The sequence below is a fragment of the Argentina anserina genome, chromosome 5 (genome assembly GCF_933775445.1).
Source record: "Argentina anserina chromosome 5, drPotAnse1.1, whole genome shotgun sequence".
Taxonomy (NCBI): domain Eukaryota; kingdom Viridiplantae; phylum Streptophyta; class Magnoliopsida; order Rosales; family Rosaceae; genus Argentina; species Argentina anserina.
The window spans coordinates 10,902,546-11,046,724 of NC_065876.1; the positions used below are offsets into that span (position 1 = coordinate 10,902,546).

At 36.1% G+C, this 144,179-nt stretch overlaps 11 protein-coding genes and 2 pseudogenes across 15 annotated transcripts; 5 read left to right on the top strand and 8 right to left on the bottom strand.

Annotated features, from left to right (window-relative positions):
• Positions 1–7,001: 7,001 nt before the first annotated feature.
• LOC126793680 (uncharacterized) lies at positions 7,002–8,557 on the bottom strand. The gene is made up of 2 exons (XM_050520276.1): positions 8,347–8,557; positions 7,002–8,062 (listed from the first exon to the last, which is right to left on the bottom strand). The coding sequence occupies exons 1-2, from the start codon at positions 8,512–8,514 to the stop codon at positions 7,415–7,417; spliced, it is 816 nt and encodes a 271-aa protein (XP_050376233.1). The 5' UTR covers positions 8,515–8,557; the 3' UTR covers positions 7,002–7,414.
• A 9,104-nt stretch (positions 8,558–17,661) lies between these two features.
• LOC126793668 (ethylene-responsive transcription factor 5-like) lies at positions 17,662–18,927 on the bottom strand. The gene has a single exon (XM_050520263.1). It carries the CDS (start codon positions 18,778–18,780, stop codon positions 17,758–17,760), a length of 1,023 nt encoding a protein of 340 aa, XP_050376220.1. The 5' UTR covers positions 18,781–18,927; the 3' UTR covers positions 17,662–17,757.
• A 19,802-nt stretch (positions 18,928–38,729) lies between these two features.
• Positions 38,730–39,992, top strand: LOC126793678 (ethylene-responsive transcription factor 2). The gene has a single exon (XM_050520274.1). It carries the CDS (start codon positions 38,851–38,853, stop codon positions 39,727–39,729), a length of 879 nt encoding a protein of 292 aa, XP_050376231.1. The 5' UTR covers positions 38,730–38,850; the 3' UTR covers positions 39,730–39,992.
• Positions 39,993–44,026: 4,034 nt separating this feature from the next.
• On the bottom strand, positions 44,027–49,229 carry LOC126793681 (COP9 signalosome complex subunit 7-like). 2 transcript variants are annotated; one of them, XM_050520277.1, is made up of 9 exons: positions 48,938–49,229; positions 48,034–48,109; positions 47,442–47,530; positions 46,139–46,228; positions 45,929–45,973; positions 45,764–45,834; positions 45,505–45,646; positions 44,790–44,878; positions 44,027–44,294 (listed from the first exon to the last, which is right to left on the bottom strand). In XM_050520277.1, exons 1-9 carry the CDS (start codon positions 49,094–49,096, stop codon positions 44,261–44,263), a joined length of 795 nt encoding a protein of 264 aa, XP_050376234.1. In that variant the 5' UTR covers positions 49,097–49,229; the 3' UTR covers positions 44,027–44,260. The 2 variants fall into 2 exon arrangements, with proteins under 2 accessions (XP_050376234.1, XP_050376235.1); XM_050520278.1 differs by having other exon boundaries at positions 44,029–44,282.
• Positions 49,230–57,954: 8,725 nt separating this feature from the next.
• On the top strand, positions 57,955–58,375 carry LOC126793692 (oleosin L-like). The gene has a single exon (XM_050520289.1). The coding sequence runs from the start codon at positions 57,965–57,967 to the stop codon at positions 58,373–58,375; it is 411 nt and encodes a 136-aa protein (XP_050376246.1). The 5' UTR covers positions 57,955–57,964.
• A 703-nt stretch (positions 58,376–59,078) lies between these two features.
• On the bottom strand, positions 59,079–63,038 carry LOC126793686 (ubiquitin carboxyl-terminal hydrolase 3). Its single transcript, XM_050520281.1, has 9 exons — positions 62,924–63,038; positions 62,174–62,305; positions 61,977–62,015; positions 61,650–61,755; positions 60,435–60,493; positions 60,222–60,296; positions 60,059–60,107; positions 59,898–59,974; positions 59,079–59,423 (listed from the first exon to the last, which is right to left on the bottom strand). The coding sequence occupies exons 1-9, from the start codon at positions 62,996–62,998 to the stop codon at positions 59,325–59,327; spliced, it is 711 nt and encodes a 236-aa protein (XP_050376238.1). The 5' UTR covers positions 62,999–63,038; the 3' UTR covers positions 59,079–59,324.
• A 6,904-nt stretch (positions 63,039–69,942) lies between these two features.
• LOC126795494 (E3 ubiquitin-protein ligase RSL1-like) lies at positions 69,943–71,332 on the bottom strand (annotated as a pseudogene).
• Positions 71,333–72,603: 1,271 nt separating this feature from the next.
• LOC126795495 (mavicyanin-like) lies at positions 72,604–72,978 on the top strand. Its single transcript, XM_050522325.1, has one exon. The coding sequence runs from the start codon at positions 72,604–72,606 to the stop codon at positions 72,976–72,978; it is 375 nt and encodes a 124-aa protein (XP_050378282.1).
• An 8,295-nt stretch (positions 72,979–81,273) lies between these two features.
• On the bottom strand, positions 81,274–84,566 carry LOC126793674 (probable enoyl-CoA hydratase 2, mitochondrial). The gene is given in 10 exon segments (XM_050520269.1): positions 81,274–81,931; positions 82,428–82,504; positions 82,591–82,694; positions 83,002–83,053; positions 83,151–83,241; positions 83,832–83,854; positions 83,857–83,905; positions 84,110–84,279; positions 84,372–84,395; positions 84,398–84,566. Coding segments are annotated over 10 exon segments (936 nt in total). The 3' UTR covers positions 81,274–81,754.
• A 7,171-nt stretch (positions 84,567–91,737) lies between these two features.
• On the bottom strand, positions 91,738–94,338 carry LOC126795496 (uncharacterized). The gene is made up of 4 exons (XM_050522326.1): positions 94,195–94,338; positions 94,052–94,088; positions 93,598–93,881; positions 91,738–93,043 (listed from the first exon to the last, which is right to left on the bottom strand). Exons 1-4 carry the CDS (start codon positions 94,336–94,338, stop codon positions 92,987–92,989), a joined length of 522 nt encoding a protein of 173 aa, XP_050378283.1. The 3' UTR covers positions 91,738–92,986.
• A 2,657-nt stretch (positions 94,339–96,995) lies between these two features.
• On the top strand, positions 96,996–97,448 carry LOC126795497 (mavicyanin-like). Its single transcript, XM_050522328.1, has 2 exons — positions 96,996–97,095; positions 97,189–97,448. The coding sequence occupies exons 1-2, from the start codon at positions 96,996–96,998 to the stop codon at positions 97,446–97,448; spliced, it is 360 nt and encodes a 119-aa protein (XP_050378285.1).
• Positions 97,449–97,767: 319 nt separating this feature from the next.
• Positions 97,768–103,803, bottom strand: LOC126793643 (polycomb group protein EMBRYONIC FLOWER 2-like). 4 transcript variants are annotated; one of them, XM_050520231.1, is made up of 15 exons: positions 103,682–103,803; positions 103,408–103,532; positions 102,989–103,044; positions 102,657–102,721; positions 102,041–102,093; positions 101,838–101,891; positions 101,705–101,764; positions 101,536–101,582; positions 101,284–101,417; positions 100,141–100,411; positions 99,900–99,951; positions 99,444–99,527; positions 98,605–98,684; positions 98,358–98,447; positions 97,768–98,165 (listed from the first exon to the last, which is right to left on the bottom strand). In XM_050520231.1, the coding sequence occupies exons 2-15, from the start codon at positions 103,519–103,521 to the stop codon at positions 98,066–98,068; spliced, it is 1,260 nt and encodes a 419-aa protein (XP_050376188.1). In that variant the 5' UTR covers positions 103,522–103,532; positions 103,682–103,803; the 3' UTR covers positions 97,768–98,065. The 4 variants fall into 4 exon arrangements, with proteins under 4 accessions (XP_050376188.1, XP_050376189.1, XP_050376187.1 ...); XM_050520232.1 differs by lacking the exon at positions 103,682–103,803 and having other exon boundaries at positions 99,900–99,948; positions 103,408–103,675; XM_050520230.1 differs by lacking the exon at positions 103,682–103,803 and having other exon boundaries at positions 103,408–103,675.
• A 3,996-nt stretch (positions 103,804–107,799) lies between these two features.
• Positions 107,800–109,076, top strand: LOC126795498 (gibberellin 20 oxidase 3-like; annotated as a pseudogene).
• The last annotated feature ends 35,103 nt before the right edge of the window (positions 109,077–144,179 follow it).

Genomic DNA, 144,179 nt, shown 5'->3' on the forward strand with positions numbered 1-144,179 from the left:
GCGGAGGGTGGTGTGGTGCCTCCTAGGCCGGCGGTGAGGACCACGTCTCCCTAAGATGGGAGATCGGTGGTGAAGCCGAGAGGGGAGAGGGAGAATCGGGTGAGAGGGAGAGAAAGGAGGCGCGGGGTGGATGAAGGAAGTGGGTTTCTGAAAATGGAAACTCTATTTCACAAAGTTTCCTTTTATACCCCCCTCTAAAATCGGAAACTAACTTCTGTCGTTAATAACTTTTACGTACGACGTCCGATTCGAACGCGTCACATACTCACGAACTCGTATCGACGAGCTCTACAACTTTCGTGAAGAAAGTTTTCGCAACCGAGCAACGGAATAAAAGTCGATATACTAATTAAACGTTCCGAAAACATTTCCGTTTTCGTTTCGTAAAGTCGCAACCAATTCAATTCATTGTAATTAAATTTCACAACTTTATAAAATTTAATCAAACCAAATATCGTTTTGAAAAAATAGGGTTATTACAACTAATAATTGCTCATCCTTGAGTTGGGTTGTTCCCATCGTTTTCGTTGGAAGTTTCTTTTATAAAAGTTGAGAAAAAGATATACAATGTGCTCCAGAAGCCTAATATATTACCCTTCTGAAGTCAGATTGTTAGAACTTAGAACGTCTTCTTGTATGGGGAGGTAATCTACATGGCCCGTTCTTATGGTGTTCCCGTATTGTACACTTCCTCCGAGAGGCCCAATAGGATACTCGCGGCCTGAAAACATTAACGTAATTACCAAAATTATATGATAATGAGGTCTAGAACCACCTTCTAGTATTGATTATATATTTTAGTTCCTTTCATATTTAAATCGTTTTACTTCCCCGCATTTTCAATAATTGGATTAGCTTAGGCAAACTACCGTAATGATTTCCAAGTAATTTGCCTCAAAATTTTATTCACCAAACCATAAAAAAATCTTCCCTACAAATCTGATAGTAGCAGCTCATCGATCCTATTGTATGCTTAATTAGCAACAAAAGGCCAAAGCTAGCTTAGTCTCAATAAGAATGAATCGGCATATTATTTGGACATATTGTATCACTATCTACATTCTTGAATGTTGTAATAACAACAAAAGAGGTAAAAACAAAAATCGAGAACCAATCTATTGAGGGCAAGACGTACTATAGCTCGATCAAGCTTGTTCGGTAGTTCTGTCTTGTTTATATATTTACGAAGTATAGTCCGATTAGTCCCCTGGTGATAGGAGTGGAGTGGCTTTGCAAATTGTACATGGTAATGACAGCTCTAGGTATTGACCTACATTTGCACGCCTCCAATCAAGCAATAATTAAGTCATTTAGGTAAGGCATGCAATGAGGTCACTCGCATAACAGTCAAATTCAAAAGGTTCACTTGACTTCATATTGAAACTCTAGAATTGATATTCTGATCCATGCCACTAAATAAGTAAACAGTCAAATGTATATCGATCTACAAGGTTAATTTACGTGCGCATGCCTATTTGTTGAACTTCTTTGGCACTTATCAATCACAATCGATTATTACTGTAATCATAGTCATAATATAGCTCTCTTTAATTACAAGGGAGCTTAGTATATATATGTCATGCATGGTGGGGAGATGTAGTTTTTAATTATCTATATTTATCTATATACCAGAACATGCTTTGTCAACTAAAAAGTACTATGAAAAATCAAAAAATTCTTTTATACCATATATATGTTAAAATAAATTTTAATATTATAAGGATACCATGGTAAATAAATAAATACTGATAAATTAAAAGAAAAGAAGAGAAATTTCTCCACCACCTCAACTATCCCATCAGATAACTTCTCATCTTCTCACTTTGATAATCATCTCTAAAAAAACTATAAAATTATTTTACATATGCGATGGGTAAGGCTAGTATTATTATAACTAGAACATGATTTATCAACTAAAACAAGTTTGAAAATACGTATAGGTCTCTACATCATATATTAATTTAAAATTATGTTGAATATTTAAGGCATCAAAAGGTAAAAATAAAAATGAAAACAGAGAAAACAATTTTTCTTTTTACAAATAAATTCCATGTGATGTAAGTTCTGTAACTACCCCCGCTATCACTACCACTACTTTGTAGTAAATCTCTAATTATTCTGAAAAAAAAAATATACTCATCGGGTGTGTATTGATTATCTCTCAAAAGAAGAAGACCAAAAGAAAAAATGTTAAACATCTGAATTACCAAAGTGGACTAGACAGCTCGCTTGTAAAGCCTTGGTCTCTTTTTTATTGTTGTAGGCAGCACTAGTATTCTTTTTTTATATTTTTTGTAGTTTTTATATGAAACTTATTCTTCATGTAATTTTTATACTTATAACTATTTGTTTTTTATTTAAAAAAATCAAAATAAACGACATGTATTTTTACTAATAATATTTATAGTTGGAATTTGCTCAAATAATTTTTGGTTAAAGCATTTTTTAAATAACGCTATAAAATATTAATTCTATAGAACCACGATTTTTTTATGCACGAGTACACTTAAATTCTTGGCTCGCCACTGGTCATCATTTACTTATCAATCAATCTTTCTAACTTCTTCTGTAGAAACACATGTTCGACGTCCTGTGAGTAGTCTGAATCTTAATTACTTAAAAAATAAAATCGATATCTCAGTCTAGCAATATCGATCACAACCTTGTATCTTTAGGGAAATCCGATTCTTTTCTTGTAGCATATAATAATGCTGCGGCTGGTAGGTTCCTGATCAACATCAAGGCGCACGACCCAAGCTGAATAATAAATATAGTCAGCAAACAATTAAAATTAGTGAATATACCACAATGAATAGTTAATTAAGTATTCTTATTGCATTATTTGCATGTACATGAGTAGATTAACTCGATCAATTAGTTCCTTCCTTCTTGGTAGAAAATGACCGGTACTCTTTCCAATAAACAAGAGTGCTTGATGAAACGATATCCTCTTTTACGGTTCTCTTCGGTCTTCATTTTGTACGAGTCTTAATTCTCGTGGTCTGTGACAGTTCTCTCACTCTCAATAGATGATCTGATAGGGGCGGATCCAGAATTCAAAAGCCGTCTAGGCTAATTTATATACCACACTAAATTTTTTTTTTTTAGGTTTAGAACTCAATGGATGAATGATTCTCACTTATGTAACTTTCAATCAAAATATACACCGAAAAGATGTAAAACGAAACTTTGTGAATTGAAAACTACAAACATCACAACATTGCAAGTATGCAATAACAAGCTAACTAAACGTACCCTACGAGGCTCCCTCAATTTTCAAACTCTTCAATTATGGAATCATTATCAATGATATCGGCAAGTTTGTTCAATATAGAGAATCATTAAATTATCAAGAAAAGAAATCCATTCAGTTGGCAACTATAGAACCAGGTAATTGTATTGAATCATCGCAAAACACTCACATAAAAGAAAGCATCAAGCAATTCATATCTTCTTATTATCTTAAACTATTGAGACCTATGACACATTTATTAATTTGATCATAACATACAAGGAAGATGAAAAAAAATATCTATTAAAACCATATACAACAAACACAATCTTGACGACAAGAAAGAAGACCAGACAACAAAACTGACAAAAATTCCAAAAATCTTTGAAACAAAGCATTAAAACCTCAAATAAGCGTCACCAAAACAAGCAAGTGAAGCCACACGTACTAAACTAATCATGTAGCCTTAAATCAGGCAACACTTTGACATATTTTTAACAATAAACTGTATGGAACACTCAAAAATTTAATTAAAGAATTGGGAATAGTGGAATTGAGGCATAGAGGGTTATGAAGCAATTGCTGTGTGCGAGGTGCGGTAGAGAGTTGGTATCTTGTGGCTTCAAACGATACTCATAGATTTTTTTAGTGGACACCATATAATCATATATATATCTGATGGTTTTGTACCTAAAATCTCGTACGGGCTCAAGCCCATATAGTCTTCCACTTCTCTCTGCCCCTGCTGATAGGCTTTGTAAGGTTGCACTAACATAATCAAATGCGAAGAATAAATTTTAAGAACAATACACGAACTTTTGTCCACTGATAATTGTAGTTACTAGCATGCCATTATTAAATTTATGAAGGGTACAAATGTATATTTCATCCCCACCTCTTTCTTTTTTCACCTTCTCCCTCTCCATCACTTTCCCTCTATATTTGCCATGCCTGAGAAGATGAGAAGAAAAGAAAAATAAGCCAACATCTCAATCGAAACCAAGTCAGTGGCAACAACGATACCAATTCCAACCAGATATGGGTTCGACTCAATGAAGGATATGACAAGATCGAGCTACGATTCACAGCGGCTTTCTCACGTCAATGGTCCAGATCCTTCTCGCCCTCGTTGGAAATTCACAGTATTTCCGTGAGAGAGAGAGAGAGAGAGAGAGAGAGAGAGAGAGAGTCGGCAACGACTTCTAGCGTGTGGAGTTAGATGAGAGCTTCAGCCTGAGGCTACTTCTTGCGTTTGTGTCTAGGTATCTCCACCAACCATCACTTTTGTGGGTGGTGTTGACGATCTGCACTTCAAAATTAAAATGGACCTTAATTAACATTTTGTTTTGGGATGATGATTAATGGTCACAAAACTTTCTTTTGTGTGGATTCATTTGAACTTAGCTTCATAACCTTCCTTACAGAGAGAGACAAAATGAGAAGAAAAAGAACGGATTGAGAGATCGAATAGGACCGCTGAAAATGTCATCACTGAAGAGACAATATTAACCCTGAAAATATGACGGAAATTATACAAACTAACGGATGTATCTAAAATGTATCGAGTTATATAATGCATGTACTAATGTGATAGTTTCGAGAGTTAAGTTACTACACTTAGTAGTGACAAAAGTCAATATACTATTTTTAAAATTTTCTCAAATGGAAATGTTGGACTAATTAACCGGAAAACAAAAACTAGGTAAGCTTTGTCAACTCATCCATAAAACAGACACTAAAAGGGAGTAAAAGATCATTACCCAGCATGTCATAGTATCCGTCCAATTTCAATAACCTTCAAATAAACAGAACTCATGCGGTGACCTTTATTGGCCGGTAAGTTGTAAATCTAACATTATAAAAATCATGCATTCGAATCTCGTATATATAAGCGCGGTGTGGGCTCTGTGGGAAGAAAACCAAAACATGCAATAATAGAACTCAAGGCATACACATAGCGAGTTTGGTTTTGATTGATGATTAATAATTACATCATATCTTTTTGTCTGTGGACTCTGATCATATAAGCTGGCTAAATTGTTTCAAAAAGTAGTACAACTTTCATTGCAAATATATAGTTGAAAACCAGCACGCGATCGTTGTTGAAGGAAATGAAAAGAGAGGTTAGAGCATCCGCACCCATAAATTGCATTTGCTCAAGCAAATGGTAGGGCCAGAAGCAAATTTTGCTTCAAGCAAATCGATTTCATATTTTGATCAAGCAAATCGATTTTTTCACACACCCATTTACAATTTGCTTGAGCAATTCAATTTTGTCTTGTTGTGAAATAATTAAATTTTTTTATCAGATATATTTACAACCAATAATAATGTGCCACGTGTCATTATCGACTCGATATTATTCAAAATTTCCGATAAGATTTTCGACTAATAGATAATTGACACGTGTCACTACCACGTGTCATTGTCGCTAAAATAATTGGAGCAGATTTCCGATAAGATTTTCGACTAGTAGAGAATTGACACGTGTCACTGTCAGCAAAATAATTGGACCAAATTTCTGATAAGATTTTCGACCAATTTGCTATAAAAACGTCTAATATCACTCATTATAACTCATCCTTCAATCTAAACACTTAGCAACATTTCCTTGTTCATCACTCTGATGAATCCTTTCAGCTTTCACAATTTTTTCAGGCGGAGACAACGTCAACAAGAAGAGGATGACGATATGGAGCAATCATTCGTGAATCAGGTGGTCATGCGGAAGCACAACACGATGATGAATCAACACGATCAAGCGGTTCACGTCGCGGTAAAAAACCGAATAAGCCACGTCAAAGGCTATCTAGGGGACACAATCTCATGGAAGATTACTTCATCGAACGTCCAATTTTCGACGCTCAAGACTTTCGTCGGAGGTACAGGATGAGCAGAGACCGATTCAACATTATCATGACGGACCTCTGCAACCACGACATGTCTTGGCATCAAAGAGAAGACGCCACTGGTTTGCTAGGGCTACTTCCCCAACAAAAGATGACCGGGGCTCTACGAATGCTAGCGTACGGGTCAGCCGCAGATCAGTGTACTGAAATTACAAGGATGGGGGAATCGACTACCCTGAAATGTATGAAGGAGTTTTGCAGCCAAGTTGTTCATCTCTATGGTCCAAGATACCTCCGCAGTCCAACACCGGCAGACCTCACGCGACTATTAGCTAAAGCAGAACGCCGAGGTTTTCCAGGTATGATTGGAAGCATCGACTGCATGCATTGGGAGTGGAAGAACTGCCCAACCGCCTATCAAGGGGCATACTCGGGCCGAAAGGGTCGCCCAACGGTTATCCTAGAGGCAGTGGCCTCGTATGATACGTGGATATGGCACAGTTTTTTTGGCTGTCCTGGAGCTAAAAATGACATTAATGTGCTCCACCTATCGAATGTGTTCTCAGAGATCCTTGCCGGAAGAGGCCCAACTGTCGTCTACGAAGTCCACGGACAGAGGTACACCACAGCTTATTATCTGGCTGACGGAATATATCCAAGGTACTCTACATTTGTCAAAACAATTTCCAATCCCCAGACGCCGCAAGATAAGCTCTTCGCAAAGAAACAAGAGGCATACCGGAAAGATGTGGAGAGGGCATTTGGCATCTTGCAATCTCGATGGGCAATTATACGTCATAGTTGTACATTGCACCACAAATCGGTAATGACTACCATCATGTTAGCTTGCATTATATTGTATAACATGATTGTTGAGGAAGAGTATGTGGATGATGAGGATGATGATGAGGAATAAGAAGAAGACTTGCAAAACCCATCGAGGGCTTTCCGGGTTTATGATGGGCCGGTGAATGCACAAGGGAATCGAGTTCTTTTTGAGCCAATCAGTAGAGATGGAGCTAATATACAACGGTTTCACGACCGTGTTGCCGATCTCGAATCCGCTTACATCCATCGAGAGCTCCAGAAAGACTTGGTGAAACACATTTGGAGAGTGGAAACCGGTGAAATACTTTAAATATGTTTTATTGTGTGTTTTCATGATGTTTGTGTTTAATTATTAAGCTTGTGTTTAATTTCAGTATGTGTTTTAATTTAATGTGTATTTCAATTTCAACTTAATAAATAAATTGCATTTTATTTCTCGAAAAATTTAAATTACATAAAATGACGAGCCAAGCCCAGATTTATTCTTAGTACAATACTATAACTACTATGGAAAAAGCACGCGATTTGGGTGATAACAATCCGAATATGTTTCATCGGTAGGTTGATCTTGACTAGCTTCTCCTTCATTAAGGATTGCTAGTTTCCTCTTGGTAAAATACCTTTTCGAGATTGGGGTCATAGCCTCCAAATCCATTGTCATGATCCTTGTGTCATTCTCTTGTTTCTTCAATCGTAACTCTTCTTCCGCCCTTGCTTCTTTTCGCTTTTGAATGTCTATGTACTCCGCATAATAATTAAGCTCACTTTCATTATGGGCTAGCCTCTTGGTATGCCATGATGCTTGGTCACTTGCAATGGTATGCAAAACCTCCACCCGTTGCTCAATAGGAGTCTTACCATGTTTCTTTTGGCGCCTAACTTCCTTTGCCGCCTTGGTTCCCATTGGTCTAGGTGGACTCGATGGAGTTGCCGTGTTGCTTTGAGGTGTCTCATTCAATTGGTCGTCATCCAAATTGATGGTTGGAGATGATTCAGTTGCGGAAGGAGTACCGTGGTAACTACTTGCATATGGAGATGGAGTAGTAGGTAGCACCGCAACGAAAGATGGATGATCTTTAACCACTTCCCAACATTCAAAGTGTGTAAACTTTTTCTTCTTGGCATTATAGTAACATGATTGAGCTTGTCGTTCCTGATGTAAAAAACTTATATTAGGTATTTATTTAATTACATAATTTAAATAAATTAGATAAAACAAATAATGTAACCAATTAGATATATTAAAACAAATAATGTAAACAATGCTACATATTTAAACAAATAAAATAAAATAAATAATGTAAATAAAATTAGATATATTCAAATAATTAAATATGTAAACAATGTTATATATTTAAACAAATTAGATATAAATTACATAATTTAATTCATATAATCAAATAAAAATTATAATATATGATAACACAATGTACTTACTTCGTCCATTAGCGAAGTGCCGCTAGCTATACGTTGTCGTGATGCCGCCAAACATTCGCCCCATTTTTGCAAGAGTAGCTTGAACTTGTTGTAGTGAGAAGCGAGCGCGATTCGGGTCCTTGGCTCCTTCGGAGGTTTCTCACCCGGTGCTAGCACCCAATTTTGCATATAATCGCCATGAATTGTCTCCCACAATTTGTCCCTCTTTTGTTTGTTACCATCATATTCATCAATGCTATGACGGACAAAAGAAATGCACATTTGTAAATCTTCGGAAGGAAGCCAATGGGTGCCCATTGTTTTAGAAAAAAATGCTAAACGAAAAGAGAGAGGAGATACGAAAAGAGAGAGGAGATGGAGGAAGATGTGAAATTTGTTGTGCACAAATTGGTGTGAGTTCATAACAAATTGAAGTAGTATTTATAGGCAATTTTTTGGGAGAATTTTGAAATTTTGGGGATTTTTTTACAATTTTTTGGGTTTATTTCCGTTATGATCAAATAGTAGCCGTTGCCAATTAATTCTGACCGTTTGATCGAAATTTCTGATTCAAAATGGAAGGCCCAGATCAATTGGACCGTTGGCCAATCTTCTTGACACGTGGCAGCCATTCATTGGCTCGCTTTTTTTTTTTGGCGCGTGCGTTGCACGCGCCTAACATAAAAAAAATTCGCCCGTGCCTGACGTCACCCACGGGCGGTGGGCTCCGCCAGGCGATCGAGCAAACGCCGGAGCAAAATTTGCTCGAGCGATCGGACGAGCACCGCGGCTGGGTTGACTGGGCGAGCAGCTCGCCTCCTTCTGCTCGCCGGTGCGAGCCTCCCCTTCTCCTGCTCGAGCTCCTCCGGCTGGTCCCTCCTCCTGCTCGAGCACGCCGGCAAAATTGCTCGCCGCTGCGGATGCTCTTAAGGAGATAACGAGAGTGTGAGCGAGAATTGTTTTTTTTCTTTTGCTTATATAAGAGTTTGAGAAATTTTATATACACTCCACTAACCTCTTAACACACACCCCCTAAAATTTTCTTTTACAAATAGATTTTATAAATAGGTTAAATGACTAAATTAGACATATATTATTATAACGAAATGTAATAATTCTAAATGGCGTAATACAACTATAAACCTAGACGTGTTTTTTCTTCGTCTTCTTGAAGATCTCTTCATCACCTAACCAGTACTCACATCTCCATACCTATTTGAAAAAATTTCAAGTGAGGTATGTGTTCTTTGTCATTTTAACATTATTATGTTGCTTAATTATTTTTTATTTAATTATTAATTGGCCAATGATCTTTTGAAAATAGAATGATGTTTATACCCAAAATTTATTCTTATTATTATTTTTTGAGAATACTATACCCGAAACTAGTAAAGAGTATGCTCTAAAAATTATTTTTCATAAATATAAATATTGAATATAGTCATATTAAATAATATGATATTTAATAAATTTTTAGCATAAGGGTATTTTGGGTACTTTGGGGGTGTTTATTGAGTAATATATTGAAACAAAAAATTTAGTTGTTGGTATATTAAGTAAGGAGTGTGTATTAAGAGTTTAATGGAGTTTATACAAAATTTCTCTAGCTAGAAGTCGATATGGATAACATTAATATATGAAAATTCATCCTTAAGTTTTTTTTTAAACTATTACGCGAAGTCTTATATTAATCAGTCTCGTACGAAACAACATGAACACGTTCCCGCCTTTTTTTAGGGCAACATCAATTGAAACGTGCGAAATAACCAAGAACTTGACTACAGTTCTAATTATAAAAAAAAGAACTATGTAAAACTAGGCCTTAGCCATTTATATGTTGAGACTCTGCAGTCGACTCATAAATCATCACCAAGGAACCAAATGAGCCGGTTACTAAGGAGAGTGTAATATGTAGGAATACACCATAAACATGGAACACTCATGTGCACCACCGAGAGACCATGCGAAAAAACTGAGAAAATTCCAAACAATCTCAAAGATGCAAACCCTAAAATGTAACCCTTGAGGAACCAAAAAAAAAAACACGGAGTGATAACCCATCTTTAAGTTAGTTTTGATCAATTTCAAGTTATAGGCGTGCTAATTTATTTCCGTGTAACTGTTTAGGTTTCCAAAAGTAAGAAACTTCTATACTAATTTACTTGTCTAATTTTCAATCAACAATGGATAGAAGACAGAAGGTATACTCATATATCTTTCTCAAAAACAAAAACAAAACAAAATAGACAGAAGTTATATATCATACTATGTATATTTCAACTCTATCAGCTTTTTTTTATTTCGTCAGACGTACAACTCTATCAGCTCAGTTTTGTTAATTCAAAGGTGCTAGCTTAATCATATTATCGTATTGGTTGACTGTGAGAGATTTATATGCATGCATTGAAAATTTTATATTAATAAGTTAATTTTAAACACAAGTCAATTTGCCAAATGATGAGTGAAGCTTGTAACAAATTGATCCCTAACCACACGACAGCACTATTATATCAATGCATGTTCAACATATTGCTTTCCTTAACTCATCATGTTAAGTTATTAAGTCCTCATTAATTGAGTCATATACAAATCAACACAAAGGACATATAGGTCATCGAGGATGAGATTAACAGGAACTTAGGAATTCAAAGTCTTTGACTCATTAATTAATTTAGTAAACTTGAAATAACGTATAAGCATTGTTAAGCATGTACAGTCAATAATGATATAATCAAGTCGACCAAGAATCAAGCCTTGATATCTTCATGTATAACTTCAGTCGTATCCAGGAGAAGATACTGTCCTTGACTCCTTGATATATAATTTTAGGCTTTCAGCAATTCATCGATCTATGATTGATTGCGAGTCCGGTAATTGATCTATACATAGTAACTTCTGATCGAAGTCAGTAGGACACGTACAGTAGAATATGATATTCGGTGGCTTCGTATCACTGGCTAAAGCACCGGTAATGTTGCTAGCTCTAAGAGTATCCCAAACAGTTTTTACATAAATTCTCTATCATAAATAAAGTAGGAAATCACAAAATCTCTATAAAAAAATCACAACTCCAACAGCTCTTTTATAATATTTGTCAAAATTAAATGCATTAATGCATAATTAAATGAATTTATAAAATTATTGTATATTTGTTCATAATAGAGAAATGATTTTATTAGTTTAGAGAGTGAATTCTATGGGCAAGTATTAAAATTTAGAGATTTTTTAATAAATTATATAAATTTTGAAAATTCTATAAATCTAAAGATTTTCATATTCTCTATTTCCACTTTTTTTATAATAGAGAACGTTTTACATAAGTTGTTGGGGGTAAAAATTGTTAGAATTGATTGGCTTAGATTTGAGCCATTTGGAATCCCACATTGGAAAAAATGAAGAGTCATCATTGGGTTATAAGGATTGATACCACGCACACTAATGTCGAGGCCTTTTGTGGAAAACCCCATACCCGAACTCCACCAGTGGGGGGAGTATCGACATTATTGGACCCGTGTGTGTGAGATTGTTGGCCGCTTCCGCACAACAATTGGTATCAGAGCCCAAGTTACGTTTGAGACTTTGTGTCTCATACGATCGAATTTGGTGAAGCTCTCATTTGAATTGGGGTCACAAGATTTGAACTTAGATTGATGCTTGTGGTCGAGGTAGAACTATTTAGATCGTGAGACAATTAGTGATGACTCGAATCACGCCAAGGTGGAGACTGTTAGAATTGATTGGCTTAGATTTGAGCCATTTGGAATCTCACATTGGAAAAGATGAAGAGTCATCATTGGGTTATAAGGATTGATACCACGCATACTAATATGGACATACCCGAACTCCACCGGGTGGCTAAAGTGGGGGGAGTATCGACATTATTGGACCCGTGTGTGTGGGCCGTGTGTGTGGGATTGTTGGCCGCTTCCGTACAACAAAAATAAGGTGTTTATCTTTTAAAATATAAATTGTTATAATTTTATAAGAGTTATTAGAGATGCTCATGACCTTGCCAATAATTCCAACATTAATTGATCGGGGCAGTCCAATAAGGAGCTGGCTTCTCATGTGTTTAAGCTATGTGATTCCCAGATTATAGAGACCTGAATATGATATGTGACTCGCAAGAAAATGAGATCGAACTGATCGAGAGTGTTCACAACATACGATTCGATCGTTGAAATTAATCCGTCTATATCTTTTTATCCAACGTTAAGCTCGATCGCCTGGAGGCAACTATATAACTCTACCTGGCCTGCATCTATCTTGATCTTTTCAAAAATGAGGGAGTTGTATCAGAAAAGCATATATAAGAGAAACACACGTATCTTTACAGTAACCAATAGATTCACCATTATGAAGTAGACTTTAATTAGGAGTTGTGCAGGGCCCTGGAAGCCAAGTGGCTACGAGGTTTTGAAGTTAAATGGTGTTGATCGATTACACTGCTGCAAAAGAAGGGTTGTATCGTAGTACTGTAACTAAGGGCCCTTAGTCCTTTACAAAGGTGAAGATATATGCATGAAAAGTTGAAAACATCGTGAACCCTAAACCCTAAAGCCCTTAGTTCTAACTTAACTAGGGTATAACGCCAGACAAAGAAGTTAATTGGAGTTGATTATACTGATACATATATGCAGTAGTAGGATTATAGCTAGCTATCTAATATTTTAACTTTAAGTCTCAAAATCTCGTTTCATAAATAAGCGAGTGTTATTATAACTTTTTTGTGGTTGATGATTTTGCATTTCACATTAATAATTGTGTTATTGTGGGCGATGAAAACAACATCCACTGTTAATTATGTCAAAAAAAACATTCACTGTTGAAAAGAAATGATACAGAATGAGATAAGTGTGAATTTTTCAAAATTAATTCTCAAGGTAGAGGGGGGAAAATATGGAGAGACATATATAAATTGATGCAAGCCATACGACGCAGTGACGTCCCAATGGGAAGTTATAATATGTTTGAAGCCAGCAAAACAAAACGAAAACGAATGAATTAGTCATAGGTTTATTGACCCATTAATTAATTTATTATGATCGATCACGGGGATGTATATCGATCACGGGGATGTATATCAACGATCACACTTAATTAGTTTCTCAAAAGTTGAGGATTTACCAATCTTATCTATACTCTAATAACCAAAAGTGGTTTTGTCAACCAATTTGGCTGTGAAAATACAACAACACCCCTAGATCTTATATTAATTTTGAATAATAAATAGACAATCAGGTAAATAAAAAATTAAGCAGTAAAATAAAATAAAAATTTATTTTTCAAATCGGTAACTATTTTATAATCAGAACCACCCATGATCCAGATAACCTCTCACTTCTTTTTCTTTAATAATCCCTTATGTTTTTATTCTCATAATTCAAAATATAATTATAAAAAATAATACACATGCAGAGCATGTAAGTAGGGATAGTGACTATAATTAATTTTGAATAATAACAACGTCAGAAGAATGTATGTGGAGATTACATTTCACCTGATTTTCTACCGTTTGTTGTTAATTTTCTACTATATTATGGCATTAAAATATTTTCCTATACATATATATTCATTTCTTCAACCTCATAATATGACTCCAATTTTCAGAATCGTTCCATTTAATAATGTTTCTAACTTTATACATTTTGAGTATTTACTAGGTATGCTCAACGTAGAGATTTTAGTTTTCACGTCTAAATGTCACTCGTAACATAAAGAAACAGTGGTTCAATTGCCAGCTTAAAATATACAGTAAACTTGAAGCATACAACAAAACAAGGGATTAACGATTTGGAAAAGCGTATATGACGGCGGATAAATCTCTAGCTACGACGACAAAGCAATGGTCTGGTCTGCCTGACGGTGACGACGGCGGTGCTGTCAGAACATAAGTAAAAGTAACCGCGCGCCGTGGTCGGATCGCTGTTAGTTGGAACTTGGAACCCGGAGCTTCCTCCACGTACGAGCCATGCCGTGCATGCAGCAAGCTAGGTAGGTCAAAATAGATGCATGCTGGCACTATCATGAACGTGTTTCTCATCAGTGTCTCTGGAACTGGTGTTTCAAGCACACGCAGTTTATACATCTTTTTTTTTTAGATAATTTTGGCAAATTATCGAAGGTGTTACGATTTCAAAGTGCAGCAATAAACCGACAGTAGAATGGTTCTCTAACATGGTGACAACACTATATTCAAAAATCAAAGGGGTTTAGTCAACCTGAAGCCACGAGAATTTGTTTGTTTGAAACTTTGAACAGTCAGATAAAAGAGAAGTCAAAGCTCTGATAAATAATCAAACAAAAAAATAAAAAAATAAAATTGAGTTTGAACAATAATCGAAAGACGATTGTTCTTGCACAACTTGCATCCTCGAAAACAATATATATCTTTTTTTATTTATGTCGAATATAGCAAGGTCGAATTAACCTTTATTTCATTCGTTTAGAAATATTTATACATACAATTCTGAGAATAGATCCCTAGACTACAGAGCTCCAACAGATACGCTCAAGGGTGACCAGTAAATTCTGTTTTTGAGGATATACTAGGGTTCTACACACCTTTTATCTTAATAATATTTGAAACAGTTGACTTCACCGCCGGCCAGTTTCTATTTTCCGTGAGCGTCTGGCATGGAGTTTTCTCCTTCACTTTCACTAGCAACTTCAGTCTTCATACGTCTTCGTGTCATTTAAAAGAAAAACTTCATGCGTATGTGGGAATCTGCAACCCATGAACAACCTCGATCACCTCTTACCGTTAAATATTTCATATGAAGAGATGATTTGATACACCACATTACCCACAACAAAATATTAATTAAGTATCGACAGTTTTGGCAAAGAAGATGCGTCCCCGGCCCTACTATATGGCCACGTTACATTAATATCACGTATATCACAATCTTGTTCATACGATTAGTAGTTAATTATGGAATTCATATTCAACTATCATTTGATGTAAATCCAAGAGTTGAAAATAAAATAACTTAATTTTAAAAAGATTTTCTTTATATTTGAATTTACATCTAATAGTAATTAAGCATGAATTTCATAGTCAGCTACTGACCATATGAACGAGACTGATATCTTATATATTTGTTCATGACAACTGGTATAATCTATTAGATTCTTCCGATCCTGTTTCAATTCCATGCCATTTCAGTTCAAGCAATTTATAGGTGGGAAATGGTACTCAGTGGCTCAGTATATGTACTGATGTAATTAAGCACTCGATCGTCAGAATATGTGGTACATGAGACAGTGAACACTTATATATGGTGCGATCTATAATGATATCTTTGTATTTAATTTTACAGAATAGTTGCCCATGACTGTCTCTTTCAACAAAAGGTCTTTGATTGTTAGTTCATTTTTAGAAAGTGCTTTCAGAAATCAGTACCTACGCCGAATACCATTTGATCTAGTGTGGTATAACCTCCCATTTGAAAGAGGGAAGTCGTAAAATTAGTTTTTATCTTCTTTTTAAGTAAAGGAAATTCGATCTACAACTTATAACCTGCACCCTTAAAGCGGCAACTTCCTACGTACACCACGTACGTAGTAGGATTTGCAGCTTAACGACCCAAATTAGTGATCGAATCAGCAATGAAATTGCCTTCACAGGGAAACTAACAAATGGAAGCTGATTTTCTCAAACTAAGACGCCAAATAGATCGAAGATGTCTTTGAAGTTTGAATTAAGGCTGTGTTTGGCCTCGAGTTTAGCCCAGATTATGAGCTTAAATTCTCAAATAATCTGATTAAGGTGTTTGGTAAATCAGCTTATTTCCGAAGTTCACGAACTCTGATGCAACTTTTAGGCAAATTATGAAAACTGCAAAATGGATATTTTAGGAACTACTGCTGATTAAATCTGCAAACACATATTTTTTTCAATCTCACCTCGAGGCCAAACTGGGTGTAAGTCTTCATGGACGTGAAAAATTCTTGATATATAATAACATCAATTGAAATCTTGAAATTCTTCTCAACGAGTAATTATTCTGTGTACCCGGAACACCATGTAGTATTGTCATTTGGTGTACTCATGTTACTCCATGGTGTGATAAAAATGCACGCATGAAAAAGAAAAATATTATTTAAATATAAATAACTAATAAAAATAAGAGAAATTTTATATACACTCCACTAACCTTAATTTTATATAAGGAAATTCAAATATAGGGTGTGTATTAAAAGGATAGTGGAGTGTATAAAATTTCTCTAAAAACAAACACAATAAAAATAAACCAACAATATTAAAATGGTACGCCACATATTACTAGTTACATATAATAATTTTTCCCTCCTCAACATAGATTATTTTGCAATTATAAAGCAGAGGATGATACTATTGTCACGACCAATAATATTAATGCATTCGGGCACATGAATTAATTGAAGCTGAACCCATTTTTTCGGAACCAGCAAATTAAAACAAGCTAACACTCCACTGCGATTTATGATGACAATTCCATACAACAACATTTTCTGATGAATTCCCAAAATAATTGTAGCATTTGAATAGAAATCTGGCACATGGATCGGCACACATTAGGTTTTGATAATATTGTGGAGCTAAGAAGTTGCTAATTTCATATAGCATGTCCTTATCAAGTATGTTTGTAGTATTATTTCTGTATCTCTAAATTTTTGCGTTATGATCCTCCGGATTCGCTAATTTCTAGTCATATGAATAATGGAAGTAGGGTTGAGCCTAATATCAGCTAGTTATCACTGATTCCTTTTTTTTTTTTAAATACGATATGATGATATGGTACAAAGTTCTGTTTTCTATTTCCCTTTTTATTTTCGTTTCTCTTTACTTTTAGGTATAAGATCCTTCATTCATTTCTTCATAATTGAACTAATGATAATGGGACTCTGGAGAATACAAATTAAAGTTTATCAACACAAAGCTCTTCATTATCGAAAGTTCCCACGTATATATATCAGTCCATAGTCAGAGTGAAGCTTCACTCTGAAATTTCATAATGAAGTTTCAATTTTGGCACACTTTTCGGTCAAATTTTTTCAGCATAAGCGATTCAATATTTAGGTATGCTATTCAAGATCATCTCTACAAAATTTCATCCAATTTGACAATGATTTGAGCTTTCAAAATTGAAATTTACACGAACGGTTCACGTTGAACAGTTTTAATTCATTTATTGATTTAATCTAATTTCAATACCTTAACGATGTCTGAATTAGATGAAATTTTATATAGATGATCTTGAATAGCATACCTAAATATTGAATCGCTTATGTTGAAAAAAATTGACCGAAAAGTGTGCCAAAATTAAAACTTCACTCTATCAATCACATATATATCAGAACAATAAATACTTTCTTCCTTTTAAAAGAATTTAAAAGTCTATGACAACTCGGGCGATGAATATGAGATTAGTTTTTTTTTTTAATCTTTCATACGACCATAAGCTGTGAAAAACCCATCGGCGGATGGGGAGATAACGGCGACAACGGCGGAACATTGAAAATCCCTTTCACATCCTCATCGGAGTCAAAAAACGCTGCCGTCCAATTGGACGGTGTCAACGGAATATCCTTTATGTAACTCACGGCCTGCTGATCCGACACCGTTACTTTCTCCTTCTTCACCACCACGGATTCCGATTTCACTTCCTCCTCACGACGTCGTTTTCTCTCAACCACGGCCCCTGTCTCACTCCGTTGCGGGTCATGTTTCCCGGCTTCAAGAGGAAAGTTAAGGATTGCTTTGGAGCCTCGGAGTTTAAACGCCGACCGGTCGTAAGCCTTGGCGGCCTCGATGGCTGTGTCAAAGGTTCCAAGCCAGACCCGGGAGCCTCTCCGGTTAGGGTCTCTGATCTCCGCTGCGTACTTACCCCACGGTCGTTGTCGGACCCCCCGGTAGTGTTTCTTCTTCTGCTCACTCTGAACCGTCTTCTGGACCACCTGAGGCTTCTCGGAATTCGAGAACTGGATCCACTCGGTCTTATTCGGCAGAGAGATAGTGAGAGCCGGTTTCCGGGTAGAAGCGATTTGTCTGGGAGCTGTTTGGTTTAAGATCTGAACCTCCGGTTGGAGATCAAAGAAACTAAAGTTGTTAACTTGAGGCTTGGAGTCAAACTCAAAGGACGTTTGGGAGGTCAAATCAGCTGGCTTGGGGTTTGTGAGGTTAATCTCTTGAGGCTTGGTTTCGAACTCGAAGAAGTCATTAGGGATTAAATTGTTGGAGGTGAAGTCGAGGAGTTCATTGTCAAAGTAATCAGAGACTTCGATGGAAGATTGAGAAGTGGACAAGGAACTGGACTGGGATCTGGATAGATCGGAGGATGTGGAGGATGAGGAGGAGCTTAGCTCATCAGTAGAAGCAAAGCTTCTGCTCATGGGGGAGAACTCGCCGAGAAGATGGTTCTTGATGAAATCCAGGGCAGCCATGTCTGAGCTGATGAGAGCAGCTTCCATTGATGAAGCTAGAGAATAATTTCAAATTTGTTTAAGAGGGAGATTATATTAGAGATGTTGAGACTAAAGAAAGAGTGGAAAGTTGAGAGTGGAATGGGAATGGAGAAGCGAGAGGCTTCTATATATACAATCGGTTTTGCAAGGGTTGAGCTTTGACCCAGAAAACAAATTGGAAATGAAGACTTTAGTGCCCGGAGTGAGAGAGACGAAGCATCCTATCTTAATTACCTTTCCAATATGGCCCGATCCGGTTCATGCTTCTACGTAAATCAATGCCAGAGGCTCTTTTACAATATTTGGATGGTGGGGTCCACTAGCAAGTTGTCAGGTATTACATCGACTTTTTGACCCTTTTTTATATGTCGTGTCGTTTTTATGGAGGGGAGTGGTGTACTTCCTTCCTGGACGCTTCTATTAAAGCGAAGCTGCTGGTTACAATATTATTTAGGGTTCGTCATGGGAGGATTGGCTCATAGATTGCACATTTTACTGTTGGCATTTAGTTTATACTGTAATTTTCTGATTCTATGGGTATTAGGCGATTTAGGCCAGTAATTTTGTACGTTAAACTAAGTAATTAATATGGGTGAAAGAAAATATAAAGTAATAATTAAGATTGTTCTTTTTGCGGTACAAAATAATTAAGTTGATATTAATTAATGACTTCCATTCACACACGTATTTTCTTTTTGAAGTTAAAGTAAGAGATTATGCGATATAAGTTAATTGGAAGTACCTTAGCTAGTCCTCAAAGTGACAAATCTACCCAGATTTCGAATTAGTGAGTGATCATATGATCCTTCATTTTGTTTCTGTTCAAGTTTCGCTCCATTGTTAATCCTCATCTTCTTCTTTATTAACTTGGCGGGAGGATATCACTACAAAAAGTCAAAACACACATTTTATGTGACATTTGATCATGTGGGCATTGTAAAAAATATATCACATATCTGGTTTTCATTATTATATCATAATACAAAAAGCACATTTGTTGTGATATGTGAGATCTTTTTTTTTACAATGCCCACATATTAAAAGACCACATAAAAATGTGTCTTTTGCCATATTTTTTCGTAGTGTATGTATATGTTGCAATGTGGACAAAAGTATCAAGATTAAATCAAATCTCTAGTCCACTTAACTCCTAAACATGTTCCGTCTCTATGCTAACACACCGCTTATCAGGCATATCTCGAGCTAAGCAAAAACAATTTGGATATTCGAATGGTATCTAATTAAGTTAATTAGAGAAGAAAATTAGTGTATGTTTCGATACTTTTGGATATATGCTTTGTTAATTGTATTGTAGAGATAATGCCTTTCTCATATCAAACCTAGGTTGCTCGATTCTCACTTTGGATTTGGTCATGTTCATTATTGATTTCATGCTTGAGTTTGCAAGCTTCCAGGTTTCGATAGCTTGAGATTCTAGACAAAGCACAAAATACGTGCAAGCAAGCAACGAACTTATTGGTTCTCTCTTGTCTTTTTTGTTCCAGAAACATTATAGATTTCAACCCCCAAGATTCTTTATTTCAGTTATTTTACTCGTGACTTGAATTCTAGTTTATCGCGTATTAAATCTTTGTGAACTTCCTACAAACTTTATTTTCATCGCGTGATGTGTGAACAGGATGACCTTCTCATTCTGCTCCTTAATTTTACATTAGCGTTTCGACACGGTAATCGGATTTTATATTCATCTTACCTCCTTTTGAACATGCATGCTGACTTAACCTGAGTAGTGAAAACTCTCTTACGTAGCTAGTACTCATATATTTTTAATACAAATTAAACGTATGTATTTGTCAAAATGCATAAGAGTAGACAAAGAATACTCTGTACGTTTCTGGGGCGAAGAATTTGATTTCTGGAGTTGAGTAACTTGTAAGAGTGCTGACTAGTTTAGTTGATAAAGTCTATAATATTGGTACGTTGTTACACTACAGGTACCGAGGTGCGTATGTGGTTGAAATATGTCTTTCACATTAATGACGATCAGAAGGTTCTTGCATCAAGTTGTGTTGTGCTTCCTTTTCAAAGCAATCTATTTTTTCAGGATAGAATCATGACATTTTCTTCATATGGAGGAAATGAAATTAGGATCAAAAACAACATATATAGCTGTACATGGAGAAAGAAATTGGCTGCTTCAAGAAAAACTGGATAGTGAAATACAATTACACAAACGCTCCTACAACTTGCATTCGGATCAACCACCCTTCGAAGTTCGAACACGAACTTGAACAGAGAACCTCTACAACTGATGATGTTGAGGGTTGCAGGGAGAGAATAGAATTTCATTACTAGAGCTATGAGCCTCTAGAACTACTGATGAAGTAATGATAATTCTTTAGTTTAGTTAGTAATGGACAACCGTTTTGCTCATGGAAATGACTGTATTCAATTATTAAACATTTAAGAGATTTTAGTATTACTGAGATAGGGAGGTAGACCAACTTCAATGTATGATAGCCATTAGACAAATTAAGCAGGAAGAGTTAGTTATACGTACCCTAGCTAGAATTGATCTACATTTAGTCATTTATATGAGCGAAAGATTAATCACCGTTGAAATCAAGGTGTATCATAACGAGTTTGTCTACATTTACTATACTATTTTCTTTATGATTACTTGGTGTTTGATACAGCTTCATGAAATTGAAGTTATGGATCCACATATATCCGCCTGACCGATTTTGTGTCATTATATCGACAAAATCTCCATATATAAACTTAAACTAGGGTACGTAAGGGTGGTAAAAGTCCAAATCATTTAGCCCACAGATCTGAAAAGCCCGCAGAGCCTCGTAAGTTTGATGGGCTTCTACCCGGCCCGGCCCACGAGAAAACCAGCCAAACCCCGCTTCCATGGGTAGAGGGCCGGGTTTAGTTTAGAGGTGTGAAACCCGTCCCGGCCCGTAAAACCCCGCAAAAAAATAAAATATTATACATGCATATAATATATTATACAAATATCAATTATATGTCTTTTGTTGTAATAATTATACATAAAATATTATATATATTAATAATATTAGATTTAAAATTTTATTTTCTTTATATTATAACTTTATACTAGATTTAAAATAAAATTATACCATTATGAAACAACTATATGAAGTAAACTTCTCGGGAATAATCGACACCAGCCGATGTTATCGGTACTAATATTTAGGGACCATGTTAAAACTTCATATAATTTGGACCTCGTCTGACCGTCAGAATATTCGGTAAACCGAAAACACCACTAATATGCCCTAAGGGAGGACCTATAACCAGGATGCGAACATCAAAAGCCGTTTGCATATATGAAATCATCTAACTTTTGTCACCGATCGTGCGCAGTCGCACCAAGGAAACTCATTTGGCAAAGCCCCGGTCAATGAGGTTTTAATATGTCAAAATGCCTCTTTTTTTGTTAACCGTAGGTACGGACGGTCAAACTATGTCCAAAACGGACACAATTTTTATGGGGTCCCTAAATATATATAGCGAACACATCAGTTGTGTCGATCGACCGTATTTAGAACCTGAGTTGTCGATCGCCGAAGTGTCCCTAATGTATCATAACTTTTATACTAAGTTTAAACTAAAACTATTGCATTATGAAGTGATTATATGAAGGACCTTCTCGGGAATAATCAACACCAACTGGTGATATCGGTAGTAATATCTAGGGAGCCTGGTAAAACTTCATATAATTTGGACCTCGTCTGATCGTCAGAATTTCCGGTAAACCGAAAACACCACTAATATGCTCTAAGGAGGACCTATAACCAGGATGCGAACGTCGAGACCGTTTGCATCTATGAAATCATCTAATTTTTGTCACCGATCGTGCGCGATCGCACTGAGGAAACTCATTTGGCAAACCCCCGGTCAATGGGGTTTTAATATGTCGAAATGCCTTTTTTTTGTTGACCGTAGGTATGGACGTTCAAACTATGTCTAAAACGGACAAAATTTTTATGGGTCCCTAAATATATATACAGATCACATGTGTTGGTGTCGATCGATCGTATTTAGAACCGAAGTTGTCGATCGCCGAAGTGTCCACTAATGTATCATAACTGTTATACTAGGTTTAAACTAAAACTATTGCATTATGAAGTGACTATATAAAGGAACTTCTCTAGAATAATCGACACTAGCTGATGTTATCGGTACTAATATTTAGGGACCTTGTTAAAACTTCATATAATTTGGTCCTCATCTAACCGTCAAAATTTCCGGTAAACCGAAAACACCACTAATATGCCATAAAGGAGAATATATAACCAGAATGTCGAAAGCCATTTGCATATATGAAATCATCTAATTTCTGTTACCGATCGTGCACGGTCGCACCGAAGAAATTCATTTGGCAAAACCCCGGTCAATGGGGTTAATATGTCAAAATGCCTCTTTTCTTGTTAACCGTAGGTCCGGACGGTCAAACTATTTCCAAAACGGAAAAAACATTTATGGGGTCCCTAAATATATATACCGATCACATCAGTTGGTGTAGATCGACCGTATTTAGAACCGGAGTTGTCGATCGCCGAAGTGTCTACTAATGTATCATAACTTTTATACTAGCTTTAAACTAAAACTATTGCATTATGAGGTAATTATATGAAGGAACTTCTCGGGAATAATCGACACCAGCTGATGTTATCAGTACTAATATTTAGTGACCCTCTTAAAACTTCATATAATTCGGACATCGTCTGACCGTCAGAATTTCCGGTAAACCGAAAACACCACTACTATGTCCTAAGGGAGGACCCATTACAAAGATGCGAACGCCGAAAACCGTTTACATATCTGAAATCATCTAAATTTTATTACCTATCGTGCGCGGTCGTACTGAGGAAACTCATTTGGCAAAGCCCCGGTCAATGGGGTTTCAATAGTCAAAACGCCTATTTTTTTGTTGACCGTAGGTATGAACGGTCAAATCATTCCAAAACTGACACAATTTTTACGGGGTCCCTAAATAAATATACTAATCACATCTGTTTTTGTCGATCGACTATATGTCGAAATGGAGTTGTTGATCGCCTAAGTGTCCACTAATGTATCATAACTTTTACATTAGGTTTATAATAAAACTATCGCATTATGAAGCGACTACATGAAAGAAACTTCTTGGAATCAATCAACACCAGCCGATGTGATCGGTATATATATTTAGTGAACCTATAAAAATTTAATGCAATTCAGAACTCGTTTGATCGTTGGAATTTTCGATAAAGCAAAAACATCATTAATATGCCCTAAGGGATGACCTATTACCAAGATGCGAACATCGAAAGCCATTTGCATATTTGAAATTACCTATTTTTTGTCACTGATCGTGCGCAGTCAAAATGAGGATATTCATTTGGCAAAGCCCCGATCAATGGGGGTTTTAATATGTCAAAATGCTTCTTTTTTTGTTGGCTGTAGGTACGGATGGTCAAACCATGTCCAAAACTGATGAAATTTTTACAGGTTCTCTAAATATATATACCGATCACATATGCTGGTGTCGATCGACCATATTTCGAACTAAAGTTGTCGATCACTGAAGTGTCCACTAATGCATCATAACCTTTATATTAGGTTTATAATAAAAAAATCGCATTATGAAGCGACTATATGAAGGAAACTTCTTGGAATCGATCGACACCATCTGATGTGATCGGTATACATATTTAGTGACCATTTTAAAATTTCATCCAATTCAAACATCGTTTGACCATCGGAATTTCCGGTAAACCAAAAACACCAATAATATGCCCTATGGGATGACCTATTACCAAGATGCGAATGCCGAAAGCTGTTTACATATTCGAAATCATTTAGTTTTTGTCACCAATCACGCATGGTCATAACAAGGAAATCCATTTGGCAAATCCCCGGTCACTAGAGTTTTATTATGTCAAAACACATCTTTTTTTGTTAACCGTAGGTACGAACGGTCAAACCATGTTCAAAACGGGCGAAATTTTTACAGGGTCCCTAAATATATATATCGATCACTTCTATCGGTGTCGATCGACAATATTTAGAAACTAGAATTTATTTGTGATTTTTTTAGAATGTTTTGTAATAATTATTTTATTGTTCCAAATCCTTAAATAAGAGTATTATGTTTTTTTTTCTAATATAAGTCCGCAAGGCCCGCTTTAGGTGAGACTGTGAGAGGGCTTGGATCTTCATATTTGTGAAAATAGTTGGTCCGGCCCAGCCTGTTACTTATTTAAACTTACTTAGGCCCGATCATTTGACGAGCCTTGGGTTGTATGACATCTCTTACGCCTTACTTGTCACAATCCCGAAATTTCGAATGATAAAAATTCGAATTTGAAGCCATGAAAACGCTAAAACAATCTTAAATATATTGAAATCATCTTATAATAACAGTGTATCGAAACTGAGTCCACAGCACGACTCAGTCGACTTGAATAATACATAATCAGTTTATACCTTAGTATTATAACCAATGAAAATGTAAAATTTACTCAATCCTCACCACAAACAGAAGAAAAAAAATCTTCAGAGTAAGCCCTTCGAATCTGCTAATCCCCACCTGCAAAACTATCTCCTACACCATCGAATTGGTGCACCGAAATTGTAAACACATACCCGGTAAGCTTTTCAGCCCGTATGAGTAAACCAACAGTAAACATACATAACATACAAAGAAAATATGTCAAATAACATTTAAAGATAAACGTACTCATGTGACACTGGGTAACACATCTGTTACCCAATATCATTTAAAAATATGTGTAATCATGAGACATTGAGCAACCCATCTATTATCCAGAATCATTTAAAAACATGGGTAGTCATGAGACCTAGGTACCTATCTGTTACCCCTCATGCAGTACACTGACAGACACTGGGCAACCCATCTGTTACCCCTCATGCATTACACCAACAGGCACTGAGAAACCCATATGGTTACCTAAAATCATGTAAAACATGGGTACTCATGAGACACAGGTACCTATCTGTTACCCTTCATGCAGTACACCGACAGACACTGGGCAGCGCATCTGTTACCCAATATCACTCAAAAATATGTGTACTCATGAGAGACAGGCAACGCATCATGTTACCCCTCATGCAGTACACCGGCAGACAGACTAGAGCTCTAACTGATCCTAACTGACACCCGGCCAAGGTTTGGTTCCGATTACTACCAACAACGTCCGAAGACCATAAAATATTTTAACAAGACTCAATGTTAAAACCACGTACAGTATAACAATCAACACATGTTTATTGTACTACAACCAAACGACTCTTACACAACAATATAAATATAGTCACAACATTATAATCTCACATTTCAAATAAAACCGAAACATTATATAATATAGGAACCCACATATATATATCGTATTTACCATTTTTGTACACATACATAACCCACTATATTATATAAATATCACAGTTCAAATTTTTTTTAATAATTCAAACATATAAGTCACCGCCAATGCTAGACTTGTCATAGTGAGATTTACTCACATTCACCATAGTCCATAATCACTAAAACCTTTTTTAAATCACTTACCCATGAACCGTAGACGATTAAGTTCATGTAATTTAAACCAAAACATATTTTTAGAATAATTTTTATAACCTAGTGATGCAACAACTATACTAACAACTCAAACTAAATTCAATAATTATGACACTACTTCGATCGTGGTGATCATTGTGAGGTTTACTCACTTTATTTCTTACGTGCAACTTCCATGACACCAAAAGCAATTCATTCACTTGTTTCGTCGGTCACCTAATAGCATGATAAAATGCTTAGAAAATGATACGTAAAATATCAGGTGACGATTTCATTACAGCTAAACAATGTTCACAGAACACTGTTCACAATTATTGTTCATGCATCGCCACCGTTTTCCGACCACCACCAATGACCACCAAATTCCACTACCACAATCTAAATGACATTCCTAACAACTTTCTAGTTCTCCACAAAATCCAATTCGGAGCCTAAACACTTTAATTTAGCAAAAACCGAAAAGTCCCAATTTAAAACCTATAATTTCTTTTCTTCAATTCTCCTAGCACAAAACGATTTGGGTTAAATCTTTTGGAGGGTTTGTAGTATGGAATGAGACCTTCAAAATGGGACAAGAATCTCACCGATTGGTGGACGGAGGAGGGAGATCCGGCGAGGTGAAGTTTGGTAAAATGTGCACTTTCGGGTGAACTTCTGGGTTTCACCGCTCCCAAACCGCGGTGAAATAGCGGGTGGCGCTGCCACCAATCAACAGGGGACGCAACAACCTTTCAAACGGGACCGATGCGCCGTTTTATGGTGACCGCACAATGGAGATCCGGGGCCCAAAGTCTGCCGCTCGGGAGGGAAAAATCTAGGTTTTTTTTGGGTGAACAGTACTTAATTCGAATTTCTAATTTTTCTCCCATTTTTTCTCTTTAATTCCCCTATTTATATTATTTTCCAAAAATGTCCAAATACCTTTTGATTCGTAACTTCTTCATACGAATTCCGATTTAGGCTTGTCGCCTGTCCACAAATTCATATTGACGAACTCTACAACTTTCATGAATGAAGTTTTCTGAGATTCCTAACGGATAAAAAAGTCAACTCTTGACCCGTCACGGTAACGTTTATGTGTATAATCGATCGAATACTTTCGTTGTCTCTCTCATACTATATAATCAGATCACCACCAATTTAAATATCTCCGAACAATAATTAGAAAATAATTATAAATTTCCGGGATATTACATTACCCATTCTCAAAAGAACATAAACCAATGGAGAAAATTAAGCAACAAGATTGTAGAAGATAGTGTCTTCAGGAATTTGTCTATGGTGAAGTGCTCCATACTATGGAGATTAAAATCCTCACCATTTAAATCCAAATTTCCAAAATCTAGTGGTCTTCATTACTTCATTACATTTTATGGTTAATTTTTTGATTGACTTCTTTTTATACAAACACACTAAATAATCTCCATATATTGGAGTGCTTCATAGTAGAATTTTCCGTGTCTCCAGGTGATATAAGACAAAGAATAATTCATAAACTTCGGATTTAGTTTGAACTGACCCAATCCCATTTTTCTTAAAGGGTCTATCAACAAGTTTAATGATGTAGGGTCATCGGGGTCAGTGCTGAAACCGAAAGAAAGAAAGATAGATATATTGGAAGAAGTCAATCACTGCAATTTGGTGCTAATAATCCAAAGACCCCAACAAGCTCAACCACTTCAATATAAAATACAACGATGAAGAAGCAGCTAATCATAGCAATCAATCCAATTATTATAGTCATAATGCTCCCAAATCAGCACTTAGGAAGTGAAGTAGTAGAGGGGAGGATTTTACCAAGTCCAAGGAGTTTGCCAAGTCCTTATTCCCTTTTAGTTTATATAAATCATAGATAGGAACAAGAACAACACAATTCATGGCTTCATGCTAATCCAAGATCACCAGTTTGCTAAAACATATAGCCGGCCGGGCTTGGTCATAATGGGGCCAACAAAAATATTTATACCTAGATTCGAGCTACGCTTTTTATCAATTACTGGTCATTTTGTATGTTGGCTAAACATCTTGTTTGATACTGTTAGTCTGTGATCACCAACCTGGCCCTTAAAAATTCCATGGAAGTGTATATATATTGCATGCTTTTGTTTTCCAGTACGTTATATAGTAGTAGCTGTAATAAGATTCTGAGATGACCGAGTTTTAAGGGGTATTTCGATCTCAAAGAAGGGAATCAAGCGAAACATTGAATGATTCATAGTGATTGAATCAGTCACACACTGTTTGTATTTTAGCTGTGCTGATGAAGAAGATACTCTTAATCTTCTCCAAATCTCCGTACTGATCTTCCCCTCCAGAATTAACTTGATTAGCATATATCCATACAAATATACACGTCCATATAATAGAGGACAAAATTGTACATCTTGTCGTAACTCAAGAATTTCTTCAGAACTGGCTGTCTTGATACACTTCAATACTAAATTCTGGACTGCAGGATTTTTGTGCATGTACTGTTAGAATCAGACAGTACTACAGTATCTCATGTGGATTGAGATACAAAGCCTTGCTTAACAAACACGGAACAATGAACAGGTCCGTACGCGGCTACTAGCGAGGCTTTAGTTGTTGAAGTGTATATAGACTCTGCTTCATTCGCCGGTAGCGTCCCTAACAATGTAAATGATACTTTGCCTCTCTAGTCTGAGTGTCTGACCAATTAATTAGTCGTTTTTGTGTACGCGGTTACTAATTGATCATATGAGATTCTTTATAGAGATTATTATGGTTATATGACTTATATCCTCCAAAAATTTTAAAGGAACGAAAGCAAGTCAGTGATCCCGGCCCTTTACTGATTGGAGTGACCCTAGCCAGCTGGTTTGAGTGATTGGTGGCATAAATCGTGTTAGTTATTAGCATTATGGCTTTCCCAGGATAGAGCTCGGTACAGTGCTATTAGCATTATATCTGTGTATAACCAGAGCTGCTGTACTCAATTCGATTTGTGTCAAACAATAATTCGATACACAATATTCAAACTAAGATTTTGTTAGAAATAGTGGGTGTCACAACCATGGAAATAAAAGTTATCAAAGTCAGAAATGATCGATCTTGCCTTGTAAACTTCTATATCTGTAATTTAACTGAAAAATAACAGAATTGTGTTTAAGATTTCTCAATAATAGTCACACCCTTTTTCCACATCTAAACATATGCAAGGTTGATGACATCGTTTGGAATCTTTCAATGGTGAAGCTCGATCTTCGTTTGTTGATCTTGGAATTTTGTTTGGACTTTGGAATTCCAAAAGAAAATCAACAGAACATTCAAACGTCAAGGTCTGATTACGGACCTTTCCTAAGATCTGTTCCAGGACTCGAGAGTAAATTGTTTTGCTCAATATTGAACTAGCACAGGGTTTGCCACTTTTGAAACCATACAGTTTGTAATTAATTTCATGTTTGAACTAATGGATGAATACTTATTCTTATTGTATAGTGTTTCTTGAATTGTATGGTATGGACTATGGAGATGTGCAAAATTAAAAGCTTAGGTGCTGTTCAAAATTTGGAGTACACGAATGAAGGATCGATAAGGATTAAATGCAGACATGAGTATAATTTCTACAACATTTTTTTTACGACGATTCTACAAAAAGTTGAGTTTGAAAAGTTAGGAATTCATGAATTTATATCAGCCTCTATGTGATTACACGCAGCAAACGCAGTTGGTTAGGAAGAACAATTTGGTACGTACCAGACAGTTTTATGAAAGAATGCATGAGTGTTCCTGTTTGAAAATGTTCGATTTGATTTCTGTTTAGTGTGCTTAAAGCTACTGGTCCTGTTTCAGCAGCATCAACGGCCAAGTTTTCTTTAAGGGAATGCGCAGCAACCGATGCATGGGAATAGCTTGATATGATTAGTAGCCTTCTAAATATTTGAGGAAAATTACAGCATAATTCAGAGAGTTCTCTAAGATGGACAAAGATGTAGAGTACCCAATGAACTAATTAGGTAAGGTACCGGTACCGGTTACAAGTATAACTTAAGTAAACAATAGACAGCCTTTAGTCTCAAGCTTCCTGTTTCAGCAGCATCAACGGCCAAATTGAATTCAAACGTTTGAATTGGATATGACTCTTGTTTATGTGATTAACGGTGAATTTATATAACTATTTGATTTACTCATACGGGCTGTAAAGCTTACCGGGTTTGTGTTTAAAATCCCGGTGCACCAACCAATAGTGTATGGGATAGACTTGTAGGTGGGAGTTAGCGGGCTACAGGACCACATATGACATCCGATTTGAGTGTACCGCATGTCTACAAACTCGTATCGACAAGCTCTATAATTTTCATGAATGAAGTTTTCAGAGATGAATGATGAATTAAAAGTCAACTCTTGAGTAAAAAAGAACTTAATATTTTTCGACTTTGAAATTCCGAAAACACTTCTGTTTCGTAATGTCAACTATCGAGAAGACGTAGAATGTGAATTTACTCAAGAATCCATTTTAATAAATTACAATAATTTACAAAAATGGATATCGAAAATTTGAGTTATTACAAAGATACCGGTACCGGTTACTTGATACTGCAGGCTCACTCTCTTGAGCTTTTGATGAAGATTGTCGACAACATAAAATAAACTTCAATCAGAATGCTCGTTTATAGCTAAGACATACAGGTTGATTTGACTAATTGTGCACCTGTGAACTTTCTTTTACAGTGTGCTTTCTGCTAAATTTAGCTAGTGTAGCAGCTTTCACTTCATCAGATGTGGCAGTTTGGATTAGTGCTTCATCTAACTAATTCTGCATGAACTGGTCAATCATCGTTGCATAATGAATAGCTAGCTCATAGAACTTGCAAAGCATGTCATCCCATAAATATAGGTTTCAGCGCCAAAGGAGTCACATGAATACTTCCTGATTTTTAATCATAAGACCTCCTCATCCCTTCTACATGCACCTGTTCCATGCTAGCTGCGCCCAAGTATATCACTATTACTATTACTCTTCACGCAGTTCTACGAAATCTATGTCACTACCAGATGTTCTTTACTTCATTTCTTTGTGATTTCACAGGTTTCATTTCTGTTTTCCTATCATCCACGGGCAACATGAAATTGGGTCTTGGCCTGGGATCAATTTGGTGAAGCGTTGAAAAACAGTACAATTTGGAAGATATTGTTCAAGATTTCCCGTACTTTGATATCGATATGATCCCTCAGTTTGTATAGTCCCCATATACACGAAGTAGGCTAGATCAATTTCCACACTACTAGATATTTACAATGAACAAGAAAAAATATATTAGATATATAAGGCCATCCAGAAGATTTATTTGAGTCCTTAGACTGGAGAGAAAATGTACCCTTGTCAATTGTCATCAATTTCTACTCAGCAACCTCAAACATGCAGGGGTACTATACATTATGTAGTACTACAGAAACTATTTTTAACACATGCTTTTCACAACACTAATTACGTATTGTATGGAGCCTAGTCCGGCCAAGTGAGAAGTAGAGACTGATCGATCATCGATCTGTACATAATGCTCCTAAACGTACATTATGACTGTAGAAATTCTGAAATTGACTGTCATGGCATTTCTCTGAACATGTATACAGCAACTTATATAGCAATTGATGTATATGCTGCTGTTAGATATCAGCAGTTTCTAAACTGATGCTACTGTTACATATCAGTATAGACAACATTTACACAGAAAATCCTCAATTAGTTGTTGCTACAACAGCAATTACACAGCAAACAGATTCCTGTTCTAAATTATTTCTTGATTGTAGCCAATGATTTATTGTCTGTAATAATAATGTATGCTGTAACTTAATGGTAAGCCATGGCATCTCATTAGCTTGCATGTGACTATAAGATGGTTATTCAGCTGTTCTTACACCGGTGATGATCGATTAAAACTCAGATCTTCTGCACCTGGAATCCTGGATGCTGTATGCTTGTAGCTGACAAGGCCCATATGCCGCCCATATGTACTACTTTAAGCTGCAGCGTCTTCTTCTGAGATGTACGTCTGTTTCACTTTGATGGACTAAATTTTGTAAGCAACGCTAGAGACACCTCTGAATGATTTGTCATCACAAATTCTTTGTCAGGCTCGATCAGCATTCTCCTTTCTGCTCTTAATTTCATACTTGCTGCAGAAGGCCGGCCATAGGACGGCATATATGAACACAATCCTACAAACATCAGGATCTACACAAAGTCCTAAATAGCGTACATTTTCAGCCTGCAATAGTTACTTACAGAAGCTGGGTTTCATTCATGTAAAATACCAAGGTACATTACTTCTGGATGTCGTGGCCTAATTTCATTCAAATTACTTAGAACCATTTTAGTCTCCATCACTGAGATCCTCTAACCCAATATATTTTAGGGTCGTGGCTTTAATATGCAAACCATTAGCCTGTCCTAAAGAACTATTTCATTTGAGCTAAAAGGGTGGGTCGGGCAGCCCTCCAATAGGGCTAAATAGGATCAAAAAATATCAAATATGACCTTTTTTAATTAAAATAATAATAATAATATGTCTATTGAAGTTCTTTCATCAAAATGTTGTTAATTAGTGCATACAAGATCTCTTTTTTAATTATATAATTATATTTTACATATATATACATTAATTTCAACTTTGTACATTTATAAATATAAATTTAAGTGATTATATCACTTATATGTATATATTATCTATTTAAATCACCTAAAATCAATTATTATTTCTCACAACAAATAGATAAAAGAAATAAAACTTACAAAAGATGGTAATTATATTGTATATAAAATATGAAAAACTATTAAAATAAATTAATTAAAAAGACCTAGACGGGCAGTATAGAGCGGGCGGGTCGGAGAGTAAGACGGGATTTCATCTTCTAAATCCTAATCCTATCTTATTTGAAAAATGATCGAACTAACCCGCCCTTAAAAATAGCCGGATTTCGGTCTTATCTTATCGGGTAGGGCGGGGTAGGGCTTGTGGCCAAATGATGACCCCAGTTGAAACCAAAATAATAGCCAGCTGCAGGCTGCCGCATAACCACAATTATTATGTCCAAGCCAAAACGTGCTTCTTTTCCAATATTCAAGTCCAAGATAAATATTACCCGTCACACAATGCCATGAAATTATATGAATCTGATCTGTATGATGTATCTGAAACCAATATATTGTTGCGTGCATGATGATAATGTTTTCTTATATACATCGATCTCTATCTTGTGCCTTTGAGCCTTTCTTTAATAATTTGATTTAACATTTTATTTTCTGATGCTGATGGATTGATTAACTTTGAAACTCTGACTCTCTCATAAACTGTATTAAAATACAAGATTCTAACCCAATCTTTTCGATATTTGTTGGGGTTTCTTATTTTATGCCGTGAATGCTGACAATATTAATTGGTTTTGAAGAAAACCCCAAAACCCTTTTTTTCCCTTCACAAATGCTGATTCTTCACGACTCGATTGCTAGCTCATTAGGGACCGGTGTCTGTCATTCATGGTGTTTTTTTTTAAATTAGTGTAGAGAATCGGAATAGCTTAATTTCTAAACTGGGAAAGTCGTCGATGACGATCATGTGGTAGTGGTATGAAGGAAGAACTTGGAACTTGGCCTCTTAGGAGTTGAATACGTATAATTTATCAATCATACATGATTAGATAAAAGCGTATAATAATAGGTTGTAATTTTGTATACATGAAGGAAGAACTTGCATGGTCTTATAGGAGTTCTAATTTGTATAATTTAATTCCCGGCATACATGATTAGACAAAAGCGTATAATTAAGGTTGAAGCACATTGATCGAGTCTATTATATTTGCACATTGCACACCATCAAATCATCAAATTCAAACTCAGAATGTGGAAATTAAATTATTAAATGTATAAAATCCACCAAATTATGTAGAAATTAGCGGCTTATGGTCATATATTTCATTGAATTCAATTCCACAGATATACTATTACTTTTTAGTTGTTATCACCCAAAATAATAATATAAAATCCACTGTTAATCTATGGGTATTCACACATACAGTATACTTAAAGAATAAGGTTAATTATGAGTATTCAATTTGTGCATATATGGGTATCCACTTTGTTCTCCAGTATATCTTTCGCTTCACGGATGCCACTCTTTACAAAGCTTAATAAGTTCGTAAAAGCTTTTGACAAGAAGTTTGTACCCTCCTCGGACGAATATGTATGTGGATTTTAGGTGCAAATTGTGATTGAATGTGGCAATCAATACTTCCTCCCCTAAACACTTGAAAACACATGAATTGTTTAGTTACGTGTAGACAAATGGATAATTTAGGACTAGATTAGTCTTGAAGTTGTATAAAATTTTGTATTTATGTTGTTATTTAGATTGACGTTTAAATTTTTGGGTCATAAACATATTGGTAGAAACTTATTACCAACCGTATCAACCGAATATCAACTGTGTCAATTAGTTGATATACCAACGTTATTAGTTAGTTTAAATAGTAAATTTTTTATACTGATTATATGTTGATTGGTACGTGATATTGAAAAAATAAAATTTGTATACTTACCAATTCACCCTAATTAATAGGTATAAAGGGACCGAAATGACCAAGTCGTCGTTAGCTCTAACGTAATCAACTAATTAATTTTATAAATCTATGATGCCCCATCAATAAGAAACAGCCATGCAATATCCTAATTCCATCACGTGTTTGAAATCAATATTATTATTCTGATTTTTTATTTAATATTTCTCCCTTGTCGCGTTTGTCATCTTGTTGGATTCATGCATCCGCGATCAACCCATATTATTGGGTTTTGTCGTTTTACATCAAGTTGCAGTTGGCACGTGCGGGTGGCTTGCTATTTTTGGAAACCCGGGAAAGAATTGTTCTTCTAGGTCAGAGTCTCTCCTGCGACCGTAACGGTCTATGGTCAACGATTCAACGTCAATTGTTGATGTTTCGCCCTGAAATGGTGCCTATTTTTTTGTTCTCCCTCACCTATGAGCGCTTATTATCATCTAACCAGGAAAAGTACGACATTCTTTTTTGTTAAAGTAGTTCTATACATATCGCTAAAAATGATATTTATACTTTTTAACTTATTAAATGTCTATTTTTCTTTGATAAATACTTAAAAGGCTATTTAAATCTCATAATTTTTTTTAAAATGTCTATTATCTAATTTGATATATCAAATCAGACTACTATTTATTAATTTATTTCATACTCTATTTTAAATCCATTTATTATCTACAACTCGAAAAAAAACATAATAATTACACAAACTATTTTGTCAAATTAATTCACTCTTTCACTTGTTTTTAAAAATTCACAAAAAAATTGGTAAACTATTTTCTAAAATCATTATATATATATATATATGCAACTCACCAAGAAATAACATTAACTAACGTATATGAAATATTCTAACCTCTAATGAACGAGTTTTGTTATTTGGCTTTAACCGAAGTTTATGAGAAATTCTAGATAGTTATATAGTTTATACATTAAATCGTCTACATTCAATTTGTTGTGAATCATTTACTTTAAATTTTTGACTAACAATGTTTGTTAAAAAAAAAGTAATCAACTAAACCATTTAATGAAATTTGATATCCCATTTTGGGATTTTCTAGCAATAATATAAAAGATAATTATCTACATTTGTATTTTAGAATAGATGAGTTCAAAATTATTTCCTGTATTTTTATTGTTATATGTTTTTGTGTTGTAATTTCATATGTATTGATTAAGTCAAAACTATCTATGAAAAAGATGGAGGTTTAAGTGTCATTCTAGGAGGTATAAATAGAACCTCCATTTGGTTAAACCGTTAACTTTTTTTTTTACCTAAAGATAAGGCTTCGAATTCTCACTTCTTCTCTACTTCCCTTTGCTTCTTTCTAAAAATAAAATAGACATTCGTTTTAATCATCTGGTGAAAAGTTACACAACTCAGAACAACTCTAGCGGCTCTGTCTTTTAGCTTGTCGCAATTTCAATTTTGACAGTCTTGTCAGCAATGTCAAATTTACAAGGTTTATCCTCCAATGTTTAAATCTTTTGGCAAATTTCAAATATTAGAATGAATTGTATTAAAAAAAACCCAATATTTGAAAATTAAGCTCCATAAAACTCTGCTTGACGTCTTCTCTGACCGGGCAAATTGACCGAAAGTCCGGAACTTCATCTAGCGACAACAATACAGAGCGCATAGGCTGGGTTTGGTGCATCTCTTTGTCTAAGTACCTTTTGTGGTGGTGGATCATTTATATGGCGAATGAAGAGCGAGAAGATCCATACCGATCCTTCACTGCCTTCTAACAAATCCGGCCACTCCATCCTTCACGGCCCAAACCCGATCCGTCACTACATGCCCCGCCCAGGCAGCAGATCTCTGCGCGCCGTAACCCTAATCCTTGGTGACGGAATCAGATCGCTCGTGACCAACACCGTCAAGCAGGTGATGGACACGATGCAAGTGCCACTCTGCTTCAAGAAGTACGAGGTCAACGACGACATGCTACGGGTGCTAGAGGAGGTGATCGAGTCAATCAGGAGGAACAAGATGTGCTTGAAAGGTATGGCAGATGGTGGTGGATTGGTATGGCAGGTGGTGGTGGATCGCATTCCTCTCATCGGGCTCTACATGACTATATCAGGGTATTACTTGGTTCTTTGATCTATGATTTTGGATCTGGGTAAGAAGAAAAATATCACAGAAAGAGTATGAAATTGAGAGAAGAATAAGAGGAATAAATTGACAGCTTCGGAGAGAACTGTCGAATTTGACAGTCAAAAGACAGAGCCGCTAGAGTTGCTCTCACCTTACCTCAATACAGATTTGTGAGTAGAAATGTAGAATAGAAGCTCCAAGTTTCCAAAGTGTACATGTAGAAAAATTAATTCCCTCAACATGTATATAATGTAATTAAATTACGAAATTTCATCACCAAAATATGACGTGGTAGTGATAATGCTCATGAGTCAGGAAAAGCTTATCCCAACGTACGTACACTACAAATGAGAAATCGAGTAAGTGCAAGTGCAAACCTACTGGCTACCGCCCACAAGAAGAAAACTACCCACCTACTAGCAAGTAGCTACTACACACACAAGTTGCAATATTGCAACACCACACAAAATACGTACCTTGTTTAGCTGTATTCATTTGACCTCACCATCTTATCCATTTCCAAAACAATAAGCCCCAAATTGGGCACTCAAATTGATTCAGAAAAGGATGTGCACAAGGCACATCAATATAATGAGCTAGTGGCTCGATCCCGCGCGCTCGATCACCGTGAGTTTTGTACAACTTGATCCAATAAGAATTTTTTTAAAGAATGATACCAACTAACAACATGAAAGCTACACTAGTGCACTTTGGGAGCCTATTTAACAAAAGAACTTTGATTAACATTAAAGAGTGACTCACTTTCCTTGAAGGGATGTTAAAAAGACAAAAGAGCCCCCCCCATTTGATTTGTTGGAGTTGAACGACTTTCTAGAGCCTGCCTTATCCATGTAGGAAAATAGATATACATTCATGACATTGTGTCCAGGAGGAATGTATCCCTGTATATTCCAAAACGTATGTCCTTTTCGGTTCGGTTTGTTCCCTTTGTTTCTTGCAAGTTACTCACCAGATAGACTTGGCTTGTGTCCTTCCCGTTTTATTTTCTCAACCATTGACTCACTGACAATAACTTGGTTGGCACTTGGCACCAAGTTTCTGTACTCACTTTATCGAGCAATCGAGTCTTGCGGCCGTTGGTTTACAAAGTTATATTTCTTTGTTTAATTTGTCTATAAAAGGCTCTAAGTTAAAATTTAGATGCGATAAAATAATTGTACAGTATCATTTGGTTCAGCAGATAAATATATTTGTTACGATACTATTATTAGGGCCTTAACATAATGCAAAATAGAATCAGGAAATGATATATATCTAAATTTGGTTACAAAATAAGAACTATGATACTTATTCTTTTTGGTCTATAAATAAGTATAGATGATACTAATTTAATTAGTAGTTAGTAGTTAGTACAACATTTAACTTTGGACGTGAACCGCAACATTTGCTGACAGAACAATGTCCAGTTGGAAAAACCGGAACAAAAACAACAAGTTTGCATCGGTTAAGAAGCTGACGTCGGGCCTCCCTCGCAGGTTAATTCCTCACGTGTTAATACAAAAATCATGATACCCCACCACACACACCCCATTTGCACACTCGCTCGAACTTTCACCGAAGCTCCAGCCCAGAAAAAGAAGAAATAAAAATATCGTCCACATTAAAACATTAAAATATGTTCCCATTTTTCTTTCAAGTGCATGAACCTTCTCACCTATATAAGCCTTTCCTACTCTTCTTCCACAAAGGAAATCCAAAACCAACTCTTCTTCTTCTTCTTCTTCTCTTCTTCTTTCTCAGCTTCAACACACAGTCTTCTGACTCTTCTCTACTCTAAAGCTTCAATTTGTGATACACTAAGAGTTTAAGAGCTACCAGAATGTACGGACAGAGCGCTACTGACGCGGACTTCACACTCCTCGACTCGATTCGGCGACACTTGCTCGGCGAGAGTAGTCATAATCCTGTGAGGAACTCCGGTGCCGGTCCGATTTTCTTGCGGAGCTCCAGCTTCAGCAGCTTGTACCCTTGCTTGACGGAGAATTGGGGCGAGCTGCCGTTAAAGGAGGACGACTCGGAAGATATGGTGCTCTACGGAGTTCTAAGAGACGCCGTCAGCGTCGGGTGGGTCCCCTCTCTCGGGTCTGGTGCTGCTGACGGTTGTGGATATGAGTTTCCTGTGAAATCGGAGCCGTGGTCGTTTGACTTCGAGGTGAAGTCGGAGCCGCAGGAGGCGGAGGTGAGTAGAGCGCCGGAGATGAATTCGGCGGTTGTGGCGTGTCAGCAGTCTACGGCGGTTCAGGCGAAGCCGGCGGTGGTGGTGGCGTCGAAGGGGAAGCATTACAGGGGAGTGAGACAACGGCCGTGGGGGAAGTTCGCGGCGGAAATCCGTGATCCGGCGAAGAACGGCGCCAGAGTTTGGCTCGGGACTTTCGAGACGGCGGAGGACGCGGCGTTGGCTTATGATAGAGCCGCTTACAGAATGCGCGGCTCTAGAGCGCTATTGAATTTCCCGCTCCGGGTTAATTCGGGCGAGCCCGACCCTGTTCGGGTGACGTCGAAGCGGTCGTCACCCGAACCGACCTCGTCTTCAGAGAGCGGTTCTCCGAAGAGGAGGAAGAAGGCTGCGGCTGCGGTAGCGGCGGTGGTGGCTCAAGCCGGAATGGAAATGGGGAGTGGGATTGGGATTGGGCAGCAACAAGTGGGAGGGCAAGTGGGGATGTCGTGTACGCGTGGAGAGCAGTTATTGGCGGTTTGATGGTGAGGAGTGTGAGCTGGGAAGCAGTACACTTGCACATTTGTAAATTACCTGAGAAATGTAAAATGTAGGATTTCAGCTTTTTCACTTTTGGGTTTCCATGATTTTATGGTTTTGTTTCTCAAAAATGAGAAAAGAAAATGAAGAACAATAAGAGGGATATTGGTTGGGTTTTATCACTTTAATTATGAGTAAGGTTTTTGGGTACTGAAATATGTGTTGCTGAAGTATTAAAATTCGAAACTGAAAAATTACAGTGAGCAGTCTGAGTGTCTGACCTTGAAGTCATAAAATTTCTACGGTAGTATTCTTTGAACTGTAACTTGAAGGAGTTAAAGCTAAACTCTAGAAAATTTAATTGAGATAAGAAAGAAATTAAGGACGTCAAACTTTAATATGACATCGTACATTTAAATCGAGTCTCACTAATACTCAGAATTAGCCCGTACTCTTCTGCAACTTCCTTCTAAATAATCAGAATTAGCTTTCCATAGAAATGGATTAAGTAGTATATATTACTTGCTGGAAAAGAGATGGATGCCAATCTAATGGTGGCCTGCAGGTCGTGTCTTTAGGTGCTCATTAGCCAATTGAAACCGATCCCTTCTTAATCAAGTCAAGAAGCTTCTTGAATTGAAGCCTAATTGTTAAATCGTATACACAAATTAATCTATATGTAAACTATTAAACTTGGTTAAGCATGTGAAATCATGGTTCAGATAACAACAAATCGAGTCTCACTAATACTCGTGGTAAATCACACAATTTTTTTTACCATAGAAACCTGCATTTGTTCTTATCAACAAGGCAAGAAGCCAAGAACAATCAACAAAACATCGAAGTTTTTTTTTTTTCATTTATGTCATTTCTCGTTTTAAACAAAAATAGGCATGGAAGGGGTGTGCTAATTTTCACCACCTCACTATAAACTAGATAAACGTGAACGGCATATGGCTTACAGTGACTTTCACCATTTGATGATTTCAACTGTTAATGTACACTTTAGGTCCAATTAATTAACCGTAATATAACAACAAATCAAATCAATTAGCAACTAATTAACCAAATCAAATCAATTAGCAACTAATTAACCCACACTGGGGTGGTAGTCAGGAACTCGATTATGACGTGGTGCGGTCCACGGAGTTTGTTGCAAGGTTAGCCATGTCACCTCTCCTATTAAGATTGAAGCTTCATCTCCGTGTGCCTTTGCTACTGATTTTGGATTTGCTCCTATTTTTTTTTTCGAATCTGATTGTCAATTTTTATTAAATCTATTAGTGCATGCTTACAGAGATTCTAACGTAGTTGCCCATAGGATAGCTAAGTTAGCTTTACAGGATGATGTTTCTGCTATGTGGTATGGACCTCCTCCTTCTGCCTTAGCTAGTTTCTTGACCTCTTCCTTGTAATCCTTTGTTCTTGCAATATATATCGTCCATTTCTCACTTGAACCTAACAATATCTCAATTAGACAATTCACTTGTGATGAACTGTTTTATTGAAAACTTAGAATTTGTGATGTGATGTTATAATGATGAAAGACACTGTAACACTTTGGTTAATTTTACGGTTTATACCTATGTGAACTTGCACCTTGATTCCTTGAACACTTTGGTTATTATATACTTCTTCGGGAACTTTGACACCCCAATGTAATGTAAAGTAAAGTAATAAACTATGCTTGAGAAGTTGAGAATGTCGTAACACGATCCGGTGAATAAATGAGCTAATCAACTAGCTAGTTAGTCATATTCACACACAAATTCAATTCATGGATTCCATTCATTCGTGCCCTTACATTAAAAAAATGATATATTCAACCGATCCTGGTCTGATTAGCCTCCTCAGTCAATTTCCACATGTTATTTGACATTAGGCATATGCACTGAACTAAGCACTAGACATTAAGCATATGAACATACCTTTCTCACATGGCTACTGTGGTATGTATTTCTCTATCGCAAGTTCGCAACAAGCTAGCTATGAACAGCAAAGAAGAAAGAAACAGAGAAAGAATCCAACTCGAAAAGACGAAACACTAACTGCGATATTTTCTGGTGGTATACTTCAAATTTCTACTAGCTGAGGAAGAAAATACTCTATATAGACATCCTAAGATAAATCTATGTAAAATTCATGTTTATCAGGAAACATGATCGTTGTTTGCGCATGCATGATTGTATTCTTATAGTTTTGAGGGTTCTAAGCTTTTAATCTCTACACATGAGGTCAAGAATTCATGTATGGGACGAGATATAAACGATTCGACGTTTATATAATCAAGTAATTTTTTCAAGTACGGATGATAATGAGTGATACAGTAGAACCTCTATAAATTAATAGGCTCGGGATTGATAAAATTAATTATTTTAACAAGATATTAATATATTAATAAATTAATAATTTATTAATTTATCGATTAATTAATAACTTATTAATTTATGAAAGTATAATAAATATTTTTTTTTACTTTTTCAAAGAAAAAAAGTTTTATTTCGTTCATGCACCACATTGCTTGATTTATCACGCATACTGTTATTCAAACTATTATGTTTTATATTATTTTTATTTGATAATAATTAAATCAACAAAATTCTTCAATGAAATTATTGAAAATGTAAAATTTATTGTACAAATTTTGTCATTATTGATTTATATATTCAATGAGGTCTATATGAATTCTCAAAATTTTTATTATCTTACAAATTTAACGAATTATTAATTTAGAACGTTAACCCGGAGTCGAAACCGACAAAAAGTATTATTTTAGCAAAATTATTAATCAGTTAGATATTAATTTAACGAAGTTCTACTATAGTTTGTTGATCGGACTTTTTAAACTTGGAGTTCTTGATTACCCAATTTCAACAAATATGAATGGAAAGTGGTCAAACAATAAATACAAAACCACGTAGGAGGAGAATGATCCATGTTCAAACTTCAAAGATGCTTAGCAAGTAGCAGCTAGAGGGAGCTAAGCAGAGACAAAGCAGCAGACAACAACAAGAAGTGGCATGACATTCAATCTCATACAACTCTTCACAGCTCAAATTAGCACGTTGGGGAGATCGAGCAAAGTACGGTCATGCAAAACACAAAAAAGCTTATTTCATTCCTTGACTTTCAAATTTTGGACCTTGACTGAGATCCAGTTTTGACGTTTTCTTCGATTTTCAAACTTCTTGGAGACAAAACAGGTTGATAGGAACAGCAGTGGATCTGTCGAGGACTCTTCTAGACTTGCAATCAGTGCTTATTCTTCTTCGGTATCCTGTTCTTCCAGTCCTATTCAAGCCTCCAAAATCTACTCGCATGGTTTTGAAATCAGACACTAGAAAGTAGAAATAGCTCCTATTGCTCCAAGAGCGGTTTACAAACTTTACAAGTGTTTCTCAAAACCATCTTTTAAGTGCTAGTGTGCTACTAAAACCCCAAGAATTTCATTGCGGTTCTTTTGCAATTTTTGTTGATTCAAGCTTTTGAACTTGTCACAAGACAATCAAGGGGGTCTTGTTTGCTCAAAAAAGCTTATTTCATTCCTTGACTTTCAAATTTTGGACCTTGACTGAGATCCAGTTTTGACGTTTTCTTCGATTTTCAAACTTCTTGGAGACAAAACAGGTTGATAGGAACAGCAGTGGATCTGTCGAGGACTCTTCTAGACTTGCAATCAGTGCTTATTCTTCTTCGGTATCCTGTTCTTCCAGTCCTATTCAAGCCTCCAAAATCTACTCGCATGGTTTTGAAATCAGACACTAGAAAGTAGAAATAGCTCCTATTGCTCCAAGAGCGGTTTACAAACTTTACAAGTGTTTCTCAAAACCATCTTTTAAGTGCTAGTGTGCTACTAAAACCCCAAGAATTTCATTGCGGTTCTTTTGCAATTTTTGTTGATTCAAGCTTTTGAACTTGTCACAAGACAATCAAGGGGGTCTTGTTTGCTCATTTACAAAGTTCAAGTTCCCCAGGCATTCTGTGTTGGAAACTACACCATGACAATTATGAAGTATTGGCATGATATATATGGACTAGACTAGTAGGGCAAACTAATTTCCTAATGTGAAATACAGTCGAGCACAGCACTGAGCAGTGCACTTTTTGAAAAGTGATTAATTTTGGAACCTTAAACAAACCCCCCCCCCCCCTCCCCCCCCCCCCAACAAACACACACACACAAACCCCAATGAGTAATTTTCCAATAGACATGCACAGAGGACACATGCAAGAAGGAGGGGTGCCAAATTCACTCTTCATTTAGAAAAATACAGAACTCAACAAAGCTACCAAGTGAAGATGCATTAGTTATAATTCTCCAAAAAAAAAAGGATTAGTTACAGGATATAAAATTTATCAATACATGGGATGCTGTGCAATCCTATACCATCACCCTACCATGAACAATGCATTGTGCTAAGCAAAATCCTCACCTCGCCTTCTCCATGGTTCTATTGAAACATAAAAGATCATACCCGACAGTTTTAGCATATGAATGCCATGAAAATGAAAATCTGATCGGCAACTTTCACTTTCAATACCTTGGCGACCTTCTCCTGCAAAACAATCTTAATGAGACAGTGGGAATAATGAGCTAAGATACATGAATTATACTCGACCATAAACAAAAAATGAGCTAAGATGCATGAATTAAAAACTCAAACAAATACGGGAACTGATATTGTCAATGTGCAAGCAACACAGGATCCTTCAATTACAGGGAATCACCAGTTGAATAATCCACTATTTGGCTCTTCAATATGGTGAGGACAAATTTCAAAAATATTGCCACAAATAATACACAATATTGCGACACAGTTATTCTGATCACAGAGCAATATGGGCTCTTGCCTAGTGGGTCACTAATTGAAAACAATTTGCCTTAATTACTGGATGAATTGCCATTAATTGCTTCAGGCCAATAGTCCATGTTTCAGAGGTTCAGGGACAAAAAGTTTTAGAGGTACAATTAAGCATATAGATTGTCTCGGAAGTAAATTGGCCACCAACATAGAGAAAAATAAGAGTGAAGATTTGATTAAATGCCAGGAATCGAATTATACCTCTTCATCCTGGTTCGATCTTCTTCATAGTCCATTAACCCACCTTGTTCACCAAGCATAAAATCTTCAACACGGTATTCACGGGGCAACTGTTGACATGTCAGTATAACAACTTAACATTATCAGTATCACAAGAGAGAAAATTATTCCCACATCTCTCTCCGGATCAGTTTTCCAGGTGAAATTACTATAGCTTTTCAGCTTTATTTAAAACGAGAAGTGAATGAGCGAAACACTAACCTAGAGGTTTTTTTAATGTGATGTAAACATTAAATTCTTTTCTTCTATAGTTTCAATTTTTACAAGAAGCGTAAGTTTAACTACATGGAAGTACAGCACAAAAGTAGACAAAGTATCCAACAACAGAAATACTAGAAATTAAATATAAAGAAATTGCAAAACAATCAAGAACATTAAGCAAACCAATACAAGAACAACATTTCATTTGTTGGAGGATACAAGAACAAGTCAGAAGGAACAATCCCTACGCTCTGAATATAAAGATGATACATGTGCAGGAACTCCCTAAGCGTTTGAAATAAATCAATTATATCTAGTTAACAGATCCTTTGAAACAAATGTAAACAGTATAACTTATAAAAAATACAATCTGCAGATGTATGATAAAATTCAATTGCTTCCCTCTTTATCTTGTATAAGTGTGAAGTTTGGCATGTTCAAGCTGTTTGATTTTGGTCAACTAGATTCAACTTACCCTGTTGTGACTAATAGACTTCTTCATTTCTTCCACTCTGTCCTTGACTTCCTTTTGGTGTGTTGTATTCAACTCACACTTCTTATCAGCCCATTTGATCTTCTCCTCAATTGTGACAAGTACATCGTCGGTAGTGGCTAACCTGATTATTGCAAATCAATATTGTAATAAATTTTTTACCGTCCGGAATTTCTTACCAAAAGGAACACATAAAGTATAAAAATTAAAGGGATGCTGCAGCTAAAGTCAGAATACAAACCAATCCGTTAAGGTCTCTATTATATTCCCAAGCTGGCCAGGTTTAAGATCCCTCCCAGCTGCAAACTGAACCTGCAAATAAAATGATTGTCAAGATTATGGATGTGGGTTAAAATCATGTGACCAAGAAATTATAACAGAAACATAATTAAGCGAGATATCAAACCTCAACAGATCTTTTCAAATGATCTAACTTCCCCTTGATTATGCCCTATAAAACAAAAATATCAGGATTATCAGTCCAGGATCATCTTAAATTTAGAAAATACATGCACTACCATGTATCAACTCTTTTTACTCTTTTATTTACTGGTCCTAAGACAATCACGTGATGGAAACAAAATATTATATAAGAGATGAATAAGGAGCACCCTACCATATACATGCATTCATTGATAAGAAAGTCTTCAAGTTCGCGTACATTTGAAAGATCAAGTTGCTCAAGGAGTTGATCATAGGATAAAACCTGGAAGAAAAAGAGAAATTAAAAACTAGTAAAAAAGTACAGGTCCTCGTATCCAATTTACTCCATGAAAAATCAATTAGGGGTAAGGAAAACTAGCTACAAGCATGATTGACAAGATCTTCATCACCATAAGTCTATAATTGAAAAGGGAACCATTTCATTGAACTACAATACTACAAATATAAGATTTGATCCTTTTAATAGCTTCAACAAAGAGTTTTCTTCAGAAGCTAAAACCATCTTAAAATGAATGTACATTCTTTGCCATCATGAATAAAAAACTGAGGTAATCGTCGACCAGAGTAGCAATTCAGATTCCTTAGGTCACACACTATAAACAAATGCCTGGAGTTTTGAAGAAAAATTGAAAATCAAGATCTCAATTTCAAAAGTTATCAGAAGCACTGGCAACAATTTATTTTTGCCATTTTTTTAATTACTTCTTTACCCAAAAAACAAATGGGGAGATATGACTCACATTATAAATGATTTACCCTCTCTTCATTAAGAAAACCCTTGGTAATTGGTTACCAACTTACCATACTTCCCGCAGTTTCCTTCCATCCTCCTTGCATATAAGTAGAACTCCCAGAAAACCCTGAGGAGTTTTTATTTCCAAAGAAGGCCCTTGTACAAGGGACATGATTACCTATAGCTTCTCCTTTGGAAGCCACAGTTGTTCCTTTCTATTTGTCTCTATTAGTATTTCATACTACAAAGGGGTACACATTGCCTTGGGGAGCCAAAATTTCCACTCTATAGTGTGACACAAAAAAACCAAACTTGGGAGGAGGCAGTAACTCCGATATTAGCTACCCTTATCCTTTTCGCTTTTTTTGTATACTCTTTTTCCAAAACTCAATCTTTTACTTATATTTATTAACTGAAGAATTTAAGAGCTCAAGGAGAATGAAATTTGCAGCACAGACTTTTGGCTTTTGCAACAAGACACTGTAAATTCTCTAAAGCAAAATGATTCAAGAAATACGAAACTGAAGTAAACAGTCTAAACAACTCAATACAGGGTAGCACTATAAATTTTGCAAACAGAAAAATCATATGGCCTTTTTGGCTGCTTTATGTGTCGAATAATTTGAATCATGAAAAACCACATACTGACTTGTAATTCAGATTGCAACTATGAAAAGGGATGTTCAGCGATATCAGGTATGATAAATTAGTACTTGTTCTTAAGAAAAAAAAATTGGTATACCTTATTTGTCTCAGCTAGAGACAGCACAGTAAGTTGCTTCAGCTTGATAATTTGATCTGGGACTAGTGGTGGAAGAAGGCTAGCATTACCTGCCATTCACTATTTTAGTAATATTCAAATGTATGCAGAACAAGGAAGTGAAATTGCAAAGTGACACAGACAACACCATTATCAACAAACGTTAAGAAATGGTGGTATCAAGAGAAGTAGACCTGACAGTGACACACTTATAGATTTGGAACAGTCCACTTAATTGGAAATTTAAGCTGCCTTACAGAAAAAGGGTATACAAGTGAAAGTTGACTGTTCAATTTCGTTATTATGCTGTTTCGAAGCAAGTGTTATAAAAGAAAAGGAATATCATATGTTGCTAATGTTTGCACATATAGGTATAACAAGTGGGCTTCCAGCAGTAAAGGATGACAATTATAACAACCTAGAAAACAATATGAAGTAGTCTAACTCATGAAATTTTCTTCATATGATAGTACCCTAAAGATGCAATTGACGGATGAAAAAAGAATAGTGAACATAACAGAATTAATTTTCTAGTCCAGATGGTGGAGGGGAGCTTTGAAGAATAGTTGCTTACTTTTATAATCGCTCCATGTACCATGAGCAAAGAGGCGAAGCACATCAATGTATACAGCGTATTCAGTTCCTTGAAGCTGCATTCACATTAATTTGTTAGGACAGTAGCCCATTATGGTCAAAAATATGATATTGGTGTAAGCACAAAATTGAAAAAAGATAAGGAAAAAGTGGTTTATTAGTAAAATCAAGAATCATCTACCGGAATTTAATTGAGTTAACTAAGACATAAAATGAAATGGCGCACCCCTTTGCCCCTTCTTTCCCCTTTTGCATTTCATGATTTCATGCGAATAAACTTTAAAAACTAGCCCAAAAAAGAAAAAAATTTAAGTTCAACTTCACACGTAGCACTCTATATAATTGATTACCTAATATCGAACAAAGTCTGTGCAGACAAACTCAGTTTATCAAAGTCAGTTCTACAAAATTCCAGTTGCGACTAGGGATTTATTAGCTGAAAAGTTATCTCCTTTGTGGGTGACCCTATTTCATCAAACTCACATCCTACAAACCTCATCAATAATAACCACTATCACTCAGTACACAAAACAAATGAATGGATATAATGAAACTCATCACAATTTCAGTATTCAAAACCACATTTGAATCACACACTAGCCAACCAAACCCAAATTGACAATATACCCACCAAGTACATTAACAAAAAAAAAACAATCTTGACATGAACCTAGCAAAATTCCAAAGCTTCTAAATTGCAATCATAAGCTAATCAGGAACCCACAAACATCGTATACCAGAGAGCACAGAATCCACAGCAATTAAGCAAAAAGCACAAAACTTTCACAGACCCAAAGCTGTACCAGGCAAAAGCAACAGTAGCATAATCAAAACCCACCAAGGAAATTCAACCATGAAATAGAGGAATGCGGGTAAAGACTGACCTGGAGGACATTGGGGACAGCAAGAATCTCAGAGAAAGCGAAGAGGGAATTGTGGGAGGTGACTTGGACGATGAGGGTGACGAGAGAAGAGCCTTGGAGAGTAGAGGCTTGCTTCACAAAGTGATCGATCAGCTGGGCTTGTTTCTGCTCTATCTCCATCTGAGACGACGACAAGAACAAAAAACAACCAAAGGGTTTTTGGTTTTGGAACCAAGAGTGAAAGAGGTTGTTTTTTCTGATACCAAACTTGAAGGGTTTTAGGCGGAGAAAATTTTGTGTAACACACTGCGAATTTTGGGTTATATATATGTTTGTAACTTTGTATTTTCCAATTTTAGCTTGTGTAGGGTTCATGTTTTCTTTGTCCCTTGACATCGTCCAGGTCCGGGTCCGGGTATCAGATTTCGGGCGGGGGTCCTTCTCCTCTTCGGGTTATGATTTTTGATGAGAGATTTAACTAAATAACCCTCTAATTATTATCCATTCTAAAATCCATACCTCACTTTTGGATAATTATCACATTAATATCTCAATTTTTTTTATCTCAACCCAGTTTTGGTTCATTTTGGCCTGAATTTTCCGACACGAACTCATCAATGAAAACTTGCGCGGTTTGTGCCCAAGCAAAGACGAGTATCAATGCAAAAGTACAAAAAATATATATTTCATGTTAGAATCCAATTGAATTTTAACTTAAGCATGGGAATTAAGATTAAACAAGTTTGAGAAAAGCTAAATGACATTGAAGTTGAGAAGTGTCGACAGTTCAGTATGATAAAGTTGTGGAATTAGCTGATAATTATACTGATCCGAAAAGAGTCATTTATAAGGAAAGGGAGATATATACCATAATGACCATATTAGAGATGAATGTTATTAATAGAAAAAGTGATGAGTTCTCTTTAATAAATTCATCATCTAATTTTTTTGTAATCTTGAATCATAATAATTATTTTAATACAAGCGGTAAACATATATTGATAGCGCTTATATGTGGTTTGTTGTATGCAATGGCGAATCCTAGATACTTGCTTAGGGGATGTTTGAAGTTTTAAAATGAAGAAGAAGAAGAAAATATTGATAATCTCAACAGTGTGAGAACATTTTATTAATCGAAGCCAAAATGGATACACCTAGTCAAAGGGAACGTAATGAGTCTAACTCCTCAAATGCATACAATAGAAAAAGTTTAAACTAACTAAATTTAACTCTACGAGTCGATAGTTTTTCAAACTCTTTTATGACATCTTCATTCCCTATAGATTCAACATACTCTTTCTCAATATGAAGAACCATACAATTGCCAAGAAACTCATCTTCCATTTTATTTATAACCTTCAAACTCAGTCCAGATTCGAACCTCCAGACTTAGTCCTTGAAAACCATTAAGTAATTTTTCCAACCTCATCATTGGCCTTATTTTGACGCTTCCGTTTTGGTTATGAGCTTTCTAACATTATATTTACTTAATCTAATAACCAATAATCAGTGAACACAAACCTAAATTAAACAACTACCAAATACTGACATACATAACCAAACAATTCGGTTCAACACAAGTCACATAACAATTCAAAAATCTAAAATTCTATTTAACACAATTCATATATCAAGTTCATTGGATGAAGAAAACATAATGAATTCAGAACTACTTACAATCATATGTAATCGAGGATAGATGGAAAGCAAACGCAGAAACCCCAAATGACAAAATCCTCAATTTGATCATGACATCCAGTACTCGCTGGAGGAGTGGAGGCCGCACATAACTCGTTGGTGGAGTGAGCTCAATCCTAAGGTCCTAACTCCCAAGTGCGATCAATTACTCTAATTTAGGAATTAGAGATTTTTAGGTTTAGGAATTTAATTTTGGGGAAAAAAAAGAAGGGGAAGAAGACACATAGAGAAGAAGAATACAAAGAAAAGAAAAAAATTTGTCGTCCGTGTGAGATTGGAGAGGTTGGTGTGGGAGGGGATTGAGTGTGTGTGGGTGTAGATGTAAGTGTGGGTAATGGGATTAAGTGTGGAAGAGAGATAGGAGATGCTCCAGTTAAAAGAAATTAATACTAGTATCTTTTTTATATTGGCTTGGGGATGCTTGAGCATCCCCTCCTTACATAGAGGATCCGCCCTTGACTTTATGTGTAGTTTTTTCAATCTTAATGTCACAAGGTCATATACATATATATAATCTCATTTAAGAGAGGACATCCTCACTTACCCTCGAGGATTTTAACCATTCTACACAAATATATGACTTAATTTAATGATTTTAATCATTCATCAATCTAAATTCTCATGCAAGAAGATAATTTAGTCATTCAAATTTATACAAACAACTGTAGACTGTTCGACAAAATAGGTACAATTTTTTTGCTAATCAAATAGTTAAACGTCATCTGTAAATTATAGAATTAATAAGATCAAATAAGTCCTAATGAATTTTATAATTAGTAGAGTTATACCAATGAACATAAACAGAAAAATCATCGTTTGAAAAAAAAAATAGGGGAAGAATAAGAAATATTTTTTTTGCGTGGTTGATATTTATAAAGATACCTAATTAGTGAATGATTGATTTACATTGTTGAAATGCATGCTAAAATGAAAACATCCTCACTTTTGGAATTTAATGACATCATCTTTTATATTGGACTATATATATTGTTCCTATCAATAACAAACCCTCATTTTAAAACTACATAGTGAAGTTCTTCATATAGCTCACTTTTTAGTAAAAACATTCCATCATAAGCCACTAATTATGTTGATATATATATATATATATATATATATATATATAACACGATCATTTACCAACTTTTAGCTAATTTGAAGATTAAATCAATAAAACAACATAAATTGTTCGATCCGGATCGTTCGTATAAATCACGATTTTGAAAGCCCATCTTATCGTTAAATTGGATGAACATGTAATTGAATGTCTTATGATCATGTCATATATACCTAAGTACATAATGACTTATGATAGAAAAATTTGATCAAAAAGTGAGTCAAATAAGAACATCGCTATAAATATATAGGAACTGTCATCGTTGATGTAAATCACGGTTTTGAAGGCTTAAACGATCGTTAAATTGGATGAAAAGTTTGTAAATATAATCATTCATGTATATTTTAATATTGCATAGTTTAGGATAGTTAAATTTGACTAGACAGTGAGACAAATAAGAACTTTCCTTCTGTAATTTTAATACTAAAGTTCGTTTTGCATAGGATAGTATATATGTAATTGTATATACTAATAAACACATAACAAAATTACTAAAAAAATTAAAAATCCAGGAGTTGGGTTTTCCGTCCTAGTGATGGTGCTTTGTAGCTCATCTTCTAGTCAACTACTTTTATGTTTTTTTATGTGTCTATACATCTTCAAATTCATTTGGTGTGTGAATTTGTGTACTTCCTCCATGATAACTCCTCATACTACCATGCTAGTGTTTATGATTCTTAATTGGTGATTTAATTGTTGTCTTTGAAAATCTGTGTTTTGTGTCCCAATAGTTGCCCATCATTGGCTAATTGGTTATATACTCCCCTCTCACAAACTAACTGTTAAAGTGACAATATGCACTATTCGATAAACTTTCTCATACCATATCATCTATATTCTTCAATATAGCCATATATGATAATAGAGTAAAAGGTCATAAAACATGTTGCATTACTTATGTTGCTCGTAATGATGGTTTGATCCATTCCTTTCTCCAGTGATTGTCAAGTTGGTATTCTTTGCTCCGATAGTAATATATTCATTATATATTTTCATGATCTTGATGTGGATTTGCTTGACACTATAGTTTGGTGCAGCCTTAATGGTATCATCAATTGTCGTAAAGTTTGCCGAACCATCTTGTGTTACCCCAATGTCAAAATCATATTCTCCTTGTTACGCCTCCCACATTATTGGGAACATTATCATCATCATGATGATCCAATGTTGTTTTTTCATTGACATTTTTGTGTTGTTTGAGCGATCGCATCAAGTTCACATTTTATGGATATTAGCTTTATGTACTTGCCTTTCATCATAGATACATTAGTACCATCAATTTTGTTGAAACACAAATAAAATGCAATGAAATATATCATCTTAGATTCAATGTTCTTAGCTCAGTTAGCAATTAAAAATGATGCTTAATTACCTCCTTTACTCTGAAATATTTCTTGTTTGAGCCAATAACAACTTATCTTACAAATTGTTGAATGCTAGCTAATAGTTCTATTGCAATTTCAGTGGAAGCTATATAGTTATCCTCTTACAAACTCATTTGTTTGAATCGTTTCTAGCATTGATACTTTTGACATAAATGGTATCTCAATATGTTTTTGTTTTTTTAAATAATTCTGCATACAACATATATGGAAGTCTTCAAAAGAAACCATGAACAAATGAACTCTTAGTGAGATTCAACACATGATAGAATATAATATCTGGTTCTATTCACCATAAAGTTTATAGTAAAACTATTTCCTGTATAAATTTTAATTAATATATAGTCTAGAACAAAACAATATATAGTATATATAGTCATAACTCATAAGTAGATTTAGGTTCGCTGGTTACACTTTACTTATTTTCTTCCATTTATATCTAAAATATGCATGTGCTTCCACTTTTCTTGTTTAAATTTTGAATATTTTTTATTACTTAAAGTATCCTTCTTTGAAGCATAGATGTAAAAGACATGGAGAACGATTTTATGTTGGAGAATCGTTTATAGCATTGATACTCATGACATAGATGGTCTCTCTATATGTTTTTTTTAAAATAATTATGCATACGACATATATGTAAATATTCAAAAGAAATCATGAACAAATAAACTCTTAGTAAGATTCAACACATGATAGAATGTTATATATGGTTATAGTCACCATAAAGTTTGGTACTACATTCCCGTGTGAAGTTCAATTAATAGTCTAGAACAAAACAATATATAGTATATGTAGTCATAACTTATTAGTAGATTTAGATCCGCTAGTTATACTGTAGTTCTTTTCTTCCATTTGGATCTAAAATCTGCATGTGCTTCCACTTTTCTTGCTTTAAATTTTGAATATTTATTTTTTTATTACTTGTATCCCGTTTGAAACATATATGTAAAATCTTGGAGAAAGATTTTTATGTTGGAGAAATTAGAGAAATCAAACAAACTATAACCAAATTAGTATTATTCTCATGATCAACTATATAATATATATAGTTGACTTGACCATTAAAGTCAATATATATATATATATATATCATTTGTCTTTTCTTTGTCAGTGAATTGCCGTCGTCTTTGCACTTTTTATTGACCATGAAAAATTAGGGTTGAATATTTTTGAGGGAAAAACTGTATTTGACGCCGAAGAGATTTGCAGCTTAGTTAACTTGTATTTCATTCATAAATAAAAAGTTTAAGTAAATTACTTATAATACTTTAAAAGTTGTACCCGAGAGTTTGACTTCGGAGTGGTAGCGGCGGGCCTTATGCTTTTCCAAAATCAGGCAAGATCGGAGTTTTCATGGTTTGTTGGTAGGGAGGCAAGGCTCTCTTTGTTGCCGGCATCAAATTTTTAGTAACAGAGACTCAAAGATTGGGAGTAAGCGTTTGTGCATCTAGTTACGAGTTATTGCTCTTGCAGTTATCTAAGATGCGTTTGTACATCTCGCTACGTTTTATTTTTTTATTAATGCTTTTGCATCAATGTACTTTTTAATTAATTAATATAATTTTTATCTTTGTAAAAAAACTATTATTTTTCAAGTAAACAAATGAATCAAGAAAGGTCAAACTTCACTTTTATTATTGAATTTTGAAACAATACATGATAAGAAAACATTATACCAGAACAAAAAAAACACTCTTAAGAAAAGTTTTTAGTAGATGATGATATGCATCAGGGGAAATCCGAGAAATATAAATCACACAAAAATGTCATGTGAAATATGAGGTATGTAACTTGTATGAAGTATTGTTCAAGATAAGGCAACGTCTGTTAAAGGCCCACTCTCCGAGCGCCTCGCCGTTATTTCGCAGACGTCGTTATAAGGCTAAGCAGGTCAATTCTCTCTTCTTCGAGAGCAAGACCGATTCGCACAAGTCTCTCTGCTCCGTCTTCTCCCCGGCACAGCTCCGCGTCCAGTCACCAATCTTTCGAGTTTCCTCCTCAGCTTCTCATTCTCCCCGCCGCTATTTCGTTCCGACAAAACCGACCCGATCACTTTGCTGCTTCTTCAGCCTGGAGTTCATTGGACCACAATTCGACGGTGCCGCTGAAGATGTAGTAGGAGATGAGAAGTAGACAGACCTATAACTAATTGACACGTTGGGAATTTAAATTTGGGCTCTCGGAGAGTGGGTTGCTTCCAGAACTTGCCTCAAGATAATAAGTATGTCTCTTATACTTGTTAACATAAGTCCATAATTCTGATCAAGGTTTCCATGATATTATCTTTAGCAGTACATGCCATCATTACTAATTTCTTAGTTGACGATCAACAACAAATGATAAGCAAGTGCTAACTCGGATGTAGTATGCGAGGATTTTGTAACTTTATTTCTTCGTTGACTATTTATTATTTGTCTGACTTTCTATGGAAATAATCAATCAAATAAGTGTTTGTTAGGAACATAAACTCATGAATGTGATTGATGGGTGGAACAGAAAAGAGAAAAAAAAAAGTAAAATATTTTATAAAATAAAAGAATCCTAAAAGTACTAAAAAAAACTCTTCCCAACGACCCCGGGTATTCATCTTGATTCATGGTATTAATATATTCATAAGACAAATCTCAAAACAACAGACTCTTTGTTGCTAATTTAACATAGAGAATTTCAAAGAGAGAGAAGACAATAATTTTTATTACTTCGAGTATAAAGCAAGATTCCCTTTTAAGCGAATGATTTGATTTTGGATTATACAAAATTATAAATTTTTTATTTTCATATATCATATATTTTGAAACTTTTATCACTAACATTTTTGCCTATGCTGTTTTGAATTCATGGCTCCTTTCCTATTGGCGATATATAACCAAATAGCTGGTAATCTAGCTAGTAAATCTGAGACTCTTTAGATGCAATGACGAGCTAATATCTAATATTTCAAACTATATTATGGGAGTTTGTATGTATGCCATTGTAACTTCAAAATATACATAATTGAACAAGATCTTATGCCTAATAAAAGTTAAGTGTAAAACAACCAGGATCCTTGGGGCCCTACAACTGACGTGTGCCTTAGCATGGACACGTCTCTCAGCTCACGTATCGCGTGTTTGACATGAACACGATATGTCCCAATACTGTCTAAATACACGCGGACATGCGTATTACATTTAAGACATGGTTTGGACACGCTTTGCCCATCTGGGACACAATTAAATAAGAGACATGAGGTTATTTTTGTCATTTGTATTTTAAACAGAAAAACAAAACATTAAATCAATCTCATTCACACCTATTAGCTATTTTTATTTGTGTTTAAATTTGGTTATGTATTTTATTCAAACTTTGTTGGATTTGTATTTGGAATTTTGGGTGGATTATGTTTTAATCTAAAAACCCATATTGCTTATGTTTCAATTTTTTTTCTTAATTTGGTATATACATTTAAAATAATGTTTAATTAACGTGTTCATTATGTGTTTGTATCCAACAAAAGTTTTTTTGGTCGTGTCCATGAATCGTACGGTGCTAAAATGGAAATTCGTGTCCGTGCTTTTTAGGCTTTCTATAACCTACTTTTAGCAATTATATTACTCTTGATTCTGCAAAATCAACTTCCTCATTTCCCAGCGTGGCTTGATACAAATTCTTATGAATTTCCAAGGCGAGGTGAGAATCTTAAAACTATGCATGTTTCTTAGGCTGCACGAAATCGGGTACGGGTACGTGGAAGCGAAACGTTTGGAAACGAGGAAACGTGTTTTTCAAAATTTTTAGGAAGCGGGTACGTTTTGGAAACGTCGAAAATATATATATATATAAATTATACAAAAAATAAATATAATAACAAATTTTTGGTTTAAGTAACTCAAAATCTTAAATAACTTAAATAACTTGGTGTTCAATATTCGAAATAATACAAATATAATGAGAGATTTAAGAATCAACAAGAGAGAAGGAGGGTCGGCGACTCGGCGGGAGGTCAAAAATATGTCGAAATAAGTCATTTGACTCGACGAAGGTAGGTCTAGCCCTTCATTTAAAAAATAATAAAAAACATAAAAAAAACCTTTATTTTTTGGAAACTCGCGTTTTTACCGCATTTTCAATTCGGAAACTCGCGTTTCCAAAACACATTTTTCTGGAAACACGTTTCCGGGCGTTTCCGAGCATTTCCGGGCGTTTCCGAGCGTTTCCGGACGTTTCCGTCGTGTTTCTGAAGTGATTCCACTTCGGAAGCGGGAAACGTGGGTGTAGGTACGTTTTCGTGCTTGCTAACATGTTTCCAATTATCGGAAGGTCTAGAAGACTAGAACCACACAAAAATCGAGTATACCACAGTTTAGAGCCATTTTACTATCAAAATGGAAAATGTAGACCATAAAAGTGGGGGACAGATAAAGGAGGATTTCATTTAATATTACACCGAGGACGGCGATGAGGACCTGTAAGAGCTGAAGTAATCCTTTCAAAGCATATAGCATGCACCACAGGTCCACAATTGAGAGCATAAAGATTTAAAGACTTTCAAAACCTGTTTTAATCTATAATTAGCAGAAGTGGGTGCCCGTGTCATCAAGTGCTGCTATTGATAATGCAGCAGTTGTTGTCAGCTTTTAGATTTCAGAATTTCAGGCAGAGAGAACGAAATAGAAGAGTGGCATACACAGGTGTCAGCCAAAAACGCTTCCCATGCAGTTGCACGCTTTCGCGCTAACATGCACCTTGCTGAAGATAACCATGCCCTCTATCTTCACGTGTGCCTCACCACCCTTTGCCATATTAGATATGCTTGCCCCGACACCCTACACCCACCAAGCTCATCGAACCAGAAAACTTTCTCTGATAATGGCTGAAATCCATAAAACCCAACACAACCTTCCTCACCAAGTGGCTAAGGCTTCCACTGCGTTAGCCCTAGGTGGGTCTCTCTCAGTCCTCTCGGGGCTAACTCTCACTGCAGTCATCATTGGTTTGACAGCAGTGACACCACTGCTGGTGATCTTCAGCCCAGTTTTGGTCGCAGCTACTATTGGGATCCTTCTGCTGGCTGCCAGCCTTTTGTCGTCAGGCGGGCTTGGGGTGATGGCAGCGTTTGTGTTTTACTGGCTGCACAGTTACTTGGCCGGAAAGCACCCAGTTGGTGCTGATATGCTTGATCAGGTGGTTGCAAAGTTGGCGAGCGGGGCTAGGGGCATCAAGGACCGAGCAAGCCAAACTGGTCAGCACCTCATAAAGAGTTCAGAGCATGACGGTTAAGGACTCTTAAGGTCCTCCACTAATGACCTCGGTATCACTCTGGAGATGACAATAGTAGTCTGATGTACTATGTACCAGCACAATCATGTAATAGACTAGTAGTAAACTAATTTCCAATCTATGTACGCTGTTTATCATTGCACAATACACACGTACTACAGTACCCTAGTATAAAACCAATTCATTTCACACTAACACCTAGTCGGGGAGTTGATCTGGAATGACGTGCTAGAGGCTTGAAAACTTGCGACTGTCATATAGGGACTTGTATCAACATCCTTTTAGATTGTGACGCTCTAGGCTTGAAATTTGAAAACCATAAGAGCTAGGGGCTTGAAAATAAAGTTGCTTGAAAACCAATTTTTTAAAAACGAAGATGATTGTTCTTTCAGACAAAAAAAAAAGAAAAAAGATGATTGTTCTTGTTTGCAATAGAAATAGAAAATCTTCAAGTAATGAATATTAGGACTTGTTGCCACTAACAGTACTGAATACGAGGACTTGTATCAACATCCTTTTAGATTGTGGTGAATTAAAGCAGAAATTTATCAAAATAATTGTTTGGGTTGTCAGGTCTAACTTCTGGTTTGGTGATAGTGAACATGTAGCTGATAAACAGCATAAGCAGGTGATTGAGAATCTTGCGATAACACTTCATGCTATATATCCGCCAAAACACTATTGCTTGTGCATTGGTTTCAACATTCCTATCCCTCCATCAAACACACATTGCTTTCGACCAGGAAAAATTTAACTTAACATTCAGCTTAGCAAAACAAGGTTACTCACTGATCAATGCCATATGGTTACAGTGATTCAGGATTGTTTACCATGGACTAAATCCAGGCAGCTTATGATAAAAGATGAAGCTAGCAAACATTAACTAGGATAAGATATTGCTCAGTTTGAAATACCTACATCGAACCTTCGACCATTTTGAGCCTCCAACTTAAGAAAATCCACCTGATTTCTTCGAAATGGCAATGACGTTGAAGTTGAGGGACTCGGGATTTTTCTGGATCACGCCCTGTATGACTTTAGCTGCATCCTGTTGATCATGAAATGGATATTACATATTCAGACGGGTCAATCACAAAGTATACCAACGAAAATATACTATAATGAAGAGCTGAGACTGAGCATAAAGACTTCTCATGAAACTATAAATTTAGGTTATACAATTTCAAGAAATGGGTATGTCTAAGAGAAATCCACAAGAAATCCAGAAAAATTTATTCTCTCTAAACTTTAGCATGATAACAAATCAGTTCTCAAACTAAGTAGATATTAGGTACAATAAGTTTGAGAAGGATAAAACAGAAAGAAAATTCATTAGACTTGAAGTTAGAAATGATCTTACAGTTAATTTCTATAGCTTCATTTTAACAATCAGACATTGACTTTTCATCTATCTACTCCTTGCTGTTTCCGTAATCTCTATATAGGTTTGCTGTTTTGGCACTATGTGTTTTATCCATTCCTCTTATTAATCAATCAAAGTGCAAAATAACTTTTCAAATACCTGCAATAGAGTGTTTGGTGAAGATGGACCATGAGAGATTGGCCCTGACTTCCTCCCATCAAGCTCATATAGTTCCCCTAGATGTCCAAAAATTTCATTTGTCAAGATAGAGCGGAAAAAACAAGGAAAATAAAGAGAGAGAGAGAGAGAGAGATGTATACCATCCACACATGCATAGCAGATAAAGTGAGTGTCAACATCATCTGAAGCCTGAAAGAACAATAGCCGCATGGTATGAAGAGTAGAAGCAATCAATACCCAGAAGAGAGAAAAAAAAAGATTTGCTACTTCGCATAATACTTTTGCTACTTAAGATTACATCACCTCTGTGTCACCAGCAGTAGCTGCTACTGAATGGGCAACTTCCATTTCATTGTCATTTTCAAGAAATGCTGCACGCTGTATAAGCAGGAGAACTAGATTATATAGGTATCGCAATTGGATAATAATGTCAGGCAAGAACAATATCACTGGAGCTATCAAGTATCAACCAGTCAAAATGGAAGGACTCTGAAGATGATAGGGAGAATAAATTACCTGCAATGGATCCATGTTTGCAGTACTTTTGAAAAATCTATCCAAGAATGACCCATCAGCTGGAACAAGAGAAAAATGCAGACACAAAGGAAAAATCAACTACTGTCATGAAAACTAAAGGACATAATGAAAAAATCCAGAAAAACATTAAAATCACTGATTTGGTTCGGCCAGGTAAATATGTTCTTAATAGATCGCAAAATTTCAGAACACAATAGCCTTCAATCAAGGCAGCAGTAACGATGTCTACAACTGCCTAGTTTAAGGAGATGGTTGGTATCTACAAATGTCTCAATTTCCTCCATAAGTGTTATCCTCTTCAAAACTTAACATGTAGAACAACCTAGGTTCTTGGTAGTATTGGTATATAGAGCTGCTTAGTTTCAAGAAAGTGCGTAATGCAGTAGCTACTGCTCGGTTAGTTAGCTTCCAGACCATTGGCCCAATCATAATTAGGCCAATATGGTTCTAATTGAAATGTCAATTGTAATACACGATTCATGAAATAATAATAATAATAATAATAATAACCCTTAAATGATAAAAAAATAGTCCCACTATTTATATTGGGTAACAAAATCCTATCACTTTATTAGTTTTGGGAATCTTAATGTGCCTATGCTATTTCTAGGATAGAACAGTGTTGTTACTTGGTATCTCTTATACTTTCTCCTTTTTTGTTGTTCTACAGTCTTTCTATCCATTTTCAGCAGTCACAAACCTTCTTTGTTCTGTAAAAGTACAATTATTCTAAATCTCTATCATACTGAGCACCTCACTCACTACAAATTGTTACCAGAGCAAAATTCCACTCCATTCTTGTTCTCTCTTCAAATACGTGGTTAAAAATGCAGAACATGCATCTAAAGTTAAACCTTAGTTTCAACTCTCAAGATAATGAAGGCAATAAGAAGGTTTGAATCAGTTTTCAAAAGCGCGAACAGCTAGAATATATGATTACACCAAACTTGAATGTAAAAGGGAAACTAGTATGAGATAGAAACCCCAGTGTCTTCCTCAATTGGCTAGCATAGGCGTCCAAAGAAAACTAAGATTTCCAAGGCAGTAGCACATTTGCAGAAGTACAAAAACCTCGAACATATACTATTCAGCACCACGATTAAGTTACTCGTGAGCAATGAGTACACTACCATGATGGTGAATGCATATCTAACATGCATCTCTACTATAATAAAGCCAGGCAGGGGAAAGTACCAAGTTTGATCTCTGAAGTGATGTTTCCAACAGCATGAAGGAGTCCAATAGTTCCACAAGCATTGCCCACGGTTTGTTTCATGAAATAAACATTACCTTTGGTTTCCTACAACCAGAATTGGATGCAAAATAATTTCACATAACTCCGGAAAAAAAAAAACAATCTGTTATCACAAATTAGTAATTCATGAGAAACATTAGAAATGTCAAAGTACAAAATATACAAGATATACCTCCTGGATGTGAGTGTAAATAGATGCATAGATAGAATTAGAATAGAAGGTCAATATTCATACATGTCATCTAATTAAATTCCCTTGCACTTACCCGTTTATCATCTAACTGTTTCATTCTCTCCTCTTCAGTCTGAAAAGGATATAAAATTTCCTCAAGTCAGGAGACAAACATACTTCCATATTGTGTAACGAAACAGATAGCTGAAAAGACCTCAAGTTTTAAATAATTATAGCCATCCACAAATTTAAATATTCGAAAAACATTAAAAAAAAAATTGGAGGAAGAACCTTAGGGGTTAAAGGATAAAGAAACAGCACAGCAAGTACAGGCTTTGGAACCATTTCTAAGAGTTCTCCATCTAAACCGTAAACGTCATAGCATTCTGCGTCATCCTCTTGAAGACCCAGTCCCCAAAGAAACTGCATTTCAAAGTTAAGATAAACACATAAAATAAAAAAGTTATGACAAAACAGTAACGAGAATCATGAACTCATATTAGTCATATAGCCCAGAATAGGAGAGAGACTCGACATGGTGCTCATGGAACTCCCCGTAATGCATCATTGCTTTCTCAGGAATCCGATGATTTAACAATGAAGCTACTGTACGCAATTTCCTTAACTAAAAAGTCTGTCCTAATAGGCCGAATACTTTCTCTCTTGACATCATAGCTCATACAAAATCAACATCATCCACCAAACTTACAGAAACTATCTAATCTAAGTTTCTATAGAAACCTGTCAAATTCATAACCAATGGTAGAGCCCAAGGCTTGCATTTCTTCTCTTTAGCTATCTAAACAAGTCCAAGTTCCTATCAACAAGAGTCTTTAAGTAATCCCAAACTAACAGATACTGATCTTGTTAAACCTTCGTCCACGTTTTTCCCAGAAGAATCACAACTCACAAATTTCCACATCAAAATCAAATATTCGTTCTGGGTTTACAAAAGTTTCAATCTTTATTGAGAAATACAAATGAAAGCATGATAGAAAAACTAAGAGAGCAGATAATGAAGAGGGATTGAGATATCTGAACCTGGTTCATAACATCGGGATTAGCTTCAAGAGGAAGCCATCTCTTAGCGGACTGGGTTCTGTACGAAGAAGCCATAGATTCTCCGATTCGATCTCTGCTGTTTTCTCTCTTAGACTTGTTGTTGTTAGTTGTTATGTTGGTATGGAAACTCCGGTTTATATATAGGTTTTGGGTAGTGGGCATCAACTTTCAACTAGTCACTCCCATCATCTTTTTCCACTTTTTTTTTTGTTACAATCATCTTTTTCCTTTTCTATTCTCTTTTACTTATTTTCTTTGGTGAATGAATACCTATTAGGCTATTATCATCACAAGCCGCCTAACATCCGTTCAGACGCTTTATTTTGCGACCTTTTTGCCTGCTTAGGCACTTTTCTTTCGACTGTCTTGCCCGTCTAGGCGTCCATCTAGCACGGCTAAGAGCATCTCCGTTGATAGCATGTGTTTAGATTTGAATTTGGCAGCTCCTTTTACTCACATCTGACCTTCAATCCAACAACCAAATATTTATATTAATTAATTACCTTGATATGGATAAAGAGGAAGAAAAAGGGAGGAAGAGAGATAGAAGACAAAGAGAAATAATAATAAAAGAATTAACTACAACTTTTAGAGATGTCAAATTTGACACCCGATTAGAGGATGCCAAATCCACATCAGATTTTAGCTACTCAGTTGAAAGGATTACAAATGTCTTTTATTTATGTTGGCACTCCACATGGATTTCTCATCTCCATTAGAGATATTATAAGCGTTTTATTTTATACCGTTTATCCCGTCTAGGCAGTTTCTATAACATTGGGTAAATTAAATAGAAATTTAGATATAAACCCAATAATGTTAAGCCTCAACTAAAATAAACCCATGCACATTTTTTTTTTCATTTTATATCCATTTCACATAAGCAAACTTACCATATTTAGCGTATGTTTATAATTAATAGTGTTTTACATTTTTCGTGTCACTAATTTGCCATTATGGTATGTTTCTCAAAATTAGCATCAATTTAAATTTCAAACAGTAAAGTTGAATTTAACTTTATATATCATTAATATTACATTCTTAATTTCTTACCTTATTTTGTATTTTCATTACACTTGATTGTATATATACTCTATATAGAAAAGTATTCCATTTGTAATAGATTAGTAGCTAGCTAGATATTTCTGAGTAAAATTTCAGTTCTTTTAAAAGATGAAAAGAGACTTTGATTAGAATATGCAGAAAGTATGCTATGTTCTTTTTCTTGCCTTCAATCCATAGTACTTCTTGCATGCATCTCTATGAGATGATTTAAGAAATATTTGGAAACAAAAGAAGGAGATTGAAGCAGATGAAGAATTGGTAAAAGAGTTGGGACATTGATGTCTATGTGTACTACAAAGTACACAATTTTGTTATTTGACAGTTTATTCTCTATATGGTAGGTATGTTATTATTTCATGTCTAAACCTGAACGACATAACTTTTTTTTACTCTCAAAATTACATAATCTACGTATAACCAAGTACTCAAGACTTGAGTAACTTAATGTTCAACCTAAAGAAAATGATAACAATAGTATATATCTATACCACAATCATAGGCATAATTTAGAATAAAACCTAGCTAATAGGTACAATCAAAATACGAGTAATATATAGGTAAACTATGTGAAACTCAAGTTACTTGATACTTAGAGCATCTCCAACAAGCCTACTCAATTTTTTTAAAGTCAAATTTGAATTTGACATGTGTGTTGGCAATTTTGAAATTTGACATTTTATTGATTGTTCTACTCCAACTAAACTGTCAAAACTCTTGGTTTAAAACTTGAAATTGTTAGTTTTTTTTGGGCAACCTCATTTCTTTTTCATGGTTTCCTTCATTTCATCTTCCTTTTATTTCTCAAGCCTCAAGGTATTCAATACTTGCCCAGTTTCTTTCTCATCTTCCTTTTATTTCTCTCAGTAATGAAACTGCCCATAGACAATTCTTTTGATCTTCCCAAATATTGATCAATTGAAAGATCAATATGCATAACCATATGAAAATCAAGATCTCACAATTCAGTTCCACCAAATCATGCCCCAAATAAATCCAGATTTCAAAATTAAATCCCACCAAATTACACCCATAATAGATTCACTTGTAGTCTCCAACCGTGCTTGGTCTCTATCCAAGCTCCAGAGAGTCCAGACCATATTGATCAACACGTACTCTTCCCAAATCAATATGTCGTTATCAAGTTCTCATTGGAATAAAATCCTCAACTCTTCCCAAATCAAGCCCAGATCGAGTTCGTTTGAATTATGCATTTTTCTCTAGATTTACCGCCTCCACTCTCCTTCATTAAGTGGTTGTTATGATAAGAGAAGAAAGAATGCAGAAGAGAGAAGAAAGAAAGAAACAATAAAATATCATTTGACAGTTTCCTTTCGTAATGTCAAATTTGACACTGCCCTCTCAATGTCAAAACCACGTTGAATTTGACATTGCCACATCATATTTAACATTATTGTTGGAGAGGTTCATAATTGTCAAAATTAACCGTTGGATATTCCACCTATCATTTGACAGTTTTGTTGGAGTTTCTCTTACACAACTAATATATATATATATATATATATATATATATTTATTTATATATTCAACCCTCGTCCAATGAGGGATCCATTTTTTTGTTTTAAAAAGGGATAGCTCATTCACCAACCTTTCGATTACATTTTCACATCTCCACCGTTCAACTTTTAGAGTCTAATGTGTAGATCACCTCTGTAAAATTTCAGCCAAAATGGTGATTGTTAAAGTCTCAAACGTGGTGAAAGCAATGAACACACATTGTCAAACCTGAACCGTTCATGTTTATAAGTTTAATTTCCAATTTTAAATGCCTTAAACACCTCTATTTTTGCTGAAATTGTACAGAGGTGATCTACACATTATACTCTAAAAGTTGAACGGTGGAGCTGTGAAAATGTAATCGAAAAGTTGGTGAATGAGCTATCCATTTTTTAAACCAAAAAAACGGATCCCTCACTAGAAGGACCTTGTATATATATTATCATATTTATGATTACATATTATGTATAGATAATGAATTCTCTTTCACTTACCAAATTTTTTGTTATAAATTTATAGAAACAATGCATGATTCTAGCCATAATAATTAAATTGAAAACAACAAAATAATTAACATTATAAGAAACTAATAATTAAGGTATTTATGACATTGAGTTAATTAAGCATTTTTATAATGTTAATGTTATAATTATATAGTGGTACTTTGTAAATATTACAAAAGTTAGGACATAAAATGTATCATAGTTAGCACATTTAGGTTTGGAAATATATGCTGTTTCATCTGGGCTGTTGTTAAAAACCTCAGTTGCGAATTGAAAGAAACTTAGTGTGCCATGACTACAGCAGCAGCTTCTTGATTAAATCCAGCAATTATGTCCTACAGGCTTCCAGTACCGGATTGTGAGACGAACTATCATCTGACCACTATATGCTGATAACATGTTTTTCTCTGGAAGCAGGATTAATTGCTGGTTGGTTGAACAGTAGCAACTGGAATTTCCTACTTCACAATTTTAAATGTTAGACATAATTACATAAAGATGTACAGCAATACAGGGACACTCATCTTCGACAAACTCACGCTACCCTGGCCAATTACTTTCCAGGGAAACACATGATCTTAATTTCAAGGAGTTATATGGAAACCTACTGGATCATTATCACATCAGGGATTTTGTTACGTACAATTGAGATTACAGAAATTTGCTTTCAGATAGATAAAAGCAATATATTCTGTTTTATATAAATGTTTGGCAATCCATTTCTCATGCTAAGTTAACAACAAAACAAGCAACCAGAAGTGATCAAACAAAACAGTATCTGCAAAGCATAATGCAACTGAAGGGAAAATGTACATATGAACTAATTAATGAACCTAACCAGCAGACATTATCAAATTTAATTTTCAATAAAGGTGGACACACACTATTTGCAGTTCAATTTAGCATACTCGCATATATTCTAACCACAATAATTAGGCCTCATCATTTAGCACGCGGAGGCCCGCAAGCCCGATGGATTTTTACCTGGCCCGGCCTGCGAGAAAGGCCGCCAAAGCCCGATTTCGTGGGTAGATGACCGAACTTAGTTTAGAGATGTGAAACCCAGCCGGGCCTGCCAAAAGCCCGCAAGGCCGGTCTATAAAAGCTTACCAAGACATAAAATATTATACATACATATAATATATTATACATATATCAATTCTAGTTTTTTTGTAATAATTATACATAAAATATTATATATGTTAATAATATTATATTTAAAATTTTATATTTCTTTATATTATAACTTTATACAAGATTTAAAATAAAATTGTAGCCGTATGAAGAAACTATATGAAATAAACTTCTCGGGATTAATCGACACAACTGATGTTATCAGTACTAATATTTAGTGACCTTGAAAAAATTGCATCCGATTCAGACCTTTTTGACAGTCGAAATTTCTGGTAAACCAAAAACACCACTAATATGTCCTAAGGGAAAACCTATTACCAAAATGCGAACACCGAAACCGTTTGTAAATCTGAAATCACCTAATTTTTGTCACCATCGTGCGTGGTCGCACCGAGGAAACCTATTTGGCAAAGTCCCGGTCAATGGGTGTTTTAATATGTCAAAATGCCTATTTTTTAGTTGTCTGTAGGTACGGACGGTCAAACCATATCCAAAATGGATGAAAATTTTACGGGTTCCCTAAATATATATACCGATCACATTTTCTAGTGTCGATCAACCATATTTCGAACTGGAGTTGTCGATTACCGAAGTGTTTACTAATGTATTAAAACCTTTATATTATGTTTATAATAAAACTATCGCATTATGTAGCGACTATATAATTGAAACTTCTCGGAATCAATCGACATCATTCGATGTGATCGGTATATATATTTAGTGATCATTTTAAAATTTCATCCAATTCAGACCTCGTTTAACCGTCGGAATTTCCGGTAAATCAAAAACACTACTAATATGTCCTAAGGGAGGACCCATTACCAAGATGCGAATGTCGAAAGCTGTTTACATATTCGAAATCACTTAGTTTTTGTCACCAATCACGCGTGGTCATAACAAGGAAATCTATTTGGCAAATCCCCGGTCAATAGAGTTTTATTATGTCAAAACACATCTTTTTTAGTTAACCGTAGGTACGGACGGTCAAACCATGTTCAAAATGGATGAAATTTTTACAGGGTCCCTAAATATATATATCGATCACATCTATCGGTGTCGATCGACAATATTTCAAATTGGAGTTATCGATCGCCGAAGTGTCCACTAATGTATCATAACTTTTATATTAGGTTTACAATAAAACTATCGCATTATGAAGCCACTATATGAAGAAAACTTCTCGGGGTCGATCGACACCAGCCGATGTGATCGATATATATATTTAGTGACCATGTAAAAATTTCATCCAATCGGACCTAGTTTGACTGTCGGAATTTCCTGTAAACAAAAAACACCACTAATATGCCCTAAGGGAGAACCAATTACCAAGATGCGAATACCGAAATCCGTTTGCATATTTGAAATCACCTAATTTTTGTCACCTATCGTGCGCAGTCGCACTAAGTAAATCCATTTGGCAAAGCCCCGGTCAATGGGGTAAAATATGTCCAAACGCCTATTTTTTGGTTGACCGTAGGTACGGACAATAAAACCATGTCCAAAATGGACGAAAATTTTATGGGTTTTAAATATATATACCGATCACATCTTCTGCTGTCGATCGACCATATTTCGAACTGGAATTGTCGATCGCCGAAGTGTACACTAATGTATCATAACCTTTTATATTAGGTTTATAATAAAACTATTGCATTATGAAGTGACTATATAAAGGAAATTTCTCGGAATCGATCGACACCATCTGATGTGATCGGTATACATATTTTTAGTGACCAGTTTAATATTTCATCCAATTCGGACCTCGTTTAACCGCGGAATTTCCAGTAAACCAAAAACACCACTAATATGCCCTAAGGGATGACCCATTACCAAAATGCGAATGCCGGAATCTATATACATATTTGAAATCACCTAATTTTTGTCACCAATCGTGCATGGTTGCAACGAGGAAACCCATTTGACAAAGTCCCGATCAATGAGATTTTATTATGTTAAAACGCCTATTTTTTGTTGACCGTAGGTACGGACGGTCAAACTATTTCAAAACGGTCAAACCATGAATTTATTTTATTTTTTCCACTATTCTAAAAAGCGGTGGCCTAAGCGCTAGAAGGTCGGTCACCGCTGCGATTTTTACCTCAGCGGCCATCCTCGACGTTTTGCAAATTAGGCGGCCCTAGACGGTCAAAAATCAGTTGACTAAAAAAAAACCTAAAAGAACTTGAGATTTAGTATTGCATTTATTTTATAATTTATCTTTTATTTTAATATTTTAAATGGACTCTGTACTTAAGTTATTGTGATTTTAGACTATTTTCAAAATTAATATTGAACATCATTATATATTTTTAATCATAAAAATAATTTAAATACATGTATAAAAATAAATAAATATTAAAAAATTTGAAATAGCCTAGAAGACGCTTAGTCGTCTAGGCGCTATGACCTAAGAGGTGGTTGTCTGCCTGCACATCGCATATCGCTTTTTCAAACTTTGTTTTTTGCTGAATAAAACATTAAAAATTAAGTTTTCAGAGGAAGATTCTATAGTGCAGCGCTGCATGCGTGCAACGCACTTAATCCACCGTCCATACACCCACACACTCCACGTGCATTTGAAGACACCCTCTATCCACCGTCCGATTTGGTATGTATGGTATGCATTGCTGCACCATAGACGAATCCCTTAATTCATGACAAAAAAGCTTAAGAGAGAAATGTGTGTAGGTAACAACTAAGTCACTCGTACTCATTCACTATCCTTGTTTTCCTCCTCCTCTTGGCTCCCACACGATTTGAGTCGGTTTCATCTCTGGGTTCTCATTGGGTCTTTTTCCGCACGAGCATGGATCTCCATTTCTGAGTAGCGAGATCATAAGTAGCTTTACTATTGGTGAATCCTTTTAATTTGTACTCCTCCAGGAATACAAAGAAGCCCATAGTTCTACCATTTTTCGTTCTGTAGTTTCCACAAAAAGTACAACCGAATCGTCCACAATAGAAGTTGAAATAAACTCCGCACCTGCATTGTATTTTTGTGCAGCCTTCTGTTTTCTCGACATAGATCCCACACTTACGGCACCTTCTCCAGTTCTTCTTGAAAGCAAGTTTCTCCATCATAATATCCTCCTTAATTTGCAGCATCACCCTTATTTGATTAGCCTCTTAAACTCAGCACAAGTAATACCGGCGTGCCAAGGAACCTTGCACTGCGCGCAGACCAATTTTTACAATGAGGGCACTCTGATTCTCTCACCTCCTCTGTCCCATCGTCAATAAACATTGCCGAGCAGTCCTTAAAAGGGGCAGTAAAATTTCTGAGACCCAATAATCAAATCCTCGCACAACCTCGCTCCCCATTTTTCAAACACCCCGGGTTCCAGAATGGAATGGCAATAGTCGGGTCTAGTGACCCTTTGTAACCAGGTACAAGGTACTCTATGCTTGCTCTATTTTCCTCGAGCTTCGAGTCCACGTATTTGACCACACAATCAGTACAGAAAACATGGCTGCAGATTTTGATTCCAAATGAGTCGTGCCCCGACTTAGTCTCTAGGCAAATTTCACATGCAAAAGATGGCAGGGGTTTGAAATTGGAACAAGATCCCTCGTCTCGCTTCCTTTTCCCGAAAGAGATATTGGAGGGTTTGAACCTAAGAACCGTAACCTCTTCATCACTATTGTAATAGTTTAGGGTTTCATCAGCGGTGAGATCGATGAAGTTACCTGCTATAGTGTGGTTTTTGTGAAGGTATATTGCATTTTAGCTCTTCATACAACACGATTTTTTGTTGGACTAGGAGTACTTGCTGTGTGGATTTATTTCTGATTCACTCAGATTTATTTGGTACAAGTATTGTGCCTTTATAGAATTTCTAATAAATTGTCTTAAATCAAGGTTGAATTGATTTATTGGTTATGTTATTTGATTCTATCCTTTTCGGTGCAGGAAGATCCGAATTAGGGGGAGTTGAGTTCCTCTATATATATCAGCATGTTATCTTTGTGCTTGTGTGGTTTTTTCCCTGAGTTTATTTTGCTTCTGATATATTGTATTGCTTAGTCTCTACAGAGTTGTGAAAAAACATAAAGTGTGTTGCGTTGAGTTCTTGACTCATATTGACTTACTTGTGTGATTGCTTAATAGGTTATTCAAGATCGAGATATTGGAGGATCTCTTCAGAGTATGGTTGTCTGCAACTGAGTTCATTGAGTAGTAGATCTGTTTAAATCAAGTATGCTTAGTAGCTTGTAAAAGAGATTCAGTTTATATCTCTACTTGTGTAAACATCTCCAACTATGGTGGATTTGCAGTGTGTGGACTACATCAAATGTCCCGTAGTGGTTTTTATCTATTGGAGATTTCCACTATAGTTAAACTTCTGTGTTCTTGCATTGATTTAGTTTTTCTTTATACATTCATTTAAACAAGAGTTGATCCATCAAGTACAATTTTGTTATGACTTTGATTCCTGAGAGATACTGGATTAACGTCATCCGGCAATTCACGGGCTTCAAATGTGTTCAGGCATATTTGACATACGAGGAAGCGAATGAGAAACTCAATGTGGTATTGCAACTTTGCGCGACAAGAGAGGCATTTTGTCTAGAATGTGTTTTGTTCTAGGCTGCACGGAATCGGATACGGGTACGTAGAAGCGAAACGTTTGGAAACGCGGAAGTGTGTTTTTCAAAAATTTTAGGAAGCGGGTACGTTTTGGAAACGTCGAAAAAAAAAATAAATATATATAAATTATACAAAAAAAATAAATATAATAACAAATTTTTAGTTTAAGTAACTCAAAATCTCAAATAAAAAAAAACCTTTATTTTTTGAAAACTCGCGTTTCCACCGCGTTTCCAAAACTCATTTTTCTGGAAACGCGTTTCCGGGCGTTTCCGGCACGTTTCCGGGCGTTTCCGGCACGTTTCCGGGCGTTTCCGGCACGTTTCCGGGTGTTTCCGGCGCGTTTCCGAGCGTTTCCGGACGTTTCCGAAATGGTTCCGAAGTGGTTCCGCTTTGGAAGCGGGAAACGTGGGTGTATGCACGTTTCCGTGCTTCCTAGGTTTTGTTGCTCCTGGACGACACTGCTACCAGAATGGTGGCCATAACATTAGGAACAGAGATCTAATGTCTCTTTTCGTTTTATTGGAAGAGGGTGATCTGATTTCTTGGTATGCAAGTGTTTGGTTTTGATAGTCCTTTCCATTATGGATTAAAGCCTATGTTTCTATAATCTACTCAATTTTTTTTCATACGACTTGCTCATTTTGTTATACAATCCTTCTTTCGTTTGGCTTTACATGTCCTTGTTGTTAGAGGATTGGAATCCTTTTCGGTCCTCTATTCGGCTAAAGCAGGCACTATATAGACACGCAACTGGCCACAACATTTTTCATTCGAATCTTCACTAATTCAATCGCACACCTCTCGTTTCTTGCGCACTCCTTTTGCTTACTTCTCTCTTTCCTTGTTTCATCATGGCCTTGAGAAACACCATAATGATTTTCTTTGTGGCAACGGCTTGTTTGGGCGTTTGTTCGGGTGCTTCTTCATCTAGTCCAGTTCACAGTGGAGTTGTTCATAAAGTTGGCGACTCATTTGGGTGGAGCATCTTTGGTGATTACAAGAAGTGGACTGCTACAAAACAGTTTCACGTCGGAGATGTTCTACTTTTCGCTTATGATAAGGAATTTCATAACTTAATGGAAGTGAATGGAGAAGATTACCAATCTTGCAACATAAAAACTCCTCTAGCTCTCCATGCCGCCGGACTCGATTCTATCCTCTTGATAAACCTGGGGACTATTACTTCATCTGCGGTAGAAATTTCGAACCCGACTGGTATGCTATGACTCTCAAGGAACCAGGCCACTGCCAAGCAGGACAAAAACTTCACGTCAGGGTCACTCTGTTGGCATGTATAGTGGCGGGAAACATAATCCGTGTTTTACGGAGTGAATCCCGGAAAGTGAATTCGTAGATTAGTATATATAGGTTGATATGTGTATGAAGAAATCATCAAGTTATATGTTCAATTAATTCCATTTGGTATCAGAGCCGTGCTCTGTTTTACCTGGTTTTGGTGTTTGGAGCTTCCGGTAATTAGTCGGAATAACCGACTGTTTTTTTTTTTGTTCCCGGCGTCGTCCTCCAGAAGTCAACACGTTGCCGTCTTCCTCGTCGCTCCCGCTGCTGCAACCTCACCTCCTCGACGAGCGCCGTTCTCCTCGACGAGCGCCGTTCTCTTCGACACAGACGACCTCCGGTTTAGACGACCCACCGACGAGCGCCGTTATCCACATCACCCACAACCACCACCTCTGCTTCTTTCGGCTCCTCAACCTCACTGCCATTCTCCACAACCTCATCTCCGAATCGACCCGCCGATCCCGCCGATTCACTGCTCCTCATCTCCGAGACGCCCTCCGGTGGTCCCTCCCTCCGGTGGTCCCTCATCTCCGAGACGCCCTCCGGTGCTCCTCATCTCCGAGACGCCGATTCATTCACCCTAGCTCGGAGCCGCCGCTGTCCCTTTCTCTCTGCTCTGCACCTCCATCTCTTTCTTCTCCTCTCCGAAATCTTTCCCGAAATTTTCCTTCAGAAACCCTACATTTATCTCTCAACCCGACCCGACCCGGCCCGCTCTCGACTCGACCCGGTCCGCCGATCCGACCCGGTCCGCCGATCCGACCCGGTCCACCCGACCCGGTCCACCCGACCCGACCCGGTCCACCCGACCCGATCCGGTCCACCCGACCCGACCCGGTACACCCGACCCGACCCGGTCCATCCGACCCGACCCGGTCCGGCAAGAATCATTTGTCTTTTTCCTTGTCTGTGCATCCTCACTGCAGTGCAAGTGCACCAAAGACCGATTCTTCTTTAATTGGTATGGCTTTTAATATTTCTCACTCTGGTAGTTCTGATACATGGATTATTGATTCTGGTGCGTCTGATCATATGACTTATGACAAATCTTATTTTACCATATTATCCCCTCCACCCGTACCCTATGTTACTAATGCTAATGGTGAGCCATTTCCTGTGGTAGGGACAGGGTCTGTTCGTATTACTCCTACCATAGAGCTTCACAATGTACTTTATGTACCTGCTCTATCTCACCATTTGATATCTGTTCCCCAACTGAACGCTGACGCTCAGTGCTATGTGACCTTTTTTCCTATGTATGTGATATTTCAGGATCTTCTCACCGGACGAGTAATTGGTCGGGGGTATTTGCGGGGCCGGTTGTTTCATTTGGATCTGACGTACGCAGGGGAAAAACCAGGCGGGCAGTCTCGGACCGCGTTACTCTCCACTTCTGACAAGTTAAGTGAAATTTGGTTATGGCATCGTCGCTTAGGGCATCCATCTTTTAGTATTATGAAAAAATCCATGCCCACTTTGTTTATTAATGTGGACGAGTCTTGTTTATGTTGTGAGACATGTGTTTTGGGCAAGAGTCATCGATCAACTTATTCCCCTAGTAGTTCACCTAAAAGCTTTCTTCCTTTTGAATTAATTCATTCTGATGTTTGGGGACCCTCTAAAGAATCTACTGTCTCAGGCATGCGTTATTTTGTGTCATTCATTGATGAGTGCACACGTCTTTCATGGATTATTCTTCTTAAAAATAAAAATGAAGTTTTTCCAGCTTTTCGTACCTTCCATGCCACTGTCCAAACCCAATATAATGCCACCATTCGAGTTCTTCGTTCTGATAATAGGGGGGAATATGTGAATCATGTCTTTCAGGAGTTCTTTAACACACACGGAATTGTTCATCAAACAACGTGTCCTTACACACCTGAGCAAAATGGGGTTTCTGAACGGAAAAATCGTCATTTACTTGATATGGCTCGGTGTATTCTTTTTAGTGCCCACATGCCTAAATACCTTTGGGGTGATGCTGTCATTACTTCCGCCCACCTTATTAATCGTCTTCCATCTCGTGTTCTTCAAGGGAAAGTTCCATATGAGGTGCTTGCATCTCATGTCAAATTACCCTCGTTTCACAATCTTCCTGCCCGTGTTTTCGGTTGTGTTGCTTTTGTTCATCTTCCACAACATCAGCGTTCTAAGTTAGATGCCCGGGCAGTTAAATGTGTTTTTGTTGGGTACGGCAGCCATCAGAAAGGGTACCGGTGCTACCATCCCCCTACTCGGAAGTACTATGTCACTATGGATGTTACCTTTTTTGAGGATATGAGTTATTTTTCCCCTTCTGATACTGCTCTTCAGGAGGAGAATTCCTATTTTGAAGAGCTGTATCATAGAGAGGGGGAGACAAGTGAGCCAGTCGATATGGTAACAAGATCTGTTGAGATTACCAAAGTGTCAGCCACACAGGCACCACCGGAGGTCGTCACTCAAGAGATTCAGGCACCAGAAGCTGACAACACAACTGCCCCTCATGTATCTCGTACTACTTATACCCCTGATCAATGCTCTCCTGGTGCAGAAGATCACTCATATGAGGTTAGTCATTCTATTCAGGCTAATAGTAGACAATATGTTTTGCCAAATAGGTCTACTCGAGGTCAACCAACAAAAAAATATGAACCTACCCTTCAGACTAAATCCAAGTATCCGGTGGCCAATTTTATATCTACTAAAAGATTATCTAAGTCATATGAGTCATTTGTGAATCAAATATCTACTGTATCAGTACCTAACAAAGTGCAGGATGCATTGGGCGATCCAAAATGGAGGAAAGCAATGGAGGAAGAGATGGAAGCATTACAAAAGAACAATACTTGGGAGCTTGTACCTCCACCATATGGCAAGAAGACTGTAGGATGTCGATGGGTGTTTACAGTGAAGCATAATCCAGATGGGTCAGTAAGCCGGTATAAAGCACGCCTAGTAGCAAAGGGGTTCACCCAGACATATGGCATAGACTATGATGAGACATTTGCACCTGTTGCAAAGATAAACACTATCCGGGTATTGCTCTCTATCGCTGCTAACTTGAACTGGCCACTTAGGCAGTTTGATGTTAAGAATGCATTCCTTCATGGAGAACTAACAGAGGAAGTATACATGGATCTTCCGCCTGGATATGTGGCCACTTCTCCAAGTAACTCCGTATGCAGATTGAGAAAGTCTTTGTATGGTCTTAAACAGTCACCTCGTGCTTGGTTTGGAAGATTCTCACAATTCATGAGGAAAATTGGATACGTGCAGAGTAATTCAGACCACACATTATTTCTCAAACACCAACAAGGGAAGGTAACAGCCCTAATCATATATGTTGACGATATGGTAGTTACTGGTAATGATACTATTGAGGTGGACAGATTACAAAAGCAGCTAGCCACAGAGTTTGAGATGAAGGACCTAGGTACACTCAAGTACTTCTTGGGTATTGAGGTAGCCCGGGGAAGTGATGGTATCTATCTGTGTCAGAGGAAGTACATCCTTGATCTACTAACGGAGACAGGGATGTTAGATTGCACTCCAATTGATACTCCAATTGAGCAGAACCATCGGTTAGCAGAGTATCCAGATCAAGTTCCCACTGACAAAGCTCGATATCAGAGGCTAGTTGGACGCCTGATTTATTTGTCACATACCAGGCCAGATGTTGCATATGCAGTAAGTGTAGTGAGTCAGTTCATGCATAATCCAAGTGTGGATCATATGGATGCTGTTGTAAGGATTTTGAGATACTTGAAGTCAGCTCCAGGGAGAGGAGTAATGTTTTCTAATCACAACAATATCTTTGAGATTTGTGGCTTCACAGATGCAGACTGGGCTGGAAATGTTACCGATCGGAGGTCCACATCAGGGTACTATACCTTTGTTGGAGGCAATCTTGTTACGTGGAGGAGTAAGAAACAAAATGTGGTAGCTCGATCTAGTGCTGAAGCAGAATACAGAGGTATGGCTCAGGGAGTGTGCGAATTATTATGGCTTAGAAATCTACTAGAAGACTTGGGTATTAAGCCTAAAAGTGCTATGCAGCTGTACTGTGACAACAAGGCAGCTATTGATATTTCGCATAACCCTGTGCAACATGATCGTACAAAACATGTGGAGGTTGATCGTCATTTTATAAAGGAAAAGCTAGACGCAAAGATCATTAGTTTTCCTTTTGTTTCCACAGAAGAGCAACTTGCCGATATGCTCACAAAAGGAGTGTCAAAAAGAGTTTTTTATGATTCACTTAGCAAGTTGGGCATGGTCGATATGTATGCACCAACTTGAGGGGGAGTGTTGGCATGTATAGTGGCGGGAAACATAATCCGTGTTTTACGGAGTGAATCCCGGAAAGTGAATTCGTAGATTAGTATATATAGGTTGATATGTGTATGAAGAAATCATCAAGTTATATGTTCAATTAATTCCATTCACTCTACCAGTATCAGATCACCATGCAATTGCAAGTCCAACCCCAGCACCAACGCCATAGTGATGATTCCATGTCCAAGCCGACGTTTTTACTTATTTAATTCGAATTCTTCAAGCTAGCCGATTAATCTTTATATGTATAATAGTCAAATATATAGCATGTACCAGTACCACAACAAAAATTGATCTTTTATATATGTTCAAAACTATGTAGCTAATAAACAAAGTTCCATTACCAAATTCCCGTGTATTTCTCTTCCCTTCCATCTGTCAGTTCCTGCATTTCTCGTTCCTGTTTCAGATTCTGTTACTTTGATCTCTTTCATGTAAGTGCTTCCCCAGGTAGTCAATAATCAACAAAAAGTAAAGAAAAATTGTTCAGATGACCCTGTAGCATTTTATATAAATTCTGCTGAGAACTTATTTCTAGCTAGACCACATCATCAATACTTCCCATAACTTGTTCAGATGGTTGTTAATTCTTACATTGTTCGTATGGAGTGGCCATTCTGTAACAGACAAATTATGACTCAGAGAAACTCGAATTAGTGGAGATCAACTAATTACATCTTCTGCACATTTCGGCCAATAATAGTCTGACCAAACTCTTAAAGAAAAATAATAAGAATAGGGTCTCCGACTCCGAAGAATAATCTGTTTCATCTTACAGAAGTATCTATGTCTGACTTGCAGATTGGCAAGAAATTGTATTACTGATTTTTTGTTGTTTTTTATTCTGCAAAATGTGATATACTTCCTTAAGCAGCTGAAATTACTGATGTCCAAATATTTATTGGTAGACATAGCTCATAAAATTTGGCGGCCGGCCATGGACGAGGTATCTTAAAAAGAATAAAGTAAAAATAAACACCTAAAACTGAAAATAGGAACCGAAAGACGCAGAAGAAAATACTGATGGGCAGTATTGAATTGGCATTCATAATAAGTTCTGCAAAACTATAAGTATCGAGAATACATACTCAAAAGTTCTCTAAGAAACAGTCTTAAAATTTCAAAAAACTACTTTTTTTTTGGTCCAAAAAAAAAACTACTCAACCCCTGAAAAGTTGAGATACAGACATGGCTATTTAATTTCAAATGAGCAAAGCACAAAACTGTGTATAGCTGAGATAACCAAAGGAAAATAAAAATAAAAAATCCTCAAACTCAGGTCGTAACTAATTGTTAACCACTAATCCTAACACCAAAGAGCTTAAACCCTCTCTTTTTCCCCTCTTCTGAACAATCAGCTTCCAACTCCTTGTTTGAGCTTCCTTCCTCAGCGTTCTTACCCACAATATAGCTTTCTGCATTTCTTTTCAGCACATTTATTAAGTAAAATGATTTGCTGCAGGCAGCATCCCATTGGTACTAGCAACGGTAAAATATTACCGAATCTTTCTTGAGCAGGTTATACTTCTTGAGAAAGTCCCCCCAGCCACTTGTAAACATAAAGCTTTGGTTATGATGCCAATATGAACATCCAAATGTCCATGAGAGGCCATGCACATTATAAGAAAGTGGCAGAGATATTCCGGCCTTCATGTTCTGTTGGGGGTACATGTAGGGAAGCATAAACTCCTCGAACCAGGAAGCACTTCTGAGCGATATCCATATTACTCATTTCTTTCTTGAAGAGAAATTCATATAAAATCCCTTGTTCCTTCAAGAAGGTTTCTGCATGATATCCCACGTTACATGAATACTTAAGTATGAAGGAGTACATTTTACCCTGCAACATACTCAGAATTTCCTTAATTGAGTACTGACTTTGGAAAGCGCTCTCTTCTAGAGTAATTACTCCGGTGAAAGTTGAGGGAATGAGCTCTCGGCATCGTCATCGCAGCTCTATCATATGCTATAGCTGCCTCGATCTCTGTTTTGTATGTCCCGAGGCTGTATCGCTTGTAGTTATAGGCGATCTTTGCCCCCACATACCACCTTTCAGTGGCATCACTCCTTTGTATCTAACAGAAGAACCTAGTTGACTAATCCTCGCACCAATATTTTGATGAGATGGAGAGGTTGGAGGTAAGTTTCGATCTCCCACCACCATCTCTACTGTCGAGTCAGAACTGATATCAATCGACATCAAAATAGATCGAGGAGGTTTGAAAATACTACAGGGAATCAGAAACTGGAGAGAATAGCAAAGGGGCAAAGATGAATGTGGTAGAATTATGCAAGGCCGGTGTCCATTTTAAAAGAGTGGCATTTAATTTTCCAATTAATACTGCATCCCACACCGATGATGGTTATGGTAAATAATCTGTACGCTTAAATTTGGTTTTAATATTTTGAGCTTATCCCAGCTCCCATTCTACAAAAGGCATTTGTTTGTTTCTGGAAGTATCTGTAAGAACCTAACTCAGGGATATAAATATACATACAATGCATAATAACCACCATTTTCTACTTTCCACTGAACTAGATGTGTTTCCTCCTAATTTTCCTGCCCAAATATAACTTCAAATCAATTAGTTATCTTTCCAATGTTGAAGATGCTGAGAGACCATCATATTATCAATAAGGACATGCAATGACACAAAGAAAAGACAGTGATAAAGCCACAAGACTGAACAGTTATAATGCGCGCTACTCGATACATTTCTAATAGATTGAACTGAAGAAAAGAGATGAGGAAAGCGTCTACAAAAGCTTCAGTTTGCAGAATTAATTTGCCTTACTATATCTGCAAGGACCAAAAAGGTAATAGGCAGGGCAAAAGTGACCAGGGCACAAAAATTAGCTAAATGGTTATTCAGGTATTATAATGATGAGGCTCCAAAGAGTTTCATGGCAATATTCGAGTCATTTTCTCATTACGAACATAAGGATTCTAAATTTACAAATATATCTTATTTATAATTAACAGGTTTGGTGGATTCATTGGAGATTACAATTCAGGTTTGTCTATCATTTATTCTCAAGGTGCCTATAACGAAGTTAAGGGTATAGGATTTCTCCAGTCAAAGACTGATCCTTTATCTGTGAACTATAGTCCTAGATTTCTGCTTTATTTATCTAAGTATGACTAAGTATTCATGGAGGTAAACAAAAAAAAAAATCTATTTGTTGATGACTTATCAGCAAAAGGGAAAATTGCTGCAGTTGACATAACTCACGAGCATGCAGCACCCTAAAATGCATGAATATGGAAGTAGAAACGGTGATTATGTCTTGATGAGCAGAAGCAAAATGACACTGATAATAAGTTAAGTGAAGCAGGTCAAATACATAAGATGCAACTCATGCAAGTATTTTCACATGAAGCAACTTGAACAGCAATGATGATTTCTTTTTTGAAATAACAATACAATAATGATTTATATGTTGAGACAAGTTGCAATTGTTTTGTCCTTAGGCATAAAGCACAAATAGGGTAAATTTCTTTTGTGCTTTATTTTGTTTCCTTTCTAGTACAAGCTGTACTCAGTTAATCGCTTCTAATACATAGGCAATTAGGAAATATAAGTTGTTCAGCCTGAGAGACATTCTAAAAGAGCCCCTGGACCAGATTGGATGCTAGCAGTGAGACACTGTGACATAGTATAGGGACTAGAGGGTACACTGCCACTTGAATGGTCGGGGGGAATGGAAACTTTAGTGTAGGAGCTTTGAACCATGATCTAGGTTGTCCTAAGAGTTCGGATAATGCCTAATGGAGGTTTTGATTATTCTCTATGATAATTATAATAAAATATAAGAATTCATAAGCAACCTACAAGAAAGTTATCATGTCAAAAAAAAAACCTACAAGAAAGTTGGTTTCATGATGAAAATGATTATTTTCTGAAGTCAATATTGGCTGTTAAAGTTTTCATTCTTGTCGCTAATGAAGAAAATGGCTACATGAGCACTACAAAGAAGAAATAGTTATTTAAAAAGGCATTTTGTGGCACCTTTTATACTTCACAGTCATAACATAAGCTCTTCCTCAATAGAATAAACGGAAGCAAGGGCAATCATGGTATTAGATGACTGGATGAAAATCGAAAGAGACTCTGAACATCATTCCTAACAGTAGTATTAAAGTTTCAATTTTATTACTTCACTGATACATTATCAATCTTCTTGAATGCAAGAGGTTCCACACCTAACAGACACCAACTATTTCACTGACCCCTAAAATTTAAAAGGTTGCTAAATGTATATTATCATGATTTACAAAATTAGGGCCTCTACAATCTGTTATTTCTTCATTGCCTGAAAATTAATTTATTTCCATTCCACCAGTTAACTCCTCCCAGGACAGATTATAGCAAATCCTCCATATTATTCTCCGGTATACCTTGGTTTCCGCTTCTCAGCAAATGCTGCCAGGGCTTCCAAACGATCCTTTGTGTGCAAGGTCTGCTCATAGCAATATTCTTCAAGTGCCAGAGCTGATGACCTATCTACCTCAAGTCCCTGGTCAATAGCTCTTTTTGCCATCCTTATCGCTATTGGACCCTGCCAAAACTACATATATAAATTTGATTGCAAAGTGATTTATAAACTGCTCTTTCCTTTAACTAGTATGATGACTTAACACAGATGCTTAGTTCAGTATTTTCTTTCTGGTTTTTGGAGTTAATTTTTCTTTCTTTGTTTTTTTTTTCTTGAATGTTATGGGGTAGGACAAGTCATAAATTTAATCCTAAAAACTACAAGCATGGTAGGGTCGGGATGAAGGGTAAGGGTCAGGGTCAGGGTTACGAAGGGGTCATGGGTTTTACTGTTCAAACAGGAGGTAAGTATATTCAGTCTTTAGCCTTTACCTAAGTAGGGAAGTTTCAGCTGCTTACATGCACTATAATAGATTCTTTTGAACTGCAGTTATCATTGGAAAGCCCATATTACATAGTTATGTTTTCGTCCTATATGAAAATTATAGGACATATATAACCAAACTCTAAGGAACTTGACAAAAGGAAAAAGAACGGGTTCTATTTGTAAAATAATTTACCTTGTCATTTATACTGCGAGCAACTTCAAGTGCCTTTACATAAACTTCACCGGCATGGACACAGTAATTTACCAGACCTGTATTAAAGGAAGGTGCAATTTTAGTGCCAGTGGGAGGGCAGAGGAAGAGGACTAAAACCAAAGAAGCAACCAAGTAGACATACCCATTGACATTGCTTCTCGACCATCAATCTTCCTCCCAGTCAATATGAGTTCCTTTGCGATTGATCGACCAACCAATCTAGGAAGATGCTGAGTCCCACCTGCCCTGTTAAAGGATTTAATCAAGAGTGGTTGATCTGTCACTGAATGGAGGGAAACTAAAAGAAAATGTATAAGACAGAAAACAAATAAATCAAGAAACAATTTGGTTTAATATTTTTTGTACAAGAAAGTATTTATATTTTCGAATCCACTAAACTATTCGGTTTGACCAGGATAAGAAGTTAAAATTCATATGTTATGAGTTGTAGGAAATCTCTGATATATAATCTACTGATGAAAATCTCTGATATATAGTTGGAAGAAAAATGGCAGTCTACTTAGATGTGTGTCAATTTAAATTTAGTACATACCCGGGAATTATAGCTAGTCCAGTTTCTGGCAATCCCAGTACCACATCTTCTCCTGAGGGAGGAAGCAATTAGAGTCTAATCATTGTAACACATTGATGATTGATGACGCCTGTTTTTTGTACAAGCACTTCAATGTAGATTGGACATACCACATATCCGAAGATCGCAAGATAGAGCCATCTCAAGTCCACCTCCTAATGTGGCCCCTTCAATGACAGCAATGGTAGGAATGGGAAGTACCTAATAAGATAGTGTCAACAAATAGGAAACAAAAAAGGAAAAGTTTTGCACCATGACATTTAAGACATGGTCCTCATTGCAAACTATGATCTTTAGGACTTAAAGTTTTTAGCCTCCATTATACCAATTTAGGCAGATCCCACAGAGAACTCGTTTAAGGAGTTTAGAACTAATTTTGTGAAACTTTTAGGCTTCACTGAAATTCTGTAATGGAATTAGGTTGAGGAAAAGAGAGATACATAAAAGACTATGTTCTCTTCATTTTTCAAATATCTGAAAAGCTATGGTACATAAATGACCATATATTGACCTTCGGCTGAGCACATTCAAACTCGAAACTACGGACGAGTGCAAGGATTAGATAATTTTAATAACATACAGTGTATGACAAGACAAAAAAAGGTACAAGAAATCTTGAAAATCTCAGGTGAAGGAAACAATGCACCCTTCAGCACAAGTGAGCATACAAAGTATCAGCGCTCAAAACCAACTACTCACCTCATACATATATTCCGGTTCTTATCATTACTAAAGACATTGTTAACAACAAGCAATTACAGAAAACCACAAGGAAAAACAAGAAGAATGACCTCAAGAAATGAGAATGTGGCACCAGCTTGTTCACGAAATCTCGAACCTCAGTTGCAGTCATCATCTTCCGTTCCTACCAATCAAATCAAGAGCCATTGACAATTCAGTTATTGAGAACTACCTTCTTCAGTTATACACTCATCGCAATTTGAAATTACATGAACAACAGAGGTAATGCAAATCAAGAAAGCCACAAACATAACAGAAAAGGCATAAACTTGAATACCCAAAGATGTACATAACACATGCATTGACTCTAGGAATTGGATTGGTTTACCTTCAAATCTGCTCCAGCACAAAACACCTTAGGAACTTTACTGCGGAGCAACAGAACATTAGCAGATGAATCATTACTGATAGCTTCAAGCCTGTTCTCTAAACCTTTGAGCATATCTTTCCCTATTGCATTTCTCACTCGGGGTCTATCCAAACTAACTTCAACGATTCCTGTCACCCCAAATACCCAATTGGGTTCATACTCTACATTCAAGAAATACATAAAGCACAAGAAAGAAATAAACTTTAAGAATTAAACTAACCGGAATCGGCGTCGGAGAGTCTTGGAGGTTGACGGAGTGAGAGGGTGCCGACTCCAGAATCAGAGTGCGGCGAGTTTGGTGAAGCCATTGGTTGGGTGTGGGAGTGAGTGAGTTGTCTGGGAAGATAGAGGCTTTGGGTTTGTAATGTCTGAGGGACTTGCTTAGAACTCTGAAAGCAGTCAAAGCACCCACCATTGTTGCACCACAAAGCTAATCAAAGGACACTGACTCAAAGTAGTAGTTCTCTTATAGGAAGAACTCACATCATACGACCATTGAAACATGACAAGTGGAAAGTATGAGGGTACTATCGGTAGTTATGATAACTTCAGGGGTATGGATTCTATCTCTTATTGGTTGTTTTGTTTGATGGGAGATACTTGTTACAATGAAATCAAGATGTAGTGGAAGGAAGGATAAGTATGAAACTCACTCCAAACAAATTGCTTGAAAACCTGTTTAGGCCCCCTTTATTCTTTTAAATCAGAACTCTTCAAATTCCAAAACTCTAGTTCTAGATATCCAATTTTTAGGCTTTATGTCTTTCACGACTTCGGAATCCAGTGCTCATGTGCAAGTCTGCTTTAAATGACTAAAATGAGGTCCCAAATTCGGCTTGCGTTGGTGAGGACACTTTTCCCAGTGATCATTGTCACTGGAGAATGATGAGAATTTGTTGCATCTGTCAAGAGGCCTTTCTGTCAATAACATCCTTTCCTTCACTAATCTCAGGTGTAGTTATGTGCTATATGCAAAATAATTATTGCTTGTTGTTAAGCTGACTTCTCATTTTATTTCAACTTAATTTCTTACATATGTTTGCCTGTGCGCCCGTCTTCAATTCTTCATATCCAATAATTATGCTAGTTGCAGGCACTCACAAGTTCTAGTAATCAGTATGTGCAAAGTTTTGAATCTGCTTTGTGACAACTTAATTTCAATCAGAGAATGCAATTGGAAGGTTGAATACAGATGTAGAATGAAGAGTACGTTGCTCATGCTTTCTTAAAGTAAATCAAGGATGTACTTTGTTTGACTCAGCAAAGGGGGACGAAAAGCATGGACATACTGACCAAACATGAAAAGAGAAAGAAATCTGCAGAGTTATGTACAAAACCAGTCTATCACAAATTCACAATCACCATATCCTTCCTTTTTTAGATCTTCACATTTTGTGGTTTTTTCAGTGTCACCTGAACATCTCTGCACCAATCTTCATGATGTAATATGTTGTTATGTTATACCAATTGATGCCTACTTATATGACATTCAAAATATATAGGTCTAATAGCATCATCTATCAGCTGCCGCTTAATATGATTGAAGAAGAACAAATTTCCTCCACCTATTATTTTTTCAGCACCATCAATGAGTTTACAGCGCCTGGCTATGGAACTTAATCAGCAACTAAAACAGAAAACTTTAGTGCAGTGTCAAGAGCAAGCAAAGGATGTGATTAAACACATAATCGACAAGAAAAAAAGCCATCAAGTGCAAGGAACGTATTAAGCTCAATAAACTTATGATGTAGTCCTTCTGGAGATTGCAACTTCCTCTTCAAGCTTCGGTCGCATAAAGAAGGCTATTAAAAAACAAACGGTTCTAGTAGACATAGTTACATCCTTGCATGAACAATTTTCCAGATCTACAGCTATAGGAGTACAGATGAAAAGAACATTTTATATCAAGTACACTGAGTACACTGGAGTTGCATCATCAATTCTGCAGATACCACATTCATTTAGCTATATAAAGTAATACAGTACCCAGCTGAACTATGTAAAAGTGTAAAACACAACTGATAAGCCTGCACGGATAATAGGGTAGAGAATATATTTTTTTACTATGTCGTCATTAATATGTTGTTCTGCAAAACATCTATTAAATTACTATCTTGTTTCAAAGGAAGTAATTATGTAGATCGAAGCTTAGGTATATATTAGCTGCAAAAACCATTTTGTGAGCTGCTAATCTATTTAAAAACTTAAATTGCTGGGTTGCTTACTTGACAAGAGGTTAATGGTGACCTCAACTTACACAAGGAATAACAATATCGATGTAAACTGTCTGTGTCTTGTTCTTTTTTCTCTCTTTTCCAGCAGTTGGACAGAACGTTAAAGGATACAGGTAAAACTTATGTTGACACTTACGAAATGCATCATAAACTGAATTGACAAAAAAATTGTAAAGAACATCTATCATTTGCAATTCCGCATTGACGTCCTTATCGGCCACTCATTTCCTCAGCATGGACAAATGATCTCCAATGATCATATACTCCCTCGGATTCTTTTCCAGTCTTCCTTAACCGTCAATAAAATTTCTCACATATCATGCTTGCAGCCACACGTACGTTACTCGCATCTTGTTGATCGAAACTGCATTATATTACATTATTCCTTCAAATGCGCGAGTTACGTGATGGTGTCTTACCATTTTGCTCCGAATAGATCGATATCAAATTCGTTAGTTGGTGAAAGCTTGCTTTCAATGTCGAGAAGGTGATAGATAGTCGAATGAGATGAAACAGAACGATAAGGAAGGTAGGGGAGCCGTAGCTGGCGCGGTGAACCACACCAATAAAAACATTTTCTTATTTCATTCGTTACGTACGACTGTTTGTTAAAGTAAAATGGTTTTGGTTAAAGATATGGATGTAGGAGTAAATCGTAAGAATGCTAGTTCATGCTACTAACCTCACCCAGATATTAAGAGGTACAACTGTACGTACATGAGTGATCCCAAAAGAAATAGAGCATTTCCAGCCTTATAAATTTGGTTACTTCATGATCAAGAAATAGGTCATTAGTTCAGATCAATATGATCAGTTAGATTAATCTAAGTCGTCCACGTAATAATCATGTATTATACCCCTAGTAAGTCGGTTCTGCTTGTTTTCTACGCCGCATCAGCTTCTATAAATCCATCAGGTTTTGCGAAGGTCACTTTCAGTTTCTAAAACACATTTTGCACTCTTTACGTAAAACAATTCTTTCAGCCGCAAAAGAATCGATCGATCGAGTTCTTTCATTCATGGAGTCTGGTCCTATGCTTCTTCCAGGCCAAAGGTTTTGCCCCATGGAAGATGAGCTACTCATGTTCTACCTTAAGCCTAAGGTGAACGGGATGGCAGTTCCCGGCAATGAAGCCCTTATCCCTGAGTTGGATCTTTACGGCGACCAAGATCCTTGGAAGATATGGGAAAGATTTGAAGCAAGAAGAGCAAACGACTTGAGGAGGAACAAAGATCTCTACTTCTTCACTCAACAGAAGAAGAAGACGGCAAGAAGCTCTAGGGCCAGCCGAACAGTGGGGAAAGGTGGTACATGGAAAGGCCAAAACGCAGCCAAGGAGGTATATCTTGTTGATCAGAATCAGCGGCCAACATCTACTCTTCTTGGTTTCAAGAAGACCTACACCTACAAGAACAAAGGCTCTAAACATCATGGTCGCTGGATCATGTACGAGTTTGAACTTGATGAGTCTCAAATCCAGCGCAAGAAACAAGTAAACAAGGATTATGTTCTTTGTTTGCTTAGGAAGAACGATGTGCTTCCGGAAAAGAAGAGGAGAAGGCAAGAATTAGAAGATGAGATTCTTGAAGACTATGTCGGGATCAACGAAGATGGTGAAACCGATCTTGCTGATTCGGTTATTGAGGAGCCCCAAAAGAAACGACAACGTCCTGATGTGCCAACATCGTCATTGGAAGCTGAACAAGAACAACTCGCGGTAAGAGACCACCAAGAAGGTGAACCACTTTTGGCGATGGATGAGAGTATGGGATTGCCAATACCACCGATGTTGGATGAGGCTGAACTACAACAATTGTTCAACGAAGACATCGAAGAGTTCTTGCAGCCAAGACCTGCATTAGAAGCTGAGCGAGGAGTAGAAACGCTACTAGAGGCCTCATGGGAAGTTGATGTGAGTGGAGGGGGCTTCAGTGACGCTATGGTTGGTGAAGACTGGTCTAGGGATTTGATGGAAGGTCTGATTAATGGAGAACAGCAAAATGCCATGGAAGTCGGAGACTGGAATGCTGCTTGTTTAGATTTTGGCTATAATTCAGCATTTTAGATTATAGTTTTCTCTAAGAGAATTGAATTATGTAATTTTCATGGGGTTCAGGCGATGTTTAATCCAGGTTTATGATGAAAAGGCTTCAAAAAGTTCCATGGCGATGTTTGAGTCATTTTCCATCATTACGAATGGGAATATCTTATTCAGAATTGACTGGTTTGGTGGACTAATTGGAGATTCTGATTCATCTTTCATTAATTCTCAAGTTGCCTATATCGAAGTTATAAAGAATTGAGTTCTCACGTCAAAGGCTCGATTTACTAGGATATACTGAACTAAGATTTAGTATTCATGCCTATCAGGTAAAAAATCTAGTTGATCACTAATAAACAAAAGTCGAAATTGCTGCCATGGACATAAGCATGCAGAACTCTAAAATGCGAGAAATTTATGTAGCTAGAGAAGGTGATAATATGGAGAATTTTGATGAAACTGATAATTAGTTGTGTGAAGCAGGTCAATAATTAGTTATTTGCTTCCCAATGATCTTTTGTGTGCAAGGTTTTCTCATAGCTCTCTTCTTCCAGTGCCAAAGCTCAAGCTCTATCTACCTCAAGTCCCTGGTCAAAAGTTCTTTTCACCATTTTTTATTGCTATTGGACCCTGCTATAACTAGATACATAAACCTGATTGCAAAGTGATTGATAAACTGCACTTTTCTTTAACTAATATGATGACTTAGAGTGAGGCTTAGTCCAGTGACTTAAGTCATATTTACTTTCTGGTTTCTGTGGTTGTTTATTATTTTTTACCTTTGATGGTGAAAATTTAAAGAAGCACTGTAGGGTAGGGATGAGGAAAAGGGTTAGGGTTGACGTTACGAAGGGCCGGAAGGGGTCAGTATGCGCCAAAAGAGGTAAATATTCAGTCTATACTCAAGTACAGAAGTATCAGTTTATTTATATTCACTATGATAGACATGTTTGAACTGCTGTTATTATGGGAAGGCCAAACTTTCATTATTAGGTTGCCGTCCTTGATTAATTTATAAGAGCATACTTGGGATCTCTATGTAACATGACAAAAAGATAAAGAACGCAGCTCTATTGTAAGATAATTTCATACCGTGTTATTTATAGTGCGAGCAACTTCAAGTAGCTCTAAATAAGCTTCACCAGCATGGACACAGTAAATTACCAGACATGTATTAAGGTACAGTTTTAGTGCTGGGGTGAAAGGAGGAAGAGGAAATAAAATCAAGGAACCTACCAAGTAGACTGCATAGTGCATACATACCCACAGACATTGCTTCTCTGCCGGTTAACATCCTCCCAGTCAATATGAGTTCTTTGCTACTGATCTTCCAACCAATCCAGGAAGTTAGCTGAGTCCCACCTGCCCTGATAAATCATGTGAACAAGAGAGGTTGATCTGTCACTGCATGGATCATTTATGATGAGGGAAACTATAAAACTATGAAAAGGTATAACTGTATAAGATTTGTTTTAAAAATTATAAGTAATACGAAATAGTCTTGTTCTGAAAATTTGTGATATAAAGTTGAAGGAGAATTGGCTCGCCAAATAAGAGGCGGGATGCAACAGCAGCCTATGACTAGAACAGCAAGAGCTATAGTGTCTCAATTAAAATTTAGCAGACCCAGGCATAAATGCATAATAGCAAGTTCAGTTTCTGGAAATCTCAATACTGCATCTTCTCCCGAATCATAAGGATGGAAACAATCAGAGTCTAGCCATACTAACACATTGACGAAGCTTGTTATTTTACAAGCATAATTAGTTTTTCTGTTAAAATAAAAGAACCACATAACCGAATATCACATGATAAAGCCATTTCAAGTCCACCACCTAGAGCTGCCCCTTTCTGTTAAAGCCAATAATTCATCGACTATAAAAAGGCCTTAATGTAGCATCTGTTAAGAATTTGATGTTTATTTGGTGCAAGTACATATTAGTTCTGATATGCTGTAAATACCCTGTATTGTCTCTTTGTAACAGTATCATAGAGGTAGCACAAATGCTGCTACATAATCTGTAAACTTGTATCCAAAGGGTGAATAAATCACTGTCTACACCTTCAATAACAGCAATCGTAGGAATGGGAAGTACCTAATAAGATGGTATTAAGAAAATTTAAAGGAAAAAAAAAAAACTTTTCACCATAACATATATGGTTCTTATTACAAACTATGGTCTTTAACTCCATTGTACCAATTTAGCCAGATCCTTCAGAGTTCAGAGGAACTCTTTTAAGGACCTTTAAAGTTAGTTTTGTGAAACTCATAGGCTTAAGTGAGATTCTGTATTGTTAATTAGGGTGAGGAAAAGAGAGATTCATAAAAGCCTGTACTCTCTTCAATTGTGAAGAATCTGAAACAGATACAGTACAAGAATGACCATCAACCTTACGATGCTGAGCACATTTAAACTTATATTGACTTAGAGATGGTTGCAAATTATTTATATGACAAGACAAAAAGGCAACAGGAATTTTGAAAAATCTCAGGTGAAAGAAACAATGCTAGCCTTCAGCACGAGAGAGCATACCAAGTATTAGCATGCAAACCAACTACTCATCTCATACAGGAATTTCAATTCTTATTATTCCCAACACCATTGTTAAAATTTAAAAACAAGCAATTGAGAGCAACAAAGGTAAAACACAAAGAATTACCTCTAGAATGAGATTATGAAATGCAGCTTGTTCACGAAATCTCGCGCCTCGGTTGCACTCATCATCATGCATTCCTGCCAAAGTGCCAATGAAATTTAAAGCCATTGACAATTTGTCTAGTGAGCGCTACCTCTAAAAATAATGCAAATCAAGAATGTTACAAACATAACATCAATTTGAATACCCAAAGACAAATATATACATATACACAGACATGCATTTATTTTAGATTAGATACAGTTCGATTGCTAACCTACCAATAGGCATTTGTGGATACAACCGAGTAACTTTAACTTGAAAGCACAAAAGAAATAATGTAATTGATGCTTGAATTGCCACATTAAATCTACATGTACAGTCATTTACTCCATCCCTGCACTAGAATGAGCATATATATAAGTGATAAAACCTGATCGACAATTGATATGAAAAGCAAATACCTGCATCATGGAGTTACAGTCTAAATATAAATCAAGAAAAGATATACAAGTTAAAGATATAAGTTATAGCCATTACTTTAACTTTCGATGTAATATACATCAAGATGTGGAGAATCATGAAATGCTTCGTTTAGTCCTTTATTTTATTATGTCAAAGATCCTTCAAACTCCAAAGCTCGAGTCTTCAGATTATGTTGGCCTCTCTGCATTCTTACTGTCCAATTTAGGTTTCAGTCTTCACGACTTCCGAAACCAGTGCTCAAGTCCAAGCTGCTTCAAAGGAGGTCCCAAATTTGGCTTACATTGCTGAGGACACTTCCATTTCCCAGTGATCAATGGTGCCGGAGAATGATGAAAATTTGTTGTGTCCGCCAAGAAAATTCTTTCAATAACAGCATCATTTCCTGCTAATGTAACTGTTCCTTTATTTCTCTTTGGTGGTCCTTTTGAAGAGTTCTCATCATTTTTGCAGTAAATTTGGGTTTCCTTGTTGTAATGAAACCATCTTCTGATATTCTTTTTCCATCATATGTTATTTCTTTGCTTCCATGAGCTGAGTTGCTTACTGATGCTTCATTTACTGGAATTAACTTCTGATTGGTTGCGAGTAGTAAACAATCTTTTGCATTGATCTTTGCTTCTGAGCTCTCTTGTAGAGTGCAACCCTTACAGTGAATCAAGTTTTCTGGACATTTTCCATCATCACTGCACGAACGTCTCTGGTTACTCGATGACTTAAATCTGGTTCCATGGAAAATCTCTTGATGTTACTTGCATTGAGGATGCCCTTTGTCGAAGCTTGATGTATCACCATGTTTTGCTCGACTAATATTATTGCTTTGCACTGTTTTAGGCCCATATTCGAGACACAAATCATTCTCACCAAATAGATTCTCATCTATGCCAGTGGTTGAGTCAATATGTTATTGGCATTTTTGAAATAAGTAATTTGAACAGGACAACTTAATAATAGATTCAGCCAGAAGATAGACTGATTGAAAAAAAAAACGAGAGAAGGGATCTCAAAAGGGAAGAAAGGCTACCACACTTACAGGAGGCTTGTCCTGCTCTTCTGACTGTATCTTCTCAACATTATCCGCTTCACTATCACTTTCTATTTTACTAAAACCCTTCAAACACACTCTCTTCTCTCGGTTGCTAGTTTCAACCAAAACTTCATCCTTCTCATCTATTCTATGTCTACAAACAAAATCTCCAAAACCATCAGTTGTATCCAAAGACAGAGAGTCATAAACATAGCTTGAAAACCAGTTTCGGATGTCAGTAGGCTCTGCAAGATTAAGAGGCACAAATATATAATTTAAAGACTCGCTTCTAATGTACAAATTTGTGTCGATAGATTGCTAACATATACATATACATATATATATATATATATATATATATATATATATATTCTCTCAGCAGCCATATATTTTGGAAAAAAAAAAAAGAGCTTCAAGAGTAACATATGCAAACCTGACAAATGTGATGACAATCCAAAGGCCCTGGAACCTACAAAAAGAAATTCTGTCAGACTATTGAAGGTAAATAAAATAAAACTAAAACAATGATTCCTACAAAAATTATTGAGAGGAAGTAGACTCTTCTTTGCAAAGAGCAGTTTCAAAAGGACTAATGCAACATCCTTGAGAAAAATTGGTTGTCAACTGATCGGAATGGTGGAAAACTTCATGAAGTTGTTGATAAAGTTTGAGGTTTCTATGATGAAATAACTGGTGTACAACCAATGATCATCTTGAAGTAAAATACATATCTGTCTGACACGTTTGGAATACAGTTCAGTGACTTAGCTTGTTGAACTCGTGAAAAGAAATGTATTTTTCTGGGATATTGGGGCTTAGAATTTTGAGCCTGGAGGCCTGTGATAATATCTTTTAAGACTTCTTTGTGCAGTAGACCATATTGGGGTTCACTACTGATTTATTGCAATATCCTGGACTTCAGATCTTTTTGTTAGTTTTCACTATTAGATCTTCAAAATGTGGATTTATTTCTTCAGGTTATTGAAATTAGCTACAAGATAGAAGAGATATACAGAAAGTTACCTCACTTACAGGCTGCCTTGCCTGCTTAGTGACTCTCCAAGAGCTGTCACAAATTGGAAGCCCTCTTGACTGTTCCTTCTCACCTACAGCCTCTTTACTGACACTTCTCTTTATTCTTAACTTCCTCAATTCCTCTCCATTTTGTCTCTTACTGCTTTCAACCAAAACCCCATCCTTCTTGCATTTACTTTGTTCATTGAGAGAATCTCCAATACCATCAGAAGCATCCAGTGAAGAAGACTCGTACACATAACTTGAAAACCAGTTTTTGATATCCGTAGGCTCTAACATATCAGAATGCAAAAGGAGATCAATAACAATGTTTAGAGTACCACATGTAACAATATTTTTTTAACGACTCCCATTACTAATCCTCATGTTTCTAATAAGCAGAGAATCATTTCAGTGAAATTAGGGGAAAGATAACACCATCACAGGGATAAGTATCACATACCTGAAAGGGACAAAATTGACTCAGAAGAACCTGAAACCTAAACAAGTAAATTTTGCCAAATGTTAGAAGTTGGACATCACTACTTTTTCAATACAATGTTGAAATCCAATTCAGAATCACAAATTAATGAAATAAATAGGAACAAGAAGCAAGAGTGCCTTAGTTAAACATTGGTCTCCTGAAGATTTGCCACATTTGACAACCTCATCCGAGTTCTTCTTCTTCTTATGAACAAAGACTCCCATCTTTATTTCCAAGCTCCCCAAACCCACATGAATTTCCTTCATCTACTCTTTCACTGGCGTCAAACACAAGGCGAAAAGAATCCGAATTCATTGCAGGAGATTCATACTGGTAGCTTGCAAACCAATTGCCCACATCAGGAGGTTCTGACATCACCAAACAAAAGTTGTATAAGTACAAACTAAACTAAACAAATACAAACCAAACCATTCGGAGAATCTGAAAAGAGATGCATACCGGAAGGGACCGAGAGAGAGCTGGAAGAACCAGGAATCCACAAGCCCAGAAACAAAGAACATGTCAGCAAATCTAAATCCCTTTCAAAGTTGTAATGTAGTGTGGGGAATCAAGTGGGACCATTTCAACCTGCCACTCGGAGGTTTGAAGTTTCTGGTTCGAAAGCTCCATCAGATTTCAGAAACAGCAAAGCGGTGTGTCGTGTTTGGGGAGTTTCGTTTTGGATTGTAGCGATGAGAGTTGGCGCGCGGCAAACTCTTTTTGGGTATTTCGATTTTCAGTTGAATCTCCCGCCGTTTGACAATATGACTGTGTACTTTGTCTGAGCAGATTCTGAAAAACATAATCAGTGGATACTTGACAAGTGGAAGAAGATCGATCTTTTACTCTCTTTTTTGGGTGCCAAAGTGTATTTTAATTGGTACATTAACGAATTGGTGATTTACCAGTAAACATATATTGGTTATTAAGTCCATTCAATTAATTTAGAATTTTAGATACTAGCTAGATGTTAGTTCATGTATAACCTATGAATCTTGATTGGCGAGAATGGTAAAATTTTATCTTGGTATGAAACTTAATATGGTAATTTCTATATGAGAAACAAAATAAAGGGGTTCATGCACTTCAGTCATGATATAGCAATTGAAATCTGACTTTATGTTCTTTGCGTATTTGGTTCAATTGGTTGGATCATTTTGGATTTTGTCCACTGCATTTTCAAGCATCCAAGCGTTAAGTAGACTTTTATGGTGTGTTAGCCACTCAAATCTTAAACCCCCTATCATGTTGATCAATCTTAGTCTTGGCCGCTCAAATCTCGTACCCTCTTTTCATGTTGATAAATATTTATTTGTGTACCACTTCCCGCTAGTTTACTCATATCGTAGAAACATCTATGGAAGAAATCCTAAACACAATTTCTTTATTTTAAGAAAGAAAAACTATCGAATCAATGATTTACCAAAGTCTCAGAGCTACTAGTAAACGAAAAGCTTTGACTACCCATAAGAACCTGCAAATGTCCATGAGAGGCCATGTACGTCATAGAGAGTGGCAGAGCTACTCTTTCATTTCTCTCGGGGGAAAATTCAGTGATGCATAAGCAATTCAAGGAAGCACTAGTGAGTTGTGGCTGACACCCATACGACTCGGTTTATTCTGAAAGAGGTAGAAAATCTCTTATTGAGTACTGACTTTGGAATGTGCTCTCTTCTACAATGTAATTACTCCGGTGGAAGTGGAGGGAATGAACTCTTGACATCATTATCGGAGCTCTATGCCTCTATCGTATGAAACGAGCGGGCATGGGACATAGAAAACGGAGACTGAGATATACGCTACGATTTTATGTCCTGAGCCTGTATCGTTAATTGTAATTATTATGAGGAGATCCTTGCTCCTCACATTTCTTTACTTTATGGAAGTAGATGGGGAAGATTACCCCGTGTACATGTAACATTAAGTCTTTATTTTTATTTTTTTTATTGAAACATTAAGTCTTATTTTGTACGCTTTTTTAGTTGTAATTTTATTAAGGGATCTATTTTTAACATTTATACCGACAGAAGAAGTCCGTTATTCTCCACTTGATGGAAATAGTAGATTATGTCCTCAATAACTCCATCTCATTTTTCAATGGATGATCCCTTTGATTGGGAGTCCTTTGAACCCCAAAACTTTTGTAGGTAACTAAAAAGTAAAAAGTCCTGCTAAATTCAAAGTGATAAACAGTTTAACTCTAGCTAGAAAACTGGACTTAGGGAGAGTAAGAGAACTACATCATCATAATCGCCCCACTTGGGTAAGGTATGTTTCAGACGTTCTTGCTTACTATATAGTCTTTCATCTTTGCAATAAGTAGCTTAAAAGAACTGATCTGGACAGACTCAATTTAAACTAGTTACATCATTATCATTACCAATGATCACATAAAAAACAGAAGCAGAATGCTTTCTAGCCTCTGAAAATTTCTTATCGTTTCGCATGCGCAGTCTGATATCAGTTGAAAACAAGATTCAGTTGCCAAGTGCGAAGATCATGATGTGCTATGTTTGCGGAGAAAGTCAGGATTACCTAGGAGATCAATCGATCTGATTTCTTGATATGCAATATTTGTTAGGCTGTGGTAATCCTTTTTCATTATGGTTTATGGGTTGATATGTGCATGTTTCTATATTCCAGTCATTTTGTTCTGTAATCCTTCTTTTGTTTGGCTTTACAAATGACAAATCCTAGTTGCTTTAGGATTTGGAAACCTTTTCAGTCCCCATTTTGGCTAAAGCACGCACAATATAAAATATGTAAACTGGCCACACCATTTTTCTTTCAGAACTTCAGTAGCACACCTCTCTTTGATCGGTCATAGTCAGCTTCTGATTTCTTGCAAACACTCCTATTACTTTCTCTCTACCGGTGTCCTTGTTTCAGTATGGCCTTGAGAAAAACCATGAAAATCGTTGCAATGGCTTGTATGGGCGTGTGTTCGGGTGCTTCTTCATCTGAGCCTGTTCACAGTGAAGTTGTTCACAAAGTTGGCGACTCACTTGGGTGGAGCATTTTTGGTAATTAAAAGAATTGGACTTCCACGAAAGAGTTTCACGTCGGAGATGCTCTACTTTTCGCTTACGATAAGGAATTTCATAACTTGATGGAAGTGAATGGAGAAGATTACAAATCTTGCAACACAAAATCTCCTCTAGCACTCTATGCTGCCGGACTCGATTATATCCCTCTTGACAAACCTGGGGACTATTACTTCATCTGTGGTAGAAATTTCGAACCAGACTGGTATGCTATGACTCTCAAGGAACTAGGCCACTGCCAAGCAGGACAAACACTTCACGTCCGGGTCACTTTACCAGTATCAGATCACCATGCCATTGCAAGTCCAATTCCAGCACCAGCGACCCAGTGATAGTGTCCATGTCGAAGCCTTATTCTTTTCCTTTTTGTAATTTCAATTTCTCGTGTTAATGTAGATAAATCTAATAATATAGCATGTACCACAAACAAAAGATGACTTTTGTTCATAACTATAAGCCAATTGAACAGAGTTCCATTTCTCTTCCTATACACATAATCTTACTTTAATGTCTTTCATATTGACCAACAGAAATAAGGAAAATGTACAGATGACTCTACAGCATAGAGAGATTTCATTTTAATTAGAATCACTATCAATACAATAAACCAAGAGATTGAAAATTAGTAGAGATGTAAGGGAGACACTCATGTAGCAGTAACCTCTTGCAGGTAAATTAGAATCACTCACTACGGCCTACGCTCGATTCTATTATATCTCTGTAAAGAAGAATGGGAGGCTCGTCCAAAATAAATTACAATGCTAGAAAACCAACCACCCCAATCTCATGTATAAAATAAGTTGCTTCTATCTCTAGTCCAATAAATATTGGAAGGTGTTAATAAAAATGAAGAACACAATATGCGGAGAACACACTAGAATTCCCCATCTTACCACTAGCCTAGTATTTAGAGCCGAATAACTGAAGTATCTCCTATACCATCTGATCCCTACTTCTTGCAATCATTGAGAATGGCATTGCAACTATTCATTGTGCAGGCATCAAGAAGACCGTGATTCCAAAGTTTGATCATGAATAACCTCCAACACCTGTGTAGTTATAGCATTTGATGATTTCAACACAAATATCAAATAACTTAAATTGACAAATGCATGATTCATGCTACCTAGTGTTGGCCTAACATACTCTACAACATAAATCGTGGTTTATACACAATTAACAAGACAGTTTAGGTTTTTTGGTACATGATTATGGGAGTTACGAATTTATTGCACTAGTACCAGAAAAGAGCCGGAGAGGAGATTAGCTCCTGTCCATGAAGTCTTGAAAATGCCTCACATGCCCAGGGAACATGAGCATCTGCCAGCACACTGCACGAGATATTACTTCTAACATTAAACCAAATCCCAATAGACTGACCATTATGCCAAAGATACCACCATCTTTATCAAATTGACTAGTACCAATAGAAGAAAAAAACAATTAAGAAATTAAAGGCTATGAGAAAGCCTAAAGAAGCAAGAGTACCTTTGCCTCCGCCCGAAAGAGTTCCAAAGGTGCATCAGCTGCTTTTCATCTTTGGTAACATCTACAAAATCGTCAAGCATCTGCAACATAATGTACAATTGAATATTAGTTTTGAGTTCCTATAAGTAGCAGAGTAAAAGTTTGAATAAGTAGGAGTGTCCAACCCCAGACCAGTTGAATACAGATATAAAACCTTTTTAAATTTTCCAATATTCTGATCAGACTTCGAATATCATTCTTACCACAATGTATCAAGTGTGGTCAAACAAATTTAATCGTGTGATCATTTACGCATGACCTTGTGCATGTACTGCGAAAATGGACAGTACATTTATTGAAATGTCCAATATGATGCCACTAAGGGTCCTCCAACCCAAAACCAGTTAATTTTGAGTGGAAATCCCATGGATTTTGTATATTATTATGTCAATATTAGAATTCTCAACGATAAATTTATGTTAAACATCACACTTGAAAATACAATTGAGGGAGTCCAACTAGATCTTTCAGCCAAAATTAAAGTACCTTTTGGAGAGATAAACCGAAAGATTCTGATTTTAGTGAAAAAAGAAAAAGACAAAGGTCCTCATTGCCAGCTTCTAATATTATAAGTCATTAGAAAGAAATGAATCAAAATGATTTAGTAAACCAGAAGTTGATTAATATTTTTTTTCTTTTCTTTTTTGAAATATTATTATTATTATTATTATATTCTTTGGTGGGTGGGAGAGGAAGGAGGTTTCTGCCAGGCAAGAGAAGCCTAAAAAATGTTATTTTTTAGTGTAACAAGCATCAGAGATAAAGTAGGCAAAACTAACTGGAAGAACCATTAAACTTACCCTCCGATCTTCAAGATCTGCAATGTCATCATCAACTTCATCTTCGCTATCCATATCCGATAATACTTGTTCTAACTCCATTGGCTTCATACAAACAAGTCACGTGTATTTTCTCAAAAGTTTTTGGTAACAAAAAAATAAGCAATAGTCCATAGTACATCATAAGTTTCCACTAGGGTCCAATTTACAAATAACAAAATTATTGAAAAACCAATTAACAGTAAATTGATAATTTGTTAAAACGTATCCTTTTCAACTGAAAAGATGGATTGTACAGTCGTACAGATATCCAAATAAGTGTTGTTAATACATTAAGCTATTAACGCAATATAAAATGTTTGAATTAACAACCTGGCTACATGTGAAATGATAAACAAACTTACAAGCAAAGAAAGATGCAAAAACAAAACAAAAAAGCTTTGAAGCAGCTAAACACATCTAAACATCAATAATCACCTGGACTCTGTGAGAATGATAGAATTGTCGCTTCTGCAGGAGCATACGGCTGCTGGACAACATAAAAGACCAGTTAAATACGGAACATAATTCTCTATTTTTCACTGTAAAACCATATCCAAAGTTAATTATAGAAATAACAAGGGACCAGTTAAAAAAATAATTAAGTAATGACAATGAAATGAACAGGGCCCGCTGGAAAATAATAGATATAAACTAGCAAAAATAGCCTCTGGCATACTTTTTTGGGTCTGACCGCTCTCCATTTAACTTCCGCAGTTTCGCAGGGGCACAGTCACTTCCAGATTGCAATTTAACCCAATTAGGTTCTAGAGATGATTGAGTACCGGCAATTGGAACACCAGGAGCACTGGAACTTGATGTACCATTTTCTATGGATTCCCTCAATCTAGAATTATAAGGACCATAGATTTCTTGTCCTTGTCTTCCATTTTGCATATCTAACCCACTGGGAAGCAGACCAGGAGCCTTCTCACCATTATAGGATAGAACTTCAACAAAACGAAGATATGGTCATTCTTCCAAACCAGGGCATATGAGGATAGATAAAATAGAGTAAATCGTTATATAGCATACCCAGTTCTTAGACAAAAACTAAAAGAGTTGCAACTGTAGGTACTATGCTACACCTCAGAACTTGAACTCAAAAGAAAGACCATGTAATCACCCTTTCTGCCCGAGCAAAAGCTAATTTTAAACTCAACACATACTATCCACTTCAAGTTCATGCCTCTTCACAACAAATTAAGGTGCAGTTGCTGTTTCATACTTTCATTCACTACTCTTTCTGAAATGATTCTCTTGGAGACTGAACAGTCATAGGATGCGATACAAATATAGTTGATAGAATCAAGCTGGTAGTCCAATTCGGGTTACAAAATAAAGACAGATACCACATATTTGATGGAAGATCATAGAATTCTTAATTCATTATTTCCTACCACAATAAGACTTTATTTCCTGTCTCAGAAATTGGCTGACTTTCCAGCAAGACTATCTAGTGTATTTACAGTACAGTACAGCAGAAATTTAGCAATGGTACCAGCTTGACAAGACATTTTCTACATTTACAAAATAAACAAATAAAATGTGAGGCAGCTAATGACCTAAAGTAAGGAGTTCAATTATGCATAAAAACTGATAAAAGAATAAGGAACCCCAGATCTAAATGTGCAAAACAAATTGCCTTATCTACGGTAAATCTAAAAATTTGGTAATACATTCTTGGCAGATAATAGAAACTCCAAGGGTGATACAAGCTTCATTAAAAGACTAAATGAAATTCTTGTGACGTAATTTGCTTTTCCTTCTTCAGTAACTGAAAATGATCAATGCAATGGATCACAAGAACAAAGAAACTTACCATTGCCATTCACTGAAAGTCCTTTCTGTGCACCTTCGCTGGTTAGTATACATGAGTCAAACTCCAAGAATTGTACAGTAACATGCTTTGTATTTTGATCATAGTTCAGTGACCTGCGTTTCTTTGGCCTTGAACTGTTCAAACAAGTCGTTTGACCAATATAAACCTTGTAATTGTTTAAAAAAAAAGAAGGGAAAATAGGATATTAACAAGTAGCTTAAGTTGAACCAACTACCAACAGATTTAACCGACCAGAAGAAGAATGTTTGAAGTTGTGGTCCTGCACCTTCTGCTACACTCTGTATAAATACATGTAAAGGAAATAAATCATCATTTTGATCGTCACATGCATCATCACTACTGATGCTACATTAAGAAATACACAAATTGATACTACTTCAGGATGAAAACAAGTTCTTACTTCAGATCTCAATGCATCAGTTTTAACAGAAACGTTCACCGCCTGATACTCTCCAGTTACCTACAAAAGAAATGCTACTTGAACATCCACTTCTGAACAAGCAGAAAGAGACTATATATGCTGAAATACCAACCCAAAACTCAAAGTTGAATAAATCATGTGAAGAGCACAAGTGATACCGCAGACCCTACAAGGGAAAATAAGCTCTTCTTCAGCCTCAAGCGAAATAAATAACTGAGAACTACTAACCGAACTATATGACCTGTTAAAGGACATGGAAGTAGCCACCGAGAAAGAATGAGTAATGGAAAAGAGGTGCATCTGGAATATACCTACCTTAAAGCTTGCACATTGCATCAAGCAAAAGGGACATGTGAAGTCTTCAGTGACTGTATGTTTAAAAGCAAAATTAAACATAAAGTTGAATTCTTCAATCATGTTGCTGAAACAAAGACTGAATAAAACAAAGTTTATACAATTTTGACTTGAAATTTACCACCAGCAAGAAATCACTTATTGCCAATTTTTGAGGCGCGATCTAAATTATAAGAAACTAAATTATACATTTTATGGGTATACAAAAGCAAATTCATTACACAAGAAGAAAACAGTACAATAGACAGGATTTTCACTTTGTTGTGCCTCGAAAATTGATATCCCTGTGCACTGCTTTTTGGCTACATTTTAACTTGAATTTTGTATTAATTATCATCACGCCAACGAGGGCAGGTTTTCAGTGGGAGGATAGAACCAAAAAAACATATCGTATAAAAATAATAAAAGGTAACAACATTGCTCAAAATCCATTCTTTTCCGTTTTATTTGAGAAAAAGGTATTATATTCTATCTTTACCACCCTTACGAACAACTTAAAACTCCTTGGCCCCTCACAAGACAAAAAAAATCTTGTAATGCTCACAAACAGTTGCTCAGACAGAGAGAAACAAGATACCTTCAGTTTTTTGTAAAATGTTGCTGTAGTCCCTATAGTTGAATATAACAGTCCCAGCATTGAACCTATACAAGAACATGCAACCAAATTTATCAATTCCCCTATATCCCTTGCAGAAGAAAAAGAACAATATCATATCTCTTAGTTTATGACCAAATGAGACTACACGTCAAACAAACGAGCTCAGGTGGACTGCCAAATGGTCAAAAATCGTACTCTATTAGGCATCAAAAAACTAAAACCAGTTCCCCTTCGAGATAAGAAGGATGGGCCCAATGAACAGAAGTACCAGACACAAACTTATACGAGTGTTTAAAAAAATGAGCTCGTACCTCCGTTTATGCTTTGCCTGGATTTTGTACCGCAAACATCTACGCAGAAACAAAGGCTACAACATACAAGGAGCTCATCAGAACACAGAAACATAGATTGTACAACACATTCGGCATCCAGATTGCAGCACTCAAAACTCAAAAGCAAGAATCACACAATCACACCGAAATGCAAACAACAAATCATCATAAAACCGATAAGCACACGAAATTAACAATGCATTTGGTACATTAATGCACAAATACAACTAAATCGAAACGATTTTCTGTCGAATCGGAACCGTGTGCGACTCTGATTGAAACAAGCAATCATTGTAGAAATTAAAGCATTGATAATATGATGCATTGAATTAAATTACGAGCTGAAAATTCGAGCTGGAAGAGAATGTGGGGGGGGGGGGAGAGAGAGAGAGGCGAACATTGTGCAAAGAACGAGGGCGAAGAATGTTGTAGAGCTCAACGGGCTTGCAATAAATCAACAGATTCTCTTCGATTGAAACGGCATCGCCTGCTGACGAATCATGACGACACATCTTAATTCTCCCTACAGAAAATCACAATTTCAGAGATCGGAAAAACAAACGGATTCTAATTCGACAGCTCAAATTAGTCGTAAAGCTTCACAATTATTATTCGGGAAGAAAGAAGAAACTAAAAGGGTGAGCAATTGGTGTGTTTGAATGAGAATCGGACCAAGGTCGGGTAAGGGAGATCAGGCGAGAAGGAATGATGCGAAGGTAATCGGAATCTGGTGTAATGGACTTTTTTGGATTTTGGTGGATTTTATAGTCTGAAGAAGAAGAGACGAGACGAACAATTACTTTCTTACTCACAAGCTGGTATCATTTTCAGGAGAGAAGTTTTAAATACACGCCCCCCAGACTCTAGTTATTTTATTTTTCACATAATTTAATTTAAATAGATTAATGACTAATAAATATATTGTTATAGGAAATAGATGGTGCGTACAAGTTATGTTTAATAAATGACTATGAAATTCATGTCTAACTACCATTGAATATAAATTTAAGGGTTAAAAATAAAATAACTCAATTTAAAAAGATTTATTTCACCTTTAGATTTACATCCAATGATAGTTGAGCATGAATTTTATGTCAGTTACTAACCGTGTGAACGGTATTATGGTGCGTATAAAGTAAGACATAAAGTTTGCTCCTTTATAAAACTTCTCATACTACATTTGTGTACCTTTGGTGATGAGGTATTGGCGTTCATAATAAACTTCTCATACATCCACGAGGTTTCGGAAGCTTATATCGATCAATTCTGATTTTTTTATTGATTCTTTTCCAATTGACAGTATGGATCCATGGGTGTTTCTTTTTTTTCCTAATATATATAAATATATACAAGGGTGCAAAACCCGACTTTGCTTGCAAGTTAGTTTCTAACCATTAATTGGTTGAAAAGGCAAGGTCAATCTTTTGCTCGGTAACTTATGACTAGTGTATCCCATTTCACAATCAAGCTACTGTTTCTGTGATGTATGACATGGTAGAGGAACATATTCACAAACCACAACAACAATAGTAAGCAACAGCCATTCTTGTTGTGACTTGTGAATGGACTTTTTTCTTTGGGGAACCTTTTTTTTTAAATTGAAACAGCATATATTGACTTCAAAGAAAAACATCAACTGGGAATAGAGGTCTTAGTCGAGCACCCCCTATTGTTTCGGGAACTTAGCAACAACCATGGTGAAAAAAAAAAACTCAAATTTTCAGACCGGAACATTGGACTTCATAAAAATTATGTAAGAAACATAAAATCATCATATCTAGAACATTATTTGAAAAAAAAAAGTTTTACTAGGATTTTAGCACTGTGTATACTAAAGTAATTGACATGAATCAGTAATTTCCAACTTAAGTGATATAGCTAGGCCGCATGTATATATTAATTTGCATCAATTATACATATTGCAGTAAAACGGCATTTATGCCTTATTATAATAATAAAATAATTACGACATAAATGCCGATTTACACCTCAAATTTGGCTGAAATTATCAATTTGCATCTCAAACTTGCATTTAAGTCAATTTACCTCCTAAATTTGGTAAAAATTGTCAATTTACACCCCGAACTTGTATTTGAGTCAATTTACCTCCTAAACTTAGTAAAAATTACCGATTTACACCACATCCGTTAAATTTAACTGTTTTTATACAATTTTGCGTCACATGTCATGCACATGAGGGGTAATGTTGTCATTTTCTATTTCTATTTTTCTTAAAAATAAATAAAATATTCTTTAAAATGAGGATTATTTTGTTAATCAAATTATTTATTTACATTTTTTTTCTACCTACTTAACCCTACTTTGAATTATATATTCAATATACCCACCCATTCAAATATAGTGTGTTGTGTATAAATATATGTTTATATGTACACATTGTTGGAGGATGAACAAAATGAGAATAATAACGACGTAATAGAACAGAACGTAACCGTTTATTCATTGATAATGAGGCCAATATATAGGTATTACATAACCATAATCCCGTAGGATTTGGAGTCCTAATCTATTACAGAGATACGAATCTATCTCTAACAGGAAACATAATAAGGCTAAGACACACACAATGGTAGAATAGTAATTCTTTTGGAACACACATTTTTTAATTTTCAATGTATTTATTTATTTATATTTTTTCTAATATCTTTTAACATACCATATCACATAAAATAATAAATATATAAATCAATAACATGTTTCGAAAAAACAACATTGTAGCAAGTGTTCCTCTTAAGTAATTTTATTAATTTATTTCATTATTCAATATGAATAAATATATAATGACAATACTACCCCTTAAATGCATGACATGTGACGCAAAATTGGATAGAAACAGTTAAATTTAACGGATGGGGTGCAAATCGGCAATTTTTACCAAGTTTAGGAGGTAAATTGACTCAAATACAAGTTCGGGGTGTAAATCGGCAATTTTTACCAAGTTTAGGAGGTAAATTGACTCAAATGCAAGTTCGGGGTACAAATTGACAATTTCAGTCAAGTTTGAGGTGCAAATCGGCATTTATGCCTTATAATAAATATCAGCCACTAGTATCTAAATACGGTTATTAATGTTAATGTTCTTTAAACAGTCAACTTCCATTTAAAAATATTATATAAAAGAATAAAATTATAAAAAGAATAAGTCCATAATGGAAATAAGGGTTTAGTTATTTCCGTTAAACCCAAATTAGTATAGCTACATGATCAAACAAATGGGTCAAAGTTGTCCTTATATTTTTCTTTAATGCTCTTAAAAGATAAATCAAGTGAACAATACCCAGCTTTTACCAAGTATTATATCATCAACTACTTAATTTTTAACTAAATGGATTTCTTAGAATTATTGTCATAATACACGATATGTGGCATAACTCCTTTTTGTAAATTAGAAAATTTTGAGTTTGACTCACGCTAAACTGGTTATAACATTTTAATTATTTATTTATTCATAAAAAAAGTATTTGCCATTTTAGTTAGTTTGGTTGACACAGTATAAATTAAAAAGAGAAGGAAATTGGTAAAATTATTTGTAACACGCATAGAATATTTGGATCCTCTTATCCAAATGTTTTTAGTGTATTTAGTATCCTCATTTCGTATGTTGATGATTTTACCTTTTAAGAACCCGATAATTATATTAATGGTACTACAATTGAGCAAGTGCATATGAATCAAAGTCATTAGTTTCTCTTATTTATATTCACCTTGTTGTCACTTTGGAAACGTTCACATGACTTCATACCATTGCGTGAACATTACACAACATCATTAGACACATTGGTTTCTTTTTGCCCGTAATATTGAAAAAGAAAAAGTAATTTTTGACCATTCATATGTCACCGGCGCAACTATATATGTTGTGTAAATTATATATGTTACTTCGAGTTTTCGACAAATTAAAAATCATTTAAAAACTATAATTAAACTGACAAATTACATGCAAATAGTACTCTAGTCCTCTTATATACCGTTGTTTAATTAGTTGAACAAAGTTGAATTGAGAATTAAATTAGTTTATTTTTTGGTTGGGTCAAATATATTTATTCTCAATATTACATGAGAGTTGATATTTGCCCTCCCAAATTTATAATCCACACTCTTATTTGGTTAAAATTCTTATAAAAAGACAAAACTTGAGCTAAGTAATGACAAAACTTTAAGTTACAAAATTTTAAAAAGAGTACATAAACTATGCTAATTTTAGAATATTAAGGTTACCCTACTTTGAAAACTAAAGCATAAGTATATCAACTATTTATCTCTACTCAGTTTCAATAAATTTGTCAACTACCTAATTACGGTCCATGTATATTATCAGCTTGAGTTGTAAGTTTATCTTCCTTTAGATTGAATTAGAAAGTTCATGCACATAAGTTGTAGTTTTTAAAGTAAGATACCATTACATAACTGATTTAACTATAAGTGAAGCATAGTTCATGTACTATTCTTACAATTTTGCCTATTTGAAAAGAAAATGTGGAGTGTGCACTGTAAAATGAGTAATGTTAATTTCAACTCTCATTTTCATTACATGTAAAAAAAAATTAGGAAAAAACAATTGTTTGTCTTTGTAAATGCACCGGTCACGTCATACATATTCTTTGTGATTTTGTATGGCAAAGCAGTTCGTTGCATATTGTTACTCTTATAAAAATATTATGGAAACTAAGAGTTATCATGGTCTTAAGAGTACATCTCCATAATTGAAATTTGTATATATGTATACATTTTGATATACAATATTTAATGCAATTTTAGTGGTATAAATAATGTATGGTACGTTCTTTTTTTTTTTTTACTTTTTACAATTTGTATATTTTGAATATAATCTTAATTTCTACAAATTTTTTGTTAAGTGACATCATTTTGTTTGTTTGCAGGAGATGAGCTAACGTCTGTTTGATTGGGTAACTGCCACGTCATTAGTATTTGCTGGTGCCCATGCTCCGGTGGAGTGCAGAATACACTCCCTGCTTTTGAGATCATAGAGAGATTCAAAGGAAGTATGAATGAGCTGTTTGATCTTCCCATGGAGCAGAAGCTGAAGGGTGCTACCACTGGGATACTGTGCAACAAATTAATCTAGATTATGCGAAGAATTTACCTTGGGTTTGCAACAAAGGTTTTTGGTGATCAACGTCAGCCATTTAGGTATCCATCTATCATGGTAGATATAATTCCTCTAGCAACTTTCTAACATACTGATCGACAATTATCAAGGTGCATGTGAGCTAATTACTTTTAATTCTCTGACTGATTAATTACTTTACTTTAAGCCAATTTATTGGGGCATTTAGATATACACACCCAAAAATGGGTTCTTATGAATTTATTCTTTGTAATGTATCAGTGATGCAATGATTGGTTATTTCAATGCATTAGATAATCTGTGAATGACCATATTGGAGATGCTAGCTAGCTCACGGTTTAGGTCTTCCAGACAACTTTTTCACAAGAAAATTTGAAGCAAAAGAGGCTACAATGATCCGAGTTAACAGATACCCTCCTTGTCCTCTCCCAGAAAAATGTCTTGGCCTGGGAAGCCATTCAGACCCTCACACCTTAACAATATTGTTGCAAGATGATGTTGGTTGGCTTCAAGTTCTTATAAATGACAACAAATGGATTGGCATCCGTCCTGTTCCAAATTCTTTCATCATCAACATTGGTGACACTCTTGAGGTAATTTGTCGATCATATCTTACATGCATGTTTTCATATCATCTATTAATAGTTCCAGTGCATTGATATTCCTATATCCCCAATATGCTTGCAGGCTTGGACTAATGGAAGGTTAAAGAGTAGTGCATAGAGCAGTTGTGAACAAGGAGAAGAATAGGCTATCAGCAGCCTATTTCATGAGCCCTTGTGATTCTCCACAATTGAGAGCCCTCCAAAGCTCATGGATCCAATAACTAACCTAAGAAAGTATGAGTCATTCACTTGGGAGAACTTCAAGAAGCAACTTTTGATTCAGAAAAGGGTCATTGGTAAAACGGCCCTTGAAAGATATCTAATTTCCAACCAATCATGCTTGAATATCTAATTAAGGTTTAGTCTCTGTAGCACCGACACTTCTAATGTTGGAGTGTCGGAGTATCTGACACTCTGACACAGCTTGACACACCACGTGGCGTGTTAGTAATATTGACTTTTTCAACACTTCTCCGACACTTTGACCAACACGCCACATCATAATTCAGACACGTCACATCATAATTCTGACACGCCACATCAAAATTAATCCCAAGGGAGACTCTCAAATTACCCTACAAGAAAGAGGTTAATAATATAGGATAAGCAAGGATCATTCTTACACCGGGGAACTAAGTCAGGGGATTTTAGGCTAAGGTTTATAAAGAATAAGTAAACAAAGTAACAAGCACAAAAGAGAGTTTTAGGTTTTAAAAAAGAAACTAAAGATTGAAAGACAAATTATAAAGATGCTAAAGCATTGAATCCACCATCTAATACTCATATCCTCCTCTCTCATTGATAGAAATTGAATTCCCTAGATTGCATGCTAAAGATTTTCATACATAAGCTTTATTGATCTCGGGCATATGCCAAAGTACTTCTAACTAATGAGTTCTAACTTATTGATCTAGTACAAAACCAAGTAGCCAAACTATAATTTACTTCACGTAATGTTCACATACAAGTAAACATGTTCAACTCCATTAAGCACAAAAGAACTAGGAAATCCTACAAACAAGAATATATACTATGATCAAGCACTTGTATTCAGTGGCGGATCTTAAAACGAGTATCCAGATGGGCTAAAATTTTCAAAAGGGTCAATATATACCAATTTAAAATTAAATATTGATTAATGCACAATTCTACTATATATAAAATATAATTTTATCATTATTATACACAATTATGTCTTAATTATATATAATTATACCATAATTATAGTAATTTAACCATAATTAAACAAAAAAAATTAACTTCCCCGGGGCCATAACTCCCTCTGGGCCTCTGGCTTCTTCATAGTTCCACCACTACTCGTATTCTTAATTCACAACTATGTAATCACAAGATAAAAAAAATCTTTTGGCACTCTATAAAACATCTACTCATTGATCAAGCCTCATGTTCTCAAACCAAATAACTCATAAACAAAACCTATGTCTTATTGATCCCAATTAAATATTTTGAATAAGTATTTCAATGAAAAAAGTGATTAAGAGTTTAACATAGCAATTTGGAAATCCAATAGCAAATCAACTAAACAAATAGGATAGTCATACTAGGGGCTTCATCTCAGCCCTAGCTAGAAGTTTAGAAATTCATAATCAAAGAAATCATGACAAAGACAATGGAAGAATGGAGGAACATGTCCAATGAAGTTGAGTGCCTCTCCTTCTCCTCCGCGTCCCATAATCTCTCTGTTAAAGAACTCTTTTCTTTTATAGCTCAAAACCCTACTTTGACTTGGGCGTTTAAAAGTATCCTTGTCCAACTTAGAATATGTTTCTTCTCTCAAAGTAACACAAGTTATTGTAGTAAATGCAAGGAAATATTCCAAATACCTTCTCTCCTTCAGACAAGATTAATAGACTCGGGCCTCACAAACTGAATTTCAAGAAGATAGGCAAATTTTGTCATAATATGTCATCCTGAACTAGGTTCACTCAAACCATCATAACTCTAGAAGAATCCAAATCCACTTCCGTAAATTTCCACATAAAGTTAACATTTGTATCTTTCCAATGGTGTATAGCACACCTTCTAATTCCTTGTGAGTAGGTGCAGTTTAATCCTAAAAGTTAACGCACATTAGAGACAGTTTATGGATATCTAGGATAAATAAGAGTATAATCTAGTATATAAGATATATAAATATATGAAATTATTAGTAAATCAAATTCTGACACGCCATGTCATCATTTTAGATTTAAAAAAAAAACAAGATAGAAAATAACTCAAGTTTTGTTTCAGCCCAATCATTTCTTTTTTTTATTTCTTTTGAATTGTTATACAATTGAATGAACTTGAATCTTTAATTTGACATTATTTCATATGTTATATATATTTTTTATACATTAATAAACATATTAAATTATATATAAATTGTCGTGTAGACGCCTTGTTGGAATCTAGGTTTTTTAGATTTGTTGTGTCGCGCCGTGTCAGTGTCGCAGTATCTGTATCGGTGCCCGTGCTACACAGGGTGTAGTTAATCAAGATTGTTTTCGTCGTCTACAATGTGATGTGAAAATGAAGATCATTCAGGAATAAAAGCACAAAATTTATATTCATCACCGACAAATTGTATACTAATTATTTCATACAAATAATGTCAGTAAAATGCAGCATCCCTTCTAATCAATATTCCGTTGTCAAAAATAGGAAAGACTGATGGATGTTTCTGATCAGATATCATATCATCAAAAATCGAGAGCAATGCATGTAGACGTCCTCTTAATTAGCTAGCTAGTATTAAACAAACATAAACTTTGTCAACTCATCAACGTACAAATTTTAGTACAAGGTCTTCGTATATTAGTCTTTCCTTTGCCGTTTGCTTGTTGTTGTTGTTTTTGGCTCTTGTTGCCTTTTAATGGAAATCTCTTTCGTTCAAAAAAAAACTCAATTGTCAACAACCCAAGATGAACAAAGACACATAAGAACCGATTAAGAGCTAGTAGATAACGGCAGAACTCACCATTTGTACGTTGAAACACAATTTCGATCTTTCAGACTAAGCTAGCTAGCTTGGTTAATTCGATGTTGAAAAGTACTGCATGTAGAATGGATCATGGATATATATGTAGACTGATTCTACATCATGACTTGGTGGTGCAAGGTACACATATAATAGACTTTTTCGATCCTTCTTTTTTATGTCTCCATCACCATCTTTGATTTGTGAGCACTGTCGATTGTTCTGAGGTTTTACATGTTATTTCAATAATAAATTTTGATGAATGAAGATATAAAAGATCAAGTATTTGAAACTTTTTTTTTTAATTTTCTTGTATATACGTGGTTCTCTATACTACTAACGCGTAGAGTAATGCGTGAAGAACTATAGATGTGGGAGCGATGTTGAATACGACCATTATATACAAAAATTCGCTCGATCTCGTTCCGTGTGATTTGAACTTTACATGTAATGCAGAAATAACAAATTTTACAGAACCCCCATGTACGTATTTGATACAATAATATCCTCGCTCATGAATTTACATGGGGAAAGTGGTGCTTGATTTATTGCAACCAAAATGGAATTTATCCTTCTGGTCGGAAGGCAAGCGAAGAGGTGACATAAGTTGCATTTCTCGGTGTTTTCACCATGCCATGCTAAATCACTCATTCGTATAGTAGTTTCTGGTCCATCAATTAACATTTATCGCTATACGGTGAAAACTAAGAGTAAATTAAATTAAATGCAAGTCTCTAAATATCTGGTTTTAGATGTACGGCTTTGTCAACGTACTTTTTCTAGCTCTTCTGCTCGGTCATTAGATGCTTAGTGTTCCATAATTTATCGCTTCAAAGGTTTGTTGTTTGGTCATTACCTGCAGACATTTCCACCAAATTTGGTCAATGTACGTGTGTTGTATTTTTGGCTCGTTGATACATGCAGGAGAGTTAGGATTCAGTAATTAAATCCCGCTTTATAAATGAAAGAAGTTAGCACAGTTTTTCTATATGTTTTAGGAGAGTATATCTTCCAATATTCTATTAGGATTTGTGTTAGGTTTAGTATCCTAGTCCATATTGTATCAGCAGCCCCTATTGATATATATATAGGGCTGCAAGGGGGTTTTTAGACTGAGAAACAGAAATCCTAAAGAGAGGAAAGGGTGATAGAGAGATAGGAGCTAGACAGTGAGGGGTTAAGGTCTGCAATAAGTAATTGTACCTAAATTCTTCAGTACTTGTAAATCTCTCAAGAGAGATCATAGTGAAAATAGGCTTCGACTGAACCACTATGGGTGTGTTTGGTACAGCTGGGCTTATAAAAAAAGTCGGCTTATGCTGATTTCTGAAAATAAGTGGCTGATAAATAAAGTTGCAGACTGTTTGGTAAACTGGCTTATATAAGTAGCTGTTAATGACAGAAGTAATGACAAAGCGTTTGGTAAACTCAAACTAGCTTATGCTTTTAATTTGTCAAATGACAAATTTAGACATGTAAGATAATTTTTAGTTAATTTTAGTTTAAAACAATGCCTAAAAATATATGGCATATTAATATTAGATAATTTTAAAATTATCTTAAACCAATATACTCTGATATTGATAATTTGGTTTTGATTAGGATCATGTCAATACATAAATACTCAATCACGTGCATTCATCAAACTTTGAGCAATCATGTCTCTTAATATATCAATTTCTTGTGCGCCATGATGATTTTGTTCATCATCATCATCTTCTTCTTCTTTCTCATCTCCACCACCTTCCCTTTCTTCGCCTCGGACAAAATGTCTATCACGATGTGCATATCTTCGGATATAATTATGAAGTGTCATAGTAGCGATGACAATCTTCACTTGTTTCTCCAATGAATATCCTTGCATGTCTTTTAAAATCTTCCATTTTTTTTTTCAAACTCCAAATGAGCGTTCTATAACTCCTCTAAGTGAAGAGTGTGAGTGGTTAAATAGTTCTCTTTTATTTCTTGGTTCTCGGCCACGATATTGTTGGAAGTGTTGTGGTGGCCATTTATAAGGTCCCAAATACCCTGGCAGAGTGGGATATCCTGAATCCACAACATAATATTTTCCTACAAAATTATCATGTAATAAAATTTGTGAAAATGTCATTTGAAGCATGAATTGAAATGAAATTTTTGACTAAAATTAAATATATTACCTGGTGGAGGATGAGGAAAGTTCATATTAGGATTTCGAAGAACGGATTGTAATACTCTTGTATCATGAGCTGACCCTTCCCAACCCGCACATACAAAGATAAATTGCATATCAAAATTGCATACCGCCATAACATTTTGTGATGGAAATCCTTTCCTATTAATGTATGGAGTTTTTTCGCAGAGACACTGTCAAATTTGACAGCCTCCCTATCTCTGTCTTTTGCGTTTCACTTGCTCCTTCACTGAAAATTTCACCCATCTCGCATCCTCACTTTCTCGCCCAAAAATTTCCTGAAACAAGAACTCATCCACATCCAATCTGTTTTTCAAGTTTAATACCCCCAGTAGAAGTTTACTACCTCTAGTAAACTTTAGTAAAAAATTTACTAACCCCAGTAAACTTTATTTTTTTGCATCTAAATTGATTTTTCTCCGTTTTAAGGTGTGTTATGGCCTTTATAAATACTGTTTTTCAAGTTTAATACCCCCAGTAGAATTTTACTAGAGGTAGTAAACTTTAGTAAATTTTTACTACCCCCAGTAAACTTTATTTTTTTTGCATCTAAGTTGATTTTTCTCCGTTTTAAGGTGTGTTATGGCCTTTAGAAACACTGTTTTTCAAGTTTAATACCCCCAGTAGAAGTTTACTAGAGGTAGTAAACTTTAGTAAATTTTTACTACCCCCCAGTAAACTTTATTTTTTTGCATCTAAGTTGATTTTTCTTCGTTTTAAGGTGTTATGGTCTTTAGAAACACTGTTTTTCAAGTTTAATACCCCCAGTAGAAGTTTACTACCTCTAGTAAACTTTAGTAAATTTTTACTACCCCAGTAAACTTTATTTTTTTGCATCTAAGTTGATTTTTCTCCGTTTTAAGGTGTGTTATGGCATTTGGAAATACTGTTTTTCAAGTTTAATATCCACAGTAGAAGCTTACTACCTCTAGTAAACTTTAGTAAATTTTTACTACCCCAGTAAACTTTATTTTTTGCATCTAAATTGATTTTTCTCCGTTTTAAGGTGTGTTATGACCTTTAGAAATACTGTTTTTCAAGTTTAATACCCCAAGTAGAAGTTTACTACCTCTAGTAAACTTTAGTAAATTTTTACTACCCCCAGTAAACTTTATTTTTTTGCATTTAAGTTGATTTTTCTCCATTTTAAGGTGTGTTATGGCCTTTAGAAGTACTGTTTTTCAAATTTAATACCCCCAGTAGAAGTTTACTACCTCTAGTAAACTTTAGTAAATTTTTACTACCCCCAGTAACCTTTATTTTTTTGCATCTAAGTTGATTTTTCTCCGTTTTAAGGTGTGTTATTGCCTTTAGAAATACTGTTTTTCAAGTTTAATACCTCCAGTAGAAGTTTACTACCTCTAGTAAACTTTAGTACATTTTTACTACCCCCAGTAAACTTTATTTTTTTGCATCTAAGTTGATTTTTCTCCGTTTTAAGGTGTGTTATGGCCTTTAGAAAACTCCAGAATATATTTAATAAAAAATTTAAAACCATTCAATATTAATCATGGAGTTTTCCTCATCCGACTCAACCCTTGAATACTTGTTCTTCAAATTCACATCGTTCCTAATCAAGTACAAGAATAACATTAACATTTTAGGAATGCAAAAACCCTATAATTCAAGATAGCCAACCCAAAGGTGCCCATGGGTAGAAGAAGAGAGAAGGAACAAAGCTAGTTGAAGACGAAGGAGGAGGGCCGTCGTCGGGGGTCGAAGGTGGGAGGGAGAGGACGAAGTCTTTAGGGGTGTACTGCCCGGAGAGAGGGAAGTCGCCCTTGGCGGTGGGTTTGGCCTAGTTGATGGTATTTCTGTTTGATATGTGGTGGGTCGTAATTAGTTGAAACCACCAAGGGTACCCATTGGTATTTTGGAATGTTCATTAATTCGCCGCTACAGTGCGCGCGTTAAGAAGTAGAAGCAGCTTCTAAAAGGAGGGTAGGAGCTACTTCTACTTTTGGCTTGAAAAAGCCCCAGCTTTTGGAAGTTGGAAGGCAGAAGCCAGTTTACCAAACAGGTTGTTGGGCTTCACTTATAATCACCGGAGCTCATAAGCTCTACCAAACACAGCCTATAACTTTGGTGTGTTTCTGTTTACTTTTCTTTGCTTATATCGCGAATAACCATTAATATCTAAAGGCGCTTATAACAACACGTGCTATCAAGAGTTGGTTTATTTTGCGATGTCGATTGGCAAAGGAATGGCTATGGCATGAGAGGTGAGAGCGTCCATAAAGCTATTCATTGGCAAGGACAACTTCACACTTTGGCAGAGGAAGATGAGGAACGTTCTAATCCAACATAAGGTTGATGTAGCTCTTGAAGAATCAAAGCCTACAACAATGTCTGGTGCAGATTGGGCGAAAAAGTGTAAGATAGCAAACAACCGCATTGAGTTGCATCTTGCTAATAATGTTGTGCTTCAGATCGAAGAGGAGTTGACATCAAAGCAGGCATGGGACAAACTGCAAAGTGTTTATATAGGTACAACCATCAGCAACAAGCTACTCTTGATGGAACAACTCTTTGGCCTCAAGATGGAGGAAGGGGATTATCTTACTGATCATATATCCAAGTTTCAAAACTGCATAATTAACTTGGAGAAGGTTAGGGCAAAAATGGAAGATGAGGACTCGGTTATGATGCTACTACAGACTTTTCCATCATCATTCAAACACTTCAAGACCACCATGATATTCAACAAAGAGACCATCACACTTGCAGGAGTGTGTGAGAACCTGGAACAATATGTCAGGATGTAGAGGGAAGAAGATAATTTCCAAGCACGAGGACTAAGTGTCAGAGGGAAAGAGAGAGGAAGGTCTAAGAGTAAAAGTGGTGGATTTGAAGAAAATGGCAGGTCTAAATCCAAGGGAAAAAGCAAAGAAAAGAAGAATGATAGTTGCTTCGTATGTGGTTCACCCGACCACTGGAAAAGAAATTGCGAACAATTGAAGGAAAAGAATGCGCAGATGCTTGAAGGAAGCTCCCAGTCAGCCAATGTTGTTTTTAGGAATGATAGCGATCATGAAGAACTCATTACAATCTCAGCCAGCTTTGGTACGCCTAGACATTAGACCTTGGACACAGCCTGCACATTTCACATGTGTGCACACAGAGATTGGTTTGACACATATAAAGACAGGGACACCAGATCAGTTTTGATGGGGAATGATTCACCAAGTAGAATCATGAGAATCGGCACAGTAAAGATCTCAATATATGATGGCATTGTCATGACATTGGGAAAGGTCAGGCACATTCCACATTTGAGCAAAAATCTAATTTCTCCAAGTCTAATGGATATGGAAGGATTGTGGCATAAAGGTAACAATAGAGTGCTCAAAGTTGGAAAAGGGTCAGTTGGTCTACATGAAAGGTGTGTTACATCATGATAATATGTATAAACACACATGTTCTACAGTAGTAAATGGAGCATTAGTTTGTACGGAAGAAGACAAGACTGAGCTATGGCACAGACGGCTAGGGCACATGAGTCAAATGGGGCTGCAAGAACTACACAAGCAAGATAAGCTATAAGGCATAACGAGTTGCAGACTAACTTCTGCAAGTATTGCACACTCAGTAAATAAACCAAGGTATCATTCAAAGTAAGCAGCAGTGAGAACAAATCCAAATAAGCATTAGACTATATTCACACAGATGTTTGGGGGCATGCATCAACAAAATCGTTGGGTAAGGCCAGATACTTTGTCTCTTTCATAGATGATTTTTCAAGGAAGGTTTGGGTTTACTTTATGAAGACAAAAGATAAAGTCTTTTCGAAGTTCAAGGAGTGGAAGGCTGAAATCGAGAACCAACAGGCAGGAAAATCAAAGTGTTGAGAAGCGACACTGGAGGTGAATATAGAAGTAATCAGTTTTTACAATTATGCAAGAATGAAGGCATTACAAGACACTTTACTGTTAAGAAAACTCCCCAGCAAAACGGTGTTGCAGAGAGGATGAACAAAACTCTCTTGGAGAGAGAAAGAAGCATGAGGCTTCATGCAGGGTTGCCTGAAGAGTTTTGGGCAGAATTGTGTAATCATGCTTGTTACTTGATTAATCGATCACCTTCAAAAACTATTAACTTCAAGTGTGAAGAGGGGAGGTATGGTCTGAAAAACCAGTTGATTATTTTAACCTGAGAGTGTTTGGATGCAGCGCCTTTGCGCATATTCCCAGGGATGAAAGAACCAAGCTGGAACCAAAGTCACTTGAATGTGTGTTTATTGGTTTTCAGAGAGGAGTAAAAGGTTATGAGTTGTGGGATATAATCAACGAGAAAAAGGTACTCAGCAGGGATGTTATTTTTGATGAGAAGATTGTGTCGTTTAATTTTGAAGCTAATAGCAAGGAAGAGAAGATGATTGTTGCTGAAAAAGATGAAGAAGCAATTGAGATATCATTAGCTAAACGATCAGTTGAAGATTCTCAAGCTCAAGTGGAGCAAGTAGAGAGTGATCAAGTAGCTATTGAGGAACCAGAGCATCAACAAAGTCACCAATTAGGGCCACGTAGGAGTCAAAATCCTCCTATCCCACAAGAACCTGAGCCAGTGAGGAGAGTCATAGCACTTGACAAACCAAAGAGGAATTTAAAGAAGGTACAACGGTACGGATTCGAAACCAAAGAAGATGTGAGTCATGCACTGACCATAAGTCAAGGTGGTCCAAGAGGGAAGGTTGGATTGGTGCTATGGTAGAAGAGATGGAATCTTTGCATAAGAATTCCGTGTGGGAGCTGGTTCCTAGACCCAAAGAAAGAAAACTTGTTGGCTGCAAATGGGTGTTTAGGAAGAAAGAAGGAATACATGATGAAGATGTCATAAAGTACAAAGCACGTTTGGTGGCAAAAGGGTATTCGCAGAAAGAATGAGTGGACTATGATGAGATTTTCTCTCTGGTCATTAAACACACTTCAATATGGTTGTTATTGTCTATAGAAACTCAGTATGATATGGAGATTGAGCATATTGATGTTAAAACTGTGTTTCTTCATGAGGACCTCGAAGAAGACATTTACATGTCGCAGCCGGAGGGTTTTGTCGAAACAAGGAAAGAGAATCTGGTTTGTTGACTAAAGAAGTCTCTATATGGACTCAAGCAATCGCCAAGGCAGTGGTACAAGCATTTCGACACATACATGCTGAAGATAGGCTACCCAAGGTGTCAATATGACTGTTATGTTTACTACCATGTATTCGAAGAGGGGGAGGTAATTCTATTACTACTGTATGTTGATAAAATGCTGATTGCATGCAAGGATATGTTGAAAATTCAGAAACTTAAGGAAAAGTTAGGAGCTGAATTCGACATTAAGGATATAGGAGCTGCACAGAAGATCCTTGGACTTGAAATAAGAAGGGATAGAAACACAAGTGAAATGTGGTTGTCACAAGAGAAGTACATTATGAAGGTACTTGAACAGTTCAACATGGATGAAGCTAAGGTTGTTTCTACCCCATTAGCTGCACACTTTCGGCTGAGTGCAGAGCATAGGCCATCAAATCAAAAGGAGATTGATGCGATGAAAAATGTTCCATATGCTAATGCAGTAGGGTGTCTCATGTATGCAATAATATGCACAAGACCAGATTTAGCTCAAGCATTGAGTGTTGTCTCTAAGTACATGTCAAATCCGGGAAAGCGTCATTGGGTAACAGTGAAGTGGATTCTGAGGTACTTAAAGAGAACGAGGCAGTTTGGAATCAAGTTTGAAAGAAAACAAGAAGAAGCATGTGTGGTTGGTTTTCTTAACTCTGATTTTGCAAGAGACTTAGATAGAAAAAAGTCTACAACAGATTATGTTTTCACTTGTGGTGGAAGGCCTGTGAGCTGGAAAGCAAATCTTCAACAGGTTACAGCTCTATCTACTACTGAGGCAGAGTATATGTCGTTAACAGAAGCTTCTAAGGAAGCTATTTGGTTGAATGGACTGGCAGGTCAGTTTGGTATTCACCAGGAAGGTGTGGTAGTGAAGTGTGACAGCCAAAGTGTCATACATTTGGCGAAGAATCAAGTGTTTCATGCAAGGACAAAGCACATTGATGTTCGCTATCACCAGATCAGAGATTGGATAGAAGCTGAATCTATTATTGTGGAGAAAGTTCACACAAATGACAATGCAGCAGATTGTCTAACCAAGCATGTTTCTGTGGAGAAGTTCAAGCACTGCTTGAACTTGCTTAGTGTCATAACATGCTGAGTTGTGGTTGAGCACCTCCTCACTTGAGGTGTGATGATGCAAGAGGAGAATTGCCAAGGTGAATGATCTTGGAGGTTTGTTCAGGGTTACTTCAAGAGATACAAGACATCCTGAAGGTTGCAGCAATCATTTGGTATCAACTCACCAAGGTGGAGATTGTTGTGTTTTTGGCTCGTTCATACATGCTGGAGAGTTAGGATTCAGTAATCAAATCCAGGTTTAGAAAAGAAAAAAGCTAGCACAACTTTTCTATATGTTTTATGAGAGTATATCTTCTAATATTATATTAGGATTTTGTGTTAGGTTTAGTAATCTTAGTCCATATTGTATCAGTAGCCCCTATTGATATAAATAGGGCTGTAAGGGGGTTTTTAGACTGAGAGACATGAATCTTAAAGAGAGCAAAGGGTGATAGAGAGATATGAGCTAGACATGGAGGGGTTAAAGTCTGCAATAAGTACTTGTACCTAAACGTTGGTGCCAATTGGGTGGTATGTGGACTTTTGTCGCTCTCCACGGAGCTCTTCAGTACTAGTAAATCTCTCAAGAGAGATCATAGTGGAGGTAGGATTCGGCTGAACCAGTATAACTTTGGTGTGTTTCTGTTTACTTTTCTTTTCTTATATCGCGAATAACTATTAAGATCTAAAGGCTCTTATAACAACAATGTGAAACTGTGAAAAGTAAACATTAAGAACGACCCAGAGCACTTTGGTTTGTCAAAATGACAACCAATGAACACAATGTCGAAGCCCGAAGACAGGGAAATATCTGAGTCACACAAAGCCCTTCTCAGTTTTCCAAAGGAAAAATGTTTTGGCGCCACAATATGGCGCCACAATATGGCGCCAGACCCGACACCACAATTCTACGTGGCATGCCACGTCATATTGACATGTCAGTATTTATAATAATCACAAAATGTTATTTTTAAATAAAAAGACAATCTTATCCTTGTTAATCTAACGGTTCTAAATTATTATAAAAATATTTTTTTCTTTTTTATATCATTTATTTTTCAAAACTTCTTTCAAAATGTAATTAAAAAATTCGATATTAACAAGATATACTTGAAATATATATATATATATTTGTATGTATATATATATGAGCCCTATACTATATATAGACACACACATATATACATATATATATATATGTGTGTGTGTGCGCATCTATATATATGTATATATATATAGTATAGGGCTAATATATACATACATACAAATAAATATATATATATATATATATATATACACACATATATATATATTATATATATCAGTTTCTATCCAGAGTGAAGGTTCACTCTGAAGTTTCAGAGTGAAGTTCTAATTTTGGCACACTTTTCGGTCAAATTTTTTCAGTATAAGTGATTCAATATTTAAGTATGCTATTCAAGATCATCTCTACAAAATTTCATCTAATTCGGACATCGTTAAGGTATTGAAATTAGATTAAGTCAATGAATGAATTAAAACTGTTCAACGTGAACCGTTTGTATAAATCTCAATTTTGAAAGTTCAAATCATTGTCAAATTGGATGAAACTTTATAGAGATTATCTTGAATAGCATATCTAAATATTGAATCACTTATGGTGAAAAAAATTGACCGAAAAGTGTGCCAAAATTGGAACTTCACTCTGGATAGGGACTGTTATATATATAATATATATGTGTGTGTGGGTGTCTATATGGTAATTGTATTAATTAATCGTAAATGTAAATAAATTAAATATTAGAAAGTCATGAATCGTAAATATGATATTAATTCATATATGTATACTCTAAGAAAAATAATATTTATTACCTTACATATCCCCTTAAATCGATTATACCCTAATAAGAGAATATTTCATTTCAGAAAAAAAAAATAATCTTACCAAAATTTTTCATCTAAATAAATGTTGTAAGGTAACTAAATCGTTTGAAATTAAAAAAAAAGTATCTGAATTATATATATATCTCCATGAAAATATTTCCTTAAGAAAAATAAAATATTTCCTAATATAATAATTATAATGAATAAATTAAATGTCGTATATATCTCATGTCGTAATTAGTAGAATAAAATCCATATTAGTCAACTGAATTGAATCACATTAGGAGAGTTGAAAATGGTGAGTAATGATATTTAAAATTCCATAATTTCATCCGGTATGATTGAAGAGGTATATAAGATCTCTATAATAATTGAATTGATGAAGTATTAGAGTTTATCAGTTCATAAATAGTTATTCGAACACAACTTTGAAAGCATTATTCAAATGTCAAGTGAGACTTCATTGATAGTTTCAAGCTATTGCTCATTTGTTTTTACATGGAAAAATAATCATAACACTACTTAGAGTTTGAATGAACCATATGTTTATAACATATGCACCATCAATGAAAGAAATAGTAATAAATGAATGTGTAAAAAAAGTCATCATCCACATTAACATAATTAAGCTAATAAATGTCATGCCAGTAATGAGTTCAATTTGAGTAATTTCATCCATTTCACATATATGAGCACTAAAATAGATGTTAGTCATCACCAACATTGCGATTTCATCCATGGGCATGTCTTTTAATTATAAATAAGTACTAAAGTTAGGGTTGAAATGGAAATTGAAATAACTTACAATCTTAACTTACAATTTTTCCTAGTGTACATCTTAGATATTGACATACATTGAAATGGAAGTCTATTTTCACACTGAATTTAAAGTCAGGTGATATTAGACTAACAAAAAAGTGCTCAACCAGCCAATATGAGGTAGTAAAATCAATGTGATAGTTCGATTATTTTGCTATAGTAATAAAAACAAAGCCATTGGAATTTGCAGTCATCTAAGTATTTAGTTAAGACTCTAAACCTAAACTAAAATAAAAGCTTTGTTATCCACATTACCTAAACTCTTAGCTGATAAAGAGTTAGCCAGTAATGTTCACTTGAAACCTTTTCCTAGTTAATGGTATATTTACTTTGAAACAAAGGTCATTATTCATGGTGACCAAGCTGATATGAGCCCTTTGTGCGACGTTCTTAACATGTTTTTACCTCAATTTGTACTTTGTTTGGCCCTTATTGTTATACTATTGAGTCATTGAGTCGTATTAATAGTCTTGGGCGGTATTGGATGCATTTTTGTGCTTACATGAGTTAAAAATGCATAATTGGTCTAGAGTCTTAATTTGACTAAGAATCCTTGTTAGGTTTCGAAACTAATTATCTCTTACTTATGATTTAATTTTCTTATTTTCAGATTGGATTGAATAGATAATTTAAAAAAAGTGATGGAGCCAAATCATGCAACAATTAAATAGAAAATGATCATTAAAGGCATAAAACATAGCTTGATTTAGGGAATAAAGCATGACATGATTTAAGGAATAAAACATGACATGATTTATGGAATAAAACATTGCATGATTTATGGAATAAAACATGACATGATTTAGGGAATAAAGTATGACATTGATTATAAGAACTTGCTCTCTCTTTCCTCTATATACAAGGCTTCACCTCTCAAATAAAATCACTTCTCATTTGCATTCAAGAGCCAAAACTCTACCAAAATACTACCTCAAACATTCTTCACCAAAACAGCAAAACGTTCTCCCCCATATACCAATTCCATCTCCACCGAAGTCACCATTGAAGACACACATCCAAGGTTCCTACAACGTGTGATTCTCGCTAGGGCTGGGCAAAAAGCCCGAAAAAGAAAAAAAACCCGGACCGAACCGACGGGCCCGTCCGGGCGAGCCGGCTTTTTCCGGGCTCGTGTGTTGTTATGTGATAAACGGGCCGGGCTCTTTTATGTTCGGGCCGGTCCCGGGCCTTCAAATCCTTAAACAAAAAAAACCCGGAAACCCAGGACATTAGGTGTCAATATGTAATTGTCTTTCGTAAGTGATCCTAAGCTTATAGAATAGATACAATGACACTGGAACATAACCAAAAACAGAGTTAGGCCCGGAAAACCGGGCGGGCTCGGCCCAGATGCTACCGGTCCGGGTTTTATCTGGGCCCTGCAATTAACTGACCCGGGCCCTAATTTTTTAAGAACAAAGGCCGGCCCGTCATACTACAACAGGGCCGGGCTCGGGCCCTGCAAAAAATAGCCCGGGCTGAACCCGCGCCCAGCCCTAATTCTCGCAACTCTTCTCAATGGGTTTGTTCGTTTTTTATTTCTACAATAGTTTGTCTATGAAGATTGTAGTATGATGTTTGTGTGGGATTATTGTTTTGTATTAAGAATCAAAAATTTCATATTGTTTTATTGGATTTTTGGATCTTTGCCGAATTGATGGTTTCCTATAACTAATGAATTTGTATTTCTATTGTTGTGTTCTAATCATCTTTATCATACTTTTAGATAATTTTCAGTTATGTGCATATGAATTTAGTGCTTGGATGCAGTCCCTAAGATTCATCGACCATATTGACATAAATCGAATCATGCCCTAAGTAGGTTCGGTTTGTGTTGATTAAAAGTGGTAAAAATTCTGGAAATTTGCATGTGACACCATGGTGGGTGACGTCATACATGAAACATGTCTCCAACAAAGATTTGGTGCATAAATGTAATCTTGTTTGATTTATACTCTAAGTGTTAGTGAATTCGATTGCATGCAAATTTAGATTAGGTCCTAAATCAATCTAAATGTTAATTGAAATCTTGCATGATTAGATGATCCCCTAAGTCTCTAATTATATTGGTGTTTAAAAATTATGTAATTGGTCGAATTAGAATGCATGATAGGTTCGAAATTGTAATTATGTGGTGTAATAGTAAATTTAGTTTGTTAAAGAGAAGTCGATCATGTAAATAGTAATTTAGGTTTTATTTTAGTAGTTAATAATCAATCTCAAACTCCCCATTATTTGTTAACACTAAAAGTTTAGAGTTCCCTTCAATTCTCAGGACTGAACGATCTCTGCTTATTCTATACTAACAATGATGTTTTACAGGGTTTATTATAGACGTTTTAATTAACGTTCTATCACAAGCACGTACTAAGGTACGTAAACACAATTTAAATTTAATTTTATAAATTAATATATTTAGGGTTTAGGATTTAGGATTTAGAGTTCAGAGTTTAGAGTTTATAATTTAGGCTATGAAAGTTTATTGGAAATCAATTTAAGTAGTATTTCACACTAAAATATAAATAAGCATTAAATATGTAATCATGGATACTACGTATATTACCAAGGACATATATAGAAGGCACCGCACAAGTCTCCTTCATCATTTTTGAATCAATTTTGATCGTGCAAATTTAATTACTTTGCAGATTTAATAAACATATGATGGCCTTATGGCCCTTACTTTCCTTAATTGTGCACATCATATGCGCGTCGTCTTTGTATATTAAAAGAAAACGTGTTGGTGTTTTTCCATAATATTGTCCCACATATTCATGTTTACCGGAAAGACTGAAAATAACAAAATGGGGAATAATATCTTTAATCTTCTAAATTTGTAGTACAATATGGTGCTAATGTAATGCATTCATTTGCAGTTTTTCTTATGCTAATAAACTTCAGAAATTTGTAATTTTCTTTGTTGCTTTTTGGATGATCTCATATCTGAGCTCATTGTGGTGACTTAAAATAATTGAAGAGGCTATCTCAAGACAATATTTATCCGCCAGGTCCTGCTAATTTTAAACGCAAAAGTTAGAAAAATATACGAATCTCAATAGAAATATAAGCATTCATTTGGAAGCATAGAAAAGGGTATAGTGCTCATATACCTTATTGATCTCTGTGGTAATTTTACCATAGCATTACTCCATTGCTTTAATCAATAGTACTCCACAATCATAACTGAAAGTTCATCAAGCTTAATCACATTAGGTCACTGATAGAGCGTTAATTAAAACGTTTATAATAAATCCTGTAAAACATCATCGTTAGTATAGAATAAGCAGGAATCGTTCTGTCCGGGAAATTGAAGGGAATTCTAAACTTTTAGTGTTAACAAATAATTAGGGGTTTGAGATTGATTATTAACTACTAAAATAAAACCTAAATTACTATTTACATGATCGACTTCTCTTTAACAAACTTAAACCAAATTTACCATTACACTACATAATTACAAGTTCGAACCTATCATGCATTTTAATTCGACCAATTACATACTTTTTAGACACCAATACAATTAGAGCCTTAGGGGATCATCTAATCATGCAAGATTTCAATTAACATTTAGATTGACTTAGGGCCTAATCTAAATTTGCATGCAATCGAATTCAATAACACGTAGAGTAGAAATCAAACAAGATTACATTTAAGCACCAAATCTTTGTTGGAGACATGTTTCATGTGTGGCGTCACCCACCATGGTTTCACATGCAAATTTTCAGAATTTTTACCACTTTTAATCAACACAAACCGAACCTACTTAGGGCATGATTCGATATGTGTCAATATGGTTGATGAATCTAGCACTTAAAAACAATCTTAGGGACTGCATCCAAGAACTAAATTCATATGCACATATCTGAAAATTATCTAAAAGTATGAGAAAGATGATTAGAACACAATAATAGAAATACAAACTTCAATAATTATAAGAACATAAATTCGGTATAGTCTAAAAAAATATCAAATACAATCTGAAAATTCTAAAACAAATACAAAACCAATATTTTCCACATAAATAACAACTTACAATCTTCATAGACAAAGAATTGTAGATTAACACAAATAGACGAAGTCATGGAGATGAGTTGCGAGAATCACACGTTGTAGGAACGTTTGAGGTGTGTCTTCAATAGTGAAACTCGGTGGAGATGATGATAGTTTTGGGGTGGACGGCTTGGCTAATTTGTGAGGGAAATTTATGGTGGTGTTTTGCTAGAGTTTTGGCTCTTGAATGCTAATGAGAAGTGATCATATTTGAGAGGTGAAGCCATGTATATATAGAGGAAAGATGGAGGGTTTGAAATTGCTTCTTTCTTCCTATAATAATGCCATACTTTAATCCCTTAAAACATGGAAAGTTTTATTCCCTAAAACATGCCATGCTTTAATCCCTAAAACATGCCATGCTTTAATCCCTAAAACATGCCATGTTTTATTCCCTAAAACAGGCCATGTTTTATTCCCTAAAACAGGCCATGTTTTATTTCCTAAAACAGGCCATGTTTTATTCCCTAAAACATGCCATGTTTTATGTCTTTAATGATCATCTTCTATTTAATTGTTGCATGACTTGGCTCCATCTTTTTTTCTTTAATTATCTCTTCAATCCAATCTGAAAATAAGAAAATAAAATCATAAGTAAGAGATAATTAGTTTTATAACCTAACAAGGATTCCTAGTCAAACTAGGACTCTAAACCAATTATGCGTTTTAACTCATGTAAGCACAAAAATACATCCAATACCGCTCAAGACTCTTACTACGACTCAATGACTCAATAGTACAATAATAATGACTAAGCAAATTACAAATTGAGATAAAAACATGTTAAGAACGTCGCACAAAGTGCTCCTATCAGTCACATACGAGTTGTGTTGGATTTAGCTAGCAGGATCTACAAAATTTACTTACACATTTTCTTGCTTCACAACCTTTGCATGTGTGATTGCATCCATCGAGTACATCTTGTGATCGAATATTACCCCACCATAATCTTTATCTTCTTCTAGTTTTATTAACTGCATAAGATAATAAAACTGATTAACAATTATGCCAAAACAATTATTTTATCCTCAAATTAGGAAAACGAAATAAGTGCTCAAGATTTAGTGCACCAACCACTCCATATATGAATTGATCGAATCCTGAAAACATCTGGTCATATAAGGTATCCAATATCTCAATCTTATGCTCCATTAAATCAATAGAAAAAGCCAACCAATACCGGTGTAAGATTACGGGAAAAACAACTACAAATTAGACACAGCAAAAGAATCATATCAAATCTTGTTAGTTCCTTTTAAGTCATACGTATCATTTTCCATCATAAAGACTTTATGTCAATAAATATTTGAAGATTTGTTTCCAACTTAACTTCATGACTTTTTTCAATTTTTAAATTTTATTTACATTTACAAATTATATTAATGACTATAATTAATTAATACAATTACCATATATTCTCTACCAAATTATTAATTAAATTTCAAAAAAATAGAAAATCTCTAACTGTTCCGGGAGAATTATTATTCTACCCTTGTGTGTGTCTTAGCCTAATAGGTTTCCTGTTAGGAGATAGATTAGCATCTCCGTAATAGATTAGGACTCTGAATCCTACGGGATTGTGATTTTGTAATGCCTATATATATGCCCCCATATCATTCAATAATACACAATTATTTTCATCCTAAAACACGTTATCAGCACGTTGCCCTAAAACCCTGAACTTTTAGAGTCCTAGAAATTTTTTTTCTCTTCTCCACCGCCGGCCACCGTCGTCTCCGGCCTCCGGCATCTCCCCGTCGGCGCTCCTCGTCGGCGTAGCCCCTGCTCGCCGTTGTTGCAACCCCCCCCCCCCGCTGCCCCGCATCCCTGCACGCAGCCAGCCTTGCTGCCCCTGCAACTTCTGCCTTGCTGCCCTGCACGCAGCCCCCGCATCGCAGTCCCTGCAGGCCCTGCTCGCTGCCCCTGCATGCACGCACGCTGCCCCTGCACGCACCCCTGCAGTCCCCGCATCGCAGCCCCTGCAGGCCCTGCTCACTGCCCCTACATGCACGCACGCAGCCCCTGCACGCACGCACGCAGCCCCGCACGCTGCCCCTGCACGCAGCCCCCCCTACTGCCCCTGCATGCAGCCCCTGCACGTAGCCTCTGCAGCCCCGCAGGGTCTCTTCCGCATTCGCTCCGCAAAAACATCTTTTTGCCCCGCAAGACCCCACATCAGAGGATTCAAAATTGCTCCTCCCGCATATCTACGCAAGAAACGCGTACTGCACAAGCAAACTCTTCGCCCAAGAGAAGCTACTCCCGTCTTCTCTACCCTTTTGGGCCTATGGCCTGCCGAGCACAATAGCCATTTGGGCTTCATACTATATTTTCTTTTCCTTTTTCTTTTTCCTATTTCATTATTTAAATGTTCATTGGCACGTTTTTATTTCTAACGATATTTCATGTGCTCGTATAGGAAAAATCATTGCCCGTCATACTATGGTGATGACATTCATGCCGCGATGGACGATACTTTTGCCATCTACATACGATTTCGATCGTATCCTCCCAAGATTTTTATGTCATCGGACGAAGATCGAAAAAGGAATTCAACAAGTAACTTCATGCATGACGATCGATTTGCAGAGCAATTTACTTATATGCGGTCTATTTGGCAGACCAACAAGTATGTTTTTCTTAAAGTTGCTGCTTTTGAAGATATATATATAAATTATCGGGCACTATTAGCCTTTTTTTCATGTCTTCTTTTCCGGCCTTTCTTATAATGCCGATGAGACCAAAGAGGGATATGATTCCCCTCTTGGTCGACCTTTTTCGTGTGACGGTCCTGGGGGAGTCACGTTATTATTTAAAATGGAAGATATCGATTTCGTGTGGTCGCCTGAGTGCACCGCTGTTTTGGGTGCGATCATGAGAATCGCCGATATGCATCGTTTATTTTGTGACCATATACATCACAACCCTTCTAATTCCGGTTACATACTTGAATAGTTTCGATTATTCGAAACCTATACAACCCTCATTTCTTATGGATGCGTCGCCATCGCGACTGTTGTTTGAATGTTTGAGTTTTCTTAAACTCATAAACGATAATCCCAAGGTCCACGTACTCATTTATTTGAGTTGATTCATTACTCTGATGCAACACTATTTGCTGACAAAAGATCCCAAAAATAACACATTCTATGGGACACACTTAAATTGATTCAATAAACGTCTATGACGTATTACCAGAGTTGACCTTGAAACATGCTCCACATCCGAGAAACACATGTCATTTTTGGCACCTGTATCTATTTCTTGAGGACATTTTGGAGATGGAAACGTAACATTCTTCCATTCTCAAGTAAGCACATTTTTGAGCCTCATGCTAAGGCTCCGCCCAATCCGATATGCAAGATTTTGTTGCTACGGACTTTTGATTAGTCACTATATTTTGACTATGTCTTCTGCTTACTATTTTTCAAGTATGACGTTGGCATTGCCATGATTATTGCTCGACTTTATCCTAAGTCGTCTATTGGAATTGGAAGCTTGTTTGTGTTGTATTAAATATTAGCATATTCTATAAAATTTCTCATCTTTCTTGGACTCGTGAGAATTTTATTTGCCTTAGCTTAGCATGCATGGTCAACGTTTGCAACTCACGTGGTTTTTAAATTGGCCGCTTTTGGGTTACATGGGACCCCAATAGCACTACATTGCGATTTCGGACTTTGAAATTTGGAAAACGGACCTCGGAACGTCAAAATTGACGTCGTTTTTCCCGGTTACTGTTCTGGCGTTTCTGGAACGTTTTTTGGCGTTTTACGGGCGTATTCGCCGCCTTCCGGCCATTGTCCGGCGTTTCCGGAACCGCCATCCGGTTCCGGAAGGCGTTCCCTGTCGGACCTGAAGTTACGGCTTCCATACCGGCCAGGTCCGGCCACCGCCGGCCGGATTTCCGGCAATCGGTGAAGCCGGCTTCCGACGAGTTTTTCCAACGTTTTTTTTCGTTGTTTCTCGTCATTTTTCCGGCATATCTCAGCAGTTCTTGCTGCCATGTTTTCCTAGTCCAAAATTCACCCGGTTTTGAGTTAATTTGACATGGTTTTCCGGTTAATTTTCCGGTTTTCTCCAAGTCGTTTCATAGCTCAAATGATTTTATTATTATTGGTGACCACCCGCACTAATTGGATGGTTTTTACCACCCAAATTGTTTGGTATTCAACTGCTCCAATACCATGTTTTTCCAACTCTTGAGTTGAAGAATGTAGTTCTATTGCCATGTGATACATTCGATGGGATTGCCATTTGTTTCAATCCCCTCTCTTACAATATCCTACAGCGTATTGTGTAGATAAGTTCACCGCGTCGTTGACTCTCTTAATCTTCATTTTGAGATTGTCCCGCCATGAAATCGAGTGTCTTGCTAATTGCGTAACCACCCACACTGTCCTACGGCGCAGGTAGTTGTTTTACGGATCTCGTGCGGAGATTGTGTTCTATATCTTCGTGCCTTGCTAAGTTTTAAAGGCCATACATGCCAATGATGGATTTTCATCTTGATATTTGTGTTAAGAATGGAGAGGAATAAATCTGTCAGATTTCATTGACAGTATCTTTTTCAAGCTTTGACAGTATCTTTTTCAAGCTTCGACAGTAGCTTTGTTAGCCTGCATACATCGTTTTTGCTTGCCTGCAGTAGTAGCTTTATGTAACTCAAGATTCTTTGAATCATGGGTTCGGTTTTACTATCTTCTAGGTTTTGACATGATCATTTTTTGGGCATTTTGAACAAGATATGATGATTCGAGTTCTTTGAAATTCTTATTATCATCTATTTTTCATGTTCACGAAGCGATTGGAGGACCACCTCACCCATGCTTTACACGGTGAGGCCGAGCCTGCCTATTTCTGCGGCTCCATGGCATTAAGGCCGTCGGTGGCGGCATCCCATCCTTCACAGGAGCTTGTGATGTCTCCCGTGTTTTCTAATGCCTCCTTGGTAATCTCTGATGCTCATCGTTCATTTTGCAAAGCTTATTCTTTTGCTAGATTTCAAGGAAGTCCTTATTTGCTAAGGCTCCAACCGAGAACATTCCATTCTTACGAAGTATTTAAGGTGACATTAGTGGACCCTATCTAACTGAATGCGAACATGTTTCAGTATTTTTATGGTATAAGTTAAGAGCATCGACGCGTTGGTCACACGTCACTTTGCTTTCCACAAGAAACGCTGCATTCGCTAAAGTTTTTAGCTATGATCATCATCCTAAGGGCTCACCACCCTTCCTATCCTCCCAAATCTATATGAATGGATACTATTGGAGAGTTCACCTCCAGGACTTTGATGATTTCGTTTTGCATATCTACTGGGATCGTCGTTGAACATATTATTCCTCATGTTCATTCACTGTACGATCTAGCAGAGCTCGGACTTGGTTATGGGTACTAACCTGCCGATTTTTGCATGGAGATATGTAATGATGTTGCATGCAACGACACTTATTCGTTTCAGACCCACAACTTGCCAAGCGTTTAGTGCGTACCAGATGGTCACTGGATACGATCCCAACGTTATTTTCACTAACGCCTATTTGGTTAAAGTTATTTATGTGCCTCTATTGTAGTTATCTCAATGGGTCTACTTGAAACGATTAAGTATTCTGGTTGGTTATGATTTATGAATCACCAACACTTGTCCGCTATTTCCAATCTACAACCGTTGATCTCTATCCTGCGATATTAGCAGACGGTCACTTTGATGAGACATATTTCCCGTCGTTAGGGGGAGATATGGAATGCTCCCATTCTGATTTTAACGCCAGGAATTGACGTGGTGTGGCACTATGTCTCATTAAGATCCCGCACTACTCAAAGTGAGTAAATGTGCAACGCATTATCGACCTCTAGAAAGTCAAAAATTTGATGCTCAATGAATTTACCGATATTGCGAAAGTGACGAGATCGCACATAAATGCTGTGATGTGCCGGTAAGGTTGGGACTCTCAGAATATGGGAGAATTTCATATGACCTGGTCCTAGCACCGTTAGCACCATCCCTGACAGTGGGAAGGAAGCTGGCGATGGCACCATCGTACGCTGTGGTGTTGTCGGCGCCCGTGGTATTGTACCACAAAACAAGGGCGGCAAACGCAAAGATGGACTAGTAAAGGTCATAGCTTCGGTCTTGGCTCCTGCCTAGATAAGGGGGAGACCATTATTCTCTGGAATCAAAACCAGAAAGAAGCGAGATGCGTAGGCACAAGTATTTCGCCCATCATCAAGAGATATTCTCTAAACATGTGTATCAACTAAGTTTCTGTGGGACGCTACAGACTCCTTTTGTTGATGTTAGAGAAGAATAGAAATCTCACAAATTGATCGTATACAGCGCGCGCGTGTGTTTAATAGATTGATCTCCCATGATTGATGATGTATTCGCTTATGCTCTTATTCCGTTGTAAAGCATCAACGATGAGCAACTTGACCGAAGTGGAAAGAATCAATACAGGCTGAACTAGACTTGTTATGTTGGTCGTTGTTCATAAGTGTAATGAGAAAGATGAAGTAATGCGATATATGCAGGACTTATGGCGCAAAGATTGTCTCATTATCCTAGTATTGACTACGATGAGTTATATTCTCTCGTTATGGACATAATTGCTTTCCGCTACTTGATCAGTAGTAGTGTCCATGAAAACTGATTTGTAGCATATGATAGTAGTCATATAATATCTGTAAAGGGATCTTGACACAGATATGAGAGTGCCCGAGGGACTTTAAATGCCTCCAGACCACGGAGAGATTATGTAATCAAATTACGACGTTCGAGAGAACGTATTACAATCGGTTGTAAGAACTCATACCCATATGTGTTCATATGAAGCTAATTCTTGATTCTCTATTCCATCTAAGTATAGATGATGAAGAGATTCAATGAGCTATACATTCATACATGCTAGTGTTGTTGGGCACTATTGCTTTCATTATGACGTGATTAACTATGCGCCTATGTATTGTCATTGGACTTGCATTGCTTTTTTGACATGGGTTTAGTTCTACACTTAGTGAACCAACACAAATCCTATCCACACCAACGCCGCCAGCAGCTCCAGCAACATCAACGTACGCCTTGGTGTAGCAGTCGACACTGGTAGCGTAGAGGATGCGTATGGTTCTGTCTTGGACCAAAATCAGTCATTTATTGGTTCATTCCCCCATTCTTTTCGCGAAAGACACATTAAATGTGACAAATCAGAATCTGTCCAGTTTCGTAGGTCAACTTCAACGAGACCTACAGGACAGCTCGCTCGATGAAATATGGTGAAATCAGTACCGTTGGAAAGGTCTATGTGTCTACTTTCAAGGGACATCAACCTTTCGTTCATAGCTATCATATTGAGTGAGTTATGGCCGTTTTAGCAAAGTAGGACAGTCCTGTCCGGAAATTTGCAAGTCAGTCAACTTCGACAGAGCATTGTGAACTCCTCCGATCGGATGAGGTTGTGAACCTTATGTCACTGGAAAGCCACGGGTGTCTACTTTTCAGAACATTTTACGGTTTGCTGATACCTATTTTGACGAAGAAGTTATGGCCGTTTAAGTGAGTGAAGGTCATTCTACCCGAGAATCTGATTTTCATTACAAACTCTTGTTTTGAGTTGTTATGCAATCTTGTTTCCTAAGATCTAAATTTGGTTAAGTATAGCATGTATGATCTAAGGATGTGTGTCTAGATTAATGATTAATCATTAGCCCAAAACTACGTTTGTGAAGCATGTAATGAACGTTGTATACGTTGTTCTTTGTACTCCATGATTATGGCACTAATCAGGGGGACTTGTTTCGTAGACTTCAGGGGGAGTCTACCTCACATGATGCTATCAAATGTAGACGGTGCGTTGTGCTCTTTTTCCCTTCGATCAAGCTTTTGTTTTTACCCAAGAGGTTTTTATTTTGCTTGACAAGGTTTTTAACGAGGCAACAATGTGTGCACCATGCAACCTAGGCATGCGACACAAGGGGGAGTGTTCCGGGAGAATTATTATTCTACCCTTGTGTGTGTCTTAGCCTAATAGGTTTCCTGTTAGGAGATAGATTAGCATCTCCGTAATAGATTAGGACTCCGAATCTTACGGGATTGTGGTTTTGTAATGCCTATATATAGGCCCACATATCATTCAATAATACACAATTATTTTCATCCTGAAACACTAACAAAATTATTTAGTACAAAATAATTTTATTTTGAAAATATATTTGCGTGCACACACATATTTCAAGCATATTTTCGTAAGTTTTAATTTTTTTAATTATATTTTAGAAGTATTATTGTGATGACAAAATTAAAATGATAAAAAAACAAAAAAAATAATTTTATAATAATTTATAACCGTTGGATTAATAAGGATATGATTATTTTTTCATTCAAAAATGACATTTTGTGATTATTGTAATTGCTGACATGGCAGTGTGACATAGCATGTCACGTAGAATTGCGGTGCCAAATTTGGCGCCATAACTAGCATTCCTCTTTTCCAAATTAAGGCCTAGGTATATCTATTCATCGTTGTTTTCTTTTTGTTATCTGTAGTTCTTTAATGCTAATTTATTTTAAAATGAAAACATCTACAAGCAGAGAAAGTCGACGGAACTCCATCGCCAAACGTAAAACACGATTTTAAGGTAAGACTAGGAATCTGATGAGCTTTGTAAGGCGAGGGTGGACTTACTCAATCAAACGTGTATCGCGCTTGCCTAGTTTAAATGTGACTTGTAAGTCCGTTTCAGACTAGCTAGATTTGTTTGGTTCTACTACAAAACTATGCAGAATAATGAATTGTACGTGGATAGATATATAGAACGCGTACGGTTCAACAGAGACTTAGTTAATAAATTCTGACTTGGCTTGCGAGGTAACAGAGAAGAAACTAGGGTTTATAACTCGTATGATGAGTTCAGTACTGACGTAAAATGTCGGTCTTATTATATGTACATGTAGACCTGGAATTGAAGTGCAATAATATTGTTTCAAAATAAAATACTAGTGGTTCAAGATAAAATGTCGGTTCAACAGATACGTAAGTATTCTAATAGGGTATGATCGTCGACTTACAGAAGGTCGATTAATGCAAATATGCAATGATGCATTAAGAGATTGCACGCGCGTACGTCTTTGTCAACTTACGTATATAGTCACATCACTCTCTCCTAGGGTTTTGGTCAATAAGGGAATTTCGGGGAATGCTTCTAGGTCTTTAGAAACCTGATATTTGGTGTAAAAAGTAAACATAAGATGGACAAATAAACCACTTGCAAACTTTTCCCGACTCATAGTCACCGCCACCCTTCTTGGTCTCTGAAGGAGGCAAATTAATCCTTTTATTTTTTTTCAAAATAAAATAAGTTACACCAATTGCCGCTAAAACCACACCACAACTCCACAAGCATCTCACTCGGAGTCACCCTAACTAGCTCTCACCGGCACTACCAAGTCGAAGGGAGGCATGACCTCCAACTATTGCCTATGCGCTTGACAAATTCAAGTCGAAGTGAAATATTTGTACGCTTCATCATTACAAATTATCTCCGAATTAAAAAGGACTTCATTCAAACTCAATGGCCGGTCGAAGAAATGTCTAATTATCTTGTATATTCTGGTCACATTGTCTCTTTTTTAGTCGATCACTGTATTGATTCTGTATTAGTTTAAGACTAATTTCAGTTGATTTTGTAGCTATAACATTCTTGTTGTTGATATCTTTATCTGACTATATGTAAACCTAACATATATATGTTTGGTAAGGTCAGACAAGATTGACTAATCAACATCAGCATTTTATTTCCATAAATCTAACAACTTTGAGTGTGAATCTGCATATTAAGTCTCTTAGACAAGAAAAAATCATCATGAACAATGAATACTTAATTAGTTCATCAAGCTCGATCTCTATGCTTTGGAGAAGATCTTGAAGTTAAATTCTAAATAATATTATGCAGAAATTAATCTAGTAAAACTCCCCAATTCAAATAATCTTAATTAATTGTCAGTTTGGTAGTTGGGATTTCATTACTTCCTCACATCGTTGTTGCTTACTGTAGAGAGGATAATCTTTTCTTCGGAATTCCTAATCCCAGCTACAATTTTTAGTCTCTTTGTAATCAATCTGTTATTGGAAAACGTTTTGGGTCTAAAACTCTAAATGTTTCCTCTTATATCTTATAGCTCTTCAATTCAATAAAAGACGTGACAGAGACAGGCATGAGTGAGTTTCCTTAAGGATAGTAGCTCGCGCGAAGATATATAATTTGCAAAGAGATACCCTAGCTAGGTAGGTAGAAGGAACTGATCTGAAGGATCTCCGCACGATCGATAGTACTTATTTTCAGGGCTGATTCAATATCTAAGAGGAGAGGAGAACTAGAGTATTTCATAGGTGCATTTTTCCATGCTGATGTCCTAATAAGATGACTGCTCCCCTTCAGTACTTCCACCAACCAAAAGAACACCTTAGCGGGGAATAGCGGCTATATGGTATATGCAACTTTTGTTAATTAACCTGGTCTTCTGGAGCATCCAACTATACGACGCCGCTGGGGAACTTGACATATTTTTAGTCTCAAAATTAACCAACATATGGACTACTTAGAATGTTAATTAAAACGCTATCAAGTAAACTTTTTTTTACTTATTTCGGACAACGTACTCTTTCAGTACGTAAACACTGTTGAAATAAGCAGTGTATATGATTTCTTATTTCTGGTTCGTCAAAATTTTAAGAATAGTACACCACTTATGCTCCACTCATAAGATTGATACATTTTTTTTTCGAATCATTCAAAACAGTACATGATGTTCTAATTACAACGTAAAATAGTTACACACCGTTATTTTCTTCGTCATTTGGTTTGATCTCCGTCAAATGTTGAGGACAATTCCGTCTCTTCAAGAAGTGATGAAATAATGAAAGAAAAAAAAAACAAATAAAACGCAACCATTACCCTGCATTCCTGCTCACATCGTCTTGTGTGTTGCAATGTTGGCGGCTATTAACTTTGCTAGCGCTGGTGCCTGGCGGAGCAAACTTATTTTCTTCTCCTTTTTCTCAATGATGGCGATGTTTTCTTATTCTTTTTTTTTAGTTTGCATTTTAGTTTGCTTTGAAGTCTAGCAAATGTTTGATTGATCGAAGCACATCAGTCTTGTGAAACTTGGCACGTGCTGAAGAGAGATCTTAGCCATAGCGGTGCTGGGTTGCTGATTGTCTTGAGCAATATTGACTCCAAATGCACCCAGATTGGGCAAAAGAAGCAAGATTACAAGAATGCATAAGCTTTTCAACGATGCGTGTGTTAGATCTCTGCATATTTTAGATTAGATCCAAAATATTGATCTGGAAGTGTGTATAATATCTATGAGCCTTTATTGGAGAGAGAGGTAACTATAGGAATTGAATATAATCCTCAAAGATGATATATGATTGAGTTTTGAGCCACCATCACAAAACTTACAGCGAAGAAATTGAATTGCATAAGAGTACTGGGTTTCTCTTTCGTGAAAAAGAGAGGAGAATATGAAAATGAATGAATTGGTAAGTGGAGGTGTCAACAAATGGGTGGGTAAGAGGGTAAGAGAAAATAGAAAAATGAAATTAAAAAAGAATGACATAGATATGTGTTTATCATTAAGAGACAATTTACCCTTAAAATTATGTCAGAGTAATGGAGTTATTGACGGTGACGGACTGTACTATAACCGGATCAAATTATCAACCTTGGGTACTATTGAGATTGTTTTGAAACAATATACACCGATTTTATGAGTCGGTTAAATATCGTGTACTGTTTTTTAAATTTTGTCATCTGGTTCAAGTGGAAGCATGGTGCAAAAGTTGTTGAGCTGTTGTGTCTAAATTCTAAATCAAATTGTGATTGAAGATTATACAGCATGGCTTGGATTGCGGCAGCATGGTTCTTTTTCCAATCACCAAAAGCTAAAGCATGGGCTTTGTATAGTTATAGTTTTTTTATCTGCAAGTCGGTTAAACAGTGTTTTATTTCTTCTCCTATAAATTGCTCATCCTTGTAATGTATTATACACTCAATATATTCAAAGTGAGAGAAAATTGCTCCAAAGATCTGTGTTGATGTCTCTTAATTTCTTCAAACACCTTGAGCAACATGAAATCTTTCACTTTTCTGATTCTTATCGTTCCAAAACTTCTAGATTACCAAGGACGTCTTCTTACAAACTGTACGTAAAGATGATAAGAATGATATACAAATCAGCTAGCTGCTTGCGATTTAGATGAAAGTATGCTCAGGGTTCTGACATGCTCAAGTGCTCAAGTGCATGCTCGGCAACTATTAATTAGGAGTTTTCATTAAGTAATTGGTAGTTTAAGAACTCGATCAGGACTCTTCTCTATTACAATATATGTATATCCAATTTCTCTGTTTGTGATTGCCGTGATTCTATATATGTTGATGCACTCCGGCCCCTCCCACTTTAGTACTATCTAAACAAAAGAGCTTTTTTTTTTTTTTGAGAAAGAAACAAAAGAGCTTGCATCTGCAAATCTCTATTAATTTTTCCTCATCTTCTTCTTCGTCCTCCTCCTCCACCCTTTTCGATTATAGCCCTCACTACTCGTAACTCATTCGTTTGGTCTCATTTGGAACTCCATGTAGTTAATTAGGTTAATTAGTTGTGTTTATATTTGGAGCAGGTAGCCGTATTTTTATCATCTTTTTTATTATTATTATAATACAATTCATGTGGGTCGGTAGTGTATTTTTGTTGAATATAAGAATAAAAGGGTGATGCCACTGATGCGCATCAAATATTTACATATGTTCATAGTGTACATGAATCCATTTCCATATGTAATTTAGTAAATTGCTTAATTTGTCAATGAAGTTGGACATTATAGTAGTACATCATTGATAATTTGCTCGCAATCAAGGTGACATAAAAACACAGTGCGAAAATGCAGACCTCCTTGAAGTTTGGCTAGATCAACTTGTATATCTTGATGAAATGAAAATCGATCTGTCTCTCAATATTATTCCAACTTCTGTTGTAATCAAAATCAAGGCTAGTTTAGTAGTTGGGATATATATAAGGATGTCTCGCGATCTTCTTCTTTCTCACGTCTGCATGTTTCTTGCTTATTTGCATAATTGCACGTTAAAGCTGCGCCTTTAATTTTAATTAGATCTTTCGTTTGTCTTAACTAAATTTTCCAGGCATCTCTTTGTCACTGTCCTTTTGCTCACGACTGTATTATATCTGATATGCACGCGCGTCTGCAGTAGTCACTTTCAGTCTCTGGTGCACCACCATTGAATCTAGTATATATTGGAGCTATACAAGCAGGAAATAAAGTTTTTTTTTTTGACAACAAGGAAATAAAGTATATGCTCCCGAACCCGACCACCAAAGTGAGTTTTTATTCCCACCCAGCGAAAAAGCTGGAGGACCGATAATAACTAGTCTCGTGTGATATACATGTTTTCATCAGGTTTACAGAGTTTTATTTGAAAAGATTATATTTTTATATAATTTAGTATATTACGAATGATAGTTTTGGTAAAATACATTGTTTAATCATGTGTGTTTTTGTGTAAATTATTCTTATGCTTATGCTTATGTGTGAGGGTAAGTTTACTGAGGGCATATTTGAAAGTTCATAATTTAGTGGTTTTTTTGGGTGTTGATTTTATAGTAGGAGAGATTGAGTGTAGTACGTTAACTATACGTATTGCTCATCCAGAAACAAAACAACGAGAAATGAGGTAACCCAAGAAGACATGGAGAGAACCTGATGAAATTCTTGAACCATATATAGCGAAATGAGGTAATTACTATATAGGAAAACTGACCGATGCCGGAGCACCGATAAGATGAAAACAACTAATTAACCATAATTAGTTAAGACAAATATTACATGCATGCAAACCGCAGCTAACAAGACACTAACTAAGATCGAGAGAATAGTTTCTCACTGAATCAGCTCGTTTTTAAACACCCTGCCCTTGCTATTAGCTTAAATCTATAAAGCGCTCGATCTGCACAATTTGTTCTGATCGAACGAAAAACGTGTGATACAGTGATAGTGCTATATATTTTACATTTGTACTAATTCCACTTGTAAAAAATGAGAGTGTCATGTCTAGCTAAGTATTTATAGTTACGAGTTAGGACCAAAACATTATTCGTATGGCCCTCACCGGCCATGCTTTGATTCCTCACTTTCTAAGGACAAACAAATGGGTGATTCCCATGATATACTCAAGAGTATGACCCCGGCCTCATCTCTTCACTTAAAACGAACTGTAACCAAATCAGAAAATCGCATTTATATCTTTCTCGATTTCTCCTTTCTTTAGAAAAGAAAAAATATAATGTACCTTCTTCATTTTCCTGTACAATGAACTTAAACATAATTTAATCAAGTTCATTATAATCGTGTGCTAAATTAATTGAGAGGAAGTCGCTGCTTATTGATCTTGATCAGCTGTAAGATTAGGAATTCCGATATTCGAGTAGCTGTGTGGGTCGGTAGTGTATCTGATATTCTGATTAATGAACAAACTAATATAAAGTTAAATCCACGCCATGGGCAATTGGGCAATTGGGCATGTGGCACGTTGTACATGTTCCACTATACAGTAACAATAGTTCAACCATGCTTAATAATTTAGAGATATATCGGCAAAGAAGTCATTTTAACACGGATTTCTGTTTTTCTTTTGTTGAATATCCCCACTCTCCCACATTGCGCACTATAAAGCTAATCATATATTCATATAGTAAACACGATGATGAGTGAGTATGTGGACTAAGATTTTGTATCTTTCGTTGTCACCATTATTGCAGCTTTTGAGTGAGAAAGTGAAAGGCATTTCCCAACTCAAAACAAAGGCGGCACCCATTGTAGCTTTGATACTGTTTTAAATAGGTCAATCCTAGCAAAGAGGCAGCACGAAAAACTGCATGTCCCCATCAACAGGGTAAGTGAACGGAGAAGGAAAACATGGCCACCGCGTAATAGATACATGTGTATAGCGAGAGTTCGCACGCGATTCATAATACGCCCAAAGATATATGTGAGCGTACATGACGAACAAAATTTTTCCGTCCTAAAAATAATGACATGTGCATGCGATGCTTACAATACTTACTGTGTATTCGTTTTCTTTTATGTCGACCCATACTAATTAGGTTAATTACGAGCCAGGATTCCGGGGAGGCGGGAACCAATTTGATTTCGAAGCAAATTATGGGATCTTATAAGGACTTGTAGCTAGTCAGTCTCACATAGCGGCGTCGTAAAATTAGTACTGTGACTTCTGTCAAAACGTGCAAGAAAAAGTGAAAAGAGTTAGATATGGGCGACGATTCCTGATAGAATGAAATTATTCTATATATTCACTATATAGTTTAATATTAATGATACATTTTTATTGTATTTATTTTTAATTGATTATTTATATTTAAGATAATATTTTTTCATTTTTCACCACATACATATTTATCACAAACTTAGAGTAATATGATTGGTCATGTACACCATATGACAGTTTACATATACACATAATTACTCTGATTGCCGATAGATTATTTCACAAATTGTAAATAGTAACATTGATACGGTCAAGCTATGTGTACGTGTATATTTGGTTTATGTACATGGGCAATAAAATGAGAAGTGAAGAGAACGAATTGATTGCCGCTTTGACCTATGCTTGTTGGTAGGTATTCATTAAATTTCACATTTTGACGTTTGTCATGACGAACGATCTCCACGTATTATTGAAGTACGTAGTCTGAACCCTAGGTTATTGTCCATTTCATTTTCATTGAAACATCGAGGGATGGAGATTCAGATAAAAGATCGTAATCTCACGTACAACATCAAGAAAAATACTACGTACTTGATCAATCAAATAATATGTTAGATGCTCGGTTTTTCTGACGTGATTAACAGGATCGAGCTAATTTGTATTAGGAGATAAGTACCATTTAATTATTCAGTATTGTCATAAGACCTAAGGCAAGCAAGTGTTGCTTTCTTCTATAATGCGGAATTGTGGAGAGGTACCTTTTGGTTTAGCACTAGGTATTATATAATCAACTAGAATGAAAACATATCTTGATGATTATGTGAAGGATATATTTCGTCCCTACATGGTGTGCACTTTAACCTTTTTTATCATCATCTCCCGAGGAAATGAAGGTGAAAATGAAAGGAGGCCAATTGTTTGGTCATGATGTAGTAAATGAAGGGACTGTAATTGTATAAATGGCTATTTAGCTTCGAAGCCTTCGATTATGCCTCAGGTACAGTGGAAAATAAAAATGTTTTAGTTTATCAAAAACATCATGAATAGTTGAATACACATGCAGCTTCATATGCATGTGCTAGCAGTACATAACAGCATATAATTGCACGATTGCATGATGTATCATTAATTAGCTAGGTTTATGCGACAAATCCAGATGTTAACGTACCTATACTGTTATATTCAACTATTTAAACTCTATTAATACACGATATATATTCCAGGTGATGCTTTTAATTAGTTCAACACAGCTTAATTGTAAGCCTTCACTGGCCCCTCTAATGTTCTTTTTTCCCAAATCATGTCATATTTGTCATTGTAATATTGTTAATTTCAAATGGCCATTTATATACATTCCAGGTATGTGAGACATGAAAGCTGTGATGATCGACGTACTTCCTATTTCCTGAATTCTCGTTTCATTAGGACCACAAAATGAACTTCATTCCAAACTAAACAATGCTATATATATATATATAATATTGTTAATTTCAAATGGCCATTTATATACATTCCAGGTATGTGAGACATGAAAGCTGTGATGATCGACGTACTTCCTATTTCCTGAATTCTCGTTTCATTAGGACAACAAAATGAACTTCATTCCAAACTAAACAATGCTATATATATATATATATATATATATATATGCAGAGAGAGAGAGGAAGGATCACAAACGGACATTTGCAAACTTGAAAAAGTGTGGACGTCTCTGTTTCTCAGTCATCACAGTCCGACGACGGCGCCTCTCTTGTTGGACGGTGTCCAGGCCTTCACCTGAAGCTTCTTCTTGATAGGGGAGCCACCAGTTACCAGTTTCTGATCGAGTTTCGATCGATTTGAAGTTTCAGTCATGGTTGTTGCCCAAAATCTTTGATCCTCGATCGAATTGGCTTTCATCTTCAATGAGACGTCTTTTGAGATTCCCAAGGCCTCAATCCGACAAGAGAAGTGCATCTGTCGGCGCCGAATGCAGCTGAGAAGCAAGACGTTTGCACGTTTTTTGGGTTTGTGGACGTCCGAGTTTGAACATCCCTTTGTGTGTGTGTAGCACTTCTTAGTTGCGGAGGTCCGCACTAATGGTTTTGATGCAGATTTCCAT

What these genes read in the sequence shown, in the direction of transcription:
- LOC126793680 (XM_050520276.1), bottom strand. Translation starts at nt 8,514, where the DNA reads ATGCAAAATTGGGTGCTAGCACCGGGTGAGAAACCTCCGAAGGAGCCA. An exon ending in GCACTTCGCTAATGGACGAA is followed by an intron (nt 8,063 to 8,346) that starts GTAAGTACATTG and finishes TTTTTACATCAG; the next exon opens with GAACGACAAGCTCAATCATG.
- LOC126793668 (XM_050520263.1), bottom strand. Translation starts at nt 18,780, where the DNA reads ATGGAAGCTGCTCTCATCAGCTCAGACATGGCTGCCCTGGATTTCATC.
- LOC126793678 (XM_050520274.1), top strand. Translation starts at nt 38,851, where the DNA reads ATGTACGGACAGAGCGCTACTGACGCGGACTTCACACTCCTCGACTCG.
- LOC126793681 (XM_050520277.1), bottom strand. Translation starts at nt 49,096, where the DNA reads ATGGAGATAGAGCAGAAACAAGCCCAGCTGATCGATCACTTTGTGAAG. An exon ending in ATAGAGACCTTAACGGATTG is followed by an intron (nt 45,647 to 45,763) that starts GTTTGTATTCTG and finishes TGCAATAATCAG; the next exon opens with GTTAGCCACTACCGACGATG. An exon ending in GATCGAACCAGGATGAAGAG is followed by an intron (nt 44,295 to 44,789) that starts GTATAATTCGAT and finishes TGTCTCATTAAG; the next exon opens with ATTGTTTTGCAGGAGAAGGT.
- LOC126793692 (XM_050520289.1), top strand. Translation starts at nt 57,965, where the DNA reads ATGGCTGAAATCCATAAAACCCAACACAACCTTCCTCACCAAGTGGCT.
- LOC126793686 (XM_050520281.1), bottom strand. Translation starts at nt 62,998, where the DNA reads ATGGCTTCTTCGTACAGAACCCAGTCCGCTAAGAGATGGCTTCCTCTT. An exon ending in AACAGTTAGATGATAAACGG is followed by an intron (nt 61,756 to 61,976) that starts GTAAGTGCAAGG and finishes TTCTGGTTGTAG; the next exon opens with GAAACCAAAGGTAATGTTTA. An exon ending in CTACTGCTGGTGACACAGAG is followed by an intron (nt 60,108 to 60,221) that starts GTGATGTAATCT and finishes TTGTTCTTTCAG; the next exon opens with GCTTCAGATGATGTTGACAC.
- LOC126795495 (XM_050522325.1), top strand. Translation starts at nt 72,604, where the DNA reads ATGGCCTTGAGAAACACCATAATGATTTTCTTTGTGGCAACGGCTTGT.
- LOC126795496 (XM_050522326.1), bottom strand. Translation starts at nt 94,338, where the DNA reads ATGAAGGAAATTCATGTGGGTTTGGGGAGCTTGGAAATAAAGATGGGA. An exon ending in CTAAGGCACTCTTGCTTCTT is followed by an intron (nt 94,089 to 94,194) that starts GTTCCTATTTAT and finishes TTACTTGTTTAG; the next exon opens with GTTTCAGGTTCTTCTGAGTC. An exon ending in GTCAATTTTGTCCCTTTCAG is followed by an intron (nt 93,882 to 94,051) that starts GTATGTGATACT and finishes CTGATATGTTAG; the next exon opens with AGCCTACGGATATCAAAAAC.
- LOC126795497 (XM_050522328.1), top strand. Translation starts at nt 96,996, where the DNA reads ATGGCTTGTATGGGCGTGTGTTCGGGTGCTTCTTCATCTGAGCCTGTT. An exon ending in ACTTGGGTGGAGCATTTTTG is followed by an intron (nt 97,096 to 97,188) that starts GTAATTAAAAGA and finishes ACTTGATGGAAG; the next exon opens with TGAATGGAGAAGATTACAAA.
- LOC126793643 (XM_050520231.1), bottom strand. Translation starts at nt 103,521, where the DNA reads ATGTGTCGTCATGATTCGTCAGCAGGCGATGCCGTTTCAATCGAAGAG. An exon ending in TGCAATGTGCAAGCTTTAAG is followed by an intron (nt 101,892 to 102,040) that starts GTAGGTATATTC and finishes TTTCCCTTGTAG; the next exon opens with GGTCTGCGGTATCACTTGTG. An exon ending in CAGATCTTGAAGATCGGAGG is followed by an intron (nt 98,685 to 99,443) that starts GTAAGTTTAATG and finishes ATTATGTTGCAG; the next exon opens with ATGCTTGACGATTTTGTAGA.